Source organism: Chionomys nivalis, chromosome 8 (assembly GCF_950005125.1).
Source record: "Chionomys nivalis chromosome 8, mChiNiv1.1, whole genome shotgun sequence".
Taxonomy (NCBI): Eukaryota; Metazoa; Chordata; class Mammalia; order Rodentia; family Cricetidae; genus Chionomys; species Chionomys nivalis.
This window is the reverse complement of record NC_080093.1, coordinates 6478276-6622454: the sequence shown is the minus strand read 5'-3', so window position 1 is coordinate 6622454 and position 144179 is coordinate 6478276.

Sequence of the window (144179 nt, the reverse complement as noted above, 5' to 3'; positions counted from 1 at the left end):
CAGGCCTCACCATGTGAAGAAAAAACTGGTTGTGGTATATCTGACTGAGGTAGAGAGAGAAGATTATTTTAAACTACATTAAATAGCTACATTAAAAATACTAGAAGACATGCTATGCTTTTTTTTAAGCAATGAACATATTGGTAGCAAAGCACCTCTAGTTAAGTTGGCAGTAACACACTGACATTCTCTAAGATCTATTCTAGCATCTTTTGCACAAGTCAGACATCTGGACTAAATGGACCATGCTGTGGTATTTTTCAAGTCCTTCATTGCGACATCAGTCTCTGTTTTCTCTGCAGAAATGCAGTATTGCCTTTGGTTTGTTATTTTCTTGGGTAGAAGTAAACTCAGTAGCTGACATTTGGCCTTTCTTACCGTAAGAGTTGTAAGGCTTCAGGTTAGGAATCTAATGTGGCTACTCTGCCAATTGCTGAGTTTGTTCCAGTTATGTGTCTTGGACCAGGAAAATGGTCACAGGTTATATTTATGGGCTCACTGAGATGAAAAATACATGCGGGTTGCAACCATGTTGATCACTTGACCTCTATGCCCATACTTTGGTAGACGACAGTAAGGTATGTGGCCTCTTAGAACGAATGACCTTTCCAATTAGTTCCCTTGCAGTCTAATAACTTATTTTGAAATTACAGCTACTCAAGTAAAAAAAAAAATGAACAAACAAAAACATAAGTCCTTAGGGAAAGGCAATTTTAATAGTCTTGGGGTCTTCCCAAAAGATGAGCTGGGTCTAGAAACAAGTTTGGGAAAGGATTGGGGGATCTGTCTCTCTGATTTTATGTTTTAAGTTAGGTTTCCACTTACTTGTCTTGGGTCTGTTCTGTCTTTGAGAAATAAAAAAAGAATGTTGTGGGCTTCCTATTTATTTCATTTCTAGAAGAGCAGAGTCACTTAGCCAACAAACAGACTGATGCAAATCAGGCTGTTCTGCCTGCTGTTTTAGCCCTGACTCTGACAGAACACAGAAGGGTGGGGTGGCATGGGTGCATCATGAGTAGCCTAAGGGAAAATGATTGCACATTCCTCAGCCAATGTATGACCAGTCTCAGCAGGATGCAATGAGGACACTTTGACTGGAGGGGGACACTGTTTCAGCAGGAGGTGGAGGGATCTCTTTTTTTTTTTTTTTTTTTTTTTTCTTTTTTTTTTATTTTATTTTATTTTATTTTTTTATTTTTATTCTTTTTTAATTAAAATTTCCACCTGCTCCCCATTTCCCATTTCCCTCCCCTCCTCCCAAATATTGCCCTCCCCCCACTTCCCTCCCCCTATCCCCACTCCTCTTCTCCTCCCCCCACTCCATTCCCCCTCCCTCTCGATACTTAAGAGCAGTCCAAATTCCCTGCCCTGCGGGAAGACCAAGGTCCTTCTATCTACGTCCAGAAAGGTGAGCGTCCAAACAGGCTAAGCTCCCACAAAGCCAGTTCATGTATTAGGATCGAAACCTAGTGCCATTGTCCTTGGCTTCTCATCAGTCTTCATTGACCGCCATGCTCAGAGAGTCCGGAATCAACCCATGCTTATTCAGTCCCAGACCAGCTGGCCTTGGTGGGCTCCCAATAAATCAGTTCCACTGTCACAGTGGGTGGGTGCATCCCTCGTGGTCCTGATTTTTTGCTCATGTTCTCCCTCCTTCTGCTCCTCATTTGGACCTTAAGAGCTCAGACCGTTGCTCCAAATTGAGACTCTGTCTCTACCTCGATCCATCGCCAGATGAAGGTTCTAAGGTGATATGCAAGATATTCATCAGTATAGGATAGGGTCATTTCAGGTTCCCTCTCCTTAGTTGCCCAAGGTACCAGCTGGGGACATATTCCTGGACACCTGCGAACCCCTCAAGAGTCAAGTCTCTTGCCAACCCTAAGATGGCTCCCTTAGATAGGATATATACTTCGCTGCTCCCGTATCCATCCTTCCTATATCCCAACCATCCCAATCCTCCGAGCTCCTCCCATCCTCCCCTTCTCATATTTCTCATCCCATTTCCCCTTTGCCCCATGCCACCTCACCCGCAAGTTCCCAGTTTTTGCCCTGGAATCTTGTCTACTTCCCCCTCTCCATGCGGATGACTATATGATTTTCTTTGGGTTCACTTTCTTATTTAGCTTCTATAGGATCACACATTATATGCTTAATGTCTTTTATTTTATGGCTAGAAACCGATTATGAGTGAGTACATCCCATGTTCCTCTTTTTGAGTCTGGGATACCTCACTCAGGATAGTGTTTTCTATTTCCATCCATTTGCACGCAAAATTCGAGAAGTCATTGTTTTTTACTGCTGAGTAGTACTCTAATATGTATATATTCCACACTTTCTTCATCCATTCCTCCATTGAAGGGCATCTAGGTTGTTTCCAGGTTTTGGCTATTACAAACAATGCTGCTATGAACATAGTTGAACAGATACTTTTGTCATTTGATGTGGCATCTCTTGGGTATATTCCCAATAGTGGTATTACTGGATCTTGGGGTAGGTTGATCCCAAATTTCCTGAGAAATCGCCACACTGATTTCCAAAGTGGTTGCACAAGTTTGCATTCCCACCAGCAATGAATGAGTGTGCCTCTTTCTCCATAACCTCTCCAGCAAAGGCTATCATTGGTGTTCTTGATTTTAGCCATTCTGACAGGTGTAAGATGGTATCTCAAAGTTGTTTTAATTTGCATTTCCCTTATCGCTAAGGAGGTTGAGCATGACCTTAGGTGTCTTTTGGCCATTTGAATTTCTTCTGTTGAGAATTCTCTGTTCAGATCAGTGCCCCATTTTTTTATTGGGTTCATTAGCATTTTAAAGTTTAGTTTCTTGAGTTCTTTATATATTTTGGTGATCAGACCTTTGTCTGTTGCAGGGTTGGTGAAGATCTTCTCCCAGTCAGTGGGTTGCCTTTTTGTCTTAGTGACAGTGTCCTTTGCTTTACAGAAGCTACTCAGTTTCAGGAGGTCCCATTTATTCAATGTTGCCCTTAATGTCTGTGCTGCTGGGGATAAACGTAGGAAGTGATCTCCTGTACCCATATGTTGTAGAGTACTTCCAACTTTTTCTTCTATCAGGTTCAGTGTGTTCAGATTAATATTGAGGTCTTTAATCCATTTGGACTTGAGTTTTGTGCATGGTGATAGATATGGATCTATTTTCATTCTTCTACACGTTGAGAACCAGTTCTGCCAGCACCATTTGTTGAAGATGCTCTCTTTTTTCCATTGAATACTTTTAGCTCCTTTATCAAAAATTAGGTGTTCATAAGTTTGTGGGTTAAAATCAGGGTCTTCTACTCGGTTCCATTGGTCGACTTCTCTGTTTTTATGCCAATACCAAACTGTTTTCAATACTGAGGCTCTGTAATAGAGTTTGAGGTCAGGGATGGTAATGCCTCCAGACGATCCTTTATTATATAAAATTGTTTTGGCTATCCTGGGTTTTTTGTTTCTCCATATAAAGTTGATTATTGTCCTCTCAAGATCTGTGAAGAATTTTGATGGGATTTTAATGGGGATTGCATTGAATCTATAAATTGCCCTTGGTAGAATTGCCATTTTTACTATGTTGATCCTCCCTATCCAAGAGCAAGGGAGATCCTTCCATTTTCTGGTATCCTCCTCAATTTCTTTCTTCATTGACTTAAAGTTCTTGTCAAATAGATCCTTTACTTCCTTGGTTAGGGTTACCCCAAGATATTTTATGCTATTTGTGGCTATCGTGAAGGGTGATGCTTCTCTGATTTCCATCTCTGCTTCCTTATCCTTTGTGTATAGGAGGGCAACTGATTTTTTGGAATTGATCTTGTATCCTGCAACGCTACTAAAGGTGTTTATCAGCTGAAGGAGTTCTTTGCTGGAGTTTTTGGGGTCGCTTATGTACACTATCATATCGTCTGCAAATAATGAAAGTTTAACTTCTTCCTTTCCGATTTGAATCCCTTTGATCCCCTTATGTTGTCTTATTGCTATTGCTAGAATTTCAAGCACTATATTAAAGAGGTATGGAGAGAGTGGACAACCTTGTCGTGTTCCTGATTTTAGTGGAATAGCTTTGAGTTTCTCTCCATTTAATTTGATGTTAGCTGACGGCTTGCTATAAATAGCTTTTATTATAGTTAGGAACGACCCTTGTATTCCTAATCTCTCTAAGACCTTTATCATAAAGGGATGTTGAATTTTGTCAAATGCTTTTTCAGCATCTAATGAAATGATCATATGGTTTTTTTCTTTCAGTTTATTTATATGATGGATTACATTGATAGATTTTCGTATGTTGAACCAGCCCTGCATCTCTGGGATGAAGCCTACTTGATCATAATGGATAATTTTTCTGATGTGTTCTTGGATTCGGTTTGCCAGTATTTTATTGAGTATTTTTGCGTCGATGTTCATGAGTGAGATTGGCCTGTAGTTCTCTTTCTTGGTTGTGTCTTTGTGTGGTTTTGGTATCAGAGTAACTTCAGCTTCATAAAAGGAATTTGGCAATGACTTCTCTGTTTCGATATTGTGAAATACATTAAGGAGTATAGGTATTAGGTCTTCTTGGAAGTTCTGGTAGAATTCTGCATTGAAGCCATCTGGACCTGGGCTTTTTTTGGTGGGGAGGTTTTTTATAACAACTTCTAATTCTTCGCGACTAACAGGTCTATTTAGATTGTTCACCTGGTCCTGGTTTAACTTTGGTATATGGTACTTATCTAAAAAAGTGTCCATTTCTATAACATTTTCCAATTTTGTGGCATACAGATTTTTGTAGTAAGATCTAATGATTCTCTGAATTTCCTCTGAGTCTGTGGTTATGTCTCCCTTTTCGTTTCTGATTTTGTTAATTTGCGTATTCTCTCTCCGCCGTTTGATTAGTTTGGATAGGGGTTTATCAATCTTATTGATTTTCTCCATGAACCAGCTTTTTGTTTCATTGATTCTTTGGATTGTTTTCTGTGTTTCTATTTTGTTGATTTCAGCCCTCAATTTGATTATTTCCAGTCTTCTACTTCTCCTAGGTGAGTCTGTTTCTTTTTTTTCTAAAGCTTTCAGGTGGGCTATTAAGTCTCCAATGTGTGCTTTCTCCGTTTTCTTTAAGTGGGCACTTAATGCTATGAATTTTCCTCTTAGCACTGCTTTCATAGTGTCCCATAGGTTTGAGTATGTTGAGTCTTCGTTTTCATTGAATTCAAGAAAGACTTTAATTTCTTTCTTTATTTCTTCCTTGATCCAGGTGAGGTTCAGTAGTTGACTGTCCAGTTTCCATGAGTTCATAGGCTTTCTGGGGATAGCATTGTTGTTGAATTCTAACTTTAATCCATGGTGATCTGATAAGACACAGGTGGTTACCGATATTTTTTTGTAACTGTGTAAGTTTGCTTTGTTACCGAGTATGTGGTCTATTTTCGAGAAGGTTCCATGAGCTGCAGAGAAGAAGGTATATTCTTTTCTATTTGGGTGGAATGTTCTATAGATGTCTGTTAAGTCCATTTGATTCATTACCTCCCTTAATCCTCTTATTTCTCTGTTAGGTTTCTGTTTGATTGACCTGTCCATTGGTGAGAGAGGAGTGTTGAAATCTCCTACTATTAGTGTGTGTGGTTTGATGACTGCCTTGAGTTTTAGTAACGTTTCTTTTACATAAGTGGGTGCTTTTATATTAGGGGCATATATATTCAGGATTGAGATTTCATCCTGGTGAATTGTTCCTGTTATGAGTAAAAAATGTCCATCTCCATCTCTTTTGATTGATTTTAGTTTGAAGTCAGCTTTCTTAGAAATTAGTATGGCCACACCTGCTTGTTTCTTAGGTCCGTTTGCTTGATAAACCTTTTCCCAGCCCTTTACTCTGAGTAGATGTCTGTCTTTGTGGTTGAGGTGTGTTTCTTGTAAGCAGCAGAATGTTGGATCCTGTTTTCGTATCCAATCTCTTAGCCTGTGCCTCTTTATAGGTGAGTTGAGTCCATTGATATTAAGTGATATTAATGACCAGTGGTTGTTAACTCCGGTCATTTTTCCTTTCTTTCTTTCTTTCCTTTGGTAGTAGAGTTTGTGTGTTTCCCTTCTTCAAGTTGTGCTGGTGAAGGGTCTTTAGATGTCTGAGTTATTGTGGGCATTGTTGGACTCCTTGGTTTGTGATTTTCCTTCAATTACTTTCTGAAGGGCTGGATTTGTGGCTACGTATTGTTTAAATTTGTTTTTATCCTGGAAAACTTTCTCATTGGCTTGTATCAATGGCTTTACACTGATTGGTCTTAGCAAAGCAAGAAATAGAAACTATTCTAGATTTACTGGCTAGATGTTTTTATGTTACAAGATAGTAATTATGACCATATTCCAGTAAATTTTCCTTTAGTAAATGATGTTTTTAGTGGTCCAGTGGTGCAGGACAAGTCCAGACATATCTTCTAGTGAAAGGTAAGATACTGTGTCTGATGCCCCCTACAATTAATTAAGACACAGTGCCTAGAAGGCAAGCTGAATTTGGCAATATATTTCACAATTGTCTCTGTTACTTGAGCCTATTTAATGAGTAACACTAAATCAACTAGTTTTGACGGGTTTCCAGAACAAGTAAAGACTCTACAGCAAGTGTAGACTGCTATAAAAATTGTTCTGTTCCCTGGGTTATATGACTCAGAAGATAAAACAGTGCCTGTAAGGTGTCAATGGCTGGTAGGGAAGCTGCTAGGACCCTATGGTAACTCCTCTTGCTTTTGGATTAATGAATGCCCTGTAGACCAGTGAAGCACACCTCTGGGTGTATTTGTAATAGCATTAACAGAGGCAGTTTCATCATAGGACAGGTCATTCAATAGATCAATGCCTCGATGCTTTCATAGTTTGATGGATTTATCAGAACCTGAAACAAGGTAGTTGGTGGGACCATTGGAGGATGTAGGTCACTAGATGCATGTCCCCTTGGTGAGACCATCGGAGGATGTAGGTCACCAGACGCATGTCCCCATGGTGGGACCATGGGAGGATATAGGTCACCAGACGCATGTCCCCATGGTGGGATAATTGAAGGATGTACATCACTAGATGCATATCCCACCCCCAAACCTGCCTTGTCTGCAAGGTCCTTAGCTGTGGAACAGTTTCCTGCCATTTCACTAAGGCTACCAACCCAGAGCAGTGAGTCCCTGACTAGAGGGCAGGCCTCAAGGTCCCCGCCAGGGAAAGCGGGCCCCTGCTGCTGGGGCTGCAGTCTCTGCTGTGATCTGCTGGACCTGCTCTGCCTGCGCCCTACTTCCATTAGTCCCTGGCTCATTGGGGCATCCAGGAGTTCCTGTGTAGGTGCCAAGAAGTTTCATCGGGACGGGTGAGTGTGTACTATCCTGGGGCGGACGGTCCCGGTAGAGAGCACAAACGCCCCTACTCTAAGGCTACCCAACCAGAGCAGCGGGCAGGCCTCAGCAACCCCCGAAAGGGAGCGCAGGCACCTCCAGCTTGTACTGCAGTGTCGCCTGTGTTCTACTGGACCCCGCCCAACCCCTTGCATTCGGCCTTCTTTACGCGGGTCATTGGAATACCACGCATCCATGTTTTGGTGTTGAGGAGTTCACCTGGAAGGGAACGGTTCCTGCCCCTACACTGAGGAGATACACCTAGAGAGTTAGTCACAGCAAAGACTGGTCCAAGACATCAGGCCTCTCCTGGCTCCATTTGAAGGAAAAGATGGGCAGGCGCCAATGCAAGAATTCCCCCAACAACTTGAAAGGCAACGTGACATCACCAGGATCCAGGAATCCCGAAATGAGAAGTCTAAACCCTAACACAGAAGAATTAGAAGAATTCGACTCAAAAGTGAATTTTATGAAAATAATAGAGGACCTTAAACAGGAGGTGAAAAACTGCCACAACCAATTAGAGATTACAAACAAAAAGGTAGAGGAAATGAATAAATATCTCAAAGATACCCAAGAAAAACAAGAGAAACAAGAAAAAGTAATCAAACAGGTAAGGGAAACGGTTCAAGACTTGAAGAACGAAGTGGAAGTAATAAAGAAAACACAAACCGAGGGAAGGATGGAGATGGAAAATTTGAATAAACGAACAGGAACTACAGAGACAAGTACCACCAACAGATTACAAGAGATAGAAGAAAGAATCTCAGACACTGAAGATACCATAGAGAAAATAAACACTCTCATCAAAGAAAACAGCATAACCAACAAATTCTCATCACAAAACATTCAGGAAATCTGGGACACAATAAAAAGACCAAACCTAAGAATAATAGGGATAGAAGAAGGAGAAGAAGTACAGCTCAATGGTCCAGAAAATATATTTAATAAAATTATAGAAGAAAACTTTCCCAACCTTAAGAAAGATATTCCTTTGAAGGTCCAAGAAGCATACAGAACACCAAATCGACTGGATCAAAAAAAAACATCTCCTCGTCATATAATAATCAAAACACAAAACATACAGAATAAAGAAAGAATATTAAGAGCTGCAAAGGAAAAAGGTCAAGTTACCTATAAAGGTAAACCTATCAGACTTACACCTGATTTCTCTATGGAAACCATGAAAGCCAGAAGGTCCTGGATAGATATACTGCAGAAACTACGAGACCATGGATGCAAGCCCAGACTACTATACCCAGCCAAGCTTTCATTCACTATAAATGGGGATCTCTTTTACTGACAAAAAAACCATCAGAATTTGGGGACCCGATGTCCTTAGCTTCATCAGAGTTTTCCCATTCCAACCTTCAGTACCCTAATCCTTCCCAATTATGTCTCTCATTTGAAAAATAGATAACCCAGGTGGCTGAGATTTCAACTCATCTTGCAGGATAGGAGTCCGAATTTACTTTTCAATACTCTCAGTCCTGTGCATCCAGAAGATTAAGGAGAATCCTTTTGGATATACATAGAAGCTTTTAAATTACTCATGCAATGATAGAACTGGGAATTTACTTTTCTGAACACATGATTTTCTTTCCTCACATTATACAGTGACATTAGAAAAAACTGATTTTGTTATGCTTATTAGTTTGATAAACACATAAGAAAGATATCATCTGTTGCCTGTCACTCAGCTGCTTGTCTTTTACTAGTAGCTGGCTAGGTATATCCAACAGCAACATTGCATGTATCTGCACTGCTCGATCACATAATAGAATGTGTTATCTTTCTTTTGGGTTAGAAATAGAGTCTGTAAACATAATCAGATTAGAGACTCAATTCTTGGAACCTCAGAAACAATCCAAAAGCATCCTTAAAATCCCATTGCCCTGATAATCACTCTTAGTGCTGAGATTAGAGGTCGTCAGGATCCTCAAGAGAAACAGAACCAATAGAATAAATGTATGTAGATTGTGTATGGAGAGAGACAAATAGATTTATTATGTAAACTGTACATGAGAGAGAGGTGAGAAAGGCTTTGGGTTTTATGATCAAGAAAATTAATAAAAAATGACACAAGTATCTATGCTTTATTATAAAAGAAACTACTAAGTCATTGAACTATGGAGAGCTAACTGTATAGTACCAGTCCAATTTCCTAGACCAGCTGTACCATATCAAACAACTCCATAGACTATTCACAAATAAGTGCCTAATAAGAGACAAGAAGCCGGGGGAACACTACTGAGGAAGAGTTCAAATATGCCCCCCAAACTGATGAATATAATGGAAGAGGCTTTTGTCCCTAATGCTCTTGGACTAATTGAGAAAAGAAAAGAATATTTAGATTTATTGCAAGTACAGTGTCTGGCTACACATGAATCTTAAGCACTTGGGGTAGTAAAGGGACCTTGTGGAGCTGTCTGTTCCTCCTGTGTGGTTTAATGAATGATCATGGATTTGGGCTCCAGACTAAAAAGTTGGAGAAGTTCCACTTGACACAGGCTGGGAAGATTGGTCACTGTGGCAAGGTCCAGGACAGGAGCCATCAGACTCCATGGTTTTGAGTGATGTGAACAGTATGAGGCCTAGGGAAATTCAGCCTTGAGTAGCACAGGAGTTCAGGACGCCAAGTGTCTCCACTTTCCTTTGTTTCAAGAGAAGGCAAAGAAACTGGATGACTTTCCACTCTGTCTCAAGCCTGGCGTTTTCTAAGATGAGTGCTCCAGACCATTTGATTCAATTAATGTTTGCATCACATCAAGTAACTTGACTTTGAGAAGGTGCTAATGGGAGCCTGCCAAGCAGTAGGCAGTGATATCAGCGGCTGTTCCCTGGGCAGAGAGCGAGTTATCCTTCAGTCGAGCTAGTATGCCCACTTCTGTTGATCCAGAGGAAGTGTCTGAGAATTGCAGGAAAATAAAATCATAGGTATCATCTAAATGTGCACATTTGTCCTCTGGGCTTGTAGGTGTCCAGGTCCACCCTACACAAAGAACTACAGGCAACTACAGAATGCTGGGAGTGGGAGAAAGAGTTTTTCCCTAAGAAGAACATGTAATTGGTTACCCTTTATCAAATGATTACCCCTGAAAACATACATGCAAGTAACATTATGCAGACTGGCAGGTTGTACTTATGTATATACACACATACATACACACATACATATACGCATGTAACAACAATTGATAAAAAAAAGTGGCTATGGATGTGAAATAGAGGGAGGAGGGGCATATGGGAAGGTGTGGAGGGAGGAAAAGAGAAGGGAGAGGTGATGCAAATATAGTATGATCTACAAAAAAGCAATGATCTTTAACAATCCTCTCACAAGGCATTCCATATTATTGTGCTCAGTATTATGAGCAGAGGTGAGAACTAGCAGAAACGTGGATGCTTGGTGTCCAGTTATGTGCTATGGCTCAGAAAAGGCCAGAAACCAGGTTCTTGTCTGCCTTGTAGCCAGTGAACAAATCACAGACTAATGCTGAACACCCAATGATTCAGTGGTTGGGTACCACCTCCCTTCAGGAAGCAACTGGTGAATGATAGCACTCTTGTTGTACTAGGACTATGGTATAGCTTTAAGGGGAAAAGTCATGACTGCTTCCTCACAGAGCTGGTAGCTTGTAAATGCATCCTAGAAAAGCAAAGAGGAAGTGATCTGGAAAGAGCACAAGACTTGGATCCTCAGTCACTGGGTACCCTCATATTAATATTTTGACTTTTAATAAAATAGTTCCTTTGTCTATTTGTTGAGAATGTCTGCCTTATCTAACATAGAGTCTATAGCCTTACCTTTTCACCATGAGTTTAAAGCATATGAGAGAGAAGAGTAAATGGCTCCATTCTGCAGCCAGATTCAATCTTTGCCTCTACTTGGCTCACTAGGTTTGTATATTAGGATTTCCTTTATCAACTAATTATTTCCAAGCAAATCTAAAGCCTCATTTCTTATGCATCACTGTTAATTTTATAAAATATAGACATTTTCTCTTGTGATCAAAATGTCATTGCCAACTCTTACAAAATTAACAACAAATTATGATTTCTTGTATTTCTAACTGTATAAAAAGACAATTTCACAATTGGTTTGATCCAAATGGTTCCTAGTTATGACACATACACTGGCTATCCCTCTTTGAATCCTTTAATATAGAAGAAAGACTCCTATTTCCTCTTTTTAAGAGAATGTTTTAGAAAACTCACATTCATTATTTTTCTCCTTGGTTATCTGTGATGTAGTGTGTTTCTCTACACTGAGAGCTCTTCAAATATAAAACTCAGCTTTAAGAGTTCAATTATCTCCACATTTAACCTTCCTGATGAAGGATACTTCAAAAGCAGTGCTGTTTTTCCATTTGCTTAACTTCTGTGTTGCCAGGCCTCCAACTAAGGTCTTCTAATTCTACATAAATTCTCTACTACTGAGCTATACATCCCCAGTCCAGTGCTATGGATTTCTTCTGGCTTTGAGTAATAATGATTTCTGGTTTCTTGTGCAGTTTTCATGCTTAAATCTAGCATTGGGTTTAGATGGAAGGGATTTGATCACCAGGAAGGAAAAGAATAGATGGAATAGGTCAGAGGAGCAACAGGAAGACATAGCAGCAGGTAAAAACAGATAAACCAGGGGAGCAACAGGAGGACCTGGTTGCAGATGAATACCGTCCAAGTACTTTATATACCTAAAAGACACTATCTCCATGAAGCCTAGTACGCTGTATACTGGAAAGACTTGCCTTTCCTCCAGAGGAGAAAATTCCTCCACATATTTTAGAAAGTTAATTTAAAAATGTCATTGCTAATCTTTACTTAATTATTTCATTAGAAGTTACAAAATGGTAATTTTTCCTATTCTGACATTTCTTCAATTCTTCTACCTTTATTAACTGAAATTATATGATAAAGATTTTTCTTCATTAACTAGGGCTATTTTGTCATATTATGTACTACTTGCCCAAGAAAGGACGGTGAATTATTTAATCATTTTCCATTGTCAGTGTTCAGAGTGATGAGCTAATTCTATTACTGGTCAATGAGATCTCGACTTTTCTATGAGTGAAATATTCCCCCCAGCTATGTAACAAACTTGTATGTTTTTATTAATTAACTGAAATCTTTATCAATTGAAATTATTTGTTGTGATCTCTGATCACTGAGAGCCTCTGTGAGCTGGCTCGTGTTTCCTTTGGATGTGAGTCCTTAGGTGTGAGGCTATGTATCTGTGATGTGGTTTTAAAACAAAGGTTCCCAGACACATGTTATGTATTTCCTGACCTCATCTTAAACTCATCATTCCCTCTTGTTTTCTTCATAGGGTCAGTTTTTGAAACAGGAGATCATGAACATGAATGTAAATGCTGAAGACCAAGATTTTCCTCTACTGTGCCACACTCAGTGTCTCCCAGAGGGTGTTGGTTCTGGTGACTGCATATCCAGGGACAAGGAGCTATCTCATGATTTCATGCCCTGAGCTGGATGTCAAACGATATGTTTATGTAATTATTCTTTATCAATAAAAACTAGAGAGTCATATATTGGGATAAGAACCTGAATGATGGGGGAAACACCAGAGAAGTGACCAGTGACCTCCTATCTTTGTCGTTCCTCCATACAAAAAGGGCCCAGACCCTTGCCAACGCCTGTCCTGTTTCCTGTCTATCTGTTTTCAGTCCTCCAAAATCTCTATGGCTAATTTTTGTCAACTAGTAGCTAAGTCCACCCTCTAATTCAAAGCAAACTTTATTGTTAGAATGTGACGAAAATATCATAGAACAGTCTCTTGCAAATATTTTCTAGATTTTCTCTCTATGAAACTATATTTCCTTCGAGTTGAAACTCATTAAGCAATTTATACATTTTGTATCCTTTGAATCACAAATCTAAAGAATAAACAGGAATGTTTGCAAATTCTGATATTATCCAAAGATTACCAGATATTCTTGATTATATAAAGAAGGATAATTTATTGGTTAATTATTCTGCTTGTTCTTTAAATTTATGATTCAAAGAATGCAAAATGTATAAGTTTCTTAGTGAGGTTCAGCTTGAGGAAAATCTATGCTTGTAGATAGAAAATTCAAGAATTATTTCCAAAAGGTCAAGGTGAATTGTGATGTCTATACAGGGGTTAGAAAGAAGAGACACATATCCCAGATGAAAATGCCATTCAACCCATAGCTTCCCTTCTTATTTTCCAAGTGTACCTATATTCGCTTGCTGTAAAAATCCTTTTGTGTGTTTGGGTTCTTTTGAAGATGATAATCCCTTATTGTCAGGGATAGCCCGAGAATCATCCCAAACTCCTTTCTGCCACCTCTGTACTGGCTTTCATGAGTAGCAGAACTCCCCTGGACCTTCTTGTTACAGATCTCCACGGATCTTGCTATTTAGCTGCCACGGTATTTATCACACTGGTGTTGTATTATGTGTTTTTGTCAGTATTCTGCAAGAGGCTACAAGTTCTACTGGAAAAGAAAACCTTCCCATGAAGCCCAGCACCTTGTTCTCCGTCATGCATCAGGTCCTCAGTCAGTAGGAGCCGATTCAAAGGTATTAGGTTTTTTTATTAGTAGCTGTTGAAATTCTGGGATAGAGGCACCATACTATGTCTGCCTTTGTGCCCTTTTCAGCCTCTAGATGATTTGAATGATTGTAAATGATTTAGGAAATGTTGGTTGAATGAGTAGTTATTGTCCCTAATCAAGGAAGGCATTCAGTTGCTCTAACTATACGGATAAAACATTTCCCAGAGCAGCCTACCACTCTGTTCTGGATTCTGAATATGAGGTGGCCTTCCTCCTGATACCTCCCAGTGCACCTGTAAATCTTCTCTCACCCCCCATTCCAGCAGCCTTCAGCTGTGTGTAATTCATTGCTAAAAGTCTAGCAGCTGGGAAGGTGGTCTTTGAAGACTGCTATACTTGGATCTGATTGCATTTCTTGCTGTGCAGCTAAGTACAGTATTTGATCTCTATGACCCTGTTCTAGGCCTTCAAAAGGTAGGATACAATTTTCACAAGAATTCTACCTCATCCAGAGTGACATAGTTCTTAGGAAGCCTTGTCAGCATATGCTATGAGTCCTTTCCATCAGCTGCTTAGTTACAGAACAGCTCCATAGCCATTACAGCCTTAGCCAGGAGGAGAAAGTTGAGTGCCACCTACTGCATGCAAGTCAGGCTGTCATGTTTACATAAGAAACTAAATATAACCCATGTAGGGCAGGCATATTGTGTGTGTGTGTGTGTGTGTTTAGTACATGTATAGTGACAATTATGCAGTGGTCACTGAGTATCCTACCTATTGTATTATTAGCTACCATATTCCCTTGAGACAGGGTTCCTCACTAAACCTAGAGCTTACTGCTTTAGCATGACTATTTGTCCAACAAGTCCTAGCTTTCTTCTTGCCTCTGCCCACAACATCACTGGAGGTTCACGTGACACATCCCCATGCTGACCTGTATGTGTTGGTGCTGGGATTAATCTTAACTCCTCAAGCCTATAGAGCAAACTGCCTTGTCACACCCTGACATGACAGACACCATCTGAAAATCTTAGCAACTTCAGTGTGAACTTTTGATGCAAAGAGAACCATTCATTTCATTTAATTTAGGACAGAGTTCTCATGAGCATGAGTGAATCAGCAGATAAAGAATTAATCAATGACAACATCAGTGCTAAAAGTACTTAAAAACTGGGACCATAAATTCTTCCATACTTAATATAGTGCTTTGGGAAATTCCATATCCGGAAAGTAGAACTGATTGCTTGTAGGGTAAAATGGGGTAGGTCAGAATAGGCAAGCACTTAGTATATGAACAGTTACCCATCTAGAAATGTAGTTTTAGGGTAGTGATAGTTTGCAGAGTAGCTAGCATTTCAGACATTGGAACGCAGACAATCCACATTCAACCTGGGTAATCATGGATAAATTGTACAACTTCTCTGAGTCTTAGGTCCCTTATTTTTAAAGTGAGAAAATGATAAATATAAATATGATAATGTCTTCCTTATAAAATCAGTGAAGATAGATTGTTTAGCTCCTGTGGTGGTTAATCTTGATATTCAAGTTAGTGTGATTTACAATCACCATGACAACAACTCTCTGGGCATGTCTGTGAGGGGTTGTTAGATGGGGTTAATTAATGTGGGTACCATTCCATGGGATGGAGTTCCAGACAGAATAAAAAGAAGAGAGTAAGCTAAGCACAAACATTCATTGCTCTGCTCCTTGACTGTGGATGCAGTCTAGCTGCTTCCCCTCCTGCTGCCATGACTTCCCTTCTTTGATGGACTGTGCCCCAGAATCATAAGACAGGAAAACCCTTCCTTTCTTAAGTTTATTTTGTTGAGAATTTTTAGTAGTAACACAGAAATCAACTGGGATGAGTTGCTTGATAGAAAGGGCACCATTAAATTGCCTACTTCAATAAGAAAAAATTCTTAAGGTGCTACTTGGTACTATTTCTACCATAATGATGCAAAAGACACAGCTCAGAACCAGTGCCTGCACATCTAATGGCAGAATGGCTTGTTGGTTGTGGAAGTGGAAGAAAGAAATATGTCCTGTTAGGAAGGAGAGAGAGAGAAGTGATGATTGCTAATGTGCCTTAAAGAGTAAGGAGCGGTACAGTTAAGAGGAACAGGGAGAAGAAGCAAGAGAGAGGTCCTAGAAGCTTCTAGTAAACGTTGTTTCCAGGGATTGTGGAGTTGCCTGACACAGGGCAAGTGAGGAGACTTTAGGCATGATGAGTCTCAGAGAATTCAAGGCCCCCAAAGAAGACAGTGACTGAAGCCTAGCGGGAAAAGACAAGAGTGGGGACCAATAATCTGCTGCCACATCCTCACGTTGCTGTCCTGGCCTATCTGGAGTCACTGCAGCCGCGTCCTCCTGTTGCTTCCCTGGCCTATCCTGGCCTGTCCCATCCTACTGTCCCCTTCCTAGTGGACGACAGCACTCTTGCTGTTCTAGGACTATGGCACAGCTTTAAGGGGAAAAGCCATGACTGCTTCCTCCTAGAGCTGGAGCCACCTGCAAAGTCAGCGAGGGCAGCCTGTAAATGCATCCTAGAAAAGAAAGAGGAAGTGATCTGGAAAGAGCACACGACTTGGATCCTCAGTCGCTGTGTACCCTCATAGTAATACTTTGGCTTTACTAAAATAATTCCATTACCTATTTGTTGAGAATGTCTGCCTTATCTAACACAGAGGCTATAGCCTTGCCTTTTCACCATGAATTTAAAATCTACAAGAGCTTTTACTAATGCCTCCATTCTACAGCCAGATTCAATCTTTGCCTCTACTTGGCTCACTAGGTTTGTATATTAGGATTTCCTTTATCAACTAATTATTTCCAAGAAAATCTTATAACTCATCTTTTATGCATTTTATAAAATATAGAAATTTTCTCTTGTGATCAAAATGCCATTGCCAACTCTTAAAAAATTAGCAACAAATTATGATTTCTTTACATATACTGTAAAGACAATTTTACAATTGGTTTGACCCAAATGGTCCCTAGTTATGATACATATACTGGCTATCCCTCTTTGAATCCTTTAACATAGAAGAAAGACTCCTATATCTTCTTTTGTCTATTGTCTAGCTGAAGAGACTGTTTTAGAAAATTCACATTTTTGATTTTTTGATTTGCTTATCTGTGATGGAATTTTACTTGTTTCTCTCCACTGAAAGCTCTTTAAATGGAAAACTCAGCTTTAAAATTGCAATTATTTCTTTTATCAAATATCACATTTAACCTTCCTGATGAAGGATACTTCATAAGCAGTGCTGTCTTTTCATTTGCTTAGCTTTTGTGCTTCCAGACCTCCACCTAAGGGTCTTCTAGGTGCTACATAAGTTCTCTACTTCTGAGCTGCACGTCCCCAGCCCAGTGTTATGGCTTTCATGGCGGCTGTACTTTAGTCTCCAGGCTGCCCTGACCTGAATAATCACACAGAAATTATTAATTACAACACTGTTTGGCTGATGGCTTAGGAATAGTTCTAGCTAGCTCTTGCATCTTAAATTAACCCATTTCTATTAATCTATGTATCGCTATTAGGCTGTGGCCTATCAGTAAGTTTGCAGCATCTTTTTCCTTTGGCAGCTCCATGGCGTCTGTCTGACTCTTCCTTTTTTCTCCCTGAACTCAGTTAAGTTTTCCTGACTACCTCTATTCTGCCATGCCACAGGTCAAAGCAGCTTCTTTATTAACCAATGGTAATAAAACATATTCTGGCTTACAGAGGGGAATTCCACATCCATTGATCTTTGACCTCCACTTGTAGACAGACACAGGTACACACATACATGCACATGTGCATATTACTGCACACACACACGCACACAAACATACAGCATTTGTATTTTCTAACTCATGGGACCGCCTCACTGTTATACCTGAAAAGAATTATTAGAAATTATTAACACATTTTTCAGAAAAATCAAGTACTTCTTTCTTTTTCCTAAATCAAGCCTTCAGAGATGAATTTTGTAATCCTGCTGAGGGAGGAAACAATAAACTCCCCGGGTAGGGGAGAAAATTATTGTAGCTAATTTGCAGTTAACTTGTAGCAAATTAAATTTAAATCAATAGAACGTATAGGTTTTTAGACGATCGAGACCTGAAAAGCATCTGTCTAGGCTTTGAAACTGCTACACAGAATCTGCCGTCTACTTGTTCAGACTCCATGCTGAATACCTAAGAAGAGGGAAAGAAAGATGAAAGGGCTCACTACACCTGCCGGGTTTGAGCCCCAGGCCCTGTACAGCATCCTGTATAGAAAGCAGTAGGCACTCCCATCAAGCTTGGCAGCCAGACAGCTGCTAAGAGAGAGAGGGGGAGACAGCTGCTCTGGACAAAGCCTGAGGGACAAGTGCTGCCATGCCTGTCCTCAGAAGCTCCAGCTAATACCATGATGGTCCTCAAGGAACACACCTGGATGTGGTGCACAGAGTCTCAGGCAAACTAAACAAACGTTCGTGAAAGGAACTACTAAGTCATGACAGATGAGGTGTTGGTGTTGGTTTTAGGTCTTCGAAAAGATTCTAGTCACACCACCCAACAACAGGGCTTTTATTGTTTTTCCTTCTTTTATGAGGACTGATTGAAGGAAGAGAAGTCAACTCCAGGAGACCTTGCTGTGAATCATAGAGCCTAAAGGTTCCTCTGATCGAAAGAAAAACACCGTTTTACAGTTGACCAGGACATGAAGCAACACAAGCTCTCTGTCTCCCTTCTGTGTCTGCAATGGAAGAGGTGGGCTCCATACCAGGTTTAAAAAAAATCACATATATTGCCTATTAAGGAGTGCCTTGGTTAGGGTTTCTATTGTTGCAACAAAGCACAAAAAGATCACACACAAAGATCAAAAAGCACTTTGGGGAAGAAAGGGTTTATTTGGCTCACACTTCTATATCACCATCACTGTTCATCACTGAAGGAAGTCAGGATAGGAACTCAAACAGAACAGGATCCTGGAGGAAGGAGCTGATGCAGAGGCCATGAATGGGTGCTGCTTACTGGATTGCTTGCTCAGCCTGTTTTCTTATAGAACTTAGTACCCAGGGATGGCACCACTCACAGTGGGCTAGGCCCTTCCCCATCAATCACTAATGAAGAAAATGACCTACATCTGGACCTTATGGAGACATTTTTTCATTTGAGGTTTCCTCCTTTCAGATGACTCTAGCTTGTATCAAGTTGACATTAGACTGTCCGGAACACAGAATTAAACTCTGTAGAGGGTATTTTCCTTTTCTTACACAGTATTATTGTAACAGAAAAGCAGCTTTGTGTGTCGTTATACATTTTTAGTTAAAAATAATTATAACTGCATCACTTCTGCCTTCTTGTTCCTCCCTCCAACCCCTTCCATATTCCCCCCTGACCAACAACTCCCAAGTTCCCTTTCATGTCCTTTCTCACTCCTTTTTTTGACAACCTTTTTCATTATTATTACCACATAGATATGTACACGAGTATATAAACACAACCCTCTGATTCTATCTAGTATGGCTTATGTGTATATGATTTCAGGGCTTGACACTTTGTATTTGTAACCAGTCAGTGGACTCATCCCTGAGAGAGACTAACTCTTCCTCTCTCAGTCCTCATTAACTGTCTGAAGTTCTTTGTCTAGAGATAGGACCCCATGATATTTATCCCTCCTTGTTAGCATGACTACTGTTATTGTCATTGTTTGGGTCTTGCTTTGGCAGACTAACTAAGACATCTTGTTGAGGTATAATGGATGTTATTAGATCAAACATAAGAAAAATGCCATCATTTTAAAATTCTCCCTAAATACTGAAAGTCATCAAGATGACTTGGAACCCCACACAGGCATTCTGGATCAACTACCAAGTCTAGCATTGGGCAGTGTCTTGGTCCAAAATGATTTTCCACCTCCAGACTGCAGAATCTAAATAAAAATGTGTAACAAAATGTGGATGTGTACACATCACCCCCATGGTATTTTACTCCCATTACACACTCCATCCACAGCTGTGATAATGAGTGTGTTCTGCAAAGTTCCCATTTCCTGATGGTCAATACCAGCATACAGGAAGCTCTATAGATGGTAACTGTTTTGATTAATTATTACACCCTCATATACCTATCACAGGTCTGGGAGCAGAGAAAGTAATTATTATATATATGTATGTTTAGTAAATTATTGAGATGGAGGAAAATGGAAGAAGAGAGAGAAGAACTAAAATGTACTGAGGATGTAGCTAAGAAACTAAATAGAGTTCTGTGTATAATATATTGTACATATCATAGAACCATCATTTTGTGATAAAAGACATAAAGTGAGCCTACAGGAAGAGGTGTGGCTACAGAGGCAGCACACACTAAGTACAATACCTGTGGTGGATTACAAGAAACTTAATGTTTATATAGGAAATCTAGCCACAGCACACATGAAAGATGAAAGGGTTATGTTCTTTCCAGTTACCCTCAAGAATCCCCAAGATAAAACAGGACAATAGTGGGCTCCTTGGAATTGTCTCTAACTATGTGACCTTTGGACCCTCCTACATTAGAATCATTTTGGAATTTTATTAAAGTTCAGAATTCTGGATGTTAACTGGAAGATCTACTGAATAACCCTCCCTAAGGCTGGATACTAAGAAAAATGCCCCGTAATTTCCTGTTTGATTTTTTTTCATACTTTAAATTTTGATACTCATTGTCAAGTCAGTAAGGGCAACTTACTATAATTTCATTGCCTGAGGAAAATAACTCTTAAAATGTCACAATTTAACAAAATTTGATTGGAATGTGATTTCAAACTGTGTAATTAGCTTTGGTCAAATATGCAAAATATTTCTTCAACCCCTTGGGTGTACTTAAATTGAGCTCTGGCTTATTTTGCCATTTCCGTATTTTATAAGACAGCTCCCATCTTTGAGATGACAAAGAATGAAAACAGGACTGTTTTGGAGAAGAAGAAAGTCAGGTGGGTGGGAAATGTACCACGTAGGACAATTTTTTAAGGATAATGCTTTTAGGCTAACCACAATAAGCACCCAGTATTGACTTTTAAAAAGGAACCATAGAGAGTTCACATTCTTTTCTGACGTTCATGAAAACTCCGGAGACTACATGATAGGTACCTGAAGTGAAAGAAGATGATAGCTTTGTGTTTGTGTACTGATGGGAAGTACATAGACATGCACTTTATAAAGTCAGAGATGTAAGAGATAGAATTACAGAACTTGGTGACTAATTGGCTGTATCAGAGAGAGAAGAAAGAGGAATGACTTCCCAGGATGGGATATGACTTAGTGGATAAAAGTGTCTGTTGTCCAAGCATAATGATATGAGTTTCACTTCCTGGAAACTATTTAAAAAGCAAGTGGCATACATCTGTAAGGCCAGGACTCCTGTGGTGAGATGGAAAGCAAAGTCAGGAGAGTCCACTGGAAGGTGGTAGACCAGATATCCTAGAATATGCAGTGCAGCGGTGAACAAGAAGAGAGATTCTGTATCAAAATAAGGGTAAAGCCCAATAAAATAAACATATGTACAAATAAATAATAAATAAGAAAAAATGATTTCCAGGTGTCTAACCTGTACAACTGTTCGGTAGTGATATTTCTTTAGGTCAAAGGCCAAGTGAGGAGCAGGTCAGTGTCATTAAGAAGGGAAGTCTCTCACTAATTTTATATCTTAGAAGTTTGAAACCATATAATAAGGTAAGTACATGCATTTAGAATTCAGAAAAGAGGTTTGACCAGGGTCAAAACATATCTGTGATCATTCCCAGGAAATGAATGAAGATTAAAACAGTGTGGCAGAATCATAGAGTGATGGTGAAAATTTGGAATGAGGAGTTCAGAACTCTGGAACTATATGAAAATAAAGAAGTAAACAAAATAGCCAGAAGGAAACATACAGAAAGTGAAAGACCTGGAAAAGAATTAGCCAGGTAAGGAAGAGAATTTTGGCTTTAGAAGGAATTTTCTAGTGGTGGTGATTCTGAGGCCATGTCAAGGATGACTGCACTTCCATGTCTGCAAAGCACACCCAGGCAGGAGAGAAGAATTTCTTGTTGTGAAGTGATGAATCACAGAAGAGACACAACTACAAAATACTGAACACAATGTGATCAAGTTTCAAATAAGTCTTCCTTTTTCTTAGAAGAGGTGAAGCCTGAGTTAATTAATAGTTAATGATAATGGAATACTAAGTCCTGGTGAGGCAGGCAAGCATAAGGGTTGTGTAAGACTCCATCCGATTTGGGCCATGCACACTCTACTAATAATATACTTGCAGCCTAGGGTCTTTACCTGTGCTATTATGGATGCATCCTTTAAATCCATACCTATCAACTTATTAGCAACCTAGGACCTCTTCCCTAAGCTGCAGGCTCATCCATCTCTGATCAATGACATATGTTTTTCTTCAGTTTAAGTATCTTCAAACTTAGACATCACATTCTAGTTGTATATGGGCACAGAAGATAGGAGGTCAAGCTGGCTTGGACAGATTTGAGGTGCACATGCAATAAGTCAACCGCCTTTTTACCATCTTATCTCTAAAAGAGCATGCATATTATGAAAATCAGAAATATTATGAGAAGGGACATCCACAACAGATACAAAGGTCATATAATCTATTAATCAAATTAAAAGCAACACTTATTATGACCCTTAATAACCAAACTCCTTTTCTTTAACACCATAAAAGGAAGCCTAAATCAATTAGTGGGGCTACTGAGCACACTCATGTGGCCTGCTGCTACTCTATTTTTTAAGTTCTTCTCTCATATATTAAATCTTGATTGCAGTTTCTGTCCCTTCATTTCTCTCCACCTCTCTTCTTCCCATGATTCACTGCTCCTCCATTTCCTTTCAGAAAAGAACAGCCTCCTCAGGGTTATCAATTGAATAAAGCATAACAAGTTACAATAATACTAGACACATACCTTTGTATTAAGGCTGGAAGAGGCAACTCAGTAGTAGGAAAAGTATCCCCAGAACAGCCAAAAGAGTCAGAGACAACCCCCAACCCCACTGTTAGGAGTCTTGCAAGAACACCAAGCTATCAAACCAGAACATAAATACAGAAGACCTAGTTCTGATATATACAGGCTTTGTGATTGTCTCTTCAGTCTTTGAGCCCCTATGAGTCATGCTTAGTTGATTTTGTGGGTCATATTCTTGTGTTATCCTTGACTCCTCTGAATCCTACAATCCTTCCTTTCTCTGTTCTATGGGGTTCCCCAAGCTCCACCTAATGTTTGACTGTGGGTCTCTGCATCTGCACCTCAGTTGCTAGTGAAAGCCTCTCTAATGATAACTGGACTGGGTCCTGCTCTCTGAATGTAACAGAATGTCATTAAGAATCATTTCATTGCCTGTTGACACTCCTGAATATCCATAGCTTGGGAGACCTGCTCTGCAAGACTATCTTCCAGGATTCAGGTCAGAAGCCATAGAACAGTGAAGGGAACTTAGGATAGCTCTAATATGAGGGGGAAGGTTCAGTGCTGTTTCAGCCATGTCTCTTTATTGTTCTGCCTCTATTCTAATTCTCCTGTCCTAATTCCTCCTAGCTTCTTCTTCCATAGCCCCCAAATTCTTCTTTTACATGAGGCTCAAAGCAAACAACAACAACATCAACAATAAAAAAAGTTACAAGAGTTATTTCTCATTGGTTAAAAGTACATTCCTAGGGTAGGCAATAGTGAACTAAAGCCATTTACCATGGCAACCCAAGCTTTCAAGAATTCAGGAGTAGGGCTTTGATCAGAGCCAAGTGATGCAGTATCCATAGGTCTTTATTAGCTAGAATAGGCAAGCAAAGAATTAGCATGCTTTCCTTAGGGTGCTTTGTGTTGCAACCTTGGTTGACCACCTGCTACTCTGACCTTGTGCATAGCCATAAAGTTTTAAACTTATGATCTATTTACAAAAGCCTTTAGTCTACTTTGAGTCTCTGAGGTAAAAATGAACTACGTGTACAGTTAGTTTTAGACTGAGGAGGAATTGTTATTTTCTTGTGCTAGTCTGAGGAAAAGGAATAAGGCAGGCTTTTAAGTGTCTACAGTTCTCATGGGATAATAGATCTAGTTAGGAAGCATATCCTAGCATTTTTCTATATATCAAAATTATACAGTTAAATAAGAAGTCATCTTTCTGACCATTCACAGCTATGTGTGTCCATAAGACTGAGATGCAACCATGAGATTACATGAAAATGCACAGTAATTGGGAGATATCATAACTGTTATTGCACAAGTGAAATTACAGATGAAAGCAACAGTTTTCAGAGTCAGTGATCTGAAAGATTTGCTGTCAGGGTACCCCATCAAGGGATAATTCCTCTGGTGGGTTGACTTCTGAATTATCAATTGCTATTAGCTGTCATTACATCATGGTCTGCAATAGCTCATGACAATCACTCCTGACATTTGAGAATGTACTTGTCCAGTTTTATTGGTTTGCTTTAAATTCTTGTACTTTATAATCCATGTGTACTTTTATTTCATTTGTAAGTGAGACACTGAGAACCTAGAAACCTTCACCCATTTTGGAGTTCAATCCTTTTGTAAAAATGACACACTTCAATCTAGTGTCCATTAATAATTATTTGGAATCACTTTATCACTTAATTGTTCTTAATCATTGCTGTACTGGATTATAAATTTTGTGAACATTTCTTATTGCCAAGCTTCATAGTATTCTCTTAATTAAACTTCTATTTTCTCAGCAAATACTTCTTTCACTTATATTTCTTCCCTTAATTTAACACCATTTGGATATCATAAAATTACTTCCTCTGTTCCCATCTTCTAGATTTCCTAGTTCCATGGGGGAAAACCTGCTTGCTATTTCTACATAGAATCCTTCTTGGATTAATTTGAAGATGATATAGTGGAAGCTTCTAGGCTCCGAAATGCTAGTGCATTTCACAAACAACAAACTATCACGTAAGAGCCAGATGTTGCTGAGTTGTAAGCTAGTTCACAGAACCACAAAGAACATATTAGAACTAACAGTACACATAAATGCCTGAGACTATGCCACCGCAAAGGTAGGCCAGGAAGCTCTAGCCCAGAACTCTAATTGTCTCCCCCCAAATTATATATTCTTCTCTTGCCATATGATTTCCAGAAGGTAAAATTTGTTCATATTGCCAGGTTCAGATGATGGATACATGGAACGATGAGATACCTCTTCAGAATTTTGTTCCAACTATTGAGAAATAGTGGTATTTGAACTTGAAAAGCAACAAAGAAGGGAAAAATGCACCTGAGAACAGAACTAACACAACAGAAGACAAAGGAGACAGAGAAAAAGAAACCATCCCTTTTTGTGCTGGTCTGAAGCACAAGTCAATCATGATGCAAAGGTTTCACTGTTGAATGTGTCACCTAAATGAACTTTGCTTTCTGTCACCTACAGTGGAAGAGTCCTGAGTAACAAATCATTAATTTTCCCCGGTCTATTTTTTAGCTGTGACAATCAGATGACTCTTAAAAAAGTGAACTGGCTATTGTGATAAGTTTGAAGACTAGGGGTTTCACAAACAAACTTGGTCACTCACAAGGCAACTTTCTGAGGTTTAGTCCACTTCCTAAGAAAGCTCTGGCTTGAACAACCCTCCCACTCAACCCAACCCCATCTGGGTTTTTCATAATGAAAATGGGGAAAGAGCCTGCAATCCTGATTCTTGAACAGAGTAATCACCAGCCCCTGGGAGCCATGCTGGGAATGAGCTGGCTCTACTCCTCTTGAAGTGGACCAAGGAGCCCTCAGGATCAATCCTCCATCCTCCCCCTGATTGAACCTAAAGGGCATTTTTAGAAATAAGAATTGATTGCTCAACAAGAAAAAGCCTCTGAAGTTTTGGCATGGTTTTTCCCATACTAATCACAGGTTTAAAATGGTCCTTAAAGTGTCTCCTGGAGGACAATAATGATGAAGGTGTGATTTGGGATTAGAAGAGTACAGGTCTGAATGGCTGTGAGGTCTATCTCAGATCTATGTCATGTCACTTTCCAACTCTGTATGCTTGCTCTCTAGATTCCCATTTCCTTTGTGAAAGTTTCAGTATAATAAAGAAGCTGGATTATATGTTGCATGGTGGGTACCTGTGAAGTAATAAATGGCAGAACTGGTCAGAAAATGCATTTTGGGTAAAGGTCCTCTCTTTGCAATGCAATTTCATGATTAGAAATTCAGGGAAATGAAACTATTTCCATTGTTAAATGTGTTGTGGGGGATAAGTAACATTGCACACTTAGAATTTAACTCCCATCATGGGTAAACAAATGTCAACAACATAATTCTTAAATATAATTTAAATTTATCATATATATATATATATTTCTTGACTTAGCATAGTTTGGTTTGATCTTTTGATGTTTCAATAGTGTGGAAATAAAATACTTTCTTTCATAGTGCCCTTCTGAATTTTGAGTTTTTATTTCTCCCTGGGCTGGTGATCTATTGCTATCTATACAGTAGCAAGAAGTTCACCTCTGGGTCATTTCCACACTGGCAGGCATGTGTGGCTGAGATTGCAGCATATTATGAGGCAAAGTCACAAAGACTTGGTGATCAAGTGTGTTCAATTCATTGCCAATTTAGAGCCACATTTAAAATTTTATAAAATTTCCAATGAGCTGTTGCAAGGAGACTGCTTGTTTGTCCCAGCCACCCAGCCCCAAAATAACCACACAGAACCCATATTAATTAAAACACTGCTTGGTCCATTAGCTCTATCTTCTCACTGGCTAACTCTTACATCTTAATTTAACTCGTTTCTATTAATCTGTGTATCACCACATGGCTGTGGTTTATTGGAAAGATTCTAACCAGCATCTGTCTCAGGCAGAGGATCCATGGCTTCTCTTTGACTCTCCTTTCTTCCTCCCAGAATTCAGTTCCATCTTCCCCGCTTACCTAAGTTCTGCCCTAACAGGCCAAGGAAGTTTCTTTACTCATTAATGAAAGTAACACATAGACAGAAGGACCTCCTACACCAAATCATGGTGTCTTTAATACTACCAGTGATGAGGCTGAAGTGGGAAGATTAGACTAAGTTTCAAAGTATGGAGATCACACACACACACACACACACACACGGTGGGGGTCGGAGGTAATAAGAAACATAAACTCATATCTGGTGTGATAGAATGGTTTGTATGCTGTCAATTATATTTTAAATTAACATTGCTTGGCCAGTAGCCAGGCAGGAAGTTTAGGCAGGAAAACCAGACAGGAATTAGTGGCGGGGGAATGAGAACAGGAGAATTGTGGGAAGAGAAAAGTCCATTCCTCTGCAGTCCTGCCCAGACACAGAAGAAGAAAGATGTGACTGCCTCACTGAAAAAGGTACCAAGCCATATGGCTAACATAGATATGAATAATGGGTTAATATAAATTATAAGAGTTAATAAGAAGCCTGAGCTGATGGACCAATCAGTTCATAACTAATGTAGACCTTTGTGTGTTTTATTTTGGACTTAACAATTGTGGGAACCGGGCAGGACAGAAACTCAGTCAACACATATCAATTATTGTTTTCTATATTTCAGATACAACTAGAAGCCTAGGTAGGATATTTAAACCAGGTAATGGAGAGGTGTTCATCTTTTGCATGCTTAAAGAAGTTAGTCTATTTAGTACACACACACAAGAATGGAAGAAGAACTTTTAATGAAGAATCTGTACATGAGATGTATATTTGTTCCAATAACCTCTGCACTGCTTGGGATCTGAATCTCAGGTCCATGAGATTGACTCTGTGCGGACTTTTTCAAACAGCCTCCTGTTGCTGGCCATGAAGAGGACAGTGAATATGCATTATGCATCCATCTGGTTTGTTTTGTAGGACCCTTGTCACAGTACCACAGGATTCCAATGTTTAGATAGGTAGGTAGGTAGATAGATAGATAGATAGATAGATAGATAGATAGATAGATAGATAGATAGAGCATTCTTTTAATGCAGCACTGTCTGAAAAATGTAGGTTTCTGCATTGGATGATGTCAAGGTGTTAGATGATAATAAAATATTTTGTTTAAATGTGTTTTTTTAGAAGGCAAACCAGAGATAGCAACCTTCAAACATCTGAAAGGCTTCCAATTTTTTTTTAATCACATTGTCTTTCCACATGTTCTTGTGGAAATATGACAGAAGGAATTGCTTTGTGGGAGAGGAGACTTATACCTAATACTGTGTACCCACGAGAGCACAGCCCTCCTCCACAGCAATTCACTTCTCATCAGGCTCAAGGAACAGAGAAGAGACATTTGTCAGGAATATAATTTACTCTTCATAGAAAAGAAAAGAATTCCAAATGATCTTCTATTTTCACATATTACCCAAATACAAAACAGGAGGGAAACTGATCTTATCAAAGGAGTGACTTATAGGAAAAGAAGAATAATTTATCATCTTATAAGTCACGGAAAGGCCTGAGAACAAATCACTGTGATTACAAAATATATATGCAGGAAAACAAGCAAATGTGATGCGAACTCCTTTGATCTCAGGGCCTTCCTGTGTGTCTGACACATCCCAGTCAAACGTAATGAGCAATGAGTGGCACAGCCTTGGTAGCGGCACAGAATTGACTTAAGCTGTAATATCCCCACCCTCCCACCCCCTGCCTGCTGGAAGTGTTCCATACTGGACCGTCTTCCTACTGCACACTTTTTAAATTTAATTACTTCCTTTACACACAAAGAAAATAATACTGCCAAAGAATAGCTAAAAGCAATGTTGAACATGAGGTTGATGTTCTCTGGTTCATCTTGAGAATTTACATACCTAAAAATTGCTTTAGTGACATTCTCCTAAGGTCCACATGAAATGCAGAGCCCATGCGCTTACTCACTATGTTTGGACTATTTTAAGCAGGGAAAGAAGGAGCATTCTCCACATTTGTGGAGTCCCCAGTAGATGTATTTTAGAGATCAACATGTCAACATTTGCTCTCTGTATTCCAGAGACACACATGTCACCTTTGCTCTCTGTATTCCAGATATCCACATGCCAACTCTTGCTCTCTGTTTATCTTTCCCTGTAGGAATGATATTTAAACAGCAATTGGACACTCCTAAATAGATTTTAGCCACATGATAGTTTCTGTACTTCAGTAGGTTTAGAAAGATGCACCTTCTGAGATCTCTTTAAAGGATAAGCTGCTTGGTGTTACAAAACACTGTGTTCTTTTAGAAAACGGCCACTTTTCTCAGATGATTAACCATGAAATTGAGTTAGCATGTCATGCCTTTTCTCAAATGATTAAACATAATCATAATCATAATCTATCACCTAGAAGTCCCAGGCTTTGGAAATGTACTCAAGAGAAATGAAAACATACAAATGTCTATACAACTTTTCTAACATCATCAGTTATAATAGTCAAAGATCGAGCCAACTCATGTATCCATTAAAGGACAAATGGGTGTTTCCATACAGTGGGCTAACTATGGCAAGGGAAGGAAAACACTACTAATTTATACCACAGCTTAAATGAACCTCAGAAACATGCCAAATGGCTGAAGCCCGGGCATCACAATCAATCCACATATCAGATAGCCCCACTCATATTAAATCAAAAGATGGATGATATTAAATCAAAAGATAAGATGATGAATGGTTGTTGGGGGCAGAGCAGGAGAGGGTGCAAAGGATTTCTGTATGGCATTTCCTCCCAGGTGAAACCTTCCTTCAGGTGGCAGGGCTCTTGAGCCTCAGAAGGAATCTTAATTATGGCCATGTAATTTCTGTCCTGTATCTAGGCCCTCTTGATAGCAGATTGGATTCATTCACATTTTAGTTAAAAAAGGAAGAGCTCAGGTTGCAGCAAACCTTGTGATCACTACATATGAAGGACTTGGGCTTCTGGATGGAATTCAGTTGGGCTGTCATTTCCTTTCACCAGCAGCATTCTTTACACATACATGTATTTGTTTATTATGTGCATGCAAACAACCCAGCAGCAGTGCTGAGAGAAGCCTGGAAAACCTAAAATCCATGGAAAGGAACGAATGGCCTGATTTAGTTTTCGTTATTGCCTCGCTGTCTCTCTAAACTGTTGGTGAAATATGGGGAAAATTGTCTTTTCCTAAATGCAAGTGAGCAGAGCAACCAGAAGACATCAAATGAATTGCGGGTTGATCTACTGGAGTGCACACACACACACACACACACACACACACACCAGCATATGCATTAAATATAAATGAAGCATCACCCCCACCTCACACCTATGTTATGTCTGGACTTAGAGTAAATTTGTAATTGGTGTCAGTTAGAAACAAAAGAACTCAAAATCAGTCAAAACTCAAAATCAGCTGTACTTCTTTTTTTTTTTTTTTTTTTGGTTTTTCGAAACAAGGTTTCTCTGTGGTTTTGGAGCCTGTCCTGTAACTAGCTCTTGTAGACCAGATTGGTCTCGAACTCACAGAGATCCACCTGCCTCTGCCTCCCAAGTGCTGGGATTAAAGGCGTGCGCCACCACCGCCCGGCTCAGCTGTACTTCTTAATCTCACCAAATCATGTTGCCTTGTTGTACTTCTTAATCTCACCAAATCATGTTGCCTTGTTAAGAGTTAAGGGACAGGGTTCCCTGATTGCTCTTCGGGCTGACGATGGAGGGGGACTTGATTGGGGGAGGGGGAGGGAAATGGGAGGGGGTGGAGAGGAGGAGGCAGAAATCTTTAATAAATAAATAAATTTTAAAAAAGACAAAAAAACAAACAAAAAAATTTATGGTGCAACTGGACTGAAATCCCAAGGTCCAAATCAGGAGCAGAAGGAGAGAGAGTGCGAGCGAGGAACTCAGGACCGGACCCGTGAGGGGTGCACCCACACACTGAGACAATGGGGATGTTCTTTTGGGAACTCATCAAGGCCAGCTGGACTGAGTCTGAAAAAGCATGGGATAAAGCCGGACTCACTGAACATAGCGGACAATGAGGACTACTGAGAAGTCAAGAACAATGGCACTGGATTTTGATCCTACTGCGTGTACTGTCTTTGTGTGGGAGCCTAGGCAGTTTGGATGCTCACCTTACTAGACCTGGAAGGAGGTGGGAGGTCCTCGGACTTCCGACAGTCCAGGGAACCCTGACTGCTCTTTGGGCTGATGAGGGAGGGGGACTTGGTTGGGGGAGGGGGAGGGAAATGGGAGGCGGTGGCGGAGAGGAGGCAGAAATCTTTAATAAATAAATAAAAAGTTAAAAAAAAAAGACTTGAGAGACAAAGGCTGTTGATGCTGGGAGAGTTAACTCACTAGAGGAGCCTACCAGCTATGCTTTAGATGGGATTTCTTCCATTTAAATAAGAAAGAAATTAAAAGGGAGCTTGGTCTTGCTCACAGGAAACAGGACCAAGGTAAACAGGACCTAAGGAGAAACCCCACAGACTTAAAGGGCCAGAAGCAAGCACAGGGAGACAATAGTGCTCCTGCCTGCATATCCTAACTTGACCTGTCCTTAAGAACATTTTACTTTTAAAGGCACTGTAATCGTAGAATGATTTTAAAGACCCAATATGGACAGCAAGGGCCAAAGGCTGCTAAAATGATTTGTTGTCAAATCATCCTGAGTAACCAGATCTGACAACTTACACTAATTGAGTCAAAGCTTCAGCCTCCCTCTCCTTATCTTGGACTATTAATTATTTTAGCATCTTAGTGTATTCCAATAATAACTATATTGTAGGTGTCATAATTACCTGTTTTTCAGATGAGAGAATAGAGCGATTTGCCCAGTTTGTAAGATGAAGAAGCTGGAACTTAAACTCTGATCTGTTGACCCTCAAAGTGTGTGCTCTGAAAAGATGGTCACTTGAGGTTGAGACACGGCAGTTAGCTTTCAGCGCCAGTTAGTATGCATTTAACATGAGAACTAATGTGTACACTTGGAACGATGATAGGCACAAAAACAGTTGTAATTTCTAAGCACTAGCAGCAAACAAAAATTACACATTATAAAGAAGAATAAAATTAATACAATATGTGGCATGATAAACTCTTATCTTAAATGTTTAAATAAAAGAGAACTAGAGTACTGCCAAGTAGAGAGACAGACCATGTCATTGATTAGAAAATGTTCTATTTAAATGTCATGTTCTTCCAAACCTATCTATTATATATTCAGTGCAATCTGAACCAAAGTACCGATTGCTATTTTGTTTTATTTGTTAATGGAAATTAACAAGTTCTTTTTAGAATTTATGCTCAAAGAGTCAAGAAAAAATTACACAGTAAAGTAAAGCTACAATATAAAGCTTATGTAATCAGAAATCAAGATTTTAGTAAAAGAAATTCGCAGTAATTAATAGTGTTCCATCTGCTCAGAGAAAAACATAGATCAATATTCACAAATCAAAACAAGGCCCCTGAGACAGACCCCACTGATGTAATCTCTTGATTTGTGAAGCTTCAATCTACAAGAGAGATGTCTGAGTTCTTCAGAAGATGTCTGAGTTATTCAAATAATCACTCAACTATATACCCACAAGAAAAAATAGTCTCACTCCTTTAATGCAGTTAATTAAAATCAGTCCTGGAGGCTAGAAGGTGGCTCAACACTTAAGAGTATTTACTGCTCTTGCAGAGGATCCAGGTTCTCTTCCCGGCACCCACATGGTGCTTCACAACTGTCTGTCACAACATTACCAGGCCATCTAGTGTCTTTGTCTGGCTTCCATAGGTACCAGGCATGCAAATGGTGCACATTCTTGGATTACATAAAAAAAAAAAAAAAAAGGACATATGAAATGTCACTTACAAAGAAAAAATATTAAGTCAGTTATACTAAAATAAGAGCTTCTATTTAGTGGGGACACAGAGAGAAGATGGGGTTGAGGGAGGGAAAACAGGGAAGGAAAGCTAGAATTGAGGGGCATTTGAGGAGTGGTATGGAAAACTATTGCAGTGGAAAATCCTTAGATATATCAGAGTGATCCTATTGCAGTCCCCAAGTGATGAGAAAGATGGAGTCCCAACTGTCTATCTCTTGTCACCAAATGAAGCTTCCATTACTGTGACTGGTTATATCTAATCAAGATATTGACTTAAGGGGATGCATAGAAATTAATAAGTAACCCAGGCTGTTGCCAAGGCAATAGATCTCCCACAAACTGACAGTAAGACCACACTGCTGAGGACAACATCCACACAACTCATTGAGTATGAAGAGGTCCAACTGGCACCTACATAGAATCTTCACCTCTGACTTCTAGTGCCTTTGGTATAGGGAGATACTCAACAGCCTGCAAAAACAGAAGCATAAGCAGCAACAAAATCTTTGATCTACAATCTGTATAGCCTGCAAAATATGCCAGGATAATGGTGGCACAAAGCTTGTGGAAGTAATCAACCAATGTCTGATTCGACTTATAGCCCACTTCATGAGATGAGATGCATTTGCTCAGAGTCTAGATAGCCCAGAGACTCAGGGTAAAACCAAATGCTACTGCTCAAAAACAAGCAAACAAACAACCCTACAGCTAAAAGGACTTCTAATGATATTCTGCTATTCTCATAGATCAGTGCCTTGTTCAGCCATCATTGGAGGCTTCCTTGTGCAACAGATGGGAACAAGTACAGAAACTCATAGCCGGACGTTATGCAGAGAGAGACCTTGGACCACATAGTTCTAAATGAGATGTCTCCACCAAATCCCTCCCCTAAGAACTCAGGGAGCCATGGAAATGGAAGCTGAAGGAGTGTAAGAGCCAGAGGGCATGGAGGACACCTGGAGAACAAGACCCTCTGGATCAACTGAGCAAGGCTCATAAGGACCCACAGAGATTGAAGTAGTAAGCAAAGGGCCTGCACCAGGTCCTCTGAGTGTATGTTACAGCTCTGTTTAATATTCATGTGGAACTCCTGAGTGTGAGTGAGGGGTCTCTGATTCCTGTGCCTTCTCTTTAGGCTCTTTTCCTTTCGGGGGGGGGGTTGGCTTGTTCAATTTTAATGTGATTTTTTTGTTTTATATTATATTTTGTTTTGTTATGTTTATTTTTTTTCTCTTAGAAGCTTGTTCTTTTCCAGTGAGAGAAAGGGAGTGAATCTGGATGTGAGGGAATTTGGGGAGGAACTGGGAGGAGTTGGGGAGGGAGAACTAGTGAACATTTATTGTATGAGAAAAGCATCTATTTTTAATAAAAGGGGGGAGTTTTAAAAGCATGTGATGAGACATTTGGGGCTGAGGAAACAGCTCAAGTGATATAAAGCTGGCCTGGCAAGCATGGGGTCCTGAGTTGCACCCCAAAACACAGCATAAAAAGTATACATTACTCATCTTTGTACTGGGGGAGATAGAGACAGATGGATCCCTGGGGTTCTCTAGCCAGTCAGCCTAATCAGCGAACTCCAGGACACTAAGAGACCCCATCTCAAAGAAGAAGGTGGGTGATGTCTGAGGGACAACACACAGATATACACACAGAAGGACAATTGTAACGCATTTTCCATCCAATTTCCACAAAAGAATAAGGAAAATATAACTCAGCTAAGGTGGTAAACTGACCAAAGATATATAGAAATACTAAAGGAGGGTTGTAAAAGTGCAATAAACATAAGAAAAACAAACTACTAAAACTGCTTTATTTCTCAGTGAAGTGAACAGTATTAACAATGAAGCGAGACTATAGCATTCTTACCGTAGTGGCTAAATGGAAGAGACAAGTCTTGTTTGTGTTTGGAGGAACTAACTCACTTTCCTTGAAGAACATGGCATCTACAGGTGCTGGGCACCTTTCTGAAAGCTGCAATGGTCCAGTAGGTTCCAAATAGGTCCCTATGACCCATCACTTCTGCTTCAAGTCTAACAAAACTGGGTATATATTGTGGGCCTCCTTTAATTACACAACAGTCATGAGTTCCCACAACAATATATATCCACAGAAAGAGACTCTGACGCACAATAAAATGAGTGGATTTTATAGACCCCACAATGGGAGAAGCAAGACCGAGAGAGAGAGTATATATTGCAGGATCTGTTTTTGTAAACTTACTATTCAGAAAAACGGACCTTTGTTGTTAGGTAGGGATGGTGGTGAGTGACAGAATCAGGTCTAAAGGGAAGTTGGAGGTACTTATAATATTTCGTTATTAAACTTGACATTAAATATATAAATTTCCACTATAGGAAAATTTATCAAAGAATATTTTAATGTATACATTAGACTTTAATACATAAATGGCAAAGGGTGATGTAACACAAATTTCTGTTTGCCTCCTAAAGATTTAGTACAGAGTCTAGGAAGTTCTGTCTTCATCTGCTTCTCATCTCACACCTGCTAAAGTACACAGATCAGTGAACGAATCCATTAGCTATTTGTAATGAAAAGCGTTGTCCATGCTGTATTTCTTCTAAAGAAGTATGACTTTGTCAGCTTCAATCCATTTGAGCTGTATATGTGGTCTGTACATGTTTTTTTTTTTTTTTTTGCCATGGGTAGGATCAAAATTGACAATTTGAAAGGCTTGCTCTCTATTTTCAAAGCACACACATGTAGACTTTCCCCATCTTAGGACCCTGTTCTCTGAAGAGTTTGAATGTCACCTTCTCTTACTCACAGAAGTATTCTATAGAGACCAGCGGTCATGAGGTAGGACACACTCAGGGTGCTGTAGGCTGCCTGGCCTTCACTCCTTCTGTTTGTCCATTTCAAGATGAGGGGACTTAAGGAGCAAAAAGGAAGATTATTTATCTAGAGCAGTAGAACGAATTAGTGATAGAATTCTGGTTAAAACCTAGGTGTAGAGTTTCCGATTCTGTTGCCCACTGTGAAGGGTCTTGCAACAGTCGTCATTTAGTTCCCCTGGTTCTCCATGCAGTGCTTATTAAAATGTGCAACGTGCTGAGTAGCCGTTTATTTTGAATGAAAACATCTGTCCTGGAGCCAGGATGGAAGAGCCTAAGTCACAGAAGGCTAAAAAAGAGAACTAAACAAAGGAACAAACTCCAAACTTCCAAAGTTCAGAAAATTACACTTTTACAAGGCCCCTCCCCTAACCACACCTGTGCAGCTGCTGCAAGTGAGGCAAGGAACTCCAGGCATTCAGGGACGCAGCTGCTGAGAGTTACACACACTACTGCAAGTGATCCCAATGAAAGTGACCTGGGTGGACGCCTTCCTCTGTCCTGTTCTCTCATATATACCCTATCTGGGGAGAACAGACATTTTCTGTTCTGGAACTTCCTGAATAAAGGTCTGCCACAAAAAAGTTCCTTTCTACCCAGCAACCCTGCTGTTCTGTCACATTCATAGTGAAGTGTGTGCTTGAGCTCTCGTGGGTCCCTGTAGGCTTTTTCATGGTTACTTGCATGCTGGTTCACAAGACCGTAATCAATGCCTTCCTGTATTGTCTCTCCAGAGTCACATGTTCGCAGACCATCTATGAAACACAAGGGCAGCAGGAAATAAAGTAGGATGGTCCTTGGGAAGAACGCCAAGACTGTACTAGGTAGCCAGGCTCATGTCAGTACATCTGTGATCCTGCCCTGTGCCTTTGGGCTCCCACCATCCTTGAGGAAATGCAAACTATTTGCTGTGTGCAGAGAACTCAGGATGAGGACCTCAACCAAGCATACTTTTCCTGGCTCCTCATTCTGTACTTCATTAGTTTACTTGGAGCTGAAAATTGAAGGAGACAAGAGATATTTCCATGTTATTCAAACTCGTGTTTGTTTTCCATCAAATTATAGATTTCTCCTTAAATGGGTGTATTTTATTTCTTGGCTCATTATTTATTATCATTTCATTTATTTTGAAATGGAAACTTCAAGCAGTTTGATTAAGAGATTAAATATAGTTCCTTTCTAGAGCTAAAAATAAACAAGCAGATCTAGGTGCCGGGGGCATTAGGTTTCAAAATATTTGGGGTTGTGATCAAATCTCTAATTACATTGTTGCCAAATGATCTCCACTTCTTTCCAAATTTTAAACACATGTGTATTTAAAAAGTAAAGCAATACAAAGTTTTTAAAGTCAGTGCTAAACTATGAGGGCTTTGTCATGACCTTGTCTTTAAAAGGTAAAATGAATGAAATTGATGGGTGCAGAAATCCTGATGCTAAAAGCATAATCATTTGATCTTCGTGCTCTAACTAACCCATCAATAGCTACAGATGGGAATTTGACGAATGCCTTAACTTTTGCCCAAGCAAACTTCCACAAAACATAACAGAAGCCAAACTTTTGTGAGGTGCTCTGTATTTTACACATGGTAACAATTTACTTTTAAGAGTGACTGGGGTGATCGAGTTCTTGATTTCTTGGAAGTAGAATCTCTCAGTGTTTCAAAGAAAGAAAATGACAGTGGAGAGATGGTTTATACCAAATCTTCTTATTTACAAGGACTCTTAGCTTTCAAAAGAATTGTCATTGAGTGTCTTTGAACTGTGAGATGCAAGATATAAATCATTAAGTGCCCATGAGATGGCCCAGATTAGCAAGCAAAGATGTTTGTCACGTAACCCTGAAAATGTGACTTTGATTCCCAGAGCTTATGAAAACGTGAAGAGTACCAACTCCAAAAAATTTTCCTCTGACCTCCAAACATGCACTGTGGAGGTCCAAAAATGTGAGCCTATTTCTACCTTGGCTGAAGGTCAGAGAGCTAGAGGATGCTCCATTTTGCTAACAACAATCAGAACTACACATCTTGAAACAGGATGTGATTACTTGGTTCTTTTGACATTAAGATAGCTCACCCAAGTAGATCCATTCCATCCTGACAAATGGTCAGGATATGCAAGTGTACATTTGCTCCTTCTTCTGTAATATGAGGTTACCTGGGGAGTGACTGCCTTCAGGATACTTGGTCTAGAGTGGCATCACTGCCTATAAAGCAGAATGCTAATGACTTGATGTCTCAAAGTGTTAAAGCAATTAACTGTTTCAGTTGCCCTTTCTATCATGTTAAAGGAGTCTTTTGTTTCCTCCTTCCCCCTTTCTGTATTGGGATTTTAAACGTGGGCACTTTCAGTATCCATTTGAACTCCCTCCCAGTACTAGTCTATGGTTTCTGTTTCATTATTTTTAAATGCATCTTCATATTCTTTACTTACATTTCTAATCACCATGCCCCTACCCTGGCAAAAGGTGTTTTTGCTGAGGCTGGTCCCCAACAGTACATCACAACATGTGTACACCCACACTGAAGTACATGCAATGATAATTATACAAAATTTGCATACACTCACATACATGCTACCTGACAATAAAAATTACTTTTTCTTAGAAGAAAAAAATGAAAGAAAGCATAATATAGAGCCTCCTATACACCTAGTAAGGACCTCCTAACATTACCCATAAAATTTGCCATGGGAGCCAATAGTTAGTTGGGAAAATTAAATGAATGAACAGAAATTATTCCAGTGAAAAGAGCTGTGTCACAGGAGGAAAGCTTTCTTTCTAGCCCATAATAAAAAAAGGCTGCTCCCCCAAAGGGAAAGAAATGCACGTGGGTTAAAAATTTCCTTGAAGAAATAAAGTAGATCAAAAACAACTCATTAAAAGTCTGAGTTCTTATGAGTCTTATAATCCCATTAAAGACTCAACACAATATAAATTTATCAGCCACTCTAGAGGCATTTGACAATCCATTCATTAAAATGTCTTGGATGGCCCATTAGAATATGGAACAGTATACCCTAATGGCTAGACTCAAACTGGTTCTAAAGAAATCAAGAGATTTGTATAATAGTCAAATGTCATGAAGAATGGCAGATTGAGAAGTTACCATTACCACTGTTTCTGAGATCACACTGACAGACTCATGAGGATGGAAATTAATTCATGGTCATGAGACCCACCGGATAGTGTTGTTTGCTGTCATCTCCTACATTCTGTTCTAAAGTTTCTCATTTGGGCAGTTTGTACAAGTGGTACACACGTAGTGAGATGCATTAATATAATAGATGATTTGTATGCCGAAAGATGTTCAACATTTGTTTTCGCTTGACCATGATGGGGTTGAAGAGCAAGATCTCCACTTTAAATCAAAGCAGTGGGCGGCATCTCAGTGCACTTTCTTCCTCCCATCAAGTCACTATGTAGGGAATATTCTGCAGGCCCAAGAGGGTTCATTCCAGAGCACAGAAGAGGATTCCAGAGGAACCTAGTAACTGGTTAGGGTTCTCTTGCATGTTCCATGGACGCCAAGGTTTTTTTTTTTTGTTGTTGTTGTTGTTTTGTTTTGTTTTGTTTTAATAAAGAAAAAAAAAACTGGTCAGGAAACTTCTAGGAAGCAAGAAAGCAAACATATCTGGAGGCAAAGCAAGGAAACAAATTTCAGTTTCCAAACTTGGGAAGAATGCTTTCAGTTCTTGGGATAGTGATTCTGGAATGTCTACAGACTAACCTAAGAAAATTGTCTACATTGAAAGGACATATATCACCTAAGGCCACTGACAAATTTTTTAAACCACTATCTTCAGTAAATTATATCTTATAAACAAAATTTATTCTGGCATTTACCAAACAGATATTATGTATAAAATATTATCACTAATACAGTGGGGATGAAATTTTACATGAAAGTAGTCTACTCAACGTAAACAATTCTAGAACAGTTTTTTAAAGTTATTATGGCAAACATTGATCTTAGAGGTTTTTGGAAAAGATTATTATATTTTAAGTTAGCATAATGCTTTCATTTTGCTTGATAACATAATAATTATATATGGACATAGTGTTATACTTCATTACATATATGTTTGTATATACTGAGAGTCATTAGCATTTCCATCATTTTTTATGCTTGGGGCCTTTAAGCTCTCCTTTTGAAGCTCTTCATAAAATATGCAGCAGATGTGTAAAGTGATTGTCAATCAAGCATGACTGCCCGAGTCCCAATCTGTAGCACCCACAGTGTAGGGGTGGATCTAGGGGCTGCAGTCTGTACTTGGAATCCCAGTTCTGGGGAGGTGAAGACAGGAAGATTCTTGTGAGTTCCTTATACATTCATGGGTTTGTATCTCACCTTCTCCTTCATGCTCTAGCGCACAGATTCACGCCCCCTGCCAAGTCAGTGGCCCTGGATAAACCCAGTGAGTCACAGAGCAAAATCAAAAACAAGACAAAAGAGATGTGAAACCAGGGTGGTGACTTGGAAAGACAAAAGGGGCAAGGTTGTTGAGGGTGAGAGGCAGCCAGGAGAGCACAGACTAAGAGGAAAGGTTAAAGTAGCCATTATGAGAAGAGAAGAAAAATATGTAATAAGAGACAAAATTTGTAAGTGCTGCTAATCTTTAAGGTTATTTAGTATCCTTCAATCTCACTGAATCTATCTGTTAGTTCTAATAAACTTCTGGTGAAGTATTTAGGTTTATTTTCTCAATGTAAAACTAATGATAATTTGGCTTTTGTTTCTCTCTCTCTCTCTCTCTCTCTCTCTCTCTCTCTCTCTCTCTCTGTGTGTGTGTGTGTGTGTTCACATGAATGTGTCTTTACATGTGTGTGGAATCTCGAGGGTCACCTTGCAGCTGTTTTTCAGATGCTGTTTTTCTTGGTTTTAGAAATTGATTCTCTCAATCTCAACTAAGCCCTATGGCTCCTCAATTAGACTAGGCTAGCTTTTCAATAAACACCAAAGACTTGCCTTGCCTGGATTTTTATGTGAGTGCTAGAGATTAAATTCAGGTCTTCATGCTACCTATCAGGCCCCTTAACCTGCCTCTTGTTTATTTCTGTTGACATTACTATCAGCAAAACTTCTAGCACCATAATGAATGGAGCACTGGAAGTGGTCAGTCCTGCCTTATTCCATATCTTTAGAAAATATTTTCAACTTTCCACTCAATATGATGTTACATAGGAGTTCTCATGGAGGTTCTTCATTGTACTGATGTGTGTGTGTGTTGTGTGTGTGTATGTGTGTGTAGATCCTCTTGTACACCAAAGTGCTCTTACCCACTGAGCGAGCACCTCTGAGATATGTTTAACTGGTGTTCCAGTCACAATTCTTTCACTACTGCATCGGTACACACATGCATGCATGCATGCATGCACACACACACACAATCTGTACATGCAGATGCATAAATACACACAGATATATAGACATACACAGGTGCCCATGCATCTGTCCATACATGTGTGCACATGCACCAATGTGCACACAGACACACAGAGAAGGAATTTTCCCATCTGCATACCTAAGGGTCATTCTCTGTACTGTGTTGATGAGCTATGAATGTCTCAGATTTTGGCATCAGGTCATTGTGTCCCATAGAATAAGTCTGGACAATTCCTTTCCCTTTCAATTTGCTGGAATAATTTGAGAAGAATTGGTGTTCTCTTTAAAAGCACAGTAGAACTCAGCAGCGAAGCCAATCATCCTACTGTGTCTGTGTCAGCAGACTTTTAGCATTGCTTACCTCTTGTTGCTTTCTATTGGTCTGTTCGGATGCAGGGGCTTAAGGGCTCAGCTTTGATAGATTATGCTTCCATTTGTTCTAGGTTGTTTTTGTTGTTGGCTTTTGTTTTTGTAATTTGTTGGTACACCATTGTTCACCACACTCTGCCATTATCCTTTCTGTAGTCATCACATGTCCCCTTCCTCTATCAGCTCTTCTGTTTACACGCCCCCCCCCCGCCCTGATAACAGTATACCTTCTAGCTAGGAAGCTAGGACACTGGTTGCGATGAACTTCTTCTTCTCTCCACAATGTTATCTCAGGTCTCCTGGTCATTCCCAGCTCCAGCCTTTCTCTTCCTAGGTTTCAGTGTTGTCACTGTCCACTCACCTGGAAATGCAGCTATTTTTTGTTAGGATGAATTTTTTGGTTTGATTTTTGGTTTTCATTTCATTTAGTGTTTTGGAGAGACAAGGCTAGTCTTGAATTCTTTATGTAGTGGAGACTGACTTTTAACTCCTGATTGCCCTGCTTCTACCCCCTGGTACTAGGATTTTAGGCATGCATTACCACCACTGGCTGTTATTCATTATTATAGTTACTTGTGCAGGAGAGAGCAAAAACTGGGAGCCTCTGTTCAGTTATCTTGGCCAAACCTCCAAACAAGATTGAAAATCAGATTAACAGAACCATACTGTCTTCCCTTTCATATACTACACTGAGTGCTGTTGTTCTCTGATGCATGCTTATGATACAGAATCCATAAGATTGTTCTTGTGCATACCTGTGACTGGGTGAAGATTAGTTGTAAATGAATGAGTTGTTTCCCTTCTGTATCTTGAATCATAATGTTTCTCAGCTGGACTTCGGATATGAAAAAGAGTTAAAAAATGAAGACCAGTCATTAATTAAAGTAATATGCTCTCAAAGATCCAGAAAGAAAGAAAAATCAGTGCAAAAATTGCGCTTTTTAATGACTAGAACATTTATTTGGCCACAAATATATTTCTGGACCAATTAATCAACCCCCTTATCCTTTCTATTCAAACTTTGGGCAGTTTTTATTTCATCTAGAGTGTTCTCCTTGGGATAATACAGAGCACCACGGGTACCAAATCACTTCTTGATCACAGCAGATACTACAGCTTTCCTTCAGGTACTCCTGAAGATGAATGAGGGGAAGCCATGACATCATTTTGTTCTCGACTAGTCACAAAATGTTCAACCAAATAAATTACTAAGAAAAGTCAGTCCAAAGCAGAAATGTCAAGGGCACCATTACTCCTCATGACTTCCATTACCTTCAGTTCCTTTTCCTCTTGCTAGAAAGCATGAGCTTGCCAGAACAAGAATGTGTTTTGCCACAGAGTATATTGGGTCAAAATGACAGAGTGGTCACAAAGGCGTGCAGAAGAACAAAAGGACAACATCAAACCACAGCATAATGACCTGCTCACTTGGCTGACATCTCCTAACTCTGTCTGTCGGGCTTCTTCTGTGAGTGCTGAATGCAGAGCTACAGTCTCAGCTGTGTGGTGGCTAGTGACGGCAGGAGTTTCCTTCTGGGGATACTGATGATTGTATTTTTTTCTGGAAAAAATTGCCTTAAAAGTAAAAATGAACAAGCACCAACTGAGAGTTAGTGGTCTGTAAATAAGTTAGCTACTCATAATCAAGAAGCAAAACTATGCTGCTTTAGGTCCTTGCTTAAAACGTGGTCCATGGAGATGAGCAACAAAAAAGAATCTTCTTTTCCCTTCTTATCCATCATCAAAAGCAGCATTCACTGGAGTGGATTGTCTTCTTATAAGAAGGTTTTTTTTTTATTCCAAACCTTACCAGTTACCAGTCTTTCACCTCTTCTAAAATAGATAGGAAGGGTTCCCTTCCCTCCTTCAAGGACCACTAAGGTCATCTGACACATTTTCACTCTTGACAGTTGGAAAGCAGCAATGGTTAGCTATGCTGACACTCAATTCTATGGCAAGCTTTCTCCCTTCTTTGAAAATAAATGTGAAGACCAACAAGCCACAATTCTGCCCATCTTCTAGGCTGTGGTGGCACATGCCTTTAATCTCAGCACTCAGGAGGCAGAGTCAGGCAGATCTCTGAGTTCCAAGCCACCCCAGTCTACAGAGCAAGTTCCAGGATAGCCTGGACTATGACAGAGAAACCCTGTCTCAAAAGACAAAACAAACTATCATTAAAAGTGTTTTCCAGATACAAGACTGATTTTATGTACACTCATGGAGACAGTGGCAGCACACAGAAAGCCTGTAGAGAATTAAGACAGATGGAGTCCTATCACTAAGGAGAGAATTGGGGAAGTGGAGGAAGTGGATACAGGCTCCCAGCCCTAAGCAAGAAGCTGTCTGCAATTGATATCCACTGACCGCCCCCATCAGTTTTCTCCAGTGGAGTCTCACTGGATGTATCAGCTGCACTTAAGGACCAGCACTTGCCCAGGAATAGTTGGCCAACACAAAATAAACTCAGTGGTATTTTTGTAAACTTTCATCTCATTTTGTTTTGTTTGGGCATTTCTTTTGTCTTATTAGCTTTTTGTTTACATATTTTTGTCTTCATTTTTGTGGTTTTGTGGAGTAGTTGTGTGTGTTTATTGTTCTGTTTTTTTAAAATCTGTTTTGTTTCTTAAGAAGGGAGTGAGAAAGAGGAATATAAAGTTGGGTTTGTAAGGATGTCATGAGGATCTGTGAGAAATGGAAACATGATTAAAATATATTGTATAAAAAAGTATTTTCAGTTGAACGAAGAAACCATTCATTGTTCAGTGAATATTAGATTATTGGTAGAATATTGTAAATTTATACAAAGGAATTCACCCCATGGTCTTGTCTCCCTAAACACACATTGACCTTGAAGAAGGCTGCTCTGCATGTGGATTTTGCATCTCTGTTCAACCTGTTAGGAGGACAAAGTTCCTGGACCTTGTTAAGTCTGAATGTCTATAACTATGATATAAGATTATCCGATTGGAGCAAATTATGCTAGGAATGTATTTGTGAACGTTTCTTACACTTCAAAATTTGCATAATTCAGGACCAATTTTCCCATAGGGATACATGTAAAATAAGATTCATATTATTTCAAATTTTATGCATAGAGTAATTCTTTACACTTTCTTGTTCAAAATTTGCATAAAGCGAAACTTCATTGTAATGATAATAGTGCTATAGCTGTATGTCACTTTTCTGAACCATCAGCAAGAAAATTCATGCATATAAATACTTAGCACCTGGTACTGTGCTCATGAATTATCATTGTAGGCATAAGTATATTGATGCTAACACTAGTGCTACTGTGGATATTATTATTGCCTGTGCCCCAAACCATGCATACTTTAGCTCCATCATCTCAAAAATAACTGACAATTTCTCCTTTATTCCAGCACAATCATTCTTTTTAAAAATTGAATTTTTTTAAAAAAATTGGTCTCTATAGAATTGCCTTGTCTGAATTATGCCTGAAAGTGAGGATAATCACACCAAAGGTTATTATGCAAAGGAGTCCTGCGAATGAGTCAGTGCTCTTTGCTGTTTGCTCTTGAAGGGCCTGGTCCCCACATCTCACAAGAGAAATTATTGTCTGGTCAGAGCAGCATGATCATTTCAAAATTATGACCTCTGTGAATTGAGAAAATGATAAATCTTACCTCTTTTACTTTCAAAGTGTCAAAACTTAAATTGCAGCCTCTCTAGGACATTTATGCTGGGTAAGACCATTATTGATTGTCTTAACTTTTAAAAATCTCTTCTCCATTTTAAAAGATTTTTGTATTTCAAAATTTTATTTATTATAAATTTTAATGTATCAAAATTTGTATGTAGTATATATTCTACAGTATCTATATCCTTTTTATTTTTAAATATATATTTTATTTTAAATCTAAGATATAATTATATCACCTCTCCCTCTCATTTATCTTTCTAACCCTTCTATGTGTTCTCTAAGCCCTCTCAAATCAGTAGCTTTTTTTGTATAATTGTTTCTGAAGTTATTGCTCCATATATGTATAATTGCATATGTATTTAAATATAATATGCAGCTAAGTATGTTTAGTGTTGCATATACATATATGATGGATGTGTATATGTATGTACCTGACTCGGGGGCTGACTGCTTGGAATTGAATAACCAAGTACAGGGCTCATCCCTGGAGATCATGAATTCTCCCTCTCTCAGCAATCTTAGTTCTCTGTCTAGGGACGAAGTCCCATGGAATTCCCCCCTTCCACCATATCATGCCGATTGATGTCATTGTTTAAGTCATGTTTAATATTTGTATTTTCTATTGGAGAAAAACTAGAGTATAAGAGGAAAATTCCTTTTTATCTCTCCTCTTTCTACTTTCTCTTATCTCCTTTCTTTCCTCCCTAAGAAAGAAGGTTGACCAGTTGTCCTGATCCACAATCTGGAGCCTGTGGGCAACATTGAAATAAATTTTCATGTTCTTCTGTAGTAGATAATATTTATTGTAGTTTTGTAAGATTGACATCAATTCATTTATTAATATTTATCTATCTGTGTTTGTGTGTATGTGATAGATGTTTATGAATGTTTGTATATTCATGAGGATGCATATGTAGATTCATATTTAGGTATGTTCATGTGGAGGCCTGAAAATGATGTCAGATGTCTCCTTCAGTTACTTTCCACCTTCTTCTTAGAAGCAGATTCTCTTAATCAAACCTAGAACTTTCTAGTATGGTTAGTCTCCTTGGCCTGATTGCTCCAGAGACCTGTCTGTGACTTCCAAGGTTGGCATTTCAAGTTGTCCACAATGTTCACCTGGAATTTATATAGATTATAAGGATCTGAACTCTGTTCTTCTTGCTTATACAACAAGAACTTTAAGTACTAACCTATCTCCTCATTTCATCAGTCTATCATTTTTATTTATAGGAACACCCCTGTCAATCATATACTTTGCTGTTTTGGAGGAATTGATACCTCTCCTGGCCTTCCAGCTCTCAATCCAGAGTAAGAGCACCTCATTCCTTCAAGATCTTAGGGATTGGCTCATGGATACACTTACGGCCTCAACTGAGGCAGTGTGGATCACTCTGGGTCTTCCAGTGTCACTCCCTGGAAAAGATGTCTTTTCTTTAGTGTTTGCACACTGTTCCATACACATTTGGCACAGCTAAGGACATCGTATGACAAGAGCATCTGAGAACTGAGTTAAAAGGAGTGAGAATCCCAGACTTTGGGTGAACTTAGCTGAGTTCTTAAATTCACACAAAGTATGCCTGCTATGAAATTTCTTATTGCAGCAAATTTCACTTCCATTTCCGTTTAAGCTGATATGAGTCATTTGCAACTGACAGACATCCTATTATCCTATTTCAAATATTGATATTTCAGCTGGTTTTTCCTCATATTGAGTAGAAGACTGTGATTAAAAGAAAATCCAAATTATCAAGGTTGTTAGTCTTCTCCTAGCATTTCACACATGTCATAGTGTCTCAGCCTGAACATTTCCTTGTGGTCAGAAAATCCACCCCTGAGAAAGCTTAAGATTTCTGTTTCAGGAATGCAAATGGAAACAGGGAAGGCCATTTTTTCCTTCAAATCTGCAAATCCCACAAAGCTGGTAGTTGCTATGAGTTGAAAGTAAGCGTGTGTTGAGTACATGTGACATGTTTTCCAATAATCATGTAATTCCTCAATGTCAATGCTAGAGTGATCACAGTGTTGGGAAACTGCCATAGCACCATTGCTTTAGCTCTTCTGAGAAAATACCTCAGAAGACCTGCTGCACTCTCTGTGACCACCAACATTATCAGCACAGCTGCTACGATTCTAACGAAATACGATAGAGTCCCAAACACTGCTTCAATTCACTTTCTACACCTTTGGTGTTATCAGCATTTCAAATATTCAAAATACACATCTGAACATTTCTGACTATGGTTAAAATGAACTCCTTAGTATAATCAGAGAAGCAGTTTCCCTCATGCTCTCCCATTTCACCTAGTACAATTCTACCCACCTAGGTTTGGCTCTAAGTTCACTAATGCACAGGTCTCCAATGGAGCTTATAGGCTGCCACACTGCTTACCACGTTATTTGCATTCCCAAACTGGGCCATATTCTTCTTCTAAAATTTTGGGTGTGGTTTGCATGAGTGTGTACACAGTCATGTGTGTGCATGTATGTGGTTATACATGGGGAGACTAGAGGGGGATGTTGATTGTTTTCATCTATCACTCTTAAACTTATGTGTAGTTGGATGTTATTCTCACACCCAACTGTTCCCACATACCTGGCAGTCTCTTTCCAAATAATTGACTCAGAAACTTAATATTAATTGTAAACGGTTGGCCAATAACTCAGGCTTATTACTAACTAACTCTTACATTTTAAATTAACCCACATTCCTTATTTATGCTCTATCATGTGGCTGTCCTTTTTTATATTTTAGCATGGCACGTTCACCTCCTGCTCTCTCTGTGTCTGGCTGGTGAATCAGATTCACTCTCCTCCCTCCCGTCATCCTTAATTTGGTTGCCCTGGCTATACTTTCTGCCTGGCTACTGGCCAATCAGCCTTTTATTAACACAATTCGAGTGACTAATCTTCATAGTGTACAAGAGGGTTATTCCACAGTACTAATGCTTTGGGAAATGGATTCTCATTCTCCCTGAAGTTCGCTGATGGTCAAGACTAGTCAGACACTGAGCTCTAGGGACCCACTTGTCTCCTTTATTTCCAAGAACTGGGATTATAGGTGCTTGCCATCATGTTCACTTTTTAAATGGATGCTGGAAATCCAAACTCGTGTCCTCCCAATTATGTAAACACTTGTAGACTGAGCATCTACTCCAGCCCGGACATTCTTCTCTATGTATGATCTATATTCTTCCCTCAGAGGAAGTGTGTCCTGCTGTTAAACACTCACTGAGGGTTGGTGATGGGACCAAGCCCCTCCCAGTTATGGGATCATACCCTTTCCATTTATGGAATCATGCCACTCCCAGTTGTGAGACATTGCCTCTCCTAGTTAGTTATGAGATCATGCCCTTCCCAGCTATGGGACCATGCCCCTCCCACTTATGGAATAAGGACCCTTTCTAACTGTGGAATCATGCCTCTCCCAGTTATGAGACATTGCCCCTCCCAGTTAGTTATGGGACTATGCCTTTCCCATTTAGTTATGAGATCCTGCCACACCCAGTTATGGGATCATGACCCTCCTGCTAAGATAGGTTTCAGGAGAGTAGGACTCATTTCTGTCTGTGGTCACTATTGCTTTCCTGGTACTTTCTAAAAGGCCTGGGATTCCCAATAGCCAGATTCTGGCCATCACTGCATTCATACCTCAACAACTTTGCTCCAAATGATCATTTCTTCCTCAAGATATTTATGATTCAATCACCACGACTCCATTCTTTTAGGCTGCCCACATCTATAGTGGCCTTTTCTCAGTCTTTTTTTCCCTTATGAGCCCTCTCTCATCCTCTTGCATCTTCGGAAAGGTCATATATTCTTCTTGCATAATGCTAATGACGGGGCCTTTAAAACACCACATGGGAGAGAAATATGTATTTCTGTATTTTAGCATGCAGTGTGACAACAAATTTAATGCCCAACACAAGTGGACTATGGCAGAAAATACAATGACATCCACTTCATAGGGTATTATGTTCCCAGTAAAAGTAAGAAGCAGACATTCTGTCTGGTGAGAAACATCTTTACTGGACATTTCCAATGAAGAAATTGTCTGTGAAGAGTAGAACACAACAAGCATGTTTAAAGTATTATTATGCATTTGTAAAAATTTATATAAATACATACATGGTATACATGGGGAAATGCATATAAAATTATGGGATAAAGACAGCTTTCTTTTCACTTTCCAAATGTTTATAATTTATAAAAAGAGTATATATATATATGTATATATATATATCATACTGCAATACTTTAAGCATAATGAAATTAATATATTTATAGAACTGTCATAAAATGAAGTTAGTGAGCAGCATCAACAAATAATTCATGCAAGAAGCCCCCCCCCCAAATTATAATACCATGGGAGCAGCAGGGATCTGCCTACAGCTGTTTCTGAAGTGTCAGCCACAGCAAAGCTTTTCCTTGGTCATCTCGCAACCTGTTCTCAAGGAACAGGTGGCCATGGTGGCCTTTACAGACTATGTAGCACCCTAGCCTCCCTTTCAGAATCTTTTACCTTAACAGCTTCAAGAAGGCTACTTTAAGCTGAGAGTTCCAGGAATCAGTGAGATGAGCAGTTACTTTTGCCAAAAACAACCATTTTAACCCCAGGTTGCCACTCCCAGATTGTACAATGAGAAGCAAATTTAATTGATTTCCAGTAGCTCTTGAGAATGAGTTCTCACTGCCTACTTCCTTTAAAATAGAATCCCACACATCCCTCCATCTGAAGGTGTCCTAAAGTGAATGGATTACTACCATAAATCCTGTAGCTACTCCTAACTAACCAACAGAGCAAAAAGCTCCAGCTGCTGGGCTTTAGCACCCCCAATCATAAGGAAAAGACTGCAGCAATTAATGTAAACAAACATATATAATAATATAAATTACAGAATAATCATGAGGGTTATATAAATCTAATTTAGGTAATTTAACTCAAACTAATAATAGTCATAATATGCTTGTATTTATAACATAGAACAATAATAGTAGTAATAATGATGATAACAATAATAATACACTTTATTTTCTGTTGTTATTACAAAGTCCCCAAGGCTGGGTCATTTATAACAAGAGTTGTTAGTTTCTCTTGTGGTTCTGCAGTCTAGGAAGACTAAGAACCTGGTACCATTATCATCACAGTTCCTGGTGACCTTCTTTTTATTCATGGTGACATATCAGAGGTTGTCACCAAGTGGAATAAAGCAAGCATACAAGCATATATGCTTGGGTTTCCTTTCTTCTTATTATAAAGCCTTGTCACCTCATCTAATCCCAGTTACCTCCTGAAACCCAACTCTAGGCACACATGTACCAGGGCATTAGATTGTCACCACATGAGTCCAAGAGGATACGTGTGGACCACAGCATAGGCTGTCCTGGCACTGCAGTCATGTTCATTCCTTATAACAAATCGGGGAGACCCATTATTTTCTGTGTTGTAGGCAGAAACCTGAGGCTTTGTGAGAGTAATAACCGGCTAACCATATTAGTAATTGCTTCTGAGTTTTTCTCTGTTCTCTGCCTCTTCTCAAATCTCTTATGCTTTATTTCATTTTGTCACTGGATGAGCCAAGGGGATTTAATGCTTTCTCAGTGTTATATAAATATAACATATATACGGAAGGCTATATAAATATTTCAGGTCTATAAAGCACATTTATATTTATAATGACTTGGGGTGCATGTTGTAATTTACCCCATCTTCAACTGTTATAGCCATCTTGTGATGGTGATAATTTTCTTAGAAGCCTGAGAAATGGGGTTTGCCAAGCCTGGTCCAAGTCTTCCAGAATCACTGAGGACCTATGGCAATCATTTTCTGTAGGCCAGTCCTTGGACAAATAATTCCACCCAATGTCTTAGCAACACTACTTATAAATACAGTATGATATGATGTTGCTGGAAGAGACGAAACCATTCCTTCAATTTGTGAGGGCATTGTTGTACATCTAATCAAGCACCTCAGCCATGTTCTGGACACTCACCTCAGGACTGTGAGAAACTTAGTGGGCAAACAGCCCCTTCTCTATCTGTACCACAACAGGGAGCACTCACCACCTGTAATATTGTCTCAGACCATGAGACAAAGATTAAAGTATAAAATAGGGGATGACTCAGTGAGAAACAGCACCTGCTGTATATGCATAGGGATTTGAATTCACATCCCCAGCATTTAAATAAAAATCTAGGTATGGTTTTGTGTGCCTGTGTCCCACATAGTTGGGCGTGGAGATGGGTGAATCCCAGGAGTTCAATGGGCAGCCAGCCCAATCAAAAAAGTAAAGCGAGCCTCTGGTTTAGTGAGAGACACTGTTTCATGGACTAAACAGAAAGAGAAAACATAAATATATTCATAATAGCAATACTGGAATTGTTTTGGTTACCAAGACATGGTAATGGGATGAAGAGCTAAGACAAGGAGATTAAGGAAGCTAGTATATGTCTATTCTTAAACAGGAAAGCTCCATGGGCAGGTTGGAGACCAGATGGAACTTAAGACTTCTAGGATCACATTTCAGGTTCTTCTCTAAAAACACGAAAATAAAGGTATTATTTATTTCCAAATCTAGCCAATGATTGACTGTTCTCAGAGGTGTTAAGGTGTCCATCCTATCCATACTAACCATCATCAGACATAGACCATGCTAAGGTAGGCATTTGTAGTTCGAACTGCCATGGTATCTCAATGCCAAGGGAATACGATGTGGCAACAACCTTGTTTGCTGACACATCTACTAGCAGTTTTCCACTGGCCTTCTACATAGTTCCCACCACTCAGCTGGAATTGGTTGGCAAACTGAAACCTCTTGGCTATTGGGACTCTCCCCTACTAATCTGTCAATGTGGACTAAGTTCTGTTGTGTTTCTCAGGCAGGCTGCAAATGGTGGTCACAGACACTGTGCTGTGTTTTCTAACAGAAAAAAGGACACCATGAATCAGAAGTTCAGAACATGGATGGACAGGATTACTTGGTTCTCCTGGTGGCTCCCAGAAGCATAAATGTGTTGCCACATGACCTCAGTCAAATTTGCTAACTACTCCATGCCTTGACTGTTGTGTTGATAACTTGGCAAAACATTAGTCTATATTTGTGCTTGTATGTGTATGTAAAAAACAAGTAACTACTTATCATTAATTTATGCTTGTTTCTATTAATCTATATATCTACCTATCTCAGCAATTTACATAAGTAAAACCTATGCATATAATTCACAAAAATCTCATGAAATAAATATCTGATCAGGTTCTCTAAAGCAAATTACCAAGTTCTCAGGAATTTCATTTCCCATTCTACATGACATCTCTTAAGTCATTCAGTGATCCAGAGGGTGAGCTCCTTGCTAACTCAGGCAGAAAAAAAAAAAAAAAAGACTGATAAATAGTTTGCCCTCCTTCAAAAGGAAAGTAGAACCAATTTTCAGAGACCAAGAAAAATGGGCTCTTTTCAATTTACATAAAAAGAAAACCTCCTGCAAACAGAATGAAGAATTTTGTCCCCTAATTCCTTTATACTTGAACAATGAAGGCTTCCCTTTACTATCGATTCCTTCTAGTGAGTGGTTCCTGGGCTCCTTAAACTAGGCAAAGTTAAAGTAGGGGTCATCCAAGCCACACTCTGCAGAAGTTCTCTTGGGGTTTAAAACTACTTATGATACAGGCACATGTGTAAGATAAAAAAAAAAACCACTCAGTGTTCACATTACCCCTTTCTTTGGGGACACACTGAGCCTGTCTGACCTTGCAGAACTGCATTCTTTCTTCAGTCTACCAACTTGGCTTAGCTGTAGGCTTGGCAAAGCATCGAAATGACAACCCTGTGGAACGGAGCTTAAATTTCTATTTCCTAAATTATGATCCCTGAAAATTAGGCTTGATATATCCACCAGACACCACTGGATATAAGATGCTTTTTTTTAGTATGAGGAAATCCTCAGAAATCTTTGAATTCTCAGGAACATATATCAGACAATGAATATACTAAAATAGTCAAATTCTAATGTTAAAATCACCAGTGATGTGTTATTCTGATTCTTCTCTCCTCTTCCTCTCCCTATGAGCATAACTATGTCATGAAAGATTTATGTTCTGATGCCTCAAAGAAGACAGCAGGATTTGCAACCCACACTGTAATTTATAGTCCCATCTCAAAAGTAGATTGTTTTGTGGGATGTATGATAACACTGTAAAACCCAAGTTTGTGTTTGCATTAATTGATAAAATCAATTTTTGGTCAGGAGGTGGAGCTAGTAACTTATTGACAGAAAGTAATCATAGAGAGTCAAAAGGTATATGCAAGATCAATAGAGAGACTCACAGAAAGTAATAGGGAGGGGCCTTGGTGTGGCAGTCTTTGGTTTGGCAGAACAAAGGGACACTCTGTTTTGGAGACACTGGTGAAGAGGGAATGTCAGCTAGTTTCTCCTCAACTTCTCTGAGCTAGCAGGTTTCTACACAGCTCTAAATCCGGAGTCTTATTGGTAAATAGAACGATAGATATTTAGTTAAAACCATGCTTGGTGGCAGGGGCAGGAGGCAGACAAGATAAGCAGGCCAATAACTGCATAGTGCAATTATTGCCTGAAACAGTTGGAGATTTTAGATGCAGCCACTGTTCCAGACATAAAATAGATTGTACTAAACTTGCCAACACTGTATGTATTATATTAGCCTCTCTTTGTAAAGGAAGTGACTGAAAAGTACTAGCTGTAAAGTTTAGGTCAGGGACACCTGCTAATAAAAACATAATCACTCTGGAAAGGACTTGAAGTCACATGCGGTTCTAGAGGTGGGTAAGAAAGACTTTAGACCTGACACTAATGGCAAAAAAATAGTAATTGGGAAAGTAAAGTTTCCTTTAAAAAGAAAAATGATGGGATGATATATCATAATTTCTTATCCTTTTGTTTACAGAGAGATGCTAGGGAGTTAGCAGACTCTTAAGAAACTAAGGAACAATACAAAAATCCTTTATACTACTTCTTGATCATCTGCAGATATCAAGTGCTCATTTGATGGACACATCTCAAGACAGATAATTTCTCATTTATGGACAGGTGTCACTCTTCTTGAGGACACGTGCTTGTAGAAGGATATTGATGAAATGAGTTGAAACTCCCACAAGCCACCACAACCAACAAGGGACAGGATGTGGTAATATCCGTCTTATTTACTTTTCTACTACTATGACAATGGAAAAGTATTGACCATGAACCAAACAACACATGAAAAGACAGCATTTAATTGGGTTTACAGTTTCAGAGGGTGGGAGTCCATTATGGCAAACAAAAACATGAGGAAAACATGAGTTAAGAGCTCACATCTTGCTCTGTAAGTAGGAAAAAGAGAGGGGAAAGAGAGGAGAGCGAGAGCGAGAGAGAGAGCGAGAGAGAGCGAGAGAGAGAGAGACTGTTGGAATGGTACTAGTCTTTTGACATTTTAAATTCTTCCCCCAGTGACACATCTCCTGTAACAGGACCACACCTTCCAATCCTTCCTAAAGAGTTCCAATAGATGGTGATGAAGTAGTCAAACATGTGAGCCTATGTGGGTCATTCTCTTCAAACCACCACAGCATCTTAGGTTTCCTGTACCTTAGAGAAACAATCTTTTAATTATAATTCCAGCTTGGAGGAAATGTCTGAATGAGTGGGTACACGGGCCTAAGAAACAACGGATAGAGGGAGCAGTGATATGTCATCTCTTGCCCTCAGTGGGTTTTCTCTGTATTTTCCATTCTGGGTACCGCTAAATTGGAGCTCCTAGACTTGAAGTGGATACAGTCTATAATGAGAACAAAGCGTAGGTACCATCGCACTACATGGTTACCATTTCACTAGATCATTTTCTTTCCAGAGGTTATGCAGTAATCATCATGCTGCTGGCTAATAGCTTCTGATAAAGAGAAGAAAGAATTTGTATTTTTGCTTACCAGAGGTATGGAGGCTATCTATGAAACCAAGGTGCTGTGTAGAATCACCTTCTTGCACTGTGTTACCTGAGAACAGACGTGCATAAAGTCTAAACTGAGAAGCGTATGACTGTCAAGTTCCCAAACAGTTCAGTTACAAGGGTCTAGGTGACACCACTATGACCTATGGAGAGTTGTACCTTAGAGCCATAGCAATTTAGAAAAAAATAGCAGATGAGGGAAAGACTTGCTTGGGGTCTCATTGTCAACAGTACCCATGGCATCTGTATGCCATATGCTAATCCTAGGAAGAAGACTTCAATTAGAATTGAATTATGGAGGTTCTATTGTTGGGAGCAGTGAGACCGCAGATCCTGAATTTCTTGTAATCCCCTGATCTGAGCGCCTACAGCTGCTCTGAGCACGAGACCTTCAGGAGTTCCTGATGGCAGGAGAGTGGTTTCTGGTGGGTTTGGCTGGGGCGTGGCTATCTCTATATAATCTTCCCCTGAACACAATAAAGGGGGCATTCTTGGGGAATTCAAGGATGATCTGTGTCGCTGTCTCTCTGTGTGTGTCTGTATATTTTAACCTCCAGCCCCCTTGCCCAGCGCACAGAGCGCAGACATGGGGGCACGGTGCAGCGGCATTCTATGAATAATGCCTAAGGATCTCTTACCACAGGGAATGTAATCATTGAGTGTCCCAGATAATTTGAAATCCACTGAAGCCTTTGTGTTGAGGCCTTGTTAAAGATTTCAGGGAGTAGGGATACAGGGATGCACCCATCCCCACAGGAAAGGAAAATCTGATGGCCAACTCTCTCTTTCACGGACTCTCTAATAGCTTATGACAGTTGTAGTTGGGTAACATTCTATTGCACCTTCCTCTACCCTCTCCCTCACGTGGGATCAGAGTTTCATGGAAGACCAATACTTTTTCAACCTTTATTAGCTCCCCATTCACTTATTCCCATACAAACATTTATCCTAAGAAAAGCAGTTAGCACTTTCTTTTGTTTTGTTGTCTGCGTTTGGAGAACCCAAACTGCCGTAGTATTTTAAATTATCAGTAGGAACTAAAAGAGCTTTCATGCCAGCAGGCTGTTTATCTTACACAAGCTAACTTAAATGTATTGAGGATTTTAAGAGGACTTATGGGAAAACTAAGTATCTCACTCTTCTTCAAAAAAGTTTCCCTTTGAGCCAGAGAAAATCAGCATCCTCATTTAAAGGAAAGATGCAGAAGAACAAATTGCTGTGGTACAATGTTTTTATCCTGTAAAGATTTGTTTCTTGTAATTGTTTAATAAAATGATGATTGACCATTAGCCAGGCAGGAAGTATAGGTGGGTGACCAGGCATGAAGTAGAGGTGGGGCAAGGAGAACAGGAAATTCTGAGAAGAGGAAAGAGTCAGGCCGCAGTCATCACCCAGGCACAGAGAAAGCAAGATGTGCCTGCCTTGCTGAAAAAGGTACCAAGCCACGTGGCTAAGAGAGAGAATAATTATGGGCTAATATAAGTTATAAGAGTTAATAAGAAGCCTGAGTTAGTAGGCCAATCAGTTTACAATTTATGTAGAACTCTGTGTGTTTCTTTGGGATTTAACAACTGCATGATCAGGCAGGACAGGAAACCTCAGTCAACAACAAATACTATTTCTCTACATGACCACAACTTCCTACAGCTATCATAGATATTTCTCCACAAACTCTATCCAGCTGTACCGAGTAGGATCTGCCTTTTTAATATTTGAAAATCTGCTAATGTGGAACTAATTTTGGCCAATCTTTTCTTCTTAATATCATAAAACTTCTTGAGATTGTTTATGTCAAAACTCAAAATAAAATCTCTTCAGATATTTTGATATCAATTATATGAACTTGTGAAATTCCATGTGTGTTTTTATGATCCAATAAGAAATCAACTCATCTGAGAAATGAGGGTCATTCTTGTAATTTATAGTTTTAAAATTAAAGACATAAAATATACATTTCAAATAAGGGAATAACCTGAGTCTTAATGAACTAAGCTTATCTTTTTAAATAAAAGACTCTTCAATTAGCTTTAGATTTGAGAGGAAAATGAATATGAAAGAGAGGGAAGAAAGCAACCCAGCTACACATAAAGAAGGTGATTGATTAGTGTTCATAGCTTTGTCAGTAAAACAGGAAAGTGAGGTTGAAGTAAACTTTAGTGAGGAGAACACCTAATAGGTAAAATGAACACAGAATTTAGACACCAGAGAACAAGTACTATAAACATAAGAAGTTAATGGCTGCTAGCACATTTTTTAGTTAGCTCTCATTTCCATTAAGTAATGTTTTAGAAAATTAAATTTTATGAACTGTTACTATTGTCTTATTTTCTATAAGCCACACATATGAGGAGATGGTAAGGTCTCCACCTGTCCTAAGTTTGGATGATGATGATTGATGGTGATGATAAGATGTGTGTGTGTGTGTGTATTTGTGTGTCTAAATAGAAAGAGTAAAATCTGAGGAGAATGTGCAGTTTAAAGAATAAAAGAAATAAGTCTATTCTATATAGTAAATGTTAGGAACTGTTGAAGTTAAGAACTGAAGAACTTCTATGCACGTCACTTCCATCTGGCTTTGTTTATCCGGCTTTGTTTTGACTAAGTACCCCTCTCCCTGAATAGTGCCTTCTGTCTTTTCTTGAAACCTCAACTTTCTTCTTCCAATTTTACTTCAGTATCCCATTTTTATGCTTGCACAATCTCATGCATAATTTTGTCATTCTTTTTGGGAAATACATTTAAAAGAGCTAGAATTCCTCTTTCAAGGAAATTGAAATGCTGAACAACTCATTAGGCCCCATAAAACCTTGGAGGGAGAAATTAAGTAGGTAGCAGCACTAGAGATGGGAAGGAGGACAGAGAGTTCAACATGGTAGATTTGTATTCCAGAATTGTCAGCTCACAGTCCTTATGTGACCTATCTGTCAAAATGTGTCTACCATTTTGGTTTGCTAACATTTTCTTCAGTCTTCTTTGCATCCCAAAATTTTATCTTTCATTATCGGGAATTAAGCTCAACACTCAAGTGCTTATTTTAGCTCCCTGCCCGGTAGTGTTATCCATTATGACTCAGATCATGATATGCCCAGCTGCAAATGACTGATCATCAAGTAGTGAGTGGATTTATTATGGCAGAGTATTGCATTAGTTATATGATTTTTATCTTCAAGGGGCTTGCAATTTTTGGGAAGGGTAAAAAAAACATAAAGAAATGTTTGTTGGTTCTCATGAAAAAAATAACACCCCTTTCCATTTCTTTTGTATGCAGGACATAGACAACTCACAGCTGGTTCCCAAGTCCCTCAGTAACAGCCTGGAACTTGTGTGTTCTTTCTGTAGATGTCCCCATATTTGGAGAAAGTAAATTAGACGGTGGAGACAAAGACAGAAGAATCTCCTCCCTCTAGGGGACAGTTGAAATGACTCTTGGGGACAATTGAAATGACTCTTCTGTTTGGGACTTGGTCGGTTTTTTTAGTCAAGAGAAGACATTCCAAATGAAATTTGTTGAGCTCGGTCCCATGATGGACATTTAAAGCAGTCAGTCATTCCATATCTGCCATTTACCTACTATGAGCTGTGCTGAGTGCTGAGCACTGGGAAAGTAGTGATGGAAAGTTGATTCTCTCCAGTTTTGAAGGCAATAATAATTAGTCAATTAAACAATAATCAGTCAAGATAGATAATGTATCATCTCAAGCCTACAGCAATTTATAATCATGTGATAGGGTAAAATAGGAACATACCAACAAAAATGTAGAAGAAAGTGATAAAATCTATATGGATTAAAAAATAAAAGGGGAAAACAAAAGTCATTGTTTTACTCTGTGTCTTCTGAAAAAGGTCATGGCCAATTAAATAGCTATATCCAAGGAAGAACAACACACAAATATCCTTGTTGAAATTAACCAAAAACATTACTCAGTCAAGAAGAAGAAGAAGAAGAAGAAGAAGAAGAAGAAGAAGAAGAAGAAGAAGAAGAAGAAGAAGAAGAAGAAGAGAAAGAAGAAGAGAAAGAAAAAGAAAAAGAAAGAAAGAAAAAAGGAAACTTATTAAATCATTTTCATTCAGGGGCCTCAAATCAAAGCTTTTATTTGGTATTCTCGGCCCTGCCTTCCTGTATATTGAAGAGAACGTTGCCTCTACATCAGATCTTCCAGCTCCAAACTTCAAGCTTAAACTGAAGCCCACACCTATCCATCATTCCTAAGGGTCTTTACCACACTCTTTCAACTTTTTCGGCACCAATTTTACATCTACAAAGTAGATGAAGCTACCCTTTCATAAGCTTACTGTGTACAGCAAGTGACCCAAGCTGTGTGATCTCAGTAACTGTGACCATTACCAACACAACAATCAATGTTGGAACTCCCTTGCAACTTTACGTAGAGATCACCCAGGCAAATGTCTTCCTTTTCATTAAAATGTATATATGATTAACCCTGCCTCTTGGATTTCAGTTTCTTGGAAAACAAGAGAAAAGCTCTGTAATTTTCTAGATACCCCAGCTCTTGAATGAAGTACTTAATAAAGCTGGACATGAGCCTTGTGGTACCTGTAATTTTTTTAAGATGTATAGGTCTACTCAAATTTCATATCTTTTCCTTGACTTGGTCATTAGTTTTTCTTTCCAGAAAATATTCTCTTCTGTTTAGCTTTTAAATGTAATGAAGTTATGGTTTTTTAATATTAGCATATTGAAACTATAAACACTTGAAACTTGCTTGGTCCCACCAAGGCTTGCAACGATCACATCACTGCAGTCAATAGCGATAAGGCAAGGAAGTACTTGAGGGATAAATTACCAGGCCATAAACTGTGCTTGGATATGCCATAGCCTGTGCTTATACAGGGCTCTCTTTAAAGTTGCTCTTGTCACTGATTAGAGGGCCTTCAGACAGATGCAAGCAGACACAAAGTCCAGAAGAGATAACTGCACGGTGCTATGCCAACACCCAATCCCTATCATTTGACCTTTCCTTTAGCCTAGCTACACAATGCGAAAAAGTAAAAGCTAATAGTTTAATGCGCAAATCAAAGACCAAAGAAATATCTAGAGTTCTGCTCAGCATGCTGATGAATGTTTTAGAGAAATGTGATTAGAGAAGGAATACAGTGAAGCAGGGAATTATGCAGCCTGCTCATGTTTTATGGATTCATATAGAGAGGGGCAGGTGGACAGCAGCAAGCCTCTTCTGAATGCTAATGATGCAAGCATCGTGTACTGTTTACGACGTTTTTTTACAGAATGTGGAGACTTAAAGTACCCAAATCTGGTTTATGTCACACTTTCAACATTTTTATTTTTTGTTACAACAATTTAAAAGAAAACTGGGTTCATTTATGTGAATGAAATCTTTGGTTTCTGTTTTTGTTTATTGAGATAGTTTCTTTGTGTAGAACTTGCTCTGTAGACTAGGCTGTCCTCAAACTCATATATATCCTTTTTCCTCTGCCTCTGAAGTGCTGGAATTAAAGGCATACACCACCACTGTGATGTGGGATGTCCTTGTGTTGTTTTTATTGTATAATGAATAAAGTTTTTTTCAGCCAATGGCTTAGCAGAGTGCAGAGTCAGCCACACAAGTTAGCCATAGAGGCCAGGCAGTGGTGGCACACACCTTTAATTCCAGTACTCAGAAGACAGAAGCAGACAAATCTCTGTGAGTTAACCCTGGGCTACACTAGATTGAATCAGTCTAAAAGAGAAACAAACAGAGCCAAGTGGTGGTGGCTCACATCTTTAATCCCGGCACTAGGGAGCCGGAGACAAGAAGTGATCTGGGTGCATGGAGAGAGGACTAGAAGGCAGGAAGAGACAGGAGCTGAGAATTCATTCTGAGGTTTTGGAGAGATGGCATACAGTCTGAGGATTCATAGAAACAGGATCGCCTCTTTGGTCTGAGCATTGATAGAGGTAAGAACTAGTGGCTGACTGCTCTGCTTCTCTGATCTTTCAGCATTAACCCCTATATCTGACTCTGGGTTTTTATTATTAAGACCAATTAGAATTTTCACTACAAAGGGGAGCTGGAGGGAGGAAGGGGGAAAAGAAGGGAGGAATATAACCAAGACACATTCTTTGTAGGTATGAAACTTAAAAAATTAATTTCAAAAGTACAACATCAGTGTAAGTTAATTAAATATATACAACTATGAAACATTCAAAACCAGTCAAAATGGAAAGGAAGGTTCTGAGACCTAGAGTGATTCTTGCTGAAATACAGGGCAGGATTCCTGACTGTTTCCCGAGAGATGTAGGGGGTCTGAGCACTACTGCGTGGGTCACGGGAACATGCTAGCAGTTATTTCCTGAGGATGGATAGTGTGCCTGTTGCTGGTCACGGTGTGTGGAAAAGCCAAGTTCTTTAGTTCTACTATAGGCCTAGTCTGAATTAGGATGTGGCTCTTGGATTCCTCCTCACTGTCAGCTGTCTCTGAAGTTAATCAACTTTTGCCCATTTTAATTTGTGTTACCAGTCTTTAAACATAAAAAATCACGTATCTTTTTCTGACATCAAAGAGGAATGATGAGTGGGTGATGACAATTCATGACTAATAAAAGAGATCCAAAGGATGTGAGTAGTGTCCTTCCTTGCTGCTTCATTAGGTTACAAAGCAAGTCACTGTCACTTGGTGAATTCTGAAAGACTTTCTTCATGGTTTTGTAGAAGCACACATTGTTCTTCACTCAAAAGAAAAGAAAAACAAACTGAGTTTTTAAAAAGCCAAGTTCGGTCTAGGCTGCATCCTTCTCAGTTTCACAGGCTACTCTATTGGTGCATATTGCTAGGCCAACATCCACCATCATATGTGCGTCCTGATTTCAGACAGGAAGGGATGAGCAGCGGTAGCTCATGAACTCAAATCTAATCCCCATTGCCTGGATTAGAGGAAGACTGGAAAACATACAAAGTCCCAAACACAGGCAGAGCAGTCAAATTAGGCTGTGAATGGGTGGCTCCCCAACGCTGGTGAACAGCAAATCTATAAATAATAAGCAAATCCAAATCTGACTTGTTATTTATGTTCTCCCTAGGGAACATATGTGTTATATGTATTAGCATACCCAGCGTACCAGTATTCCAGGAAAGCCCTTCACTTACAAATGAAGAGTTAATAAATTCCACATACCCACAGATGGCTGAATCAGAATGGGAGTTCTTTTTATCTGCTGAGAAGACAGCCACGTTGTAAGCAAGAAAATGCTGATATCTTAGCTAGAGCCATGCAAATATTTCTCCCCATGTGCTCTTATTCTCTGCGAGAGCAGTATCAATAGTATCTCATTAATTTGGCTGGTATTAATTGGGAGGATGTGGCTGTGAGGTTGTAGGAAAGGGAATGCCTTTAGCACAGCAAGTAAGGGGTGCACATGCTATTAAGCCGGGTATTTACAAGAAGCTAAGCCATATGATTTGTCTACTGACAGGAGCTAGGGATGTGGTGGCCATCAGTCATGGGGTCTGGGTTTGGTTCTGGGAAAATACAATCATGGCGTCTCAAAACAAAAGCAACTAGTTCCTGCCTTCTGATTCATTATGTGAACATTTGTCTGAGTTGGATAAATAAGGCTGCGGTATGGAAACAGAATTCATTAGAAACAGACATACGGATTGTTAGTAATATTTCTGCCTGGACAGCCAGAGTTTCTGTTTGGACAATTGCATTCAATAATGGAGACTTTGAAGCATTTTATTTTGAAGTATTGATTTTTCCTGCTAAACTAGCAAAGCCAGTTTTCATCTTGGGGACATTCAGTGAGATTGTAAACTCCACCCTCTGCACTGAAGGTAGCACAGGTAACTGGAATCACTTCCCTAATTCCACACACCACAGAATCTGGGATGCAGTGCATCACAGAGGGTGAAAGAATGCTTACATAGTGTCTTCTACAACAGCATGTTCAGATATTTAAAACGCTATAACGCAAACAAGCGAAGCGAAGTCATCCTACTTCGTGGTTTGCCAATCGAGCTATTTCCCAAAGGGAGGCCTTATCATTTGGGCATCAGCGAGCATCAAAAACTCTGCTCCCCATTTCTTTGCTTTGGTGAGACCATTACATAACAAGTATTTGCAATGTTCCCATAAGGACTGTGTTACTAAGATTCTTCTACCAAACAAGCAGGTCATCCTTCAACACCTACTTCCTTGAAGGAAAACTAGTGATTCCCACCCTCTTTCTGGGATCATTTCAATACCATCTACGAATATATTTCTGTTGTTCTTTGTGTAAGGATGGATCCTAGTGACTAAGCCGCAGTGGGGATAATAGACTTTCATATCATAATGTCTAAATGATAATACAGAGTATTAAAAAAATCATACTGCATAATTAGGTCTATATAGAATTTAGAATTTAACTATTACTTGTATGAAAGACCACCCGAGGAGACAGTGTTGAGAGATTCATTCTCTTTTTGTTCTTTTTCAGACTTGCTTATACCATGAGACATTTCTGTGGCTGTATCAATACTTTATTTAGTTTGGTCTGATGAGGAAGAAAATATCCACCAACCTCCATCATATATTCATATGCTTTAAGGTTCTTTCTTATTAATTATGGTCAGAGGGTAATAAGACAAATATAAAGGAAAGTCCCAAGCTTACTTAGTTCAAGTCTGAGTAGGTGAGAATGTGGAAGTGTAAACATGAAGCCTGAAGAGCTGAGCTGGTAGGTCACCGAGACTGTGGGCTGGAAGCACATGCTATAGGATGGTATAGGAAAGATTCAGCAAGGTGGTTTGTGTGTAGAAGCCAGCCAGGATAAGCAAAATAGAAACAGATCACCCAAAGGAAGTTCTTAACTTCCAACCATTATCACCTGCCAGAGTAGGACTCAGCCATCGATAAGTTTAATGGAAACCTGAGTCTCAGTAGTTTACCCTGAAGCAATACCTGGTTGTGGGAAAGAACCATAAACTGAGATAACCCAAGCACCACCCAAGAACAGACCATCCAAAGGAAATGCCTAATGTCCCAACTGTTGTAGATAGGACCACCTGCCAGCACACTTACCAGGACAACCTTAGATAAATATCAGTCAATCAGGGGTCCTGAACCTCAGAAGCCCCTCACCCCCACCTTTACTACTATAAAAACAACTCTAACTGAGCTCGGGGCTCTCCATTTATTCCAATACGTTGGACATGCGGAGAGACCGAGTATGCAAGCTTGCATAAAATAAAAGCTTTTACATATGGGACTCAGTGTCCTTGTTGGACACTTTGTGGACCTGGGCATAACAATTTATAAAGATGGGAGAGGAAGCAGGTGAGAGGGGACACACCCCTAGTGGAAACGGCTTCCTACTGACTTCTGTATTAATTTTCCCAAAATCTGTCTAGGTTTTATTTCTAACCATACTTGCACAAGACACCTCTTTTTCCTGGTAATAAACCACCTTAGCTTAAGCTACCAATGTGGCTTGGTACTGTTTAGAATCAGTAATGTATGAATTGGAGTGATCTATTTTAAGATAACTCTGACTACTACATAGATTCTGAGGTCTTTATACAGCCTTCATCAGAGAAGTGCTATCTTGCAATAGGTGGGAACAAACATAGAGACTTAGAACGGGACAATGTGCAGGGAGTGAGAGATTCTGAAATATTCTTTCCTATATGAGGTATCTACATCGAAACCTTCCCATCAGTGAAAGAGGATACAGAAAAGAAAAAAAAAAAAAAGTCGGGAAAGCAAGAGGGATAGAGACGCTAAGAAAAATGTGTCTTCAAGACACAATAAGAACGATTGTCTTCTAGACACAACAAGAACGATACAGGAGAGTTCCGGCCGGCGGAGGCACCGGCAGGCAGGCCTAGGCGGCGGAAGCAACGGCGCGCAGGCAGGCCCGGGCAGCGGGGGCACCAGCACGCAGGCAAGTCCTGACGGCAGAGGCACCGGCGTGCAGGCAGGCCCGGGTGGTGGAGGCACCGACAGTCAGGCCCGGCAGGCAGGCCTAGGCGGCGGAAGCACCGGCGCACAGACAGTTCCGGGTGGCGGAGGCACCAGCAGGCAGGCCTAGGCGGCGGAAGCACCGGCGCGCAGGCAGGCCCGGGCGGCGGAGGCACCGGCGCGCAGGCAAGTCCGGGCGGCAGAGGCACCGGCGTGCAGGCAGGCCCGGGTGGCGGAGGCACCGGCAGTCAGGCCCGGCAGGCAGGCCTAGGCGGCGGAAGCACCGGCGCGCAGGCAGGCCCAGGTGGCGGAGGCACCGGCAGGCAGGCCTAGGCGGCGGAAGCACCGGCGCGCAGGCAGGCCCGGGTGGTGGAGGCACCGGCAGGCAGGCCTAGGCGGCGGAAGCACCGGCGCAAAGACAGTTCCGGCCGGCGGAGGCACCGGCAGGCAGGCCTAGGTGGCGGAAGCAACGGCGCGCAGGCAGGCCCGGGCAGCGGAGGCACCAGCACGCAGGCAAGTCCTGACGGCAGAGGCACCGGCGTGCAGGCAGGCCCGGGTGGTGGAGGCACCGGCAGGCAGGCCCGGCAGGCAGGCCTAGGCAGCGGAAGCACCGGCGCACAGACAGGCCCGGGCGGCGGAGGCACCAGCACGCAGGCAAGTCCGGGCGGCAGAGGCACCGGCGTGCAGGCAGGCCCGGGTGGCGGAGGCACCGGCAGGCAGGCCTAGGCGGTGGAAACACCGGCGCACAGACAGTTCCGGGCGGCGGAGGCACCGGCAGGCAGGCCCGGGCGGCGGAGGCACTGGATACAGGATAGTGCGGGCAAGAAACAGTGAAGCCTGCACTGAGAACAGATTGCCCCGCTACAATTAAATCAAACCCAATAGATAGCATCGGTAAGAGGAGATGGGCAGACGCCAAGGCAAGAATTCACCCAACAATCTGAAAAACAACATGAAAACACCAGAACCCAATGATCTTACAACACAAGGACTTGAACACCCTATCACAGAAGAAGAGGAAAAAACTGACTTTTTGAAAGCAATAGAGTCCCTTAAACAACATGTAAAAAACGCCCTCATAGAAATGGATGAGAAGTATAACAAAAAGTTTGAAGAAATGAGTAAATACGTAAATGATACCCTGGGAAGCCAAGAAAAAACGATCAAACAGGTAATGGAAACAGTCCAAGAATTGAAAACTGAAATGGAAGCAAGGAAGAAAACACAAACTGAGGACCAGCTGGATATGGCAAATATAGGTCAACGAGCAGAGACTACAGAAACAAGCATAATCAATAGAATACAAGAGATAGAAGAAAGAATCTCAGATTCTGAAGACAACATAGAGAAAATAAACGGACTGATCAAAGAAAACACCAAAACCAACAAATTCTCATCACAAAACATTCAGGAAATATGGGACACAATAAAAAGACCAAACCTAAGAATAATAGGGATAGAAGAAGGAGAAGAGGCACAGCTCAAAGGTCCAGAAAACATTTTTAACAAAATTATGGAAGAAAACTTCCCCAACATAAAGAAAGATATTCCTTTGAATATTCAAGAAGCATACAGAACACCAAACAGACTGGATCAAAAAAAAACGTCCCCTCGCCATATAATAATCAAAACACAAAATATACAGATTAAAGAAAGAATATTAAGAGCTGCAAAGGAAAAAGGCCAAGTAACTTATAAGGGTAAACCGATCAGACTTACACCTGACTTCTCTATGGAAACCATGAAAGCCAGAAGGTCCTGGATAGAGGTACTACAGAAACTAAGAGACCATGGATGCAAACCCAAACTACTATACCCAGCCAAGCTATCGTTCACTATCAATGGAGAAAACAAGACATTCCAGGATAAGAACAAATTTAAACAATACGTTGCCACAAATCCAGCCCTACAGAAAGTAATAGAAGGAAAATCACAACCCAAGGAATCCAACATTGCCAACACTGCCTACAATAACCCAGGCATCTAGCGACCCTTCAACAGCACAACTCAAAGAAGGGAGACACACAAACTCTTCTACCAAAAGCAGTAAGAATAACCGGAGTTAACAACCACTGGTCATTAATATCACTTAATATTAATGGTCTCAATTCACCAATAAAAAGGCACAGGCTAAGAGATTGGATACGAAAACAGGATCCAACAGTCTGCTGTTTGCAAGAAACTCATCTCAACCACAAAGACAGGCATCTACTCAGAGTAAAGGGTTGGGAAAAGGTTTTTCAAGCAAATGGTCCTAAGAAAAAAGCAGGTGTGGCCTTACTAATTTCTAACAAAACTGACTTCAAACTAAAATCAATCAGAAGAGATCGACAGGGACACTTTATACTCATAACAGGAACGATTCAGCAGGATGAAGTCTCAATCCTGAATATCTATGCCCCTAATATAAAAGCACCCACTTATGTAAAAGAAATATTGCTAAAACTCAAGGCAGACATCAAATCACACACACTAGTAGTAGGAGACTTCAACACACCTCTCTCACCAATGGACAGGTCAATCAGACAGAAAACTAATAGAGAATTAAGAGAATTGTTGGAGGTAATGAATCAAATGGACTTAACAGACATCTATAGAACACTCCACCCAAATAGGAAAGAATACACCTTCTTCTCTGCAGCTCATGGAACCTTCTCGAAAATTGACCACATACTTGGAAACAAAGGAAACCTCCACAGATACAAAAAAATATCAGTGTCCACCTGTGTCTTATCAGATCACCACGGATTAAAGTTAGAAGCCACCAACAAAGCTACCCCCAGAAAGCTGACAAACTCATGGAAACTGAACAGTCAACTACTGAACCACACCTGGGTCAAGGAAGAAATTAAGAAAGAAATTAAAGTCTTCCTTGAATTTAATGAAAACAAAGAGACAACATACTCAAACCTGTGGGACACGATGAAAGCAGTGCTAAGAGGAAAGTTCATAGCACTAAGTGCCCACTTAAAGAAAACGGAGAAAGCATACATTGGGGACTTAACAGCACACCTGAAAGCTCTAGAAAAAAAAGAAGCAGACGCGCCCAGGAGGAGTAGAAGACTGGAAATAATCAAACTGAGGGCAGAAATCAACAAAATAGAAACACAGAAAACAGTCCAAAGAATCAATGAAACAAAAAGTTGGTTCTTGGAGAAAATCAACAAGATTGACAAACCCCTATCCAAACTAATTAAACGACAGAGAGAGAACACGCAAATAAATAAGATCAGAAATGAAAAGGGGGACATAACCACAGACACAGAGGAAATTCAGAGAATCATTAGATCTTACTACAAAAGCCTGTATGCCACAAAACTGGAAAATGCAAAAGAAATGGACACTTTTTTAGATAAGTACCATATACCAAACCTAAACCAAGACCAGGTGAACGATCTAAATAGACCTGTTAGTCGCGAAGAATTAGAAACAGTTATCAAAAATCTCCCTTCCAAAAAAAGCCCAGGGCCAGATGGTTTCAATGCAGAATTCTACCAGAACTTCCAAGAAGAGCTAATACCTATACTTCTTAATGTATTTCACAATATAGAAACAGAAGAGTCATTGCCAAATTCCTTTTATGAAGCTACAGTTACCCTGATACCAAAACCACACAAAGACCCAACCAAGAAAGAGAATTACAGGCCTATCTCACTCATGAACATCGACGCAAAAATTCTCAATAAAATACTGGCAAACCGAATCCAAGAACACATTAGAAAAGTTATCCATTATGATCAAGTAGGCTTCATTCCAGAGATGCAGGGCTGGTTCAACATACGCAAATCTATCAATGTAATCAACCATATAAATAAACTGAAAGAAAAAAACCATATGATCATTTCATTAGATGCTGAAAAAGCATTCGACAAAATTCAACACTCCTTTATGATAAAGGTCTTGGAGAGATTAGGGATACAAGGGGCATACCTAAATATAATAAAAGCTATTTACAGCAAGCCAACAGCTAACATTAAATTAAATGGAGAAAAACTCAAAGCCATCCCACTAAAATCAGGAACACGACAAGGATGTCCACTCTCTCCATACCTCTTCAATATAGTGCTTGAAGTTCTAGCAATAGCAATAAGACAACATAAGGGGATCAAGGGGATCCGTATTGGAAAGGAAGAAGTTAAGCTTTCATTATTTGCAGATGATATGATAGTATACATAACCGACCCCAAAAACTCTACCAAAGAACTCCTACAGCTGATAAACACCTTTGGTAATGTGGCAGGATACAAAATCAACTCCAAAAAATCAGTTGCCTTCCTATACACTAAGGATAAGGAAGCAGAGAGGGAAATCAGAGAAGCATCACCTTTCACGATAGCCACAAATAGCATAAAATACCTTGGGGTAACTCTGACCAAGGAAGTGAAAGATCTATTTGGCAAGAACTTTAAGTCTTTGAAGAAAGAAATTGAAGAGGACACCAGAAAATGGAAGGACCTCCCTTGCTCTTGGATTGGGAGGATCAACATAGTAAAAATGGCAATTCTACCAAAAGCAATCTATAGATTCAACGCAATCCCCATCAAAATCCCATCAAAATTCTTCACAGATCTGGAGAAGACAATAATCAACTTTATATGGAAAAACAAAAAACCCAGGATAGCCAAAACAATCTTATACAATAAAGGATTGTCTGGAGGCATTACCATCCCTGACTTCAAACTCTATTACAGAGCTACAGTACTGAAAACGGCTTGGTACTGGCATAAAAACAGAGAAGTCGACCAATGGAATAGAATAGAAGACCCTGACTTTAGCCCACAAACCTATGAACACCTGATTTTCGATAAAGGAGCTAAAAGTATACAATGGAAAAAAGAGAGCATCTTCAACAAATTGTGCTGGCAAAACTGGAAGTCAATCTGTAGAAGAATGAAAATAGATCCATATATATCACCATGCACAAAACTCAAGTCCAAATGGATTAAAGACCTCAATATCAGTCCAAACACACTGAATCTGATAGAAGAGAAAGTGGGAAGTACTCTACAACACATGGGCACAGGAGACCACTTCCTACGTATAACCCCAGCAGCACAAACACTAAGGACATCATTGAATAAATGGGACCTCCTGAGACTGAGAAGCTTCTGTAAAGCAAAGGACACTGTCACTAAGACAGAAAGGCAACCCACTGACTGGGAGAAGATCTTCACCAACCCCGCAACTGACAAAGGTCTGATATCCAAAATATACAAAGAACTCAAGAAATTAGACCGTAAAAGGTTAATCAATCCAATTATAAAATGGGGCACTGAGCTGAACAGAGACTTTTCAACAGAAGAAGTTCAAATGGCCAAAAGTCACTTAAGATCATGCTCAACTTCCTTAGCAATCAGGGAAATGCAAATCAAGACAACATTAAGATACCATCTTACACCGGTCAGAATGGCTAAAATCAAAAACACCAATGATAGCCTCTGCTGGAGAGGTTGTGGAGAAAGGGGCACTCTCATCCATTGCTGGTGGGAATGCAAACTTGTGCAACCACTTTGGAAAGCAGTGTGGCGGTTTCTCAGGAAAGTCGGGTTCAACCTACCTCTTGACCCAGCAATACCACTATTGGGAATATACCCAAGAGATGCCCAAACATACAACAAAAGTATATGCTCAACTATGTTCATAGCAGCATTGTTTGTAATTGCCAGAACCTGGAAACAACCTAGATGTCCTTCAATGGAAGAATGGATGAAGAAAGTATGGAATATATACATATTAGAGTACTACTCAGCAGTAAAAAACAATGACTTCTTGAATTTTGCATACAAATGGACGGAAATTGAAAACACTATCCTGAGTGAGGTAAGCCAGACCCAAAAAGAGGAACATGGGATGTACTCACTCATATTTTGTTTCTAGCCATAAATAAAGGACATTGAGACTATAATTCGTGACTCTAGAGAAGCTAAATAAGAAGGTGAACCCAAAGAAAAACATATAAGCATCCCCCTGAATATGAACCTTCATCAGGCGATGAAAGAAGACAGAGACAGAGACCAACATTGGAGCACTGGACTGAAGTCTCACGATCCAAAGGAGGAGCAGAAGGAGAGTGAGCACGAGCAAGGAACTCAGGACTGCGAGGGGTGCACCCACACACTGAGGCAATGGGGATGTTCTATCGGGAACTCACCAAGGCCAGCTGGCCGGGGACTGAAAAAGCATGGGACAAAACCGGTCTCGCTGAACATAATGGACAATGAGGACTACTGAGAACTGAAGAACAATGGCAATGGGTTCTTGATCCTATTGCACGTAATGGCTTTGTGGGAGCCCAGGTAGTTTGGATGCTCACCTTAATAGACCTGGATGGACGTGGGTGGTCCTTGGACCTCCCACAGGGCAGAGAAACCTGCTTGCTCTTTGGGCTGAGGAGGAAGGAAGACTTGATTGGGGGAGGGGGAGGGAATGGGAGGTGGTGGCGGGGAAGAGGCAGAAATCTTTAATAATTAAATTAATTAATTAATAAAAAAAATCAGCAAGAAAAAAAAAAAAAAAAAAAAAAAAAAAAAAAAACAAGAACGATACAAACATGATCTCACAGGGACTGTGGCAGCAAGCACAAGGTGTGCAGCTATTCAAGCCAAAAAGCCAGATGGGGTCCCAGTGCTGAGGGGTGACGTGGACACAGATGCTCATTCATAACAAAAGAGCTATGTTCAGTTGACATTCTCCTGTAAAGGGAAAAAAATATTTCTCTCCAATGCCCTTTCACTGGTCATACTAACCACATTTAAGGGTAAGCCGCATGCCTAGAGGTAAACAGCCCACATAAAATAAACCCAGTGGTATTTTGTGACTCTTAACTCATATTGCTTTGTCTGGGCATTTCTGTCTCACTGTGCTTTTGCTTAAATATTATAGTTTCTGATTTTGCGTTTATGTGAATTTTTTTCTGTGTATATGTTTCTTATTTTTTCTTTATTTTTCAAATTATTGCTATTTTTGTTTTTTTTTTGCATGTTTGTTTTATGAAGAGAAAGATAAAAGAAAGAGCATGGAATGGGTGTGGAGAGAGGTGTGGAGACAATGAAAAACAAAGAATGGGAAATCTTGATAAGACTATATTACATGAAAATGTTTTTCAATTAAAAATAAATGCTCCCAGCATTAAAAAAAAAATGTCTGAAAGTACCCCATGCCAAACTTGCATCATGGTTGTATCCATGCCTCTCACCAATCTTTCTAGTCCAACAAGTAAATTTTCTTTAATTTCTCAAAAAAACACTCTTTAATTTGCCATGAAATTTAAACCCTGTAAAGGCTGGGAATTGATTTTTGCCTTGTGCATGCTTGTGTGTGCCACACCTGGAATAGTCCAGTAAATAGTGCATCATGAAAAAGTCTTTTTTCCCCCTCAATAACTAGTAACAGCCAGGAGCTTGCATTTAGATCTTTTCATGCTCTGTTAGCTATGGTCAAACAAACTTCAACTGATTTAAGACATTTGCTTGTGGGTCACAAAATCTACTGCTATTACAGACATCTACCAGCCCATGGGTGTTTATTGATCCCAAGAAGAAGGCAAATGGACCACAGTTATTCTCCCAGTGCCACAAAGCAGTCCACTGAGTCATGCAGAAAGCATTTCTGAGATTCAAAACATGGGGGGAAAAGGATAGTGTCCGATATATTTAGCAAAGAGAAAGTGATGAATATTCTTTTCACAGCCTAAGATGTTATACCCTAAGATTGACAAATTAGCCTTTATAGTGGCTAATTTTATGTCAACTTAATACATGCTAGAGGCTTCAAAGAGGAGGGGGCCTCTATTAATAAAATGCTTCCATAAGATCAGGATGTAGGCAGGCCTCTAAGGCGCTTCCTTAATTAGTGATTGGGTCGGGGAGGACCTTGCCCATTGTAGGTGGTGCCTTCCCTGGGCTGGTGGTCCTGGGTTCTATAACAAATGAGGCTGAGCAAGCCATGGAGAGCAAGTCAGTAAGCAGCACCCCTCAGTGGCCTCTGCATCAGCTCCTGCCTCCAGGTTCCTGCCCTGCTTGAGTTCCTGTCCTGAGTTCCTTTGATGATAAGTAATAATAAGGAAGCTGAATAAATCCTCTCCCTATGAGTTGCTTTGGTCATGGATTTTCAATAGTAACCCTAAGACAGCCACATTTTCATATCTCTGATAGTAAGTAGATTAATGAAGTAGACTTTCACTGAATATTTGAAAGTTCCATAAGAATATACTGTAACTGGCCCCTGTACATTATTATTATTATTTATTAATAATAATAATTGTCTAATAATTTAAAATTGCTCCATGTGCTTCTACAGTTGGAATTTTAAGTATAAGTAATGTATTCTTTGTCCTAGAGAAATCAGATCACAGACTAAGGTGGGTGAATCTTCAGGGAGTCGAAGGGTTAACTTTCTTTCTGTAAAGTCAGGCAGAAATTACTTGAGAGTCATGAATCCCTATTTGAATAGCCATGGGTGCTGCAAAATGGATTATCTTGCCTGCCAAATATCCTCTTGGGGACTGGCTGTAAGCTCACTGGTTACTACTGCATGAGAAGACAAGGGCTTGAATTTCTCACCAGCTGCAGATTCTCTAAGACCAAGTCTGAGACTGGGCTGCTTTTGCACTTCTGGCATGGCATCGTATGGATGACAGAGAGATGCAAACCCTAAGATACAGTAAGTTTAGAATCTCATCTTCCCTAAAAGCTAAGTTCAAGTCCACACTTCAGACCACACGGTGTATGTGGCTTTGGCAAAGTCTCTTTATTACATTATGCCCCAGTGTTCATCTGTGTAGAAGGAAGTACTAAAACAACAACGACAAAATCCTACTTCTTTAGGTCAAGATAAAAATATAATTTATTAGGCATAAAATAAGCATGCCACAGTTCTAGTTTTTGTTATTTAGTTTTTAAAACTTATTTTATTTTTTGTAATTGTGTGTGTGTGTGTGTGTGTGTGAGAGAGAGAGAGAGAGAGAGAGAGAGAGAGAGAGAGAGAGAGAGAGAGAGAGAGAGAGGGACTTGTGGACTTGTGAGAGTGCAGGCAAGGGTGGGACAGCTCAGAGGAGAAGCTTTAGAGGTTGCTTTTCTCCTTCTTCTGTGGATTCCCAAGACTGAAGTCAGGTCATCAGGCTTGCGTGGGACCTGGTCTCAGCCACTGTGCAGTATTGATAGTTCTCGACTCATGTGTGATGGTGAAGGATTGTCTGTAGGGATCCCCAGTGCTCTATCATGTGCTCAGCTCAGCAGACCCATCGCTGCTCAATTCCGAGGAAGATTCCTCACACCACAGACAGGAAGTTTGGGGATTGACACAACTATGAAGAACAGTGATAATAAAAGCCAGATTTTGCCCTTTTTCTGCTGGGGGAACTAGCTTTTATTGCCTAATCTGTAAGATACAAGCATTGTTCTTAGAATTGTTATTCCCAAGATGGAAGAGGACAGTGCATGGAGAATACAGAATTCCTTCAGCTTTGATTTTTCTTACCAGTGAGCCAGCTTGTGCATTTCCAGCACCATCTGTATGCCAGTATGTCTGCCCAACGACGGAGGGATCAGTCACTCTGTTCTCGGGAGCTAACAGTCTGGCAGGAAATGAAGACACTGAAAACAGCAGGGAATGACAAGGTGCCCAGGTGCTGTGGCAGAACGAAGCAGGAGGATCAGACTCACTAGCCGCGCTCAGGAGGGGTTTCTTGAGGTAATTGTTTTAGTTGGTATTGAAAGAATAGGCAGCTTTGTTCGAGTTACTGCGGCTGTGAGACTGTCGCAAGGAAAAGGAAAAGCAGGCGACGGAGAAGCAGCTATGGTTGGTTGAACGCCTCCTCTGCCAGTGTGAGGAACTAAGTTCAGAGGCTCAGCCCCAGTGTCTAATGCCTAGTGCAGTGGCGTGTCGCAAATATAACACCCGGGAAAAAGAAGCCTTTGGGTCCACACAGGTCACTCGTCAGTCAGTCTAGCCGAATTTGGGAAAGATACTGAGTCAATATCTGGTCTGCACACACAGGTGCACACATCCACACTCACAAGTAAGAGTACACACACACACACAAAGAAAGGAGAAGTGGGTACAGTGATCTATAGTGTATAAAGGTGTTTCAGAAGAACTGGATGACAGCAGGTGTGGCTGGGGAGCAGAAATTTGGAGAGAGGGAGAATGATAAAGGTTAGGGGTTGCTGATGGCTACACCGTTGTTCCTTTCCCAACACACCCTACTTACCTCAAACCCATTCCAGCGCTCAGTCTTCCGTGAAAATCCTGACCCTATTGCCACCTGGAGTCCACCCCCTTTTCACTCTCATTCTGCCGTGTTTGTATGTAAATGTGTTGTTTTGATTTGTCTCAGCCAAAGCATAATGCTTATAAAACCATGAACAATTAGCTAATGTTAATTAGAGTCATCTTTAATTGCTAGACACAGTGTCTGATCCCGGTAATGCAAACATTCTTATCATCAAAGCTGATGACATTCCAACAAGAAAATGTGACAATCTTCTCAGTAGCAACAGTGTTCTCCAATGCTGCTTGAATGCCTGCTACATGTCAGGTCCTATGGTGACTATTTGTGTCTGTGTGTGTTCTGCGCATATCTGTGTAACCCGGAGTTCAGCATCAGGTGACTTTCCCTGTCATTCCCCACCTTAGTTTTTGAGATAAGTCTGCCACAGAACCTTGAGCTGGCAAGTCAGGTCACATTGGCTATGATGGCTGACCGGCAAGCAGATGATCAAGGATTGGCTGTCTGTCTCGCATAGCACTAGGATTAATAATGGACACCTCCGCTCCCAGGCTTTATGTGGGTACCGAGGAGTCAACTCAGGTAGTCTTGTCTGCACACTGAACCACCCCCTACCAAGCCCATTGACCCCGTGCACTTTATTTCTGTGCGGTTTTCCTGCCACCCCAGGGAAGACCCCATTTTACAAAGGACATGGTTGATATTTGGAGAATTTAAGCAACTTCCTTGGCTTACAGTTCCAGTTAATAACGGGTATAGCTGGAATGCCAGCCCACACAGTGTGACCTCAGAGCCACCGTTCTCCAGCAAAACATTTATAGTTCTTTGTCTGGAAATTCAACCCAAATACATCCATTTGATTTTTAAAAGGTGCTTTAGGATAGCCTGGATACTGCATCTTTCTCAGGCTCCCAAACCTGACATCTTTAAAGACAAGACAGGACATCTGGGGATCCTTGTACTCACAGGCAGCTGTGAGTTAACTTGCAACCCTGTGTTATTCAATTTGAACGTGAGATTCAGCAAGCAGGACCAAGTTCTAAACTTCCCACTTTCCATGAACATGTTTAGTAAAGGTCTTCCTCATCTTTGGCTTGGATTTTTTCTCAAACCTTAGAAAAAGATTTATTTCTGCTCCTAGGTTAATTTGCAAAACTTTATTTTATGTTAGGAATTTCCCAAGATTTGTTGAAAACCAGCCCCCTGTCATTCTTAAAAATGGGCAGTTATGTGATTTCTATGTAGTTCATTTGAAAGAAAATAAAATGCAAATGTGCTCTGTATAGCATTAATATTATAATAATAAATCAAAACCAAAATTTTCTTATATTTCTAAAAGTAATGATAGGGAGATTACATGGTATCAAAACTATGATAGTTGAAGTTGATGGGAAAATTCTAGCCCTTCAGTTTGACTAGTGTTCCTTTATGAAATAGAAAACAATGCCTCAGTTAAATGGTTTCCATTGTGTCCAGAAAATTCCTTTAATTTATTTATTTGTTCCTATGGCAACATAAAATGAACAGGCTGAACCTATGGGTTTAGGTATAAAATAAAATTACTGAAATCAATTATTTCAAATTACATTTGAATTAACTTGATGGTTTAGCCACAAAATAATAATGGGGTATAATAATGGTGTGAGACTGGATTGCATATGTGTTTCTTGTTTCCACAAATATGAGGCCTGGATGCCAGGACAGCATGAATTCAGGGTCTGAGGATAGCTGGGTGCAGGTGCTGTTCATGAGGAATGCTTTGTCCATTAAAAACTCCAAGCTACTAATTTGATTGGGATTTTACTACTTCTCTGTAGTAGACAGGTGTCTCTGTCTGTCTGTCTCTGTGAGTGTGCATGTGTGTGTGTGTGCGCACACGCATGAGCACACACAGATTTACATAGAAGACAGAGGTCAACCTCAAATGTTGTTCCTTTGGTTTCATCCACCTTGTCTTCTGAGGCAGAGATCTTGTTGGTCTGGAGTCACTATTAGGTGGGGTCGGCAGGCCATAAGGCACTTTCCTCCATCTCCCAGTGTTAGGATGATGGTCATGCATTGGCATGTCAGGATTTGGGCTTTGGGGATCAAACTCTTGCCCTCATGTTTGCATAGCAAGCACTGTACTGATGGAGCTCTCCCACAACCCCTTGGCTACCTCTTGAAATAGAGTATGCAGGAAGCAAACTTATCATAATGAAACACAAAATAGGCACTCGATTACAAACCAAGTCAATCATAAAAATTACCAGTGGTTGACAGCTGTGTCAAACACTAGAGGAGGGATGAAGAAGCAGAGCATAGAGGACTTTCAGAAAAAACTACATGTGTGACTCTGTAATGGATACATGCCATTACATATTTGTCCAAACCCAAAGAATGGATAATGCCAAGAGTGAAGCTTGATATTGATTATGAAATTTTAGTAATAATGGGATGTCAAAATGTATTCAAAAGTAGTAAGAAATATTTATTCTGGTACAGAACACTGATGGGAATACACAGGGATGCCCTGTGCTCTCTGCTATATAGTCTGTGAGCCTACACATACTACAGAATGCTATATGTGCTGTGAACATACAATTCTATAGAATGTATATGTGCTGTGAACCTACACATACTATAAAATGTTATATATCTGTGAACCTTCACATGCTATAAAATGTTATATGTGCTGTGGACATACACATGCTATAGAAGTTAAGGAGTAGATACTCTAAGATCATATTTAATAGTATGTTACCTGTCTATCACTAAAGGCTATGTAACAAGTAACAGTTAAAAATAATATTTTGGGGCAGGATTTTCTTTAGAGGAAGGATTTGCTAAAAAAAAAAATAATACAAGAAGAAGAAAAGAAAATGATTATGAAAATGGGCCCTAAAAGAAAAAGGGAACCCAGTTTTGATGTAGAAGTGAAAGTCTGTTTCAAAATTCTAAAAGAGGTTGTTTTAACCTAGGCTTAATTTACTTCAAAAGTAGATTTATATGTCTGTTGTGGGATAACTGCAGGGAAGATAGATTCAAGGCAACAAGAATCAGAGTTTCTGCAGAAGAAAAGAAGAAAGGAATAAAGAACCACGAAAGATAAGATAAAATAAAAACAGAAAACAAACCATGTTGGTTATAGGCACAAGATGCAGAAATGACCAAGCTTGGGTTTTATTGTTCCTCATCTGATCAGTGACCCTGGGTCAGAGAACCAGATTGTCAGTGTCTTTTTCCCAGGAAACAGCACAGCCCTTGAGAAACAGGACCGATGCTCTCTCTTAGGACTTCAGGAAATTATCTACCTGTCTTGACCCTATACCATTCCTTGAACCTCAACCCTTCCCTGAGCATCTTGTTCTGTTCGTTAGGAGCCATCAGCCAAGTCCTTTCTCATCTCGAGGTCCGGCCTGCCATGTTTTCTCGGTTTGGTCCTCTCTGTCTTACAGTATAGACTCCTGTAATCCATCCTCATTTTGTACTTTACTCCCAGGACCGAGGGCTAATCCCAGATCTCAGCAAACTTTTACACATGTGTTTGTTGTCTCTAAACCCAGCCACTGGACTATGGAACATACTTGATACATTTATCCTCAAATAAGACAATATAGGTTACAAGCAAGGCATTTACATGTTTTTAAATGATTTATATAAAATTTTACTCATGTTAATTAATATTTACTGTCTAAAATTGAAATGATTGTTTTCCAAATAGAAACCCTGTAACTAATTATCTCATAAAGTCATAAGTGACTTCAAGAAAATCTTTGACATTTTTTATTTCCTGACAAATGAGCCAGTCTCAGGATGTTGGAATTAAAACTCAGAGCCATTTGTATTGACGGCTGTCAGGTGAAACATGTTGTACTTAATTAAGACCCAAGGACTTATTGAGCAGAAATTTGTTAATAATTATGGTTCGTTTAATAAAATTAAACATCTCTAAATTTAGAAGAAACAGCTTTACCATCACTGCTGGCTACTAAGAATTTTTTTCCACAAATTTTTAATAAAGCATTTAATGTATTTCTTGCCTGGAGAAGAAAAAAAATATGAAGTCGTTTAAATTCTTACTATCGAAGCAGCAGATATATTTGATTAGAACCATTAAACAATGGGGAATCTCTGCATTCTCTGAGAGAGAGCATAACTTTTCCTGATTTATTCTTGGGAAAAAATCCCTCCTACTCCGTATACAAAGATTCTTCTACTACATATGCTTTCTCGGGTAAGTTTCTCAGTCGTTCGTACCTGTCTATTCATCTAGCTCTTCCCCACACTGTTGCCACCTTGTATTGCAATAGGCATCGACTGAACTATGCAAGAATGCACAAGCTTCTTTACCGGCAACTCCAGTGCGGGAAACAAACATCTTATGAGATATCTCAGCTATTAGTTGACACCTAAGCCCCTCAATTAAAAAATGCTGAATGTGTGTCTATATTTTGACTTTAGGTTAACATTCACTTAAATTTTACACCTACACAGACACACACACACCTTGTGTTTATAATAGTGTGTACGGTGTATATGTGAACGTAAATTCATTTAAGTTCACAGATACAGCAGGTGTATGTTAGCTGTCATCCTTAGTCACCCTCCACTTTATATTTGAGACAAGGTCTCTTTCTTAACCTGGATCTCATTGATTGTTTGAGTGGCTGACCAGGAACTTTGGGGATTTGCCTGTCCCTGTCTCACATCCTAGTGCAGTCCCTTTGTGAATGAATGCTGGGGATACAACATGAGATTCTCTTGCCCATACAGCAAGAAATATTCTTCATGAGGAGTTAATAAACAATCACTAGTAGTCACAAAATAAAATAGTTATGATCCCACCTTCTCCTCCCCATGAAGTATAACCACACACCCTGGGAGCAAGGAAGAAAGCAATAGGAACATTTCAAAGGGCAGAAAGATGCAGTCTGACTGAGTTCTTGGATCTGTGGAAACAAGGCTACAGGGATCTGGAACCAGAGATGCTGCATTTCTAGCCTGGTTCAGTCAGTGCCGTTTAAAACAAGCTGCTGGGCCCAGGGAAACGTCTTCTGTCTCAGAAGGAAGGCAATGGCCTCGACTCTTCTAAAGTCACCAAAGAGCTAAGAGAGATGCTGTCAGTTCTTCAAGGGGAGCCAGTGGAAGGCAGTAGATTCCCCCAACACCAGCGTGAAGAAATTCAGAAAAGAACTGCAGAATCCCTGAGAAGTGAACCATCCCCAGATCCAGAGTGTTCAGCACTTGCATGCTCAGTTCAGAAAATGGTGCTGTGTGGAAAAACATGGTGTGTGTGTGTGTACTCAGAAACCTCTAAAATAATGTTCAGTTCATGTAAGAATAAAATTTGAAAGAACTTAAATTTTACAACCTCTTCTTCTCTAGGCATAAACTATATTAAACCTTTTATTAAAGCTTTGTGGAAAAATCTTAGTTTTCATATTCAGAATATTTATTATTCTATCTCTTTAAGGAATCCTGCAAGTTGTTCTTTGAACTCTACATGCACATGTGTGTGCCCCACTCCCACCCAAATAGGTATAAACAAATACTTTCAAAAAAGTAAAACCATTAAAAGGCTCAAAACCAGAAATAAGTATAAAAATAAACAAGGGAAATAAAACACATGGGTATTTAAAGAATCTTTATTCATGACTATGAAAACTCAGAAGCAATCAAAATGTCCTTTTGTGAGTAGATGGGCAGAAAACTGTCCTAGCTGGTGCCAAAAATCAATTTAAAAACCCACACAGAATAAATATTAAATGCATATTAGTATATTTAAGAAAAATGCTAAAAAGGTTATATACTATATGAGTCCAACTTCATGCCACCTGCGAGAAGCTAGCTAAGAAGAAAATAAAAAGATGAGCAGTTGAAATAGTTAAGGAGCAGTGGAAAGAAGGGTTAGCAAAAGTATGGAGAACTTTTATGGCAATGCAAATATCCAACGAACCTTTACAACATATGTGGGTCATTGCACATGTGTACAAATTCATACACTCTAGGAGCCGAGGAGGGACGCTCACGTAAGCTGTGGATCTGAGTGATAGTGATGCAGTAGCCGGGATTTCTCCGTGCTAGGGAACCACTCTGGTGGGTGATGCTAATGGAGGAAGGGGTTGGCTATGCATGCGTCAGGCAGGGGCTTTAGAGAAAATCTCATAACCCCTTTTCAATTTCGTTAGGATTCAAAACTGATACCATAAAGGTCAAATATTTTAAAATATAGTGACAGAAAATTTGTAAAAAGTAGACACTATTGTTGCCTGCACATCCCTGTGCTGGGAGTCCTACGAGCTGCAGCACACATCATGGAAATCTGTCTGTCAGGGTGAATAGCAGCTGCAGTATACATCACGACAGTCTGGATGTTGGAGAAAAGTAAGAGGAAAACTCGGCAAAGCCATTTTCCATAACCTCAGAAAGAACACTGCTTCAACTAAGCTAAATGCTGCTGGGAGGGCGAGACACGGCATGAATTTGTGAACATCCAGAAAGTGGCGGCCTTGATATTAGAGCGTGAAAGTAGAGTGGTAGGAATATAAGGTACTTGGAGAGAAATAAGAAGAAAACAGAAGGGTAATATTAGCTATTAAAGAATAAATTGGAACTTTTGTAAGTGACCAGTCAACTGACCCATACGTGAAAATGTGGGGGATAAAGGGCTGTCCTAGGGGACTTCTGTGGTGTGCCCTGGGTCTGATCACCAGTGCTGCAGACAAAATTCTTAAGAAAAAATGAGATTACTAAAGACATCTTTAACACCAAATAGTTACAGTCACAGAGAAAGAACCATTATTTAGCTCACTGCATCCCTGATATATTACAGATTAACCAAGCGTGGTTGGCTTAAACACACGATTAGCGCTTTATTATCTAGGAAAAAATTTCTAAATTATGGATCTGGAGCCACATAAATATAGATTAGACATAAAATGGCCTATGCCTTTCATTTCCAAATCATTGCTCTCCCCCAAATGTGTGCTGTAAGTATAATCAGACGTATTCTCAGTTTTTGTCACTGACACTGTGTATTTGGACAATCATTCAGGGGAATTCTGCCAAACAACACATCTCATTGTCTCTAACAAAGCACAAGCCTGCAATGTTTGCTTCTGTGATTCATGTCTAGTTGTGCTACAGAATGACATAAGTCCTCAAGTCGTCTGGAAGGCAAAGACAAGACCGAATGAAGAGCAATAAAATCCTGTTTGGATCTGTAATGGAGAGCTAAAACAACAGTGAGCAGCAGAGCAGCACACACGGAAATGATAAAATATACAGATCCCGTGACTACCCTCATTGTTCTCTCATAAACGACAACCACGGGCACAAAAGGAAAATGTGTGTTAGGGATGCAGAATGTTCCCAGGCCAAACAAAGGGGCTGATACTGCAAACCCTGTGGTGTATCTTGGGTCCCACAGTTGCCTTGTAGAATAACTGATGATGGTTGATCGTATTGACTTCTCCAATGGTAATACCAACTGTCAAGTTGACGTCATGAAAAACCAGAAAAGAGAAAAACTTTGGGGTTTATCAGTGAGGTAAATTCTGGAGTAGGTTAATTGAGGTGGGAAAATGTACCCTAAATGTGAGCAGCACCATTTGATGGGCTGGAGACTCAGACTAAATAAAAACGAGAAACAGCTGAGCTGAGCATCAGTGTTCATTGCTGTCTGCTTCCTGACTGTGGATGCCATGGGGCCAAGCTGCCTTTCGCTTCTTCAGATGTGCCTTCCTCACATAAGAGATAGTAGAGCAGAAATAAACCCGTTCTTCCTTGACCTTCTTTGTACCAGTGTTTGTCACACTAGCAAGACTAATTCAACTTCCATGACAACTATAAAGAATCTGTTTCTTCTTGCTAACTAAATGATGTTACCTGAAGGCACCTGGTTCATCTTTAACATAGACAGTAAGATAATTTATTCACAGTAACAATTATCAAGCAAATTCTATTAGCACCCCCATTTTCTACTTCAAAACTAAAATTCAAAATGTTTGTAAGACTTGATAAAGCTCATGTAGCTAGAGAACAATCTGTTTGTTAGTATGCAATCTATACCTCCTCTCTCAACCCCTACTTCCTGATGATAAAGATCAGTCTTACAAGTATTTACTTGAGATCAACCTGACACAATGGTCTGGAAATTGAGATAAATGCCAACTGGAGCTGCAGATAACTATTTGTGTGACGTTGGAACAGCCATTTAATCTCTGTCATTATTAGTATGTGGGTACAATTTAAAACTCAGCCGTATTTTTTAGCCATCAAAGATAAGAAACATATGGAGTTATTGCTGCTATCATTCTGCTTGCCTTCACTCATCCATTTATTAGACTCTATCTTTAAAATGTATAGCTTGACATACAGAGAATGACAGGTTTATCCTAGAATCATAAGTGAGTGATCCCACTGCATTCCAGAGGAGTGTACCAGACAACAGATTTTCCATTACTCTTTCAGAAGGAAATTTGAGTATATCTACCAAAGTTAAAACAGCTCCCACTTTTGATTCAGAATCTACCTTCTATCTTCTACAAGATAATGTTTCAAGGGAAAAATCTGCACATACAGTAAACTTTTTCTTACTATTCATAAGAGAAAAATCAAAGGATATAGATCTTCCACGCATGGCAGAGGTTGGACAGTGAAATAAATTACAGATACCAGTTCGGAAGGCAAGTGCTGTACATGTGAGCAATGAAAAGAAAACACACACACACTAAACAGATTAAAATAATATTAAACGGGGAAAAGTAAAGCAGAAAATAGCATACTCAAAATGCCTGAGGGGATACACATGAAAGCAATTGGCAAAGATCTTACAAAAGGAAAAGTCAGTGTAATTTGAGGGGATTTTTTTCTTTCATAACATGTATGAAAGAAGATTTAAAGTTTAAAAACATAATAACGTATTCAATGATTTTGTATACTCCTACTACAAAAGGAAAATAATAAACATAACTTCTGATTTATCTTTATTCCTAGATCCTAGTTAGGACAATTGTCACCTTCTCTTCCCAGTAAATGTGCCTGGAAATGCCAAACCAAATAGCTCCATCCTTCTGAAGTTGGGCAGTGGAAAATGTTCCAGAAAGTTCACTTGGCTTACATTGCTGTGCCTAAGGTGCCATTGAAACCCAATGCATCCTCCCTGATGGTGTGCCCTTCCTGCTCGAGCACCACCAGCATTCCTCCCAGCACAGCCATCTTTCACTGGCAACAGAAGCAATTGTTGCTGTGTGGAGGGAACTGGAGAGTCAATAAGGAGAAAAACTCACTCTGTGTGCCTATAGCACCAGTAACTTCTTAAAATTTTAAATGAGGACCGTTACTAACTCTTCTGAAAAGGAGAAGCTAAGTTTCAGCCCTATCCCACTTCCTCACACAATGTTCCCTTTGGTGTATTGCATTCCCATCTGCGTCTTCATCCATGCATATTTTATAAACTCATAACGGCAGTGCGAGCTTGAAGTTTACAGTGGATGCAGGAAAGCACGATTCTACATGCAGAATCTTTCACCCAGACCGTAACCATTTTTCCATTTTTCTTCAGAACCTTAAGATCATTCGTTTTTATAATTTCCTATGGCCAATCATATTTCCCATTTTTAAATTTTTCTCCCAATCTCTAGATATTTAAGTCATTTTCAACTTTAACAATGTTAATAATGCAGACCCTCACACATTAAAAGAAAGAGAGGACTAATTTAGGTAGCCCAAGAGAAGGCACAAGAAATAGAGACCCACTGAGTCACACACCCAGGAATCCCATAACCATGCCTTACTGAAAGCTGTGATACACAGGCAGGTGACCTGCTGCAGAGCAGGGTGGACCTGAGCAGGAACCTCAATCTCTGAGTTCCTATGAGCTTTGTGCATGCCAAAGACGGTCTTGTTCTGCTGTGCTCTGTCTCCTCTGGCCTCTCTGTCCGCCTTCTCTTCATCGGGATTCCCGAGCCCTCTGGAGAGGAGACTTAGTGGAGTTCCAAAGGCTTCCTCTCCACCCAGTGTCTGGCTATGGGTCTCTGCTTCTGTTGCCATCTGCTGCAGGAGGAAGCTGCTCTGATAATGGCTGAGCACGGCACTGATCTATGGGTCTGATTCTTAAGACACTTTTTCTTTTGTCCAAGTGCAAAGCACATAGATTTTTTTCTTATTATTATGCTGGTCAACTTCAGCCACTTTCCCACACTTACTTTAAATGTATTTAAGCTCTTGTTCTTCCTTAATAGTTTTCTGCCTTTTTCTCTGCTGCTATTTGTTCCCAATTCTCACAATAAGCCTTGCTTGAAGCAGTTGATATTAACTATATCATGGATGGAATGTTTGGCTCTCTGGAAATTTTCATATCTGAATAAATTAGTCCTTTACTTTTTAAACTCAGCCTCATGTAAGTTTCCGGGTCACAGGCAGAAAGTAGACGGATTGTTTGACACAAATGGTACATGAATAGCTCTGCTTTCCACCGTCTTAAACTCCTGCTCAGTGGTTAAGAGCACTTACCACACTTCCAAAGGATCCACGTTCAGTTCTCACTATCCAAGTCAGGTGACTCACAGATGCCTGCAACTCCGACTTCAGGGGATCTGACAGCTTCTTCCGTACTCTGCTGGCACCTACGTAAGCACACACACATGAAGAGATGATAAATAATTTTTTTAAATCTAGGTCATAGCCTCATACAGGGTCATGTAACTGATTGCAAAGCTATAAAAATACTGGGCTATATAAAAAGGTCTCTGAATTCAAAAATGACCAAAAATTAATTCAAATTTAAATGCGTAACAGAACTGAGTTGTCTCAAACAACACTCACCAGGCTGCAGCATGTAATTTTATGACATTGTATAAACTTTATTTATTATGCAACTTGGCTTTGACACACACATAAATACTTGGATCTCATTCAATCCACTTAATTTCAACCAAGGTTGTACAGAATACTTTTGCTCGGATGTGAGATTATCGTGTGTAGGAAATACAGCACCTTTGCAATGCTTACGAAGTTTTCTTTGTTTTAATAATAAAATGCATATTTTAAATGTTTTCTTATCATCATTCCTCTGTATCTATCAGTGTTTGTAAATCTTTAGACTGTGTTGTGCTAGAAAGTTTTAAATGAAATCACTGAATCAAGTTTCTGAAAACATATGAGACAACTTTTGGCTTGCCACAAATGTGAACTCAGGGCAGCCATGGTTACTGGTACAGACCGGAAAAAGATCAAGCCAGCCCAAATTCCAGCATTGGTGGGAGTAGGTTCAGGAGGTCCAGTCCCCAGCTTAGGAGATATTAGTGGATGCTAGAGTAAGGGAGGTTCAGTTCCCATCTTGGGAGCTATTAGTGGAACCTGGAGTAAGGGAGAGCCACATTTCCTTGAGGTTGCAGACGCTGGTAGGGTTCCCAAGCCTTAGCGTTTGGACTCCACATCAGCGCAAAGAGGAGCAGCACTACTTGGGTTCAGTTGATTCTAGTTTTAAAAAAAGCAAAAAGTACACAAAGCTTGAAGAATTTGAGTTGGAGCCATGGAAGGAGCTAAAGGGGAGAGCAAAGGAAGACTGTGGGGAAAAGACATTCTGTACATGTGTGAAACTCTCCAATGATAAAAGTAAAAATTATGAAAATAAAATAAAAAGAAACAAAACAAGCAAATAAACAAAGCCCTATGGCAATGAGGATTTATACCTTAAACAGTTCCAGGAAGTTCTTAGTCATTATCTCTTCAAATTTTGGGTATTTATTTTCTCTATTAACTGTGGAGTTCTTAATGGACATACACTGAACTTATTTCTTCAACTTTATTATTAGCTTTTATATTGCTTAATTTGTGTTATTATGCTTCTATTTTAGTTCTTGTAACCATTCAAATATCTCTTTGAACTTAATTAATTTTTTTTCAGCTTTGTAGAACCTGTTTCTTAATGATCCCATTTAAGTTGACAGATAATTATTTCTAGAAGATGAATTTCATCATTTTCATAGTGTAAGAAGTACTCTGGTCATTTAAGAATCATTTCTAGCTTCTTATCATGAACTTTCATTTGCTCCTTTAGTGCCCATGTAGATTAAACACTCACTTGGTACCATAAAATGGAATAATAAACTGTCAAGCACCTACCTATGTTTTTTCCTTTTCTCTCCACTTTCTTTTCTTTATTTTTGGAGATTTGTTGTTTCCTTTCATACAGGATTGTCATCCTATTAGATCTATTTTTTATATTGTTTTGTGCTTCAGTTCGGAGGACTAAACCTGAAGCAATGTGTATACTAGACAGGCATCCTATTATTAAGCTAAATTCACTTTCAAAAGCACAGTGATTTCAAATTGTTCTACAAATATTTGTATTTGCTTCTAACAGGTGCCTGGGGACATTACTACTATCTTGTCCAGCTAGAAGTAAAGTCCCTGTCACAGAAAATCAATCCCTAAATGTGTGACTCCATCCCCAGCTCCTCATGAGGCCTCACCTTGAACCACAGATTCTCCCGGAAACCTTTTCTCTACTGTCAATCAAAGCCAATGCTGACATCAATGAGAACCTCTCTCTTGTACTTCTTGGACCAGATTTTAAAACTAGTCTACCCCTTATATGTGTCTTGTAGTTTCAATGGGAGAAAGTTCAGTCTGGTTGAATGGTTTTATCTTATCACACATGTTCTCTTTGCTGATGACATTGTTCAAAACTAAAAATAGTATTTCAGACAGTGGGGTGGTTCAGCAATTAAAGCTGACAACCTGAGTTTAATTCTGAGGATCCCCATGGTGAAAGGAAAGAGCTGATTTTTCACAAGTCTCCTCTGACCACTGCACAGGCACATATATGTGTCTGCATCTGTCCCCAAATACATACATTAATAAAAGTTAATAAATAATATCCCCTGGGGCTGCATGCTTTACCAGCATCTGGTCTGGAACAACCCCAGTGAGTAAGAGTTCCATTCTTCTATAGATGGAAGTTTCTGTTCTACCTCTTCCCACAGCCATTCAGTCCCAAAGAAACCCACATAGGCTTATATTAATTATAAACTGTTTGGCCTATTAGTTCAGGCTTATTATTAACCAGCTCTTACAACTTAAATTAACCCATAACTCTTATCTATGTTTCGCTATGTGGTTTGGAACATTTTTTCAGTACAGCATTTTCATCTTGCTTTCTCTGCATCTGGGTGATGACTGCAGACTGAGCCTTTCCTCTTCTCAGAATTCTCCTAGGCTGGTCACCCAAACTATACTTGCTGCCTGGCTACTGCCCAATAAGCATTTTTTAAACGAATACGAGTGACAAATCTTTACAGGATACAAGAGCATTATCCCACAGCACTTCCTCTTTTTTCTTTTCAAAACAAGATCTTGAGTCTAATCTCCTTTGTTGAACCTTTTTCCTGATCATTATCAATAACAACTTGTAACCAACACTCTAAACAAAGACAAATATCCATAATACATTTTTTGGGAATGTGGGTATAATTTTCTAGACTATTTCCTGCTGATTAGGGGCACTGATAATCTTATGGAAACCTAAAGAAAATGTAGGATTATGGTCAGGTTCTGTATAGGGTATTCTGTGAGCCTGGATCATCTCAGCCAGCAGTCTTGAGGCTGTTCTGGATGTAGAACTCAGAGGAAACTGCAACAAAGGTGCTCTGAATATCGGATCATCTGTGCCATGTGTTCCCACTGGAGATTTTTCAGGAGTTTTCCTTGATCAAACCTTACTTTTCTTAACCCAGAATGAAACCACAGCCTTTCATTTTCTGTGGAAACAAAAACAAAACCTCTTCTTCAAACTAACATACCTTTTGACCTAAATCGTGAAGTCAAGGCATTTTCGAAATATATAGGTTGGATTTATCTTGTAGTATTTATAATCAAATGTCTTTTAGCAGCTGTTGCTCCTTCCTCAGCAGTAAACAATTCAAAACAGCATAATAACATACAGTATCTAGACTCTCTGTGTATTTGCCATCATTATGTGACTTTTTAAAACTCTATTTCTTTTATTTTTATTTATTTATCTATTTTTTAGAAAGGGTTTCTCTGTGTTCTTTGGCTGTCCTGGAACTCACTCTGTAGACCAGACTGGCCTTGAACTCACAGAGATTCACCTGTCTCTGCCTCCCAAGTGATGGGATGAAAGGTGACCACCACTCTCAAATATATTTCTTTTTAAAAGGATTTTCTCTATATTTTTTCTTTTTTCTCTCAAGCCTACATATATTTTTAAGCACACTACACCATTTAGAGGATTTTTTTATTACATTTGAATCTGTATTTATTGTATATCTTTTTCTTGTGTGTGATCACATGAGTCTTTAATTTGCTAAGTGATATGGCTAGGAGTAAAGCTATAAATTTGGTGACTGGATTTGCCCACTCCTTGGCTTCCTGAGAGTCTAGCTTCATGGTGGAGGAACTGGCAAGAGCCATGTTTATTGTCAAAACTCTGTGGAGTTTCAAGGTTCATCCCACCAAGAAGCCTGATGCTGGTTGCTCACAAACACCATTTAAGTGTTTGGTGGCAGAGCCTATTAAAAGAGTTGCAAGATTTTTGCCACCAATGCTGAGTCAGGAAGCCTCTCTTAAAGGAATTGTGACTTTGCTTGCCTCTAGCAAAGAGAGCCCATCGGAGACAATGCCGCTATCAAGAAGCCATGCTTAACTTTGTTCTTTTCTCTCTAGAATCCCTTTTTTAAAAGCTTTCTCAGGCTTTATGTGGAAATATTGCCAAATGTTTGGGAGCCATTTGTCAAGTTGGATGGATTTATCTTATCCTACATATCCTCTTCCTGAAGACATTGCTCAAAACTAAAATAGTACTTCAGACAGTGAGATGGTTCAGCAATTAAAGTTGACAACCTAAGTTTGATTCTGAGGATCCCCATGGTGAAAGGAGAAAACTGATTTTCCACAAGTCTCCTCTGACTGCTACACATGCACTTTGGCATATATGTGTCTCCATATGTCCCTCAAATACATAAATTAATAAAAGTTAATAAAGAATATCCCCTAGGATTGCATGCAGTACCAACATATGGTGTGGAAAACCTCCAGTGAGTAAGCATTCCATTCTTCCCCACACCTTTCTACAAATGCAATCCAGTCATTCAAATGCTTCTTTTAAAATATCTTTATTTTATGGTTATAAGTGTTTTGACTATATATCTATCTATCTATCTCTCTCTATATATATATATACACACACACACATACATACACACACATACAGATACATATGCATGTAATGTAGGAATGCATGGTGCTCACAGAGGTCAGAACACATCAAATCCTGTGGAGCTAGAGTTATGTGATGATTGTGTCCCACCACATGAGTACTGGGAGCTGATCCCAGATCCCAGAAAGAGCAACAGAAGTCCTTAACCACCCAATCATATCTACAGCCCCTTAAACAGTTTTGAACACTTCAAGCCATGTACAGATTTTCTTATGGTGCTGGTGATCTCTGGGGCCCTGCCCCTGCTGAGCTAGTGCTCTACCAATGAACTATACCCCAGTACTTTTATATGAAATTGTAGGAAGAGTTTCTGATTTCCTGAAACCTATATTTTCAGAACAAGACATGTTCACATTGCTCTTCTCAACTCCTAACATCAAACATTGTTCCAACATAGAGTATATTTGGTGTAAAAATTTAAAGTTAGAATAGCTTACATGTTTGTTTTTTGCTTCTGAGTCATTCTTTAGGATAAATGTTGACAATGCACTTTATTGTGCTCAAAGAATGCATGATTTAATGTCTCTTATTATGCACACTGTTATACACATTGTATATACTGCTGTATACATCACATATACACACACATATTGTGGCAATAGTTCTGTTGTGGGATATTGCAGACTGTTTGAAAGTGTATTGCTGTGATTGGTGTAATGAAAAGCTGAACAGCCAATAGCTAGGCAGGAGGTATAGGCAGAATTTCTGGGGAAATAAAGGAAGAGGAAAAGGAATCTAGGCATGTGGGAGGTGCCAGGAGACACAGATACAGAGAGGAAACAGGAGGTACAAGATGGAAGAGAGATGCATAGATTAATACACAGGGGTTAAATAAGCTATAAGAGCTGCTTAGGAACAAGTCTAAACTATGGGCTGAACTTTTATAATTGATAAGACTCCATGTCATCATTTAGAAGCTGGCTGGCAGGATAGAAAAGGACTAATTGCATATCGTACCCGACATGGAGCTCAAATATCCACAAAGGGCCTGAGAAAGCAGTCTCTCAGGAAGGTCAGTGTACAGAGGCACAGCTCTTTTAAAGGGCCCTGCTGTACAGCCAAACACTTGAGCAGCCAGCACTAGGTATACACTCCTGCTTCAGGCAGACACAGCAAATTCCCAGAGCTAGGGTGGATAAATGTGGCCCAGGGGTACCAGTCAGTATGAAACTAGGCTCTCACAGAACCAGGTGGGGGGAGGGAACTGGGGAGCCAACTTCCAGTAAAGTAGAGCCATACGGCAGTAGTCTAGCAGTTTAAGATTTGACTCAAGCAGTCAGAGGAAGCTCCAGATATGCAAAAAAAGAAGACTACAGAGGAAGAAGAGGTGGAGGAGAAGGAGGAGGAGGAGAAGGAGGAAGAAGAAGAAGAAGAAGAAGAAGAAGAAGAAGAAGAAGAAGAAGAAGAAGAAGAAGAAGAAGAAGAAGAAGAAGAAGAAGAAGAAGAAGAAGAAGAAGAAACAAACCAACCAGATCTCAGGCTTACAAAACCTCTGAACAGGTTACAGTGTGTTTAAAAATGTACTTTAAAATGTACTTAGATGCTAAATAAAGAATAATAATGCAAAGTCTTTAAAGAAAGAGAAAAGCAATATTTTAAAAAGTGAGCCATTTTTAAATGGAAAATACACAGAGCGTCTGAATCCTGAATGGTGTTTTGCCGACTTTAAATTTTTAAAAAGCTAATATACAAAAAGCAATAGTGGCTGAGAGACACAAAAAAAAACAATAGTTACTGAAAGACATTGAATTATGGAAACTGCTAAATCAAGCCAACCTATATATTTTAAGAATGTTTAAACCAGTATAGAAGTAAAAAATGTGTTACATTATAGGAGAAGTTATGCTTTTGTTTCCACAAAAAAATTGAAAAGTTACCGATTCCTTTAATATTAGTGAAGATCAGATTTGATTGGAGGAGAGCTCTTGAAAATCTTGTAAACTATGGACATAAAAGAAAAAAGCCAAGAAAGACTACAGGACAAATTATGTATATGCTGATTTCTCAACAAGGGAATAGCTCTAAGACCAAATGAAATTTGATAAATCTTGTTTGCTACAGATTCCTCATGATTTATTATAAATGTCATCCTTCTATATGGCTGGACGGAAGTTTGGTTATACAGTCCAAACAGATTTATAAAGTTGACAAATGCCTTTTACCTGCTCAAGCATAAAAAATAATCATCTTTAGTTGACTTACATACACTGAACATTCCATACTTGTGTTATTATAGATATATAATTACCTTTAAAGTTTATGTGCTTTCAAAAATAAAAGAACCATGCCAACAAAGACAAGTAGCCCAGGTGATCCAGCCTCTCAGAATATCTCTGTTGCATTTCCTCAAAATTCTGCATCCAGAACAACTTCAAAACTTCCAGCTGAGCCGGGCGGTGGTGCCGCATGCCTTTAATCCCAGCACTCGGGAGGCAGAGGCAGGCGGATCTCTGTGAGTTCGAGACCAGCCTGGTCTACAAGAGCTAGTTCCAGGACAGGCTCCAAAACCACAGAGAAACCCTGTCTCGAAAACAAACAAACAAACAAACAAAACAAAACAAAACAAAACAAAACAAAAAAAACCTTCCAGCTGAGCTGGTCCAGTCTCACAAACTATTCAGCCAGCACTTCAAAAAGCCCTATACTTTCCCATCACACAGAAACTAGACAACAACTGTTATAGTTCATTTTCCCAGGATTTCACTATTATCTCAATTTTCTCAGGTTCCCCTAAAGATGCTGTTGCCAACAGACAACAAGTAGTAATTTTAAGAATATAATGTCCACATTCCCAAGAGGCAGGGTGGGTGGGTTTTTGTTATTCTGTGAGTTATGGATATTTGCTATCATTTAGGGATGATGGTTGCAAATTGTTACTAGTCACACTAATGAAGGAAACTAAGATATAGCGTGTTGTAATAGGAGCGGTGGGGCTGCGTCCCACCGCTCAGCTCCCGGCCACCCAGCTAGCTTTACCTGAAATAATTACACGGAAACTGTATTCTTTTAAACACTGCTTAGTCCATTAGTTCTAGCCTCTTATTGGCTAATTCTCACATCTTTGATTAACCCATTTCTAATATTCTGTGTAGCACCACGAGCTGGCTTACCAGGAAAGATCTTAACCTGCATCTGTCTGGAGTGGGAGAATCATGGCGACCCACTGACTCGGCTTCTTTCTCCCAGCATTCTGTTCTGTTTACTCCGCCTAACTAAATTCTACCCTATCAGAGGCCAAGCAGTTTCTTTATTAATTAACCAACAAAAGCAACAGATAGAAAGATGATCCTCCTCCATCATTTCCCCTTTTTCTGTTTAAACAAAAAAGAAGGCTTTCCTTATCACATAGTAAAATTACATATAACAAAACAGTTATCAAGCAAGAATTACAGTTATAATATTTATAGCTATTTTATCTTCTATCATAACTAAGGAAAACTACAACTATGTATCCATTCTTCAACTCCATCAAAGACTCCAGAAGGATATAATATTACCTAAGCAAACAAGAAATCTAAAACTCTAGAAATGACAGAGACATCTCGCTGCCTGGACAGTCACCCAAAGTTCTTTTGTACCGTTGGGGCATCCATCTTCAGTCTTCAGGCCCATAGTATCCAGCAGACATTTTCATCAAGCAGGAAATTCCAAAGACAGTTCAGTCACTTTCTGCTGTGTCATGCAGAATGTCTCGCAGACTCTTTCATGAGTCAGGAACCCTGAAAGACCATCTCACCTTTAAGCAAGTTCAGCTGTCTTCTCTCTGTAGGTTCTTTGTGTCCAGTTTATGCAACAGTTCAGGCAAGAACAGTTTCTTGCCCAAATGGCTATCAAACTCCATAAGGAGCCTCTTCGATGCCCATCTTCCTCTTGAAGTAGCTTGGTGCTGCCAGGAGCAGATGTGTCTCATTGTCATGAAAAGTCATAAGTTATTAAAACATTTAAATGCCATATTCTGCAGCCTTTGAAAGATATGAAGAATGCCTATCTAACTGAAATATATCTCTATATATCTAGAAAATCTAACTAACATGACTACAAATTTGACTATTATTGATGATTATCCATTAGCAACCTATATTTCCTAATTATACATTACATTTTTAAATGAACTACACAATCACAAAACCTTAATCAAGATTATAAATATGCATATACATATAACAAACTGACCTTAAAATCCATACCAATGCAAATTAGTCATATCTATATCATATCCCCCTTTAAATGTAAAAGAACATTTATAAACAATATATGGGAACATGGGCGCAGCTTTTCTCTCCAAACTGCTTCCTGCTGAATGGGGGTGCTGTATTCAGGTCTTTTATGGGATAACCTGTCTGCTAGTTTCATCTCAGTAGGCAGTTGAGCGAAGTAATTTTTTGAAGGTGTTCACAGCAACCTTTCAGGAGGGCATGGTCTATCATACCATATTGGGATAGAATAAATCCACAGGGTCTCATCCTCTGTGAAAACAAAAGAAGACCCTCTCCAAAGCATCATATCCTTAGATCCAAATCCTGGAGTCATAATACCCTTATATCCATTCTGGTTCTGCTTGGCAGCCCATATAATGAAATGTCTCTCTGTACTTAGCTCCTTTACAGTCAAAAAATTTAAAGAAAACACAATGTACATAATCCAGACTCTCTGTGAATTTTTCATTTTTACGTGGCTTATTTTTCTTTATTTCTCTTAATCTATAACTCTGTATTCTGTCTCTTTAAAGACTTTACCCTTTTTTTTAACCATTAACTTTATTCTCTATATTCTTTTCTTTTCTCTCTCAAGCCTACATACATTCATTCAACACTGTGATCCATTTATAGGTCTGAATCTGTTCTATTGTGAATCTGTAATTTTTTTTACTATCCAGGAGCATTTCTTAAAATGTTAAGCACTTCTTAAAAACTTAAGTTGCACCATGTAGGGGTAATACGGTACTGCCTGTTTACAGCCAGTCTAAACCTTAACTGCGCTGTTATTATGGTAATTATGATAGTTCCTACCTGAGACCAGCACAGTTCATCATGGTGGAGCTGAGCTGCTCCAGCCTCAGAGCCATTTGGTGCCCCTGAGCCACACACAGTTCCAGGCACACAGCAGTCCACATTGCCATCAAGCAAGCCGTAGCACTTTACTCCAAATGATCCATTCAAAGACTCTGTCTCCCGCAGGAGCCAGACAGAAATTGCAATGGTAGCACAGCCCAGAAAGCCGGCATTTTAAAACAGCCAGTTTTTTCCTGCTGCTGAGTCAGGACAATTTCTTTGCAGCACGCAACCCATAAACAGCAAAAAGCTGTCTTAAATTCTCTCTCTTTCCTTTTTAAGCCCTCTCAGCTTTTACGTGGAGTTCATTACCACGCTGGGCGTCACTCTGTTGTAATAGGAGCAACGGGCTACATCCCCGGCACCCGGCTAGCTTTACCCAAAATAATTACACTGGAATTGTATTCTTTTAAACACTGCTTGGCCCATTAGTTCTAGCCTCTTATTGGCTAATTCTCACATCTTTGATTAACACATTTCTAATATTCTGTGTAGCACCACGAGCTGGCTTACCAGGAAAGATCTTAACCTGCATCTGTCTGGAGTGAGAGAATCATAGCAACCCACTGACTCGGCTTCTTTCTCCCAGCATTCTGTTCTGTTTACTCCGCCTAACTAAATTCTACCCTATCAGAGGCCAAGCAGTTTCTTTATTAATTAACCAACAAAAGCAACAGATAGAAAGATGATCCTCCTTCATCAACAGCGATCTCTTTCTGCAAAAGAAAAGGGGGTTATAGAAATATAAAATAAAAGGCTAGATTGATGAATCTTCTTTAAACTAAAAAAATGATTATTAATCTCCAATATTTTACACTGGTATAGATTTTTGTATATTGATACAAATTTTAGATTATTTTGTTAGAAAATACTCTATGTATTTCTATGCTTATTTAAAGTTTCTTTGCATATTGATACAAATATAGGTTATTTTTATTATCCTATGTATACATGCTTTCACTTTTGTTTAAGGTATTCAACCTATGCATCTCATTTAAAATATAATATTAATGTAGAATTAAGAAATACAGGTTAGTAGTCATCTTTAATAATGAAACATGTAGTTATGTTAGTTATTTTTTCAAGGTTAAATGGAGATATTTTAGGTAGATAGATAGTCTTCAAACACTTCAGAGACCCACAGAATATGGCATTTAAGATGTTTTAATAACCTAAGGTTTTTCATGACATAAGACATGTCTGCTCCTGGCAGCACCAATTTCTTCAAAAAATGATGATGGGTATCAAAGAAACTCCATGTGGAATTTGCTTTTATTGTGGCAAAGCTAGACATTTGGGTAAGAAACTGTGCTTGACGTAACTGCTGACAATATGCTTTCCAAAATGGACAAGCAGAACATAAAAAGAAGTAACTGCCAAATTTCACCAAGACAAGGTAGAACAGTCTTTCAAAATTTCTGCTTCACAGAGAAGCCTGTCAGATATTCTATGCCTGTAGGCTCAAGATAGATGACCCAACATTACAAAGAAGGTTGGGTGACTACCTAGATAGCCAGGTACCTCTGTCATTTCTATGCTTTTGGAAGTTGCTTGTTCTGCATTTCCTGCTTACTCAGGTAATATATTGTTCTTGAGTTTTTGATGGAGATTGAAGAGTAGATAGTATATACTTTTCTTTGTTACTAAATTAAAAAAACTTACATAAAAATATAAAGTATATAATGTTAAGAAACATAAAAGCTTAAGTTGCTTATCTAAGAAGATGTTCTTAGGTCTTAAAAGATAGCTTTAGTATGGTAATACAAGTTATGGTAGAAAATACTTTTGGTATAAAACTTTGAACTCACTAAAATAGAATAAATAATGCATTACTTTCTCCAATTTGCCAAATATACATAGACTAAACATTGTGAATATAATTCTTACTTGATAACTTTTCTTACTGTATATAGATTTAATATGTTAGAATAAAAACCTTACCTTTTTATTTAGACAAAAAGGGGAAATGTTCTGGAATATTTTTTACACTGTGTGAATGTGTATTGCTGTGATTGGTGTAATAAAAAGCTGAATAGCCAGTAATTAGGCAGAATTTATAGCTGAGATTTCTGGGAAGAGAAAGGAAGAGGAAGAGGAATCTAGGCACTTAAGAGACACGGAGAAGAGACAGGAGGTGCAAGATGAAAGAGAGGCACATATTAGAACATAGATTAATATAAGTAGGTTAATTTAAGTTATAAGAGCTACTTAGGAAGAAGCCTCAATTATAGGCTGAGTTTTTTCATAAGTAATAAGAATTCTCTGTGTCAAAATTTGGGAGCTGGCTGGCAGGACAGAGAAAGACTCATTACACAGTTTGTAATGCACATAGTAGGTTTTGCTATAAAGTTTCACCAAAGGTTATAATGTATTTCCCTTAGCTTTGAAGAACTCTTGCCCCATCACTCAAGCTTGAACTTGTCATATATGTTCTTTAGTGACCTCTAACACTCTGAACAAAGTGTTTTATAAATTTTCTCTATTGCCAGTTCTGAATATTATGTGACATAAACTTTTACTTGGTTTTTATATAGTGATTCAAGAATTTCAGAGGCAGGTTAATTAGTAGGAAAAAAGCATATTTCTCCCTCATGAGACATGACTTCATTGCTTAGCTGAGATTGCATTGTACGCTCAATTTCTCTTCTACCCAAATCCACATTTACAGAATTTAGAAAGAGGAAAATCCAATCCTCCTCATGTTTCTTGTAACAATTTTGACCATGAAAGGTTAAATACTTCCATGGGCAATTTGAATTTATGTGACTAGAATTTACACACACAATAAACTGAGACCACTATTCTTATCTGCACTAATGGGATGATATTTTCCTAAAGAAAAGCTCTCTTGTGTATTAATTAGCTTTGCTTCTCACTGATATAGACAAGAATGTCTCCAGGGCCTGATGTGTCCTTTATTATACAACTAGAGTCCGGAAAATCAATTTCTGGGTAAGTATACACTGGAAATATCTTCCCATGGGTTTTAGAAAAATTTAACTGGGGCTCTACAAAATGACTCTGGTGTGTGTGTGTGTGTGTGTGCGCGCACACAAACACATGCATATATCTGTGTCTCTGTGTATGTGTGTCTGTTTGCATATCTGTGTGACAGAGAGAATAAGAAAAGAGAATATGAAAAAGTGTTTATTTACTGAATGTTATAGTTCAAACATGGTTTATCCGTGTGGAAACTCATATTGGAACTTAACTCCTCAACCTCATGGTACTGTAGTGTTGGGGCCCACAAGGAAGGTGATCAATTCACTTCCTCCAATCGGATTAATACTTTCATCATTAAAGTTGATATCATAGGGTCTAATGGACCTGGTTCCTATGAGAATGGATCATGCAGCAAGTTCACTCTTGTGGTTTACACTTCCTCTCACCACTTTTTCTTGTTCTTCCCATCATGTGATGCCCTCCGTCATGTCATGATGTTTATTGGGACCTTCACCAAATGTGATTTTGAAATTTTATTCTCAAAGCTGTAAAGTAATCAAATCTTTTTCACCCATTATTCAACCTCCAGTGTTTACCAACTACTATATTCTCTTTACTATTTCAATACAAACAGAAAAAGATTAACTAAGACACTGAATGAATATGAATAAATTGATGTGTAAGAAGAATGTATTCTTTCTTGTTGTTAGGAAGGAATTGTGTGGTTCAGAGACCTTGCCATTTTTCTCAAGATCCCAAGGTCCTCAGGAAAAGAAACCAGCAGAATAAGATGATTCTCCTTCACTTCCCAGAATACTACTCTGTATTCAACCAGCACAGAGAGCCCAGAGAGCTCAGAGGCTCTTACCTTCCAGTTCTCAACAGTCAGGACCCAGGTTTAGTATTCAGCCTCATGGCTCTTCTTCAGAGTTGGGTCATTAATCATGGGCAGGGCAGAAATTGGAGTCCTTTCAAGTGGTTGTTGGCAGGTTGTTTGTCCAAGGAAAGTGTGTTAATTAGGTCAATACCACTTGCTGGACAGCCTGAAGATCCCATGAGTTGAACACAGGAAGCTTATTACAACCTCACTTAGCATACACAACTTTTTTTGATCATTCTCTTCAAAAAAGTAAATCTCAACATGCCTTTCTCAAAGCCTGTAAATGTATATTTTGTATTTACTCATTAAGTAGGGGAGGAGTGATTAGCAACAATCTTTTTAACAGAATATCTTTTAATAGAATAACTATTTTTTCCCAATTTCATACATGTAAACAATGACTCTTGATCATATACAACCCAATTCCCTCCTTACTCACTAGGAGCCCCTATGTCCTGCTACACAATCCTCCTAGGTATTCTTTACATGTTCTCTTAACCATTCATGTCCTCTCTTTTTTGTTAGAAACTCACTGAGTCCAATCAATGCTGTCTTCTGGAATTCTGGTTGATTTTCAGGACTTAACCTTATGCAGGTAATCACAGCAACAATTACTTCCACTGTGTCCAGAAGACAGCACACCACAGCATCCATCCACATTCTCTGGCTCTTACTTTTTATTTTTGCCACTATCCTGTGATGTTTCCTGAGTGTTTGGAAAGAGTTTTGATATAAATCCTATTTAAAGCTTGAGCAGGCAATACTCAGCACATGGACCAGCAGTTGTGAGTCTCTGCATTAATTGCTGACTGCTATCCACTGCAGAGGACAATGTTGAAGGCCACATTTATATATGTAGAGCATCATAAATACTTAGGAGACAGTTTAACAACATGTCCTTTAGCAAGACACCAACACTAGGATCCTCATAGTGTCTGTGACCTCCAGAGTCATGGGTTTTTAACCAAGTTTATAGTGCAAGGCCTCATATTTTTCCTGTTGAGCAGGTCTCACATCCAACACAAAAGCAGTTGGTTACCCCAATAACCTTTATGCCGCTATTACACCAGTGGATACATCTTGCTGGATAGACTGATATTGCAGAACACAGGGTGAGCTGTAGGGATGTCATTGAAGTGTATCCTCCTGCAACAAACTGCATGGCACCTTCCATCACCTTGAGAACTAGTCATCAGGGAGGACATTTTCAGGTCAAGTACATCTTGACTTCTTAGACCCTACAATTAAAGCTTGCTGTATCTTCAGCAATAGAGTCTCATCATCTAGCTCTTGTGGGAAATCAAGAGCAGTAGCCTGTATTGTCTGAGGGGGTGATTCTGGGTCTGCTCTAGCAAATAATTTGAGGGGAGGTATCTGATGCCTGGAACTGGGATTTTTCTTTGGATTGGTTGCCATATAATGTAGAACAGAGAGCAAGAGATTACTTAGTGATATTCCCCAATAGGACGTCAATATATCATAGCCCCTCCTCCGAAGACCCAGGATCATGGTGGAAACAAGGTGGGACAGAAAAATTGTAAGACAGAGAAGATTGATGACTATAGAAAAACAGTGGGTTTTGGACATACATATGATCTGACAGTGCCTATATACAAGACCTATACAAGGCTGAGCTAGACAAAATTGATGTAGGATGACCTTCTGTATATGTGTTGCTTTTATTGCTTAAGAATAAAACTGTTTTGGATTGGAAAACATCAAATACAGGATACCTCAGTGGCTATGAGAAATCAAGTCCTATCCACAATCACAACCTATCTCTACTTACACAAAATTCCAGAATGAATACAGGAGGTGATTATAAAATTCCACTCCTACCTGAGAAGCTTTTTAGTGATTGATGGCATCTTGGAAAGAGGGGGAGAGGGTTGATTTTCTTTAGTGATTGCACACTGAGAAGCTACCCATGCTCTTGTATATAGCTAGCTCTATACGCATGTGTGTACTGGCAGTGCTAAGTGGTCTCTGTGGATTGAAACTATAAGAGGATACAAACTGGAAGAAAATACTGGTGATGGAGATATGGAGAGCTGGAGGAAAGGGAACGGGGAGAGAACAGATCAAAGTGTATAAACATGTATGGAATTCTCAAATCAGTATAAATAAATAAATAGAAATACAATGAGTCAATTGCAATGGATAAGCAATCAACAAGAATGAAGATGCAGTAAGCAATGGGTTTGTGAAACAGTGTTTAACTTTACTATTAGCCAGGAATTATAAATAAAAGGAATAATGACCACACATGTTAGCAAGAGTGCAAGCAGTGGCTACCTGGTAGCCTAAGATCGGAGGTCCATCTGATAAATCACAGGACAGATTAATTTCTCAATATATGTGACCCCCTCTGAAAATTAATAGTAAGTAATGTGGTTTATTGTTTACTTTAACAAATGTATTTTTAAAAGGTTTAAATTAATGGTGCTGGAATAGGCATACATTATATTATGTTATGTTATGCTATATTATATTATATTAGCATGTATGTATGTAGACGTATTGAAACACCAAGCTGTATACAGATAACTAAATGAGTAAGTAAAATATTTTGAAAATTAGAGAAAATATACAGCTCTTAAGAAAGTATGCATATATGGGTGGAGAGATGGCTCAGTGGTTAAGAGTTCTGCTTGCTCTTCCAAATGTCCCGAGTTCAAATCCCAGCAACCATATGGTAGCTCACAACCATCTATAATGAGATCTGGTGCCCTCTTGAGGAAAAGACCTGATCAGTCATCCTCATCAGCTTAGACCATGAAACCCAATATGGACTAGTTCAATTAATTAACATGTCAATTATAGACATCTAAAATATAATGAGAATGAGAATGAATAAACCAAATACAATAATGAAAGTCTCAGTGAAGTATTATTTAGAGAAAATTTAAAATCATTAAAATTCCACAGATAGATAATAAAGCTAATGTTTTCTGAATTATTTTAAAATGTAATAAACTGATAAACAATGAGCTTAAAGTAGTAACTGTCTATGGGGTAAAGATACAATTGAACTGAAGGGTAGGGCTTGGAGGACCCTTAGCTATTTAAAGAAACAATAACTCAGTACACCATATGTGGCAATAATATATACCTCTTTAATAAATTGCTTACTGACTAAAGAAGATGATATGTATATTTGTGCTCTTGTGTATATAATTTATAGAACTTAAACCAAAAACAACTCCAACTTTTTAAGAGGGAAAATCGAAGGCAGACAAGCTTCTAGCATATATTGAAAACTATTTAGAATTTATAGCAATTATACTATGTTGTATTTGCACAGAAATATCTTTTAAAAAAATCAATGGAACAAAAGAGAGAAGCCCAGAGAGAAAGGCTTTCTAATATGTCTGAATTTAGTAAGCTATGGAGGCAGCATCAGAAGCCAAGACATAAAAGATATATTAGTCAATAAATAGTGGTGAAATGTGGTAACAAATTCTCCAAGATTATATCTTTATAACAAGAAAGAGCATTCTCTCAATATAGATTAGTGATAATATATTATAGACAGAAGAAAATGTGTAGAACTCAAACCTGATTTTGAGGCATGGGTAGATTTTCTAAGAACAATAAAGCTCACAAAGAAGAGAAAGACTAGCAAAATCATTTTAAAGCATAAAGTAGTCTGTGCTTTGAAAAATGACAGAAAAATCTTCTAAAAAGAAATATTTGCATTGTATATGATAAATGACTGAATTTTTAAAAATGAGAACATTGCACATGAGCACTGTATCTACATCACTCCCTCCCATCAAACTCCTCCCATGTCCCCCACCAAAATTCAGTCTTTTATTTAATAATTTTATATATGTGTGTATGCATGTATATGTGTGTGTGCATGCATTGCACACATGTATAAACAGTCTAATAAGTACATTTAGCATTTTTTATGTACTTGTGCTCAGAGTGAGCACTTAGGATGTCATCCTACATAGAAGCTCTTTACCGGAGGAAATGAATATTTTTTTCACTCAGCCACCATTGACCACCTGTAGCTTTTTGGCACTTATAGATCAATAAGAAAAATAGAGATAAACAACTATAAAAATGGACCAAAGAAATAAATTATTCGTAAAAGAAAACTATTAGTATACAGCATACATTTAAGCAGTCAGATTCATTAATAATCAAAATGCAAATTTAATAATTAGAAATATTTTCATTTCTTTAGGACAGACATTTTTTTCCAAAATGTTTTTGTTAATTTTATTTTATATGTATAAATTTTTTATTTGTCTATGTATATACACTAGGTACATGCCTGATCAGATAGTCATCAGATCCCTGGAACTGGATTAACAGATGGTTGTGAGCCACCATGTAGGTGCTGGGAAATGAAATTTTTTGCTCTGTAAAAGCAAAAAGTGCTCTAAACTTTCTTTCCAGCCCAAGCAATTTTTAAAACTAAGACATTTATTATTCATAAGAGTACCCATAAATACACACACCTGCACTATTTAGAAGGGATATGTGGCACCTCTCCAGAGGACTGTTAGTCAAAAAGTTGTACAAGTCTGTGATGTACAATCATATATTTTCATCCAATGATTCCAATTCTATAATTTCCTACTAAAAGCAGTAATGATGCACACAAAACTGTATCTTTAAATGTATATGGAACTTTTACCATAAGAAGGTTATATCCTGGGCAGTGAAATCATACATACATACATACACACACAAACACATATGTGTGTGTTTGTGTTCCCGGAAAACAAATGCACACACATAACACTATACAGATTGAACAAGTTGCATTTATATGCTTAGGAATATACATATACATACATACACACACACCAAATAAAACAAAAAGAGATCATGGATTTTAAAGAGAGCAAAGGAGAAGGTATATAGGAGGGTTTGGAAAAAGGAAAGAGAAATAAAATAATTATGTTATAATCTCAAAGAATTAAAAAGCAAACCTCTCTATACTTTGAAGCACTGAAAATTTCAACAGGATCTCCTCTGAACACAAAAGAATTAAGATAAATGAAACCAATTATTTAATCTAGAAAGCTTTCAACAATTTGGAAATTTTGATAACATGCCTCTAAGTGAACAAAGAAGAAAGACAAAGAATAGATTGCTCATTAAAGCGAATATTAATGAATTACGTGGGAAACACAGCACTGCCCAGAAGAGGGGAACTCATGACCTTAAGTATCACTATTAGAAATGAAAAGGGGCTTAAAGTCCATCAGACAGACTTTTATCTAAAGGAGCTAGAAAGATTCAGCTATTGAAAACAACAAGAAGAAACAGAGTGAACAAATCAGAAAACAACACAAAAGAAGACAGACAAGGGATGACACAGGGAGGAGAAGAGGCAATCTCAAACTCTGGACATTGCCTAAACAAGGAGACCTCTAGCAACAGAAGTGTAAAGAAAAAAGAACAAAATCTCACTAGTTGCAATATCAGATATGTAAATGAGGGTATGAATAAAACCTGGCCAACTTGGAAAAATGTCATGGAGAATTATTAAAAATTACATGATAACATATGCAATGGACTAAAGGAAATAGAAACAATCTCGAAAGACACAATTTAAAATTATTGACTAAATGTGTGAATATTTATTAAAGAACTAAATTTACTAAAGAATTAAAGTAAAAGTTGGGTCTTTACTAAATCTTGCTAGAGAACTGTCAATATGATTGAGTGGATTGAGTGTGAGCCATCCAGACAACCTGAGTTCAAGTCCTGGGATCACATAGTAGAAGAAGAGAACAGACTTCTATAAATTGTCCTCTGACTTCTAGATGCACGCACACACACATGCATATGCATGCACACACAGCACACTAAACAAATGAATAAATCTTGCTAGAATAAAAAGGATCGTCTGAACATTTGAGGTGTCAGATATAGAAAAGCAACCAAGGATTGGGTATGTAGCAAAACGAAGGCATGAGGTATGGGGTTACAAGTCTTGTGGATATAAAATGAGAACGAGCCTCATGAACCCTACCCTGACTTCTGGAGTCATGTTGAACTTTTGATTTTCCAGAAGGAACAGGGAAACTTCTAGACAACTTGGGACCACAATCTTACTACCTTTTCACATTCTTTCCACCCTGAAGTAAGCTTGCCCTAACCAGTTCCTTACTGCTGTTTCTAGTGAAAAAAATGTAAAGATTAAGGAGACTTAGCCAATGTGCCTGTTCTCCAATAATGTTCAGAAAACAAAATCTCACTTCAAGCACTTTTGGAGAGTTAGAGGAAGTGTCTGTGAATTTAAAAAATCCACAGGCAGCAACAAAACTCCAAAGTACCTGCTTCACAATATTCACCAGACATAAGGAGTAGGAATTCTGTTTCTAGAAGGTCAGATCAGTTGTCACCAAAACACACACACTCTCTCTTTCTCTCTCTCTCTCTCTCTCTCTCTCTCTCTCTCTCTCTCTCTCTCTCTCTCTCTCTCTCTCTCTCACACACACACACACACACATTCCCTTGAGATATAAATATGATTATTTTAAAGGTTTCTTGATCACTGAGGGAAAACTGGCATGAAGTGTGCTGAGTCAGACACGGAAAGCCATTTGGATAGTAGTGAAGCAAAGAACAGAGACCCAGGGCTACCGGACAGTTTCCCAGATGAGGCCTAAACATAGGGCGCTTCTAGGTAAGGAGCTTGAACTGCCAGGTCTCGAATGCGATAGCAAAAAACAAATTGATCATGGTGAAGACCCTGTAACAGGCATTGGGTCACGATGTAGTTGCCTGACTGCCTCTTTAAGTCCTAACTCTTTCCCCACTTTCTGAACCCCTTGGAACTGTCATGTGCCCAGATAGTGGAAGACTCACTTCCTAAAAAGCAACATAAAATGATATTTTTGAATATTGTACCAGATGAGAGCTCAGAGCTTCGGTGTATTCTGTTAGGAAACATGCAGAGCCTCGTGAGTGCAAGTATGGAGTGGGCTCATTACACAGAAGCGATGTGTGCCAAGTCAGAAGTCGGAAAAAAAAAAGCCTCACATCTCTGTTTTTCCTCTAAAGGCAAACCTACAAACGTGTCAAGGAGCAATCCCGAGCATATAAGACCCAGAGGGAGTATAGCTTTTCTAAAGGGCAATGTTCAAGCTGCCAAGGCAACTTCCCCGGCAGGAGTGAGTTGGTCCCCCCACACTCTTTCTTTCTCTCAGGGGACATACTCTCCAAACTTCCCCAAGTGTCTTAAGAGCAAACAGTGGCTGCATTTCAATGCAAACTGCACTCCAGTACGAGATACTTCTAAGTTCGGATTCTAGACAAGACAAAAGAGAGACAGATGGTTCATTTTGGGGACAGCCAAGGATTTTTCTTGCCTCTTAAGAATTTGACACTGTCTACAGGAACCAAATTGGTGGAAAATGAAGCACTTCTATAGATGTCAAACAACGCCACCTCACAACAAATTCAAGACTAACTATCACCCACATCATTGCCAGTCAGGATTTGTCAAGGCACATTTGAGAGTTCTCATCTGATTTGGATAGCTCTTATAATCCTCTCTGCCGTGTATGCACACTCTTAAAGGCCCCAGCCTTGCAACACCTCCTACCTGGGTTGCTCAAGATAGGGAAATCATTTACATAGGCTATCTCTGCATCATCAAACATTCAGAAAGCACAGAAAGTCATTGCGTTCTTAGTACTAATACATTTTCAAGGAATGTGTTTTTAAGTAGATTTATCTCCTAAAAGCACAGTTCTGATTATCTTGTTATTTTGCTGAGAATACATCCATGCCCCTATTATCTGAAAAACCCATCTGTATTCCTTGATCACACATCCAAGCCCCGCATTTTGTACCAGTTTTCTAACCACTGTCCAAAAGGCTTCTACTTCAACCACGGCAACCATCTTAACCAACCACGCATGCACATGTACCATTCCCCCACATAGGGTTCAAAACATAGTTTTTCTTTTAATCCCGTGAAATATTTTTGCTTTTATGCTCTTGATATCTTTTGATCATCTTTCTTTATTCACATTAGTGGATGTTTGAGCATGTTTTGAGTGGGGTTTACCTGCCAGTAGTAAGGTCTTTACGGCAGTAGTAAATGGCAGGACCTTATGTAGAGTGGTTGTGCCATTAAGAACATTGCCCTCGGAAGACTCTAAAGCTGTACTCTCTAGGACCTGGCTACCCCCACAATAGTTCACTGTTCTTGATTCTGGAATTTCTCTTGCTTCCTGTTTCACCGTGTGCTCTTCCTTCCATAAGTTTCTTCCCCGTGATGCCATCAACCAGGTTGCAATACAGCCAGGAGGTCCTCATATCCCTAGACCTTCAAAGTCAGTACATTCATTTTCTGTATTAACTGGCCTGCCTCTAGTATTTTATTATATCTCTAAAAGAAGCACTAAGACAAGAGCACACTTTTAGCTTTGTTACTGCATCTTGAGCCCCCTTTGTGCTTTTTATAGTAACAGACTCCCCGAATGTCTTTTCCTGGTTATGTACCATCAGAGACAATGCTTGTTCAATTTTCTTCTTTCTGAAATGGATCTCCAATATCTACACAGGTCTTCTGGCCAGAAATAGTCATTTAAAGGGCTGAAACACAAACTGCATATTTGATTTTAGGTGATTGGAATTTCTAATCAGGGTGCCTAGTCACACTATTAATTGACCTACAAACTTCCTGAAGTTGCCAAAGTGATCCTAATGTTTGTGCTTTCTAATAATCCATTTTTCCTTGATGCTATAAGATGTATTGCAAAAATATCCTTCTGTCTTACTCTGATGGTTTAGTGATAAAGTACTCTGACAAAAGCAATTTCAGGATGCTCATACTTTTTAGTACAGTTGACATCCCATTGTGACAGGTGTGTCAAGGGTTGACATCTCATCCTGACAGGTGTGTCAAGGCAGCAGGAGCTAAAGTATATGGTCCCAGGATACAAGAGTCAGAAGAGAGCAGTCAGTGCTTGTACTCCGCTCTCCTTTTCACCCAGCCCTGGACCTACCCTACTAAATGGAGCCACCAACAATTGTGATGGGTCTTCACATACCACTTAGCACTGTTACGATAATCCCTCACCAACAAGCCCTAGGCCCATCTCCATGGCAATTCCAGCATCTGTCAAGTTGACAACACTAACTGCTACATCTTCCAAAATTGTCTTTCTTTGTGTACATTAGTTTAAAGCATTTCCCCGGTCACCACCAATGATTATGAGTCCATTACCTCTGATATGTTTGAAAGTTGTTGATCAAAGAATTATGGGGTTGACCAAAGTAGAAGGGAACAGTGTTAGATAATGTCAGCAATTTGACATGGAGGGAATTAAGGTATTTTGTTTTGTATATGTGGTTAAGGAATTCCATGAATTCAAAGATGATTGCAACATATTGGAATTGATCACTGTTTAGTTCCTCCTTCTTAAGTAACGGCCTGTGAAGTGTCCAGCTGGTCAGCATTTCTAGTTATCACTGCTTCCCAAGGCTGATTTTCCCATCTCTCCATTACAGTGGCTTATTTCCTCATTTGACCCAAACTTGAAGCTGAACTATTTCACTGGTTTCCATTTGACAGTCATCATATGTCTCCACTGGTTTGTTAAGCACTGCTACGGTCTCAGGGAACTCTCTTTCTTCATTTTTAATAAGCCCATTGCTGAAAGACACTGAATACAGAATAATCTGTCGACACCAACAAGCAGAGCAATGCTCGCTTGATGAATTATGCGTTCTATCACTCGATGCCTTTGGCTCGGGCTGGCTAATTTCTGCTCATGGGTGTTGCTTGCCTCTGACCTAGCGTGAACTGCTAGATAAAAATAGGACAACAGCTACTGGAAATTAACCTTTGTAAATGAACTTCTGATTGGAAATCAATACACATTTTCAGACACAGGACTGAGAGATTGGAGGGGAAAATGATCACTCTTTCCCCCTGTGAAATAAAGCCAGAAAGGTAGGCATCTGCCTTTAACTTCCCCAGGATAGTTAACCAATGCCTTTTTCTAGGTCTCTGCACCCACAACTGTATGCTATTTATCTGAATAAGCCACTTCAGGTCTTCCCAAGGCTAAGCATCCCCGCACATCCCCATGTAATTGTAAATTGCTGTCATTTGGAAAGCAATTTTCGCCAGCCTTAACAATCCTCAAGTACTTTGACACAGAGTTTGAGACTTTATATATACACACACACATATATATATATATATATATATATATATTTAAAAATTTTAATAAATCAGAAATACACAATTTGTTTCCAAGGTTATCAATGGTAGACTAACTTACCACAAGAAAGAAAAACAGGTTAATGGTGGCAAACTAGTTAAGGAAATGGATGACTGACCAGCATGATGTGTTCCAGGTTAGCTTCAAAATAGATTAGCTTTAGACTAGATTATCCTATTTAGGGGTGACATATTTCCTTAAACTGAGAATATTAGAATACCCTAGTATTGTTAAGGGCTCTCAATAGGATGGGAACATGCTTATGTTATAATAATATATTAAAATTAATAAGAAAAATATTTTTAACAAATCTTTAATCACTAATGTCTAAAAAGCAACTAAACTTCACATAATAAAAGTTATGGGGGCCACACTGACTCTCACTGATAAGAGTTCCACACTGTCCTTCAACCATCCAAGCCAAAAACACATTAATAGGTTGATCTTGATGGCCAGTTTTCCTGTGTATAGAGTTACCTAAAACAGTAGCTCTCAATCATCCTATTGCTACAAGCCTTTAATATATTTCCTCATTTTGTGGCTACCTCCAAACAAAAATTACTTTCATTGATATTTCATAACTGCAATTCTGTTACCATATGATTGTACATATTCTGATGGTCTTCAAAAGGGTCATTTGATCCCCAAAGGGGTCGTGACCCACAGGTTAAGAACCATCGACATAGAAACTGCACTGGATGTCTCTGTTAGCTCAGATGAAGAGAGTATTGACTAAGTGGAAAAGCTACTTTAAAAGTAGGCAGTGTCTTTAAAGAGGGAAGCTCCCATGTCAGGAGGTCTGAGGAAAAACACTGTGACCTTGTAGTCATTTCTGTTTTATTTAATATTTGTTTACCTTTTGGTGACTTGATACAGGTGTATAATGCATTGAGATCATATCTATGCCACACTCCCCCTCTAACTCCTTCCAGAACCTCACCAACATCCTCATCCTAACTCTTCCTCCTTCTTATTCTAGAACCCAATGCCAAGAATGGCACATCCCTCTTGGAGTTGTTGGTCAGGTGAATCTCAGGAACCCCAAAACAATACAAGTTGTTGCCATCACTCTCAATTGCCTTCCAGAATTATGATCACTGACGACACAACACCATTGATCACAGGATATGGAGAAACCAAACAGCAATTGACCTAGGAGCATCCTCTCAGCTTGCTAGCTTGAAGGTGTTGTGCAGAGAGGAAAAAGCATCACTTCTTTGTGAGAGACCACGCTAAAATGTCTCATGCCATCTTCTGCTGAAACCAGACATCTGACATTTTGGTCTTCTAATCTGGATTCAATCCCACAATCCTCCAGAGAGATCTAGGCCTCCTAGAGACTGTTGTCTAACACTCTCAAGCTGAAATTCCAGATCACCAAGCAGGTGATAAGCTTCTGAGCAATCAGGAGAGACTATAGGCAAATCTCTAAACAAGCACATGTTAGCCAGCCTGATAAGGAAGACCTCTCTACTTCAACACAGGGGAAGTAATATGATGTAACCAGATGCCAGGTTTTAAATTATGCTTTTGTTCTTTGTTACTGATTAAACTGACTTGTGAAAAATCCCTATCCTTCTCCTTTTACATAAGATATTATTCCATTCATGGAAACAGCGGGTAAAAAACAATTCGATCACAAAACCGAACTGAAAATTTGACAACTGTAATTACAGCTGGGACATGATTTTTCTTCTTGAAGTTGACTGCAAGATGTGAGAAACCTTAGCCCATCTGAAATTTAGTGGTCTTAAGAGTAATTTTTGGGGTCCTCCTCCTCTTCCTCATCTTCTTCATTGTCTCCTTTCTTCCTCTAACTCTTTCTTCAATAATTTCAAAATTGAGCATAGATAATTTCACAACTCTGATTTAAAACAAACAAGGCACCATTCAAAGAGAAAAGAATTGGCAGAGACACAGGCCAAAGTATCTCTTCCAAACTCAACAGAAATACTTGAGTTGCAAACCAGGTTTCCATAGAGGAACCGAAGAAAGGTGCCTGACCTCTTCTGAGATGGACATAGAAGAAAAGAACAAAGAATATCAGGCCAAAGCCTTTCACTGGACCTGTCTAAGGGTCAGACACTAACATAGTTATGTATGCATCTTCTGGAACAGCTGTCTAACCCAGTTGTCTTCATCTGGAAAGGACACACTTTTTCTCCAGGAGTGGGGCCACTAAGGGCATAGCTTGATTTTCACTGTAGTCTAACATTTTTTAGAAAGTTTACTACTAAAAATACACCTTGTTACCCTCCAGAATAGTCATCTAAAATAATGAGAAGAGAGTAGCAATGACCAACAGAATAATTTTGGTGCATGCAACGGCACTTTGCTCAAAGATTATTAATTTCTTTTATGAGCAAAGCCAATGCAATATTACAGATGATCTATTTCAATTGAAGTCTAAAGTTAGAAGAGTACATTATTGACTTAGCAACAGAAGATCCATCTTGTCTATGAGTTCAAACTTTCTCCCATAATTATATCATAAACTACCCTATTCTCCCACTTACTGTGAGAAGCTAGAAGTCTGTTATGAGGTCTTTGGTGAGGAGTGGTGGTTTACGGGTACCATTTACAAAGGACTGAGAAGAAGAAGAAGACTCACGTAAAAAAAAAATAGAGCAGCTGCTGGAGAGGAGAGGTCCAGTGACTCAGGGGACAAGGTAGTGTCCTGTGCTGGGAAGTGAAATTACAATTGAAGGTCAAGGGCGCTGAAGACACAGAGAATTGAGAGTGGTCATATCCCAAAGGTGGAAATGATGGTTGGCAGCTGAAGGTATAAAAGTGGAGAAGCATAGGTCGTGGAGAAAGGAAAGAAAAAAATGGACGAAAACCCATGTTTCATTAGGGCAGTCAAGCGGCTCCCATCAAAAGGAGGGAAGGAGCCTTGGAGGTGAGAGTGCGCTAGAAGGCTTTTAATATTGTATAGGCTTCTGGTACTCTCCCCGATTTGGGACTTCCTCTCCTTCTCTCCAACTGGTCCCATTGATGGTCCTTAGCAGTTTGTAATGTTTGCTATATCAGCACAGGAGCAAGGGTTGACTCTCTTAGCATTTATTATTATTTTATGTGTACAGGTGTTCTGTCTGTTTGTAACTCTGTGTATTATGCATGTGCCTAGTAACTGCTGAGGCCAGGAAAGGATGTCAGATCCCCTAGAACTGGAGCCAAAGATGGTAGTAAGCCTCCACGTGTGCTGGGAATCGAACCTGGGTCTTCTAGAGGAGTAGCCAATGCTTATGACTACAGAGCCACCTTTCCAGACTAGAGCAGCCCCTCTTGGAGGGACATCTCTTGTTTTCAGGATCAGCTCAAGTTTCCCTAACATTCCTACAGGCCTAATTTACAAACCACACAAGACAACTCAAAGAAAATCCTGGATACGTACCTTAAACAAGTGTACTTGTTTGAACGGAACACACTTTTAAGACACAGTAAAGTCTCATGCCCATTTGTAACAGCAAAAACTAATCCACTGTGGAAATCTAAAGCCCATAGCTCATGGTCCTATTCTAAATACTTTATGTAAATAGACTCATTTCTGTCATGTCATTGTCTCTGTCTCTTGAAGTTACTCTTGATGTGACAAAGCATCATGACCAGAAGTAACTTAGGTGAGAAAGCAGTTTTGTTTTGTTTTGTTTTACATACCCTGAATCACGGTCTATTGAGGGAAGCCAGGGCAGGAACTGAAACTGGGTGGGAACCTAGAGGCAGAAGCTGATACAGCTGTGGAGGAATATTGTTTACTGGCTGGCCTGTTCCTCATGGCTTGCTCAGCCTGATTTTGTAAAGAACACAGGACCACCTACCCATGGTTGTTCCGTCCCACAGTTGGATTGGCCCTTCCCTGTCAATCTCTAATTAAGAAACTGCACTGCATGCCTGCCAAAGCCAGATATTATGGGGGCATTTTTTCCATTGAAGTTCCCGCCTCACAGATGACTAATGCTTGTGTCAACTTAATATAAAATCAGCCAGGACACTTCATTACATACACACCATTATAGCAAAAAGAGAAAATAATGAAAGCAACCTAACTCACTTCAGGCCTGTAGCTGGGTCGGGGATCCTAACCCAGGCATGCTAGTTTCCAATATTCAAGTATGTCACAGCTCGGCTACACCATGTCATAATTGCAAAGATGCTCTACTTTCCTCTTGTGTCAATCAAACTGTTTTTGAAAATCATATAGTTAGAGAATATTTGAATGTAGGATCAGGAAGGAACATTAGAAAAGGATTCTAATTAGCAGCAATGCTACCAACATTCCTGGAAAAATCATGTGTGAGCAGAATCTTTTTTTGTAGCTATTTTGCATAAATGGTTGAGATACATAGAACATCATCTCTAAAGGCCTCATTTGCCAGTCAGAATATTATCTCTACAGGTCAAAATGTCTCAGATTTGTTAGTATTGATATTTTGGTGCTGATTAATTCCATGATGTAGACTTCCTGAGTCCTAAAGGATGTCGAATGCTATTCCATGATACTACAGGGCTGAAAATCACTCAAGTTCAGACGTGCCCTCTCATACAAAGGGCATCTACTCCCCCTTTCTAAAGAACTACGCCTAACCAAAACTGCCAAAGCTCTCTTTTGAGCTGCACTGAATGGGAAAAGGGTCCTATGAGGCAAATTTTACAGCAAAATAACCACAGTGACAATAACATTAGGGGTTGGAATAAAAACGTCTGTGTGCAAGGCCAAGACGCACTGCTTAGTGGCTGTGGACAGGATCATTTCTCTGAGCATCAGTTACTTAGTAATCTTTTCTGAAAGAACTATTGCAAACTCTTTTGTAGAAATCTTAAAGAGCAGGGGCTTTAGAGCCTGGCCGACCTGGGCTTGAATCAGGAACCCTCTGTCTCATGACTTTAGAACTGCTTCTGTGTCTCTACAGGTCCATATCCTCATCACTGTAGCCTACATACTGACTCCGCTGCTGTGGGCTTTCTCCATCCTCACTCTCTGATTACCAGCCTGTTACATCTGTCTCAGGTTTGGGGACTTTCCTATCCACTCTGGTTAGCTAATGACCCTTTGCTTATCTGCGTTTTAGAGTAATCCTTGATCCACCCAAAACTTCCTGAGCAATCAATTGCAAGTCTTCTTTTGTTCTCATTAGCCCCTCATCTATGGTTCTATCTATAAAAGAAATGCTAGAGTCATCGTAATGAAGACAAATTCCTTATCCTTGACTATAGGAGGTTTGCAAATTAAAATCTTTTAAAAAGTAGTCCTAAAACTTGTCCTCCAATTCATGTCATGTCCTACCTGAAAACCTACTAAGCACTCCATAGCAATACTGAAACTTCGTGTCATGTCCTTCCTGAAAGTCTGCTAAGCACTCCATGGCAATACTGAAGGTCTCATTGCTCTATCAACTCTTCATTTTTAATGTTTTTTAAGCTTTTGACAAACTAATTTTCTCACCTCAAATGCTACACATGTCTCAGTCCAACTCCGATTCACCTCCTAATTTTGATTTATATGTTGACACTCTGAGCAAATGACCCAGAGGCATGGCAGTCAGTCTTCTTTATTCTCTAATGTTGTTTATGCATTTCGCACATCACTTTATAGCCATAGAATACCATCGATCAAGATGTCTTGCAAACCTTTAGCTGCACGCTCATTTTTCCTACTTCCCTGATTATAGTTCTTTGAGGCCCCCTGGAAATGTGAAGATCAAGGTGCCATCCCTCTGGTTTGAAGAGTACCATGGCATTCTTTCAGCATCTTCTGTCCTCCGCCAGCTTCAGGGGAAGCTGACCCGAACTCCATTTTTACAAGTGGCATAAAGGGTGTAAAAATCCCTTTCATACCGACCTGTGTGGCACCACAGGCAGCAAATACCTAGAATTTGCAATCTTTGGCTGTTGAGGTCAGGCTGTGGTAGGCATCAACCGACCTTCACTAATGAGACATGGGGGGACGGAGGATGTCTAGAAAGAGCTTTCTTTTTCACACCTGAAAGAAGGCTTAAGAGATGGTCTCGCACATGCATGCGTGTCCTTCTGCTGCCATCTCTCTGTATCCTGAGGTTTGGAAGGCATGCGGGTGATGAGAGAGCTAAGAACACTGTGGAGAAGACCTTACCTTCCGGTTGAACCATTCCTGACCTCTTCCCTACCTTGACCTAAGAATTTCTTTAATTTTTATGCTGGTTCAACCAGCATAGGTTTTCTGTTCCTTGAAGCCAAATGGATCTTGACAAATACAGGAAATCAGTAGTTTCTTTGTCTCTTAAATTTCATAGCAGGATATTGTTTGTTTGATTTTGTTTGTTTGGAGTAGTCACAGTTAGCCCAGGCTAAACTGGAGCTCACCGTGAAGTCTGACCATGGACTCACAGTGGTCCTCCTGACTTAGTATCCTCCCGAGTGCTGGGATCATATGTGTGAGCTATTCATTATGCCCGGCTGGTCTCTTGGTTTCTCCCTATAATATTTGTTTCTTGTGATCCACTTTAAGAATAAATGTCAAGGCTTAAAAAAACAGCACATATTTATGTGTTTTCCATTCTGGGAAACAGAAGTAAGCATTTCATTGAGCTAAAACCAGGTATAAGCAGAACTAATTCTCTCTGAAATTTCTAGGAGAGAATCTGGCTTTTTTAAACTCCTGACGGCTCACACTTTTCTCCAGCTATGATCTCTCCCTAGCATCACCGTAACTTCTTGTTTCTGTTGTCATATGTCCCCCATCTTCGTTTAGAGTAAAGAAAATCTTCCTGGCTCTCCCTTATCTGAACACCACGGTTACATTAGGGTCACCTCACATAATTCAGGATAGCCATTCCTTTGCAAAGCCCTTAGCTTGCTCACATCTGGAAAGCTCTGTTTTCATGGAAGTCAATGCTCAGGAGATCCTCTAAACCTGGATGTCTCTGAAGGCTACTGTTTAGCTTACCACATTTGCCTAACCTAAATAAGGAATGGATGAAAATCAAAATTTCAAAACCATTTCAAAAGCTTACAGTATGTGATAAATAACCCCAATGCTTCTTTATTCATTTGTTTGTGTGTGTGTGTGTGTGTGTGTGGAGGGGAGGGAATATGTGTGTGTGCTTGTGCGTGTGTGTGTGCACATGTATGTGCATGCATCTGTGTGTGTGCATGTATGTGTGTGAACATGCCCATGTAATCTCAGAAGCCAGAGTAGGACATTGGGTGTCTGACTTATTCCCTTGTGATAAAGTATCTACCCAAACCTGGAGCTAGGCTAAAGACAAGTAAGTGCCAGTGAATTGATCATCTCTATCCCCATCAGTGATGAACTGACAACTATGCTTGTGTTTTTACTTCAGTACCAAGGATTTTAAGTCGGATCCTCATTATTACCCAATAAAAGATCTCATCTGATGAGGTATTCTCTTAGTTCTTAATACCTTTATTTTTAAAATGAAGAGGCTAAGACCCAATCATATTAGAAATAAAGATATGGAGTCTAAGACATGTACACTTGCTATATTTTATTGATCCCATTGTATTTTAATATAGAATCTATCACCCCAATTTTCATCAATGTTTGATATTAGAACAAAAACCGCAATTTCTTCTCCATAATAACACAAAAGAACCTTTTACGACAGTAGTTTAAGTTGATCATAACCTCTCTGGAAATCTGACCCAAACTAGTTTCTAGTTTGCTTTTTGTCTTTTACTGATAATTTCCCTAGTAATATAGCATAAATTTTCTAGTTTTTACCAGCTCAGTGAATAACAGCCTGAGAGTTCCATTATACAAAATACTGAATCGAGCTAAGTAATTTCATCATCCTGTATTCTTGCAGTTTTGTTTATTTCAGCTTGAATGTCCATTGGGCATAATGATGTTCTCCACAGCAGCAAATCTGTTTTCAATGGTCTAACCACTCTGGATCCTTCAGCTCCTTCAAAACACCTCGTCTTTTCAAACATACTGATCCACCGTTGCACATCTTCAGAAAAAATGTTTAGAATGCCTGGGAAACGGGGCTGTGATTTCCTCTGTAATTACACCATTAGACTTCATTTTCTACAAATACATACTCTTGCAAATCATTTGTGTCCTATTTTAGCTTGAGTCAGCATCAAGGTGTGTGTGACTCAAAGATGAATAAGCTGCTTTTTTCAATTATATTCAGAGTCTGTTATATGCCTTTCAAAATTGGTACCACCACTGAGTTTTCCCTATAGTTACCAGTTAGTCAGAATGTGTAGTTCTCTGAATTATTGAAAACAAATCAATACAAACTAGACAAAATTACTTTTACAGGTCTTTCTTTTTTGCTTACATAAAACAAGTGTCAAAAATTCTCTCTGAGAAGGAAAACCTTTCTTATCCCTATCAGTCATTTTTGATGAACCTACAGAATCATTCTTACAGAAAATTTGTAGTTAAGTTTTCATTCCAAATTTATCTTTTTGTCTTTTGCAGATACAGAGTCAGAAAACTAATAATATATGATACTTTAAAAGCGTAGCTCCTACTATTATAGAGGTAATCAAATTCATTATTATGTCTAGTCTTTATAATATTCCTTTAAAATGAACACCATCCTCTTTTTTTATGAAGGAGAAACCTTGTTTCTAGGATAAGGAACTCAACCAAAGTCATGGCACCAGGATCCTAGGCATATTTATCCAACAGTTTCAAAATGTGGCGGCTTACAGTGATTTTTTTCAGTTCTCATATTCCTGGGCACTGTATGGCTAGGTTCCTTTTTCTTTTCTGTTGGTTCCCAAGTCCCTCCCTGTAGTTGATAACACAGGGTGATGGATTGTGAATAGGGCTCAGCCTCAAGAAACCACAGCTGGGTTCTGCACAGGTTAAAGGCCATCTCGTCCTAAGTACACAAGATGTCATCATATCTTAGTCCCAGTTATGAATGTTTCATCGGTCAAGACAAAATTTAATGTTAAATGGATAAATGCCTGAGTATGAGGATCCTGGGAGACAAGAATCACTGGGAGACCATTGGGTCTGCACCATATCCAATTACATGGCAAGGAGGAGAAGATCCTGTAGTCCCTTCCAGAAGTCGAAACATAAAACTAATCACAAGCATGATAGTTCATAATTTACTGATCATATTTCATTGAACAATCTTTTGTGGAATAAGTCTTTCCCTCTACTGATTGTCAAGTAAGCACGATAAAAGAATAGACTTATAATTTCCCTGTTCTCGTTTTAGTCATACTTTCTGCTGTTAAGAATACCTTCTAGCAAAAACAGTTCCATTTTGAGAAGCTCCTGCTTTTCTGGAGGAGTTCTTTGTTTGTTTTCCCAGGCAGATTAGCTCATTAAATTGTTCTATATAGCTCACTGGCTTAGTTGGGGCTCCTCCATATTGAATTAGATTCTCATATATTTCATTCTGGGATTTGGTTCTTCTGAAACTCATGAACACCAGACCTACTACCTCACTTCTAGTCTTAGGCTAACATATAGAGGGAATCCCATAAAAACCAAAGTGGGAAGCTGTAATATAAGTGCAAAACCCGAAAGGTAAACAAATGAAAATATATGAATAAAAGTAAAAATAAAAATAAGATTTAAAAAGAAGAAAAAGAGGAGAAAAATCAAAACAAAAAGATCCTGAGACATAGAACAAAAAGACCTATGAGACACAGAACCTCCACAGAGGCTGTCGAGTTCATTTTCGGTTGGCCATCTACTGCTGGGCATGCTGCCAACTCATAGGAACAGTTTCTTTTCTGAGCGAGACTCCTTGTAGAAAACTAATTTTTCATTTGCAAATGGTTGTTGATTAAAGGTATGTTCTGGGTTAGGGGTGGGGACATGTATCCATTTCTTCGTTCAGCTCTAGGATCCCATTTGGTGCAGACCAATACAGTCCCATGTATGCTGTCTCAAACTCTGTGAATTCATATGGACTTAGGTCCTGCTGTATTTAGAGTGCTTTGTTTCCTTGGTGCCTGCCATCCTCTCTGGTTCTTACACTCTTTCTGCTTCCTCTTTTACAGGGTTCCCTGAGCCCTGAGGTGAAGGAGTTAATGGAGACATGCACTTTAGGGATGAGGGTTCTGGGGTCTCTCAATATCTGCCTCTTTTCTGACTGTGGGTCTCTACATTTTTCCTATCTATTGCAGGTGACCTCTGTTTCTTAAGGTAATCAGAAAGTCACTAGTTTAGTTACTCAGTCTTTACATTTTTCTTTTGATTCAGAATATCACTAATGGAAGATTAAAAAATGCCAAAACAGATGATTTTGGTTCTACTGAGTCCTACATACCTATTAGACCCTGCCTGTACCCTAGCTTCTTAGTTGTAAAACAAGAATGTAAGATTTGATGAGAAAGAATATTCTGTAAATTCCATTGCTTATGAATGTTCAGCATGCAAAACTGAATATGCTCATCTATAGTTGTGACAGCTGTTGGCAGCAGCAATGATCATCTTGGCCACAATAATCATCTTTCATCAAAGTATGTATGTAGTGTGCCATAACTTAGATCTGGATTGTCCCCCAAACTCTGTGTAGTAAAGGTTTGGTACCAAGCCTATAGCACTGTAGGATTTACTAGACTCTTTAAGAGGTGGCTTCTAGTGGGATGTCTTAAGGTTATTCGGGGGCATACCCTTGAAGGGAATTGTGGGATGCCACTTCCTTCTTTCTCTTTTTTCTCTCCCTGACCATAAAATGAGCAGCTGTTCTTTTCTTTACAGTTTCACCATGAAACATCGCTTTGCCACAGTTTCCAAAACAACAGAGTCAAATAATTATAGGCAAGAACCTTGGAAATAAAAAGCCCAAATCCAACATTTTCCTTATAAGTTGGTTACCTCAGCAACCCTTTAGTGTAACGGAAAACTAACAATCTGAGTTGGGTTTAATTTTGAGTATATCTGTGGATATCATTAATCTCCAATATTCGATGATTGTACACAGAGTTGAAAGCATGTGTAATGTATACACCATACCAAAATAGTGAGTTCTTGTGAGGAGGCAGCTGGAAGAAGAGGATTAAGGTGGGAGAAATTTCAAGATGCATGTGTAACAAGTCCTTTCCCTCTCATCAACTGCCCTATACATTTTAATACATTTTCAATATTCATCTAGATTAGCACCAGTTGTCATTTTCTCTTATGGTTCTGTTTGTTTGAATTACTTTATGTATGCCACAGGAGATACAGGCATTGGCATGCACAAACAGAGGACAGGCCTGGGACTCAGCATAATAAGCTTCAAACCTACACTCACAGTCTCCTTTCATACCCTTCCCTCAGCTTGTTTCTCAATTCCATACCACCAACTTCATCATAATACCTGAAGCAAGTGATTAGTGTTAATTCACGATCCCTATGTCTGGGTACCTCCTTTAGTTATCAATGTAATGGCTGATAAACCCTGAGTCCTGATCTGAATTTCCTCTGAAAACCAGAACCTTTCCCTTCCCCCATCTACTAATATCTCACTGTCTCCACTCTCTAGCACTCATTTTCTTTCATCTCCCTTGATATTCACCATAAAATGTATCACTATTTAATATACTAAACATCACATTGCTTCCATTGAATATAGTGAGCATCACGTTGCTTTTTAAAACATTCTGTCTTCAGCTACAGAAGAGTAAGCTCCAAGAAGCAGAAATGTTGCTGCTTTGTACTCAGTGATTTTTTTTTTCTGAAATCAAATGAACAGAATAGTAAATAAGTTGTAGGAAAAAAAAAAACATTCATCCTCACATGGCTCAGAAAACCTCTGTGAAAGAGGAGTCAGAAAGATTATAAGAGCCAGAGGGGTTGAGAACACCAAGTAAACAAGGGTATGTAAACCCCACAGGACTGATGCACATATGAACTCTCAGAGACTGTGGAGGCATATACAAGGCCTACACAGGTCTGCAATAGATAGGGGTCCCAGGGCTGAGCGTAGACGTGACCATGACTCCACACCCCTAACCCAGAAACTATCTCCAACTGAAAACCATTTTTAAATGGAAAATTAGCTTGCTCTAGTGGAGTCTCACTGGTACACAAACCATTCTTAAGGCCAGCCCCCATGCCTAAGAATAGATGCTCAACCCAAAAACACCAAGTAAACTCAAAGGTCTTTGGGGAGATCTTTTGTTTGTTGTTTTGTTTTTGGTTTTTTGTTGTTGTTGTTGTTTTTTTTTTTTTTTTTTTTGTCTCATAATGCTTTGTCTGGGCATTTTGTTTTCTTGCCCTAAAAATCTTTCAGTTATATATTATGGTTACCAATTTTGTGATTTTATAAGATTTCTGATTGCAATGTGTGTATCTCTGAAGATATGTGTTTCTTATGCTTTTTTATTGGCTCTTTGTTTTTTGTTTGCTCATTTATTTTGTCTTACTCAGGCTTGTTTTTATTTTATCTTCTTTTATTAATTTTTAAAAGATGTCTTTCTGCTTGTTTTCTAATGAAAGAGATCAAGAAAGGATGTGAATTTGGGTGGGTGGAGAGGTGGGGGGATCTGAGATGTAATTATGATCACAATATATTTGTGGTGGTTTGAAATAAAATGGCCCCCAAAGGGAGTGGCACTATTAAGAGGTGTAGCCTTGATGGAGTAGGTGTAGCCTCGTTGGAAGAAGTGTGTTACTGTTGCAGTGGGCTTTGAGGTCTCCTATGCTCAAGCAATTTCTAGTGTCACAGTCTACTTCCTGTTTTCTACCTGTTAACATGTAGCAGCTCCTTCTCCAGCATCATGTTTACTGCATGCCACCATGTTCCCTGTCATGAAGATAATGGACTAAACCTCTGAATCTGTAAGCAGCCACAACAATTAAATGTTTTCCTTTATAAGAGTTCCTGTAGTCATGATTTCTCTTCACAGCAATGGAAATCCTAACTAAGACAGAAGTTCCTACCAGGGATTGGGATATTGCTGTGATAGACCTGAGCATGTTTTTGTTTAGAGGAATTTGGACTTGGTACTTTGGGTTAGGAAAGTAGTGGAATGCTTTATGTACTGCTTAATGGGTCATACTACTAGGAATATGGAAGAAAATGGTGCTAAGAGTTATTTGAACTGTCTAGGGCTGACTCAAGAGGTTTCAGAGAATTTTAGTGTGCTGCCTAGAGACCTTTTTGTGATATTTTGGTGAAGAAAGTGACTGCTTTTTGCCCTTGTCTAAAGAGTCTGCCTGAGGCTAAAGTGAAGAGTTTAGGATTAATTCTGTAAGCAGAAGAAATCTCAAAACAGCCTAATATAGACTCATAGGTGGTTATTAGGAGTAACTCTTATGAAGACTTATAATGAAAAGGAGCAATCTGAGCAAATAAAAATACAAATTGTACAGATTGAGAAAAGGTGTACCAGGAAGTAAAATAAAGATAAATTCTATGTTCAAGGAGATAAACTGAATAAGAAATGAAATAAAGGAAAATTTATTTCCCAACTAAATTTCCAACTTGTGAAAAGTAACTAAAGAAAAGCTTGGCTCCAGGTGAGGTGGTGGACACCTTAATCACAGAACTTAGAGGGAAAAGGTTGGTAGAACTCTGAGTTTGAGGCCAGTCTCATCTAGAGGTCCCATTTCAGGACAGTCAAGCTTAGCAGTAAAGGACAGAAAGCTGGTAAAGATATAATTGAACAAGGGAGACATGTTCCAGTCCCAGTAAACCACAGAACTTGGCAGCTTTGGCCATGTGGTGCTGGAGTTAAGGATAGAAGAGGGAACTATGGAATTTGTCCCTGAAATTAAGGAAAGCTGCTGAGGCCACGCATGTGTCAGGGCTGTCTCTGAATGGGGACTTAGAGAAGCCATTAGATGAAGCTGCGAAGTTGAAGCCTGGATTGATTTGCAAAAGCCAAGATGTTATAGAAGCCAGAATCATGAGATACTAGTCAAGGAGAGCTGGTAACAAGGAGTGGGACTAACCCACGAGAAAGAAATGTGTTGTAGTCAAGAAGGCTGAAAGTAATTAGAGATAAGAGGAGTGGTTTGACATCAGACATGCAGACACAGATTTTGGAGTTTGCCCAGCTGTTTCTTGGTCTTGCTTTGGTTCAGTATTTCCTCATTTTGCTCTCCTCCCTACATTTTAAATGGTAATACATGTCCTTTGCTATTACATGTTTGAAGTATGTGATCTGTCTTTGTATTTTAATTTTATAGGGGATTAAAGTGAAGAGATTACCATGAGTCTCAGAAGAGATTTTGGACTTTGGAGTTTGCAACAAGTTGAAACTGTGATGGACTAAGGGACTTTTAAAGTTGGACAGAGTGCATTTTTGCATTATGATATGGCTACAAGACTTTGGGGGCCAAGGAGTGGATATGGTGGTTTGAAAGAAAATAGTCCCCCAAAGGGGTGTCACTATTAGGAGGTGTGTCTTTGTTGGAGTAGATATGACCTTATTGGAGGAAGCATGACACTGCAGGGTGGGCTTTGAGGTCTCCTATGCTCAAACTACCCCCAGTGTCATAGTCTACTTCCTATTGCCTGAATATCAACATGTAGCAGCTCCTTATCCATCGCCTTGTCTGCCTACATACCACCATTCACTTTGTCATGATGATAATGGGCTAAATCTCTGAAAATGTAAGCCATCCTAATGAATTGTCCTTAATTATAAGGGTTCCTGTGGTCATGGTGTCTCTTCAGATCATTAGAAATCCCATTTAAGACAACATTGTATGAAAATATATATTTTCAATAAAAAGAAAAGTCCTGGGTCTATGGAATATCAATACCGGCTCCTAGCAACCTGCTGTCACAAGGTAGAAGTTCTTTCTATAATTTAATATCAAAGCACTGGGAGAGAACACTTGATGGGACTTAAGTCACTGATAGGTGGTCCCACCAAAGGGGCTTTCTGAAATATCATAGCAGGGGCCAGTGTGAATGACAAGTGCATGTTACTGCTGCTAAGAACTCACCCTGACAGCTTACAAAGCATAACGAAGTGTAATAGGACCCTAGCATATATCAATGTGCAGGTGCCCCTTATACTTTTGGAAAATATACCATAATATATATACTAAGAAAAGAAATAATGTCTACTTTAAAACTGAAATCACACTTAATTTAGACTCCATCTTTAGGGCTGATATATGTAGAAAATGGAAGGTCAAACCCCACCTAATCACTATTACTTTAAACATAAAATTAATGGATGTAACTTTAGAAATTTAATCTATTTATAAATTGAGCATCTATGATTTAAAAGAATATTAGATATATAAGGAAACATTTGACCTCATATGAGAATAGAATGCAGAGTTAGAGAAATGAATAATAAATAGTAACTAACATGTAGTTAGTATTGCCTGAAAAGCACTAGAAATACCTCATTAATCTTCACAACATTTAGTATATTGACTATCTACTAAAGTGTAAAATGATCATTCCTAATTTGTAGATAATAAAATAGATTCAGTGTGACTAAGAAAAATTTGAATCTCAGTAGTCAGTGAATAAAATACCAAAGTATGAGACTATGCAGTCTGAATGTAAACAATGGTCATAGCAGTAAGCTACAAAGAGCAGCACTTGCCCTATGAGGCTTTGTGTTCAGTCCTGGATGTATTCATAGATACATTCATTCATTCAAGGAATGCTTACTTGTCTGTCAATCATTCACTAGGTGACAATTTCATGTTAGGAGAATAACAAGTAAGAAATAGTCTTTGTCCTCTTCAAACTCAAGTTTCAAAGAGGAGAATAAGTAAAATTAGAAAATTAAGAAAAATCACTCATCCAAGATTCAAGAAACATTGTAAATGAGGACAGAAAGAAGAATGTTAGATCTGAAGATTAAGGAAACCCGCAAGAAAAAGAATCTTCTCAAGAAGACATGGCCATTGCATACACAAACTGTCTGCAGGTATAATTGGACTGGCACAAGAATATCTCAAGAACATTCCATAAGGGTTGAGGAGAGGCCCACAAGACCCTATTATTCTCAGAAAGACTATAAGTAATTAGTGATTATTGGGAGAGAGAGACATCTCTTTCTTCAGTGGTGTAGCCACACATCAATTGGCCTTGCTCCATCTAATAACTTCCTATGGATGTTTAGGCAGGTTACACTAATTAAACTAAGTAGGTTACACATAATAAGAAGATACGAATGAAGGGCCTTCATTGATAAGAAGCGTGCCATCGGTAGGGAAAGATAAATGAAGGAGGAAAATAGTAAGTGAAAATAAGATACATTATACAAATATTTGAAATTGTCAAAAAATTAAAAATGAAATATATGTGAAAATAATTTCAGGCAATGTAAAGTACTAACTAGAACAGAAAATTAAATTTTTATGTGTGTATTTCAATTTTCATTTTAAGATTATTTTTTTCTTGCATTCTTAGACAAATAACTCAAAGAGAAGGCCATTGATAATGCCTGAAGACTTTGTTAGGTTTCCAGTGTTTTTCTCCCTACCCCCAACATTCTTCTCCAAAGTCAAACACTGGTAAATCTAAAGCTGCACAGGCTTATAAAAGACCATTGGAAACCACAAAGTAAGCCAAATGGAAGGCTAAATAAATTATCCAGGTAATTTGGGCAGAAATATTTCCTGCTGAGTCCTGAATGTTTGCCTAAAGTACATAGTTTGACAAATGATTGAGGGAATTATTCAAGCCTTGATTTTACTTCGGAAATTTTCTGTTCTTGAGGGAAGGTCATGTATTTCAGTTTTTCTTGAGTAGAGTTATGGTATAGACATGAGATTGTGAGTCCCTAGCCTTCTCATTGTTATAGTTAGTTTTATTTAGATTATTCATTCAACCAAGCAGTATTTATCTAGTATCTAACATGCCAAATTACAATGCACATTGTTCTGGCATTATTGAATCATGGCCCTGTCTTCATATTAGAAAATTGTCTGCTACAATCTAGAAGTTAATTATATGCTAATTACATAATCTATTCTCCTTTGTCAAGTCTTGAAAGTACATATTATATATAGAAATCCACAACTGATCCTAATACAGAGACCAAATGACCATGGGGCACCTAGCCCCAATGGATATATCTACAACACAGCTATTATACCTAAGACTCACATAACATCAAGGAAGAGGGGGCAGAAAGATTTAAAAGCAAGAGGTCCATGATGTCTTCTAATCATGACAAGGAAGCTACACCAATGATATCTCAACAACATGGCTGCCCAAGTAAGACCTGAAGGGTAGAATAAGAATAGACCTGCCAGAGTGGTAGGGGGAAATCTCACATGGTCCAATCTTATACAAGGAGCTGAAGACAACTAATGACTACTGAAAGGGAATTATTTCTTCTCAGGGATGACCTTTCTAGTTGGTTATTCAATCCAAAGTGGTTAGCCCTGAAATCACATACACATTCACCATATTAAATGGATTCAGTAGGTTCTATTTAAATATATCCTTATCTATCTATCTATCTATCTATCTATCTATCTATCTATCTATCATCTATCTATCTATCAATAGATAGATAGTTGTGTCTCTCTCTATCTATCATCTATGTATCTATGTATCTATGTATCTATCATCTATGTATCTATTTATCTATCTATCTATCTATCTATCTATCTATCTATCTATCATCTATCTATCAATCATCTATGTATCTATGTCTGTCTGTCTGTATGTATGTGTCTATCTATCTATCTATCTATCTATCTATCTATCTATCTATCTATCATCTGTCATCTATCTATGTAGGAAGAGGGTGCTTGTTCTTCCCGGCCACCTTTAGTGTGTTTAGTTTAGTTAGCTTAAACCTGAAATAACCACACAGAAACTGTATTAATTGAAACACTGTTTGGCCCATTAGCTCTAACTTCTTATTGGCTAACTCTTACATCTTAATTTAACCCATTTTGAGTAATCTGTGCATCACCACAAAGTTGTGGCCTACCAGCAAAGTTTCAGCACATCTGTCTCTGGCGGCTCCATGGCTTTTCCTCTGACTCTGACCTTCTTCCTGATAGCTTCAGTTTAGTTTTCCCCGCCTACCTACGTTCTACCCTATCAACAGGCCAAGGCAGTTTCTTTATTCATTAACCAATAAAAGCAACAAATAGACAGAAGGACCTCTGATGGAGAAGTTACTTTCATTTAATAAAGAAACTGCCTTGGCCCATTTATAGGCCAGCCCTTAGGTGGGTGGAGTAAACAGACAGAATGCTGGGAGAAAGAAGCCGAGTGAGGAGTCGCCATGATTCTCCCACTCCAGACAGACGCAGGTTAAGATCTTTCCTGGTAAGTCAGCTCATGGTACTACACAGAATATTAGAAATGGGTTAGATCAATATGTAAGAGCTAGCCAATAAGAGGCTGGAACTAATGGGCCAGGCAGTGATTAAAAGAATACAGTTTCCGTGTAATTATTTCGGGGCATAAGCTAGCCATGCGGGCGGCTGGGTGCTGGGGACGCAGTCCCGCCGCTCCTATTTCAACAGAGTGGCACCCAACGTGCTAATGAACTCCACGTAAAACCTGAGAGGGCTTAAAAAGGACACAGAGAGAATTTAAGACAGCTTTTTGCTGTTTGTGGGTTGTGTGCGGCAAAGAAATTGTCCTGACTCAGCAACAGGAAAAAACTGGCTGTTTTGAAATGCCGGCTTTCTGGGCTGTGCCGCCATTGCGATCTCTGTCTGGCTCCTGCAGGAGACAGAGCCTTTGAATGGAGCATTTGGAGTAAAGTGCTACGATTTGTTTGATGGCAACTAGACTCACTGTGTGCCTAAAAGGAAGTCATTTTGTGCTGCGGCTCAGAGGCACAAACAGCTCCACCATGCTACTGGTGCAATGTGCAAGGATCAGAGGCACGGGCGGCTCCGCCATGTTGGACTGGGCGGGGCAAGCAGGCAGTACCTGTTTTTGACCTAGGAATGTCACAGCTTAGATTCTTAAGTGCTTAGCGATTTAAAAGCACAAAACAAAGTGCTCCTGGATAGTAAAAAAATTAGATTCACAATAGAACTGATTCAGACACTGTTGGATGAATGTACGTAGGCTTGAGAGAGAGAAAAATATATATATAAAGAATAAAGTTAATGTCTTAAAAAAAGGGTAAAGTCTTTAAAGAGACAGAGTACAGATAGTTATAGATTAAAAGAAATAAAGAAAAATAAGCCACGTAAAAATGGAAAATTCACAGAGAGTCTGGATTCTTTGTATTATTGTGTTTTCTTTAAAATTTTTGACTGTAAAGGAGCTAAGTACAGAGAGACATTTCATTATATGGGCTGCCAAGCTAAACCAGAATGGATACAAGGGTATTATGATTTCAGAATATGGGTCTAAGGATATGATGCTTTGGAGAGGGTCTTCTTTTGTTTTCACAGAGGATGAGACTCTGTGGATTGCGTCTATCCCAATATGGTATGATAGACCACGCCCTCCTGAAAGGTTGCTGTGAACACCTTCAGAAAATTACTTCACTCAACTGCCGACTGAGATGACCCTGGCATACAGGTTATACCATGAAAGACCTAATTAACGACGCCCCCATTCAGCAGGAAGCAGTTTGGAGAGAAAAAACTGCGCCCATGTTCCCGAATATTGTTTATAACTGTTCTTTTACATTTAAAGGGGGAAATGATATAGATATGAATAATTTGCATTGGTATGGATTTTAAGGTTAATTTTGTTATATGTATATGTATTTCTCTCTTAAGGTATTGTGATTATGTAGTTCATTTAAAAATGTATAATTAGGAAATATAGGTTGTTAATGGATAATCATAAATAATAGTCAAGCTTTTAGTCATGTTAGTTAGATTTTCTAGATGTGCATAGATATATTTCAGCTAGGCATTCTTCATATCTTTCAAAGACTGCAGAATATGGCATTTAATGTTTTAATAACTTAGGGCTTTTCATGATAATGAGACACATCTGCTCCTGGCAGCACCAATCTACTTCAAGAGGAAGATGGGCATTGAAGAGGCTCCTTATGGAGTTTGATAGCCATTTGGGCAAGAAACTGCTCTTGCCTGGACTGTTGCATAAACAGGACACAGAGAACCCGCAGAAAGAGGACTGCTGAACTTGCCTAAAGGTGAGATGGCTTTTCGGGGTTCCTGACTCCTAAAAGAGTCTGCGAGACATTCTGCAGGACACAGCAAAAAGTGACTGAACTGTCTTTGGAATTTCCTGCTTGATGAAAATGTCTGCTGGATACTATGGGCCTGAAGGTTGAAGATTGATGCCCCAATGGTACAAAAGAACTTTGGGTGACTGTCCAGGCAGTGAGATGTCTCTGTCATTTCTAGAGTTTTGGATCTCTTGTTTGCTTAGGTAATATTATATCCTTCTGGAGTCTTTGATGGAGTTGAAGAATAGATAAATAGTTATAGTTTTCCTTAGTTATGATAAGAGATAAAATAGATATAAATATTGTAACTGTAATTCTTGTTTGATAACCATTTTGTTATATGTAATTTTACTATGTTAAAGTTAAAGCCTTTCTTTTTTGTTTAAACAAAAAAAGGGGAAATGATGGAGAAGTTACTTTCATTTAATAAAGAAACTGCCTTGGCCCATTTATAGGCCAGCCCTTAGGTGGGTGGAGTAAACAGACAGAATGCTGGGAGAAAGAAGCCGAGTGAGGAGTCGCCATGATTCTCCCACTCCAGACAGACGCAGGTTAAGATCTTTCCTGGTAAGCCAGCTCATGGTACTACACAGAATATTAGAAATGGGTTAGATCAATATGTAAGAGCTAGCCAATAAGAGGCTGGAACTAATGGGCCAGGCAGTGATTAAAAGAATACAGTTTCCGTGTAATTATTTCGGGGCATAAGCTAGCCATGCAGGCGGCTGGGTGCCGGGGACGCAGCCCCGCCGCTCTTATTTCAACAGACCTCCCATATCATTTCCCCTTTTCTGTTTAAATAAAAAGGAAGGCTTTAATTTTAACATAGTAAAAATTACATACAACAAAACAGTTATTAAGCAAGAATTATAGTTACAATTTATTTATCTACTTTTATCTTTTATCATAACTAAGGAAAACTGTAACTATAATTATAAATTCTTCAACTCCATCAAAGACTCCAGAAAGATATAACATTACCTAAGTAAATAGGAAGTACATTGCAAGCAACTTCCAAAATTCATGGAGAATGGTAGGAAGCTGAGAAAGACTACTTCAGTCATCTCCAACATTAGAACCAAATTTTAGCTAGAGGAACTACAAGGTCCAGATGATTACCAAGGAGGTGTTCCTTTTTTTAATGTTAAGAGATGCTTATAAGTTCAAATAAACATGACAAGGGGGAACTCTCTCCATAACATATTATATTTGAGGTGTCAAAAATACAGAGCAAAGAAACAAAATTAAAACAATATTAAAAGCTTCCAGGGCAAAATGTCAGCTCACCTATACAAGATAGAAACACAAGAATAACACCAACTTTTTATTCACAAGCTTCAACAATAGAAAATCATAGAATGATACACTTAAAACCCTGAAAGTAAATAACTGCCAACCAATAGGAGGAGTTCTTAAGGAAAACCAAACACAAAAGAGGTTACAAAAAACAGGGAAAATATAATCTAATTACTAACTAGATTAGTATACCCTCGCACTAAATGCCTATTTAACTCAAGTACTGTCTGTCACCTGATACAATATGTTAATATATATTATATAATATTTGCATTCAGATCATATGTTTTCTTGTGATCATAAGAAAACATGCAATCAGAATGGAAACCAGGCATCAGAACCAAATTCAGATATAATGGATTGGAAATTCTTGAACATAAAATTATAGAACAAACTAAGGGTTCTGATTTTTAGAAAAATCAAGCAACATGCAAGAACAGATACATTGTATAAAAAAATACAGAGAGAGAATAAAAATAAATTCTAGAGATGAAAACACTGTAAGAGAAATTCATAATGCTTTTGATGGGCTTCCCTGAAACCTTTATGTGGCTGAGGAAACATCCAATGAGCATGAAGGAGAATATGTTAGCATATGTTTTTCATACTGGAATATGGAGAAAAATATGAAAAATAAAAGTGTAACGTACATGATCTTTGTAATAATTTTAATAGCTAATTTCATAGGTATAATTATAATAGCAAACATAAAATTAAGAGAAAATTAAAAAATTATTGAAAATTTTTTGAAGTTATTAACAGTCACTGAGTCAGAGGTCCGAGTCCAGGCACTCTACACAAGACAAGGCAGGACAAATCAAATAAATAAATTCTACAACAAACCCTCCATCAAAATATAGATTATTTGAACTGCCAAAAAATACAAACATAAAAAAAATCATAAAAGAAGCTATAATTGAAACATTTGGAATAGATTAAAAAGAATAATACTTAACTATATATTTTCTGTGAAGTCATTTCATAAGAATCAAATTTGAAGTAAAAGGAAAGAGAAAAAATATACAACATCAACATCAATCTAAATCAACACCACCAACAACTGAAAATAAGTTGTACATTGGTGTTCATTTAAGACAAAGATGGCTCCAGAACAAGAATATTGATCAGGAATGAGACTTTGGTATAATGATAAGTTCTCTGACAAAATGCACCAGTCCTGTGCATGTTTGCACTTAGCAATGGGCAGAGAAGTATAAGAGGGGAACACAGAAGTAAAAGACTTCCAAAGCCTCCCTAGAGATACAGGTTCTCCACCCTCAGTCACTGAGAGAGCAATCAGATTTTTTTTAAAAAAGGTGAAGATATTTGGCCTAATAAACCCTATCAAATAATTATATGTAATTAATATTTACTCCATCCCACAAGAGAATACATTCAAGTTCATTTGGAAATTATGGAACTAAACACAGGCTGTTCTACAAAACACAGTTTAGCAAATAGAAAACAATGGAAATCCCACAGAGTACATTTTCAGAAAACAGTGAATTAAATGAGTCACCAAAGCTGAAAAAAATTATTTGAATATCAGCCAATATACTTTTAAACAATACATCAGTGAATCAAGAAAATTAGGAATTATTTCTATTAAATAAAAATAAAATGTAACATAAATAGATAAAACTGTAGTCAAGGTAATTCTTACAACAGCATTCATATTATTAAATACATATAAGTATAGTATATAGTATAAATTACAGAAGAAAAAAGATCTAAAACCAAAAATCTCATCTTCCACTTTAGGAAAAGAAAAGCAAATATATAATTTAAACATGAGGCAAGCAAAAAGGAAAGAAATAATTAAAATTAAGGCAGAAATCAAAGAATGTGGCAAAAGTAAAATAGAGAAATCACAATTAACAAAGCCTAGTGATAAGAAAAGATTAATAAAATTAATAAAACTTTAGTCAAGTGATGGAGGAAGGTCATTGGCTAATAAAGAAACTGCCTTGGCCCATTTGATTGGCCAGCCTTTAGGTGGGTGGAGTAAACAGAACAAAATGCAGGGAGGAAGAGGAAGTGAGCTCATACACCTTAGCTCTGCTCTCTGGGGCAGACTCTATGAAGCAAGCCGCCAGGTCAGACATGCTGAATCTTTCCCGGTAAGACTGGTACTACACAGATTACTAAAAATGGGTTAGGCAAAATATAAGAATTAGCCTGTAAGAGGCTAGAGCTAGTGGGCCAAGCAGTGTTTAAATGAATACAGTTTGTGTGTTGTTATTTTGGGGCATAAGCTAGCCAGGCGACCAGGAACTGGGGCGGCAGGAACACAGCCCGCAGCTCCTACTACAAGTTACTTCCTTACACAGGGGTTGCATATCTCAGAGGAAGCTTTTTCCACAGGGCTGTCTGCTCACCTTAGAGGAAGTCTCCTTCCATTTGGACCGCACCAAACATCCCAGAGGAAAGCCTTCCACCTCAGAGGAAGGGCTGCCAAGCAGCAGTAAGGAGCTAGCTTCCCTACTGGGTGCATTGTCACTTATTATACTGTTCTGTCCAATCATATTTTATTGTGGTTTTCTAATCTTCATTTTCCTGATCTTTGTACCTTCATATCTGAAGAATTTTTTAATCATATTTTTGTTCTTCTGTTAATTTGTCTTTTATTACAGAAGCATTGGTTGTGACCCGTATGAGGGTAAAGAAAGGACATTATATTCTTTCACCTCTATGGTGAAACTAAGGAAAATTGAACTAAGGAACTTAGTTCACATGTGAACTAAGGAAAATTGGGGACACTACCATATTGACCTTCATCCATTTAGAGACTCCTCCCTTGATGTTGACAATAGAAAGACCCTAATTCCAGAAACTATAATTTTACTTATCAGTCCATCTATATGTTTCTTTCTCTTTTCCTAAGACACTTGGACCTGTATAAGGAGATTTTTTTTTCTTTGTACCTCAACTCTCTAAGTTGGATGTGAATATAATTTCTATTTCACAGGAATAAAATAAAAGCTTATAAAAGGATATGTTATATGTCCCTAAATGTGGCAAGAAAAGAACATGTTCTTCTTTCGATCTTTTCCCGAGAAGTATAATACATCATTAGAGTTCAAATTCAATGCAAATGGGAATGGAATCATTTGAATCAGAAGTTACCAGGATAGTGACTGTGGAGATAGTTCAGCTGCTAAAGTTCTTGATACAAATGCATGATGGACCTGAGCTTGGTTCTCTAGCACCCACATTCAAAGAAAAGAAGGCTTTAATCCCAGCACTCAGGAGGCAGAGGCAGGCGGATCTCTGTGAGTTCGAGACCAGCCTGGTCTACAAGAGCTAGTTCCAGGACAGGCTCCAAAACCACAGAGAAACCCTGTCTCGAAAAACCAAAAAATAAAAAATAAAAAAAATAAAAAGTAAAAGAAAAGAAGGAAGAGAGGAGAGGAAGGGAGAATAAGGGAGGGATGGAAGGATGGAGGGAGGAAGGAAAGAAGAAAATAAAAAAGGAAGGATGGAAGAGAGAGAGGGGGCAGTGATTCTGCTGTTCATCTACAATCCCAATGTTAGGGAAAAACAGGTAGATACCTAGAGATCATTGGAAAGCCAGCCTACCTGAATTGATGAGTTCCAGTTTAGTAAGACACTCTGTCTTAAGTAAAAAAAAAATAAATAAATAAGGTGTGAAGTACTAGAGTAAGACATCCAGCATCAACCTGTAGCCTCCACACTCATATGCACACATCCCCACATGTGTACACACCCAAACAGATACAAATCACAGATAATCACCCTCATATTCGTACACAAACAAGTATCTAGAGAGACAACCCCATAAGGTCTGAAGCACATCTCGGAAGAGTTCAATGAGATTCCTAGAGTATCTTTCAAGGCTTTCTTCCAACCCACTCCCACCTGCATTACTATCATCATAAAGGCTCACACCAAAGACTCTTTGCATAGGAATGCTGAGATTCAATCTCCTCTTACGTTACTTGTTCAACATAATCCACCATTCTCCTCCATCCCTACTGCCAAAATAAATGATAAATGCACATTCATATTGTTCACTATCCTGAGACTTCTTGGTGTCAATAATATTTCACAACTTCATGTATTTTCTTCATGTCTATATACACATGAACAAGTTTCCAAAGCCCAGGGATGTTTTTGTAGTTGAAGAACAATTTCTAGGCCACCAAGAGTGTCATAAAGGAGAAAATTACCATTTAAAATAATCATTTGGAACCATACAGGGAACTAAATTAAACCAATTATATAAATAAAAGCATTTAAGAAGGTTTTGGGTACACAGCTCAGGCAAGAAGAAAATGAAAGGGAGCAGATTATTTTTTTCAAATAAGTTTGGATATTAGGCCCCCATGGTAATGGATGAATCTATGGAGGTGATAATCAAGTTTACCTCAGGTAGATGGAGATCAATAAATCACCCCCATGAGGTTGCCAACTTTCAATTCCATGAAGTCTTAGTTTTTACTTATTTATTTCTCAATGTTGGTTTCTATTCTGATTAAGTTAGTTGGGAGACATGGCTTAGATATTGGAACATAACTAGACTCTATAACATCTGTTGTTCAAGTTAAGACTTCAGAAAAGTCTCTGTGAGTGAGAGTGTGGCTGTAAAAGGAGACATAGTCCCATGATCACACGTGTTTCTCATTGATCCAATGAGGGAGAGATAGGATGCACCAGGTACAATGGCCAGATGACATTTAAAGAGAATTCTGAGTACATCCAGCCTGCTAGTTACAAGAGTCAGAGAAAGTCAGGTGTTTCCAGAAACCAGAGTGTGAAACTAAATAGCACCTTTACCATTATCCAAAACTTGCAAGAAATTCATTCACAAACCATTGACATTCTTCTAAAAGTTCATGCCATCCCCAAACTTAGAACAAAGAAGAAAAAACCAAATGTGCATGTCTAATCAGCTGTAAAGGACAGTCCATTTTTCGTTGTCTCCACTTACCCAAGCCAGAGACCTCCAATTAAAGGTTGTCTTCACTACCTCTGCCTGCTGTGGACTCCCCGACTACGTTCTAGTTGTGACAGTTGCCTCACTTGCTCTTGCAAACTCTGAAAAGCTAACCTTTGATCATTCTCTGGTTGGTCTTTATTTACTTCCACAGGAGAGAGTGGATGATATGTACCTCATACAAGAGTGTCAGTTACCTGAATGTGCAGTGGGCATGGGCACAGGGAGGGGCAGGTGATTCAGAAGACATCCAGGTCTTTGGATGCTGCTGTCTGATTTCAATAACTGTGCATGCCCTTCTTCATACCTGTGGAGGACTCAGGGTGTTAGAGCGAAGAGGAAAAAGTGGAGGGGCATCTTTCCTCCTCTAGAAAGTTTGAAGAAAAGGGAATAAGTACTGCCCCCTATTGTACATTTAACCATCTACACCTGTGACTAAAGCCAACTACAAATCAAGAAAGTATTGTTAATTTAATTTAAATTTTTTTTGAGAATTTAATGCATAAGTATTGCATTTAAATCCTTCCCATTCCTCTAACTCTTATGATGACCCTGCCACTCCCTCTCAAATTATTGACCTCTTTTTAAATTAATATATATATATAAACCTACTGAATTTATTTAGTGTTATCTATATGTATATGTGTGTAGGACTGCCACTTGGGGTTGGATAACCTATCGAGGCTCTCATTCCTGAAAAAATTCTATTATCCACTCTCAGGAACCATTAACTGCCTGTTGCTCTTCACCAAGGAGTGCAGCCATGTGAAAACTTTCCTTCTCTTGTTCTAGTGTCAATTGATGTTCTCATGATGTGTGTCTCGTTTAGGTGATTATATTGTTGAGATATTAAGAGTGCAGCATCTCTGTCATGTCTCGAAGACACTACCTAGCAGCACATGTCCTGGTCCTCTGCCTCATAGAAACTTTGGGCAGCCCCTCTTCACTATTTTTCATGAGCCTTAGGAGTAGGGGTGCATTGTCAGCTCACCAGTTGGGGCTAAGCGTGCAAGGTCACTCATTCTCTGCATTTTGAGCACTTGTAAATGCCTGTGATTCTCCATGTGCTGAAGAAAGAAGATTCTTTGATGGGAGGTGAGAGATTTGCTTCTCTCTGGCCATAAGGATAAGGATTTAGAATACAGTTAAAAATTATATTGATTTTTAAAATTTTACAAATGTATTAGACATATGCAGACTTTTCTCCTTATAATATTCCATAGATAAAACAGTATGACTATTTAGGTTTTTGTATTGCACTAATTAGATGTTGTAAGTAACCTGGAAATTATTTAAAATACATAGAATATGGAAAAGTTATTTACAAGTACTTAGCTATTTTCTAAGGAAACTAAGATCTGTAGTTTAAAAAAGAATGTGATGTGGCCTTAGAACTAATTTTTGTGGGTATAGAAGAAAGATTACATAGAATTTGATCATTATAAAATTAATTTTTAAAAAGTTCTTTAAAAACATTTCAACATCATATGTGGTAATATGTCATCATTATAATCAAATAAATATGTCAGAAAACCCAAAAGACAGTACATTTGCACACTTCTTTAGCAGGAGCCTTGTGGCTTAAAACCACAGAAACAGGAGATGAATGTAGGGTTTAACAGGGACTTCATACCCCTCCTGCAGTTACTGGGCTCCGTGGGTAAGATTCTTTCCCTTACTGCCTCCTCATCTGCAGTGAGGAAAGAGCTGAACAAGCACCCTCTCCCTCAAAGATTGTATGTATGGAGTTCAGAATCCAGGAGTGAAGGTGGGCGAACAGGAGGGATTCCTTGAACATCTCTGTATCTCCTTAGAGATGATGGCAAGGAAGAGAGAAAGATGAGTCCAATATATAACAATTGTGCTGCTTCCCAACAGTGTACCCTGTGCAACAGCATTGGTAAAACTTCCCAGTCCCTGTCCTGGGTAGTGAAAACACAAGCCAAGGAGGCCTAAGCAGGACTGCCTGTCAGAATTGGGAACCTATGAAGAAGGCTTTAAAAAGCCATTATGAGCCTGAACAGAACTGACTTGTTATTCTCAGTTCAGAATTTAGAGTGCATTTACATTCATAGTGATGTCTTTACTGTGGAAATCACAGCATCTTCGCATTGTCAAAATTATTTGCAAGGGCACTCAGTTTAGATAACACAATAATACACTCTTCTAGCACATGGCGTCCTGATTATGACAAATGGTGTGATTAGACCTCTTCTATCTCCTCTCTGACATGATGAAGAAAAATCGGTTATTAGATAAAGATGCAGAACAAAGACAAACATGTCACCAGCAGAGGCTACAAGTCACTGCACAGACAGATGTGCCCGTGTCCTGGGAACAAATGGCAACACAGCAAGCTTCTGAGATGGCCACAGAGCATGAGGCACAGCTAGCATCTTCATATGGGGTAGGACTGGGAATAGACCGAAAGTAATTAAGTAAGAAAGTTTCAGAGTCGTGTTGTACAAGCTAGGAGGCTGTTGACACTATCAAACAACTTTGAAAAGCAAAGTAGTTGGTATGTTTTAAGGAGCTCTTGCTGTTCATTTTCTAGTATCTTGTCTTTTTAGTATGAAGTCAGCCCATTCTAGGATAGGAATTAGGGCCACACAGATTAACCAAATATATTTATTCAGTACTCAGTAACAATAAATGTTTATGTTAGGCATAATTAACACAGCTACTACTATGACCAGCTGTTGTCAAAAGGCTATAGTTTGGATAGCAATTCTCTTAACTACTTCTGGCTGAGATGCCCAGTCTTATAAGGCAGTAAGGTACTCCTAGGAAATCCATGTCTTGAGGACTGTAAATTATTCTATCAGTAACACATCAGTCAGAGTAATAATGAGGCATATTCTAACATCCCAGAACTTGGGAGTTTGAGGTAGGAAGATGGCAACTTAAAACCTAATCTTCCCTCCTGGGCTATGTGTGAAGAACTTGTCAAATATAAGAAGTGTATATCTTAACCATGCTCCTGTGAGTGACACCAGAACACTAACTGGTTTTCCATGCTAGACTTGGAAGACATAATTTCTTTTGTCTGATGCTAGTGCTCTATTGAACCTAGAAAAGACATCTGTTTTCATCTCCCCTGGAATATATATTCTGGCCAGTTCTTCCCTCAGATAAAATACTCATCTCCAGATCACGCACTTTGGGGTCTTCTCAGAATTAAAATGAATTACCATATGTTTGTCCAGATTAGGTCTTAGCATGCAGTTGATGCAAATTGTCTTTGACTATTGAGTTGATATGGGACTCCAGCTGATGACAAGGATGCAATGGCAATCCCTGTGTCAAGATATGGTTTCATGCAATAGTGTTGCCCTATCAGGACCTGTTTAAAGTCTCCAATGTTTTTAAATCACTAATACATAATTTCTGTGGTAGTTCCTGGAACAGAGAAACATAGTGGTTCACATAGCAGTAGAGGCAGCCTTGAACAGAGTTCTATATTTGTGCTTATTGTTCTTTCTCCAATCCATATCTATTTTCAGGGGTAGAGAGAAAAATGGCTAAAATACTAGGCCCAGAGTTTATACTATGACTATGAAATTCGTTAAGAGCACATCTAATGATCATTTATGTTGTACCATATTCTTCTAGGCATGAGATTCCAACAGTTAACTAAGACTCTAACATTCTGGAGATTAAAATTCAGCAGAGTGATGAGAAATAGAATATCTAAGTAATTTACATTATAAATAATCAATAACCAGAATGCTCTGGGAAAGGAAATGAACAGCGTATGGGTTTGGGAGCATGGGGATGGGGTAGGCTGAAGCAGCAAATAGATTAGTTTAGGGAGAACTGTACCCAACTGCCACCTTTATAATTAATATCACCTCAAAGATAAAAGCTCTGAGATGAATTTGCAAATGTTTAATGCTGTTTTGTATGAAAAGTGGATGGGAATTATAATTTAAAAGTAATTATTTTAATTGATGTTTGTGTAACAGAGAAGCTCACTCGTGGGAAGAGAAGGTGTGCTCATGACCAGGGATGTATGCCTTTGTTTGTCTTGCTCCTTGCTGGATGTGAGGTCACCTTTCCAGGTAGCCACAAGCACTTCTCTCTGCCTGGAAAAACCCTCTCATTTGTTCTCCTGCAGTGAACAGAGTACATCAATAGCACTCTACAAAATATCAATACCTGCACTCATCTCCTTGCTGCTTCTGGACTGGGTGCTTTTCCCTAGTGGAGCTTTAACATATGAGACAGGAAATATGTCTACATATTCAGGGTGTATTAGTACTTAAAAATGAGAATGCTATATCTGCCCTGAGGAGCCAGTAAGTTGACTGGGATAAATCGTGACACTGGGTCTTCACTGGGCCTATAGATGAAACATCCTTACTAACTTCACTAGGGACAGAAAATGTCTAGATTCACAAAGAAATTTGCACTCTGATTCAAACACAAATAAACCAGGTTTTACTTAAGGGAACCCTCCAAAGTATCCATGGGTTGTGCAGTTAATTCCTGACAGGTCCTTGTATGAGAACATACTCTGTCACAGATGATGCCATGAGTCTCCAAAACATATCTTTCTCCTGGTTGCGCAGCTTAACTTCACTTTTGGGACTTCTTGAGACAGTTTGAAGTCCCACGACCTGAGACTAGGCCAAGAGAAGGAAGAAAGAAATGAGATAAACCATTTCCATGCTTGCCCCAAAAGCTCCCCTGTGCTCAAGCTTCCATTGATTTCCTTCTACAGGGAGTAGGTAAAAATGACTTTAGAATATGGGTATATAGCAAAGCTGAAGGAACCCTGCTCTGACTTGCATTCTTGTTATTGTGGTATGGCGAAATCTACCTTACCACCTATCTGCACCACTGAAACTTTGCAGATAATGGGAGACAAGGTGGCTGCTTTGCTTAGCTAGAGTTTTCAAAAGTAGTTCTCTGGATTCTCTACAGCAAAATGCACACACCTCCATTCTGATCCATGGATACATTTTGTGCCTTGCTCCATGTCTCTTGCAGGCCAGGCTGGTCTCTGGAACGTGTCTATGTTGATTCTTGCCTTGATACCCATTGTACCTTGCATGTTAACCTGCAAATGTTTGAAATTAAGACTGCCAAGAACTGTCATATAATTTTGTAATAGTGATAGTGTTGATTTACAATTGAATTTTTTGCCTAGGAATGAACAACTGGGATTATAGAACAGTGCCCAACCTGAGCTGGAAACCTGAATTTGAAAGCTGAAGTAAGGAAAAGTTCAACCTCTGTGAAGGGGATGCTGCGGTATGCTTTCAGGAAAAACACCTGAGTTTGAGAGCTGTCTGTGCTCTGCCATGGAGAACCAGCAGCATCTCTTAGTTTGTCTCCATTGAATTTACCAACGTTTCTGAAATATGTCTGTGTGACTGTTTAATGCCTGCTCTTCTCACCAGGGGGCACATCCCCTAAGAACCAGGAATGTGTATTTGCTCATGTTATGGGCTCAGTGTCCAGTCTGGGCCAACTCTAAACTGAGGATGCCTAGTGTGTACAATGTCCTCATTCTGGGACTCCAGGCCACAGGATCAGTCGTGGACTCTTGGGAAGTGAAGATGAGAACTGAGCTAGGACAAGTTCACTGTTATAAAGGCTTTATCACTTAAGCATATAGGCCACTGATAAATTCTCACTTGAGTGTATAGTCCATTGAGAAGGTTTTCTCACCTACAGATATAGTTCAGAGAGAAAACAGTACAGAGACCCTAAGCAAAGAATCTTGGATTTGGCCAGGCTTTGGCTAACTCCAGAGCTTCTACTCTTCTCATCAGGTTCATATTTCACCACCAGTTACCACTCTTGTACTATCTTCTCACTTCTCAGTTAACTGGCTGAGATCAGAACACATCAGTGCCCAGGGATCAGAATGTAGCCTCATCTAAGATGCTGAACCAGTGACCTTAGGGTACAAGACTCCCTGAGTCTTCTTCATACAAGACTCTGTAAATGGTTCCTAACTCACCACTGGTAAGATCTGGATTCTTATCAGTGCCTTTCCTGTTGTAGTTTCCGAAGTCAGAGAGTGGGGAGTGGAAAGGCAAGGTAAAAACACAGAAAGTTCTTCAAAGTCTCATCTAGACGTGGTATACCTCAGGAGCAATGAGAAATCAAAAGCACCAGAAAGCTGTTGAAATAAGAATCAGGCCACTTCATTGTCCATTATGTTCAGCAAGTCCGGTTTTATCCCATGCTTTTTCAGACCCAGGCCAGCTGGCCTTGGTGAGTTCCTGATAGAACATCCCCATTGTCTCAGTGTGTGGGTGCACCCCTCGCGGTCCTGAGTTCCTTGCTCATGCTCTGTCTCCTGCTCTTGATTTGGACCTTGAGATTTCAGTCCGGTGCTCCAATGTGGGTCTTTGTCTCTGTCTCCTTTCATCGCCTAAATGTTTTTCTTAGGGTTCACCTTCTTAATTAGCTTCTCTAGGATCACGCATAATAGGCTCAACGTCCCCTATTCATGGCTAGAAACCAAATATGAGTGAGTACATCCCATGTTCCTCTTTTTGGGTCTGGCTCACCTCACTCAGTATAGTGTTTTCTATTTCCGTCCGTTTGCCTGCAAAATTCAGGAAGTCATCGTTTTTTACTGCTGAGTATACTCTAATATGTATATATTCCATACTTTCTTCATCCATTCTTCCATTGAAGGGCATCTCGGTTGTTTCCAGGTTCTGGCTATTACAAACAATGCTGCTCTGAACATAGTTGAGCATATACTTTTGTTGTATGATAGGGCATCTCTTGGGTATATTCCCAAGAGTGGTATTGCTGGGTCCAGGGGTAGGTGGATCCTGAAATTCCCTCAAGAACAATGGCAATGGGTTTTTGATCCTACTGCATGTACTGGCTTTGTGGGAGCCTAGGCAGTTTGGATGCTCACCTTACTAGACCTGGATGGAGGTGGGTGGTCCTTGGACTTCCCACAGGGCAGGGAACCGAGATTACTCTTAGGAATGATGAGGCAGGGGAACTTGATGGGGGAGGGGGAGGGAAATGGGAGGGGGTGGCAGGGAGAAGGCAGAAATCTTTAATAAATAAATAAATAAATAAATAAATAAATAAATAAGAACAATATACATGCCAAAAAAAAAAAAAAAAAGAATCAGGCCACTTTCATCCATAACAACTCTCTCCCTCTTTCTGGTCCATCCTCCCTTCAGTTTTTTTCTCACTATTTACTTCTACTAAGAGTCATGCCACACTAAGTGGATCAAGAATTGTGTGCATGATCCCTCTTATAAACCACTGAGTCAGTTAAAAAGTTGAAGACTAGCTAGCATTTATCATACAACATCTCCCCACCCTGTTGCTGGTTAGTGCCCAGCACACTAAGTGTGGAAAGAATCAGCATTAGTCTGGTCTTTCTTCTTTTCATTGTAGTCTGGCTGTCAGAACACAGTGACTATTTTAAAACTCTCTGGTTTATGCTCACAGCTACATCTTGTAACTTTACAATAGTCAAGGAATCACCTTACAGATCAAGGGCTTTTTGATAGTTTTGTTTTCAAGTTATATTTGGAAGCAAGGAAATCACACCCTACTTGAAGACAGATTTTCTCTTTGGAAAAATGTAATGATACCACCCTTACTGCTTGGATGTAGTTTTCAGGGGACCCCATGAAGGTGTATCCATTCCTTAATTTCCTCACTTATTTGACACAATACTTGGCAAAGGCAACTTAAGGCAGACAATGCTTGCATTGACTCACAGTTTGTGGTACTGTCTGTCATGGCAGGGCAAGAGTGTGGCTCTGGCTGTGGTGGCCGGAGCATGAGGTGGCAGGTCACAGGCTACTGAGGCAGGAAACAAGACAAACATTGGCGTCAGGTCCCCCCACACCTTCTACTTTTCTATAGGCCAGGACTACAGTGCATGGAGTGGTGTTGCCCACATTGCAATGGAGTCTTTCTCTGCAGTTGTGTCTGTCTGGAAATATTCCAGAGATACACCCAGAAGTATGTTTCCTAGATAATTCTAAGTCTTGTCAAGTTACAGTAAAGATAAAGCACCTCTGTGGCAATTTATCTTCTACCCCCTTCTCATTCTAGTATTTTATTTCCTACCTTTTAATATTCTTTTTGGTTTCAGGGTTTCTTAGCTTCTAGGTCTAGAGAAATGATTAGTGGATGATTAAGGATCTGCCAGCAACCCTAAGCATAGGACATACAGAGTCTGATTTCTTCCTGTACCAACTGGAAAGAAATGAGATGAAAACTCTCAGAGTTAATAACACACAAACACCACAGACTCACATTCTCTGAGGAGACAGGGATAAACAACCTTGGCCTTCTTCCCGGTTCATTTTAAATTGAAAAGTCAACAGAATGATGCTGTCTGTGCCGATCTAAAATAGTGATAAATAATGCACGGGCACTTGTCAGTTCCACAGTTCCCTCCCCCCACTTGACGAAGGCCCTGAGCAACCTGTCTCCTTCCAATGCTCCTTCTCCCCGAGATGGAAGGCTCGGGACTAAATGATTCTTGCTCATACCTGCCTCTATTTGTAACTGATTTGAGCTATGTACAAGACACAGGCAACAACCTGGCCAGTGTCTCCTGCCAGGATCTGCCCAGTGGATCTCCATTCAACCAAAGATGTCTTTCCTAA